Here is a 144,179-nt window from a genome sequence, read left to right on the forward strand (position 1 = left end):
GGGAGAGAGGAGTGCTTATTTGTGGATATTGTGGATGGGATTGTGGAGGAAGCTTTACCTTCTATTCTTGTAGAGGAGCCTCTAGAGGCTTGTCTAGCTCATTTTGGGTTTGATAATTTTGATATTGACAAGTCAGTTGAGGAGGTGAACACTTTACTTAATGCTTCTTCTACCCCGGATTTTCCTCCGTAGAAAGCCCAGTTTGAGTAACTTCCTCCCCTGTCGAGAGAGTCCGCCATACCATCTTTAGTCACACCACCTACACTTGAGTTGAAGCCACTCCCGGTGTGATGACCCCACCACATATAATGATTAGTACTTAATTAATTAAAGAGATTGAATTTTAATTTCTAATTATTCTAATTTAATATGGAATTTACGAAAATTATGGAGATTGATTCATATATGATTCTATTGAAGATTTATTTCAAAATTAGAAATTGAAAGCCTAAATGGCTCAAGATAGTACAAATGGTGAATTGAAATATTTTAATTTCAAGTATCGGACCATATGGGAGTTTAATTCAATATTCGATTCAAATTTATAAAATTGAGATTTGATTAATTGGGTTCGAATTGGAGTTAATTAAGTTATAAGAATTAGAAATTAAGATTATTATGGTATTCATTTGAGGTATTCAATTAAGTATGTAATTTATTGGCGAAGATTTTGGAGTTTAATCTAAAATTGAAGGCCTTAATGATTTAAGAAACCAAAATTGAGGATGGAAAATAAGTTTAATTTAATATTTTGAGCCTTTTGGGAGTTTGATTAAAAATCTGATTTAGAATGATAAATTTAAATATAAGTAATTAAGCTCTAATGAAAGTCAAATTAGACAAATTAAATTATGTGGGACTTGTGATTAGTTATGATTAATTTAGTTATAATCAAGATAAAGTAAAATTAAGGAGTGATTAATTAAGTTAATAGATAATTAGTGATTAATCTAATTCCTACTCAATTAATTAACATTGTTTGTGTATATTAAAGAGGGTTCTAGAAAGTGTGAGAGAAGTGAATGAGTTCAATTATATGTATTAGTGCTTGTGATGGAGCCCATTCATTCATCTGTTGCCTAAGACTCTAGAGATAGAGAGAGAACACACACACACACACAAACAGAGAGCTCAATTCTTTTGTTGAAAAAGAACCCTTGTTGCTGGAAATAATGAAGCAAGCTCAAGTGAAAAACGAAAGGAATAACAGAGGAAGTTGGAGAATGTAAGATATATCAAATGCAGCGAGTAAAAGGATTCAAGCCATACCTTATAAGATGAAATCCAAAACGATGAACCTTGTGGGTAAATCACGTGCTTCTTTAATCACGAACTAAGGACACCCAGCAATGGAGTGATACCATAGTATGAGTATCACCCACTCTAATCATAGTGCAAAGGGTAGATCGTTCTTTGATATGGGAGAGAGTTAGAGAGAGAGAGAGTAAGGGAAAAAATGTTATGGGTAAAAGTCACATAACGTATCTAATATTCTTAGATTCAGATATATATAATCAAATATATAACCATATCAATCTATCTATCCATATCTCCTAAGGTTAGAATAGATGTAGATAGATAGAGGGTTATCCTAACAAATAGGATAATCAGGAAATCAAATTCAAATTAGATGAGTAATTTGAATGGGTTATGGGTCATGCCACATGGGCGCCCAAATTCGAATCCAATACCCGGCCTAATTTCCAACATCTCCCACTCTCACATAAGTTGGCATGACATTGCCACATCTCTATCTCAATCTTCCCAAATATTGAACAATCCCATACTAGCCAATGAACCGTGCGACCGCTGAGAAACACCTACATTTGGGAACTATACACTAGAAACTCAAAATAAGCTAGCACAAAGACATCAATCCAAAAAGAATAGAAATAGTGTCTCATATACCCCAGATCCATCTAATTACACCGATCCAAAAAAAAAAAAAAAAATCTAATCCCTCAAAAGAGCATGTTTAACCCTCTCAATTCTTGCAATATATTCACACTCAATCCGCCTCTCACACAGAGCGCTGTGAGTTACCGGCAGTGAATATACAATAGTGGTTTAATACTGGATGATCTTCCTTTTGCCCTCATGCCATTTAGTTTAGGATTGACCGCTTTCCCAGTGATGTCCCTTAAGGTCGAATCATACATGACTGTAGGCAACATACCAAAGTAGCAGAACATCAACCCCTTACCTTATGACATAGTCAAAAGTCACAAAAGGGTACATAAATGAAAGTCATATAAATAATTAGGGGTGAGCATGGTCCGGATTGGCCTGGATTGAGAGAAAACCAGGACCAATCCGTTATCTACAGTTCCTAAAAAATTAAACGCAATTCAATTCGTTTAAATTATGGAACCAATCTGAACCAATTCATTGAAACACGGATTGGATTGGTTTGGTTTAGGACCACGGATTTAAATAATTAATACATATATACATAAGTCTATTCATTTATCAATTCAAACAATACCCAAGACTGAAATTCAAACAAGATCTTAGTAACGCCCAAGACTGAAATTCAAAGCCAAATTGCAAAACTGAAATGCAAAATTGATTATTGAAATTCATTTATCTTAGTACTTCGAAACTCCTGCTCTCTTAATAGTACGAAAATTCCACAAAATTGATTATAAATTTTAGAATACTATGATTCTTGGAACTCAAAACTCAACACCAAGAACAAGCCCACAAATCCAAATCCTAGAATTAGCTGGAATAAAGAAAATATTTCCAAAACCAAGAACCCAGAAGTGTCGGTTTAGGATTATCAAAACTTAAAACACAACATAAGAATCAAACTACTACATGAATCCAGAGACCTAGCTTGAGCTGAAGTACACATAAAATTGCAAAATTGCCAATAGAACCCTAAACCCAGAAAAAGCAAAAACCCATAAACCAAAAGCAAGAAATCCATGAACAGTTACATCAAGAAAAGAACAGTTTCCAATAAAGCTCTCAACGTTTTCTCAAGAAAAAACACCATTACCACCAAAAACAGAGGAAAGAAGAAAATAGACAGATAAAAATAGAAAACAAAAAAAATAAAAATAAAATCTCTTACTTACATTTACCGAATCCATTGTAGATGACATGAAAGAGAGAGAGGAGTAGCATACCGATGGATGATCTAGGAACAAAGGAACAAAAATAGTGTCACCGCGGGAGAGAGAGAGAGAGGGGGAGAGAGAGAGAGAGAGAAAACGAGAAAGACCTCACCAACAGAGAGAGACGGGCAACACATCGATCTGATCTGAGATGGATGAGAGTGTGAGAGAGAACTCAGTCTAAGATGAGAAAGAGAAGAGAGAGAGACACCATCGACAGAGAGATAGATGAGATGAGAGTGAGAAACAATGAACTGAATGAGGCGTGAATGAGTGAGGCGTGAATTAGGTTACATTTTAGTTTTTATATGAGACAAGAAATTATATTGTATGGGAAGGTATATAGTATAAATATAAATTATTTCTAGATGGTCCGGATCGGTTCCAATCTGGAATCGTGGGGTTCAATCCGGAATCGATCCATGGCCTACGGATTTTGAAATTTCCAATCCGGAATCGAACCACGGATTCAAAAAACCAATCAAAACCTACCGGATTGGACTGGACCGGATCAGATTACGAATTTTATGGATTCCTTGCTTAGCCCTATCAATAATGACACGTATGACTCACACGGTGAGGAAACAGGGATTTATTCTCTCACCTCATTACTCGGTCGCCAAACACATATAGTATAAATACATGTTACGGTGGAGTAACTATTTCAAAAGAGTGACGTCATACTCGGTACACCGTACAAATCTTAGTCTAGTCGCTTTCTAGCGTCTAACCAGAATTATCTATTTGCTCGCCTTCCAGGCGCCAAATGAGATCTCGCATCTGGCTAATCATAATAGGCACAACATGGAAAGTGGGTACTAACATCCATGTTTGGTCCTTAACACAACCTCATCTTGGTTGTAACCAAGGCGACATACATAGTGGATAATTTAAGCCTCTCTTGGCTCCAAATAAAAATGAACCACTAGTCTCATCCTTGCTCGTTCCCAAGCGCCAAGGGTGATTAGGAGTGTGAGTGAGCCAATCTTGCCTGCTGACATCATCATCTGCTAATCATTATGACATAAACCATAATAGTGTCAACATCCCAACATCTCACAACAAATAAGTGATTGATTTAAAAAACACGACCACAGTCTGCGCAGTTCTAGATTCCAAGCATAAGCCTTATCAGCACCTCTTGCAATAAGCATCTACAACGGAATCCTCCATGTGCGCCTCGCATGAAGTGGTTCAAGATCACTACCTCTTGTGCAATTACCTCTCCAAAGATATTTTGGTGACCAATCATTGTTCATTCAAGATGTACCCAATTAGCGCATTGAATCTTACAATGGGCAAATTAATATACTACTAGCAGAGCATTCTATTCACAGTCTAATGAGCAAGGTCAATGTCTAAACTACTCAGTTGACCATTTACTAAAAATAACACTTATCATGCCGAATATGCCCACATAGCGTACTTCAGGCTCCCACAACAAAAAAAAGATCAAGGAATATAGGTCATCTGTTTCTCCAAAAGACAATCCGAGGATTCACTCAACAGCTAAGGCTTTGGCTTTTACTGATAGGTAAGTCAATGGGTTTGCAATTTTGCATCTACAATCATTCTAGGATATTTCTTATGTAAGTCATCAAAGACAAACCGAGAATTCTCCCAAAACAATCCTTAAGGATCGTACATCCGAGCATATAAATTACATCACCCATGTCTATCATATCTAAAACAAAGGACTGCCCATCCTAGGTGGCGACAACCTTATAAATTCCTGGCTTATAATGACTAAGTAAAGAAAAACTTCTTTTGGATCATTGATCATGCCTCAGTGGTCTTCATTGATCATCGTTGGCCTATCATGGCTTGACGAAATCTAAGAGCCACTATTTGGATAACTGTTTTAAGTTGTAAAAGATTTATTAGAACTAGCAACCTTTTTGTGTTCCTAACTTTTCACCATAAAAGCAGAAGGTAAATCCCTACGAATCTACTTATCCAATTCTCCAACGAGAAGTTGGGTCACAATGTCCACAAATCAATGTTCAGAACTTATGTCAATCATAGCCTAAGTGGAAATAACCTCACTCCCCAAGAGGAAGCCTTCTCATGGTTTACACTTTTCTCAATGGTGCGACTTTTCGGTATCTAGCGAGCCTTATGCCTCGACAATGACTATCCAAATTGCACATAACTTTAGACCAGTTTCGCATCATAATGGAAAGTCAACCAAATTATAGAAATGGTTAATCCTCAAAGACTTTGTCTTAAACTGCGCAACATTGATCCACTTTCTAAAAACAAGGGACTAGAGCCTTTGGCATTATCCTAGGCTCTTTATCATCTTGCGGAGCAATCATGAATGTTTCCCTCTCAATCAACCAGTGATGACGTGGAAAAATTTCACAATCGTTACCACGCAACTAAGAATGTAGAGTATTCTTCTCTAATGGATTAATCCATTAGTAGGCACATCGCTCCCACTGTCCCTAGGATATTGGAAATTTCTTTCCATTCTCAACTAGGCTACATAAAGCGCTATGCCTAGAATTCTCTATCTTATAGAGTTCCAAAAATCTATTCACGTCACCTTTACTAAAAAAACTTTATGTGACTTAGTTACACTCCACAAAGCTGCTTACCTATATGCACATGACCCTGAGGGTTTACATGACAGCATACAATAATGTGCCACATGACCCTAAGTGTTTACAAGACAACATACAATAATGCGCCATAGAACCCTAGGTCTTAACTTCACAACTATAGACAACCCATTTTTGACCGACCTTAAGACTCAGACATCATCGATTGAGCGCTCGGTGATGGTACATGTTGTGCTCGTTTCGAGTTTCCAGAGTTTTGGCTGAGAGCCTTACCTCTGGGCCTCTGAACTCTTTGTGCTTTGGCTCGGTTTGTGCACCAAGCCGTGTTTCTCTTCCCTGGAGGGAGGGAGAGGTCTTGTAGACCATCTCTTTGTGGTCGTAGACCACTTTTCGTTGTTGTAGACCAATTTTTCCGTTTGGAGACTAGTTTCCGATTTTCGGAGCCTTCGGCCGCGCGCCTTGTCTCGGGACCGCTTAACGTTCTCCATTTGGCTTGGTTTTTGAACCATGCCTTGTTGCCTCTGCCTAGAGGAACACTGTGATCTGGGAGACCACTTTTGTGGTCGCGTACTACTTTTGATGCCCGTAGGCTAGTTTTCGAGGCTTTCGGCCGTATGCCTTGCTTCCCGATCTCTCGTCTTGCATTCGTTTTGGTTTGCTTTTGGTACAAACCTTGTTTTCCTTTTTTGAAAGGTGGTACAAGGGTGGGAGACCACTTTTTCTCCTTGGAGACCACTTTTCCTTCTGCCAGCCAATTTTCTAGTCGGGCAATTGGTTTTCTTGGTCTTTGGGCCACCTTTTCTGGTCGACCACCATATCACCACCTTGCTTTCAGTGTGTAGACTTCTCCCACCCCTGGCCGACCAGTTGTCCTCTTGGGAGACCACTTGAAGTGGTCGGCCAACCACTTTAAGAAGCTGGGTGACCACTTCAAGTGGTCGGCTGCTTTTTGTCACATTTTTGGAGATATTTTCCTCCAGCTGGCACAGCTGGAGAGCACTAGAGCCATCCTCCATACACGTGTATGGAGGGATTGGTTTGAGCCTTAGCTTCTTGAAGAAGCTTACACTTTTGTTCTCTATAAGAGGGAGGCTCCCCCTCCCTCCTCTAGGTTTAGAAAAATTGCTTGAGAGTTATAGATATAGCTTTGTCTCTATATTGCTCTTCTTCTTTATTTTTGTGCCTTAAAGTGTCATTTTGTCTTACTTTAACACACAAACACACACTCAAACACCATCCTTTTGTTGCTGAGGTGCATAGGAGCTGGTTTTGGTGTCCTTGGGTTGCTTTGAGCTTGAAAAACCTGCTGGAGTTGCAGCCTTGAAGAGGTTCTACAAGGGTGAGTCTTTAACCCTTAAATCCCCCATTTTTGCTTAAGTTTTTAGACCAACTTACATTTTTGCTTAAGCTTGTGTGGGCTTGTTCTTAGCATGTATTTGGGGTTATCTTGCTGTGGCATGCCACTACTTTTGGTTGTTTTGATCACCCCTTGCATGCATAATACACTTGTAGTGTAAATCTTACAAACTAGTCTTGTATGCTTCATGAAGTAGCATGTCATTCTAGCTTGTGTTGAGTCCATTTCAGTAGGTTTTTAGTGTTGTTTTACCATGCCTTAAATCTATTTTGGGTTGGTTTGTTACCCCCTTGCATGCTCCATGTACTTGTAGTACATTTCCATTCACTAGCCTAATGTGTCTCATGCTTTGACATGTCATTCTAGCATGCTTTTGGCTTAGCTCTAAGAAGATTTTGTTCATGTTTTACCATGTTTAAGGTCTAATTTTGGTTGTTTTGGTCATGCATGCCATGCTTTGTATAACTATAATGCATTCTAGCCTGTTAGCTTTGTGTATCAAGTCCACTAGCACGCATTGCTTGACCTATTTGAATGATTTGGCATCATCTATAATGTTATTTCAGTCCACGTAGTGTGACCATACACTTGCATTTGTCACTTATTCAATGCATTGGAGGGTTGGTCCATTATGCCTTAACATGAATCATTGCATATGCTTTCATGCCTAAGCTTGGGAGCTATCATTTCAATGTATTTTTGGGGTTATTATGCAATGACATAACTCCAATTTTTGTTGATTAAGTCATCCCATGCTTGGTCTTAATAGGTGTAGTGTAATCCACTTTATTTGCCTTGTATGCATCATGCCTTATGCCCTCCATGCTAGCTTTTTTTGGCTTCCTTCCATGCATGTTTTAGACTCATTTTGACATGTTCTAGGACGGTTTTGGGTTGCCTTAGCCATATGCTTCATGTTTTGCATAGTTGTAGTACAAGTGCTCTTGCTAGCTTCAAGCTTTGGGCACCATAGCATGCTTCATTTGTGTTGTGTGTATGATTTGGCATCATCTAACATGACATTTCAGAGCATATAGGACTTCCATGCTCCCACATCATTCATGCTTTAAGTGCCTTTGAGGGTTGTGCATTCTTGCCTTACTTATGGCATACCTTATATGCTTGCATGCCTAGGTCTTTGAGCCCTCATCTCAGCATGCTTAGGTCTTTGTTTTGACCTACTTAAGCTCTGTCCATGTTTGGTTCAGGCATTTGTGCCATGAATTTCATGCCCCCTTTGTAGTCCTCTTTGTTAGCTTTAATGCTTAAGGACCCTTGCATGCTTTACTTGTGTTGTTTGAGTGGTTTGGCACCATTTCTCACTTAATTTCAGTGCACTTAGTGTTGTTACACTTCCATGATTTTTAGTCTTTCAGTGCTCTTGAGAGCTGCACCTTAGTGCCTTAATTGGTGAGCCAATTGGTGTGCATGTTCGCATGTGTTTTCAGTGCCTTCATTTTAGCCTTATGGACACTGTTTTGGCATGACTGAGGTCTGTCCATTTTAGTTTAAGTCCATTGAGTATGTAGTATACATGTTGTTCGCATGTTTATTGTTCATTGCGTTGAGTATGCCATCCTACATTGCATTGTGCATGCCATGTGGTTATTTGCATTGTGTATGCCGAGTTGTTTCTTTGCATTGAGTATGCATGTCCCTAACATTGCCATGTTGTCTATCGCATTGTGTATGCCATGTAGTTACATCATGTTTTGCATGCCTTCCATTCCATGTTGTTGCTATGTAGTTGCATTTGCATTTTTGCATGCTTGAGTTGCATTGTGCTTAACATGCCATGTTATGTGTTGCATTGTTGCTTGGATTGGGTATTAATCCGAGCACGAGAAACGAGGGACGTTTCATACTTGAAGTGATGAAACGTGCCTCCATTCTCGATCGCCGACGCTCTTGATCATACATGATAGAGTTTTAGGCTTTATGTGTTTACTTGTGCATTCATTTTATATTGAATTGTGCAATTTGGCTTCTTGACCATCACGCATTGAAATGCACGATTGGTGGTTCGAGGGTCGAGAACCACACTCCCTTGAGTTTATGACATGATAGGGAAGGTTGTTGTGCACACATACCTTGCAAATACATTGCCATGCCCTTTCTTGCTCTCTGTTGCAGCAAACTGGAGAAATGCAGCAACAACTGGTCGGCCAGCCAGAAAAAAGTGGTCGGCAGGTGGTCTCCAATACCCTCCCACAGGTTCCCATGATGGAGTTTCAGCTTTTTGGAGCTTGGTGCAAAGTTCTGAGGATAGTTGCAAACAGAGGCAAATTGGGGCATCGCAACGGATTTCCGAACGAGGCAACCAGGCATGCATGCATCTCTCTCCCTTTGAGACTCCTATTTTACTGCTTTATTTAGCTTCTTTGCTTCGGTAGATTACGCATTCGTTTTGTACTTTAATAGTTAATGCGTTTAGCTATTTCAATTCGTTTTGTAATAATTAGTTAACTAGGACTAGTTAATTAATTTGTTGTGTAATAATTAGTTTAATTAGCTTAGATTAGCTAGTTGTCTTCTTATTCGGTCCCTCCTTTGAGAGGGCGTATTGTTGTAATAAGCGTGCTGTAACCAGTCCGCGGGGGACCTCGCTACAGTTCGGACTCTCGATTTGTGTCACGGTTCTTAATCTGAACCAAAGAGTCCAAATCCGACAAATCGTTTTGAGAAACAGATTTTTTTTAGAAAAGAAGTGCCAAACATGGACTGCTTTGCCAGATGCAGAGTCACCACCTAAATATTTTTTAATGGGAAAATTTAGGAAACCCTGACTCGGTGCCGAAGGCCACATGTCCGTCATCACCGGAGTTGTCTCGGCTCGGGAGCTTGGGTACGATCGGGGAAGGTCAGCTATGAGCACCCCCTTTCGCCTGGTCCGAAGACCGGCCTCTACTAATCGTGATATCTGATTTTGAAAAATTTATGTGTTCTTAAACCAATTATTAGCCTAGAATTACTATGTTATGCGCGCAGCAAACAAGTATAGACTAGATTGCCTAATTTGGAAATAAACATTGCATATCCGTTTGTTTTGAAAACACTTTGGAATTTGCTACTCGCAAGTAGGCTAAAATACGGATTTCAACGAGTTTTTCCAACTCAAACAATCCAACCTTCACCTACAGGCACCCAAACAATTCATCTCACATAAGCATCTAGCCACATGGTATGCATGCTATCATGGCAACATTCGCACGCATGCAATATGCTAAAGCGAAAATACTTACATTGTACTCCGTGCCGAAACAATAAACTAGTTAGCAAACATGCATGTCCTAGCTCATGTTAAATTGCCTAATGCAACACATACAGGATGTAATCGAAGTAGGCTCAGCTAACCTAAGCATGGCATGTGAAATGCGATCAATCGATGCACGTATTCAATTTGGAATTGAAGTACAAATGCAGTTAGCATGATGTACCGAGCCTGATACATGTAGTACAAATGCATGAATGCACGCATGCATAGCATAATGTATGCTAATTTTAAAAGTGCCCTAGTCTACCATCATAAGCGGATAAGTAAAAGGGAAGAAAGAAGTGGGGATTGGAAGACATACACACCACTCACACACACTTATTACAGATTTTCCCTCACTCGGAGGGACCAAATAAATATTACAAATAATTAACTACGCAAGCTAATTAAATATTACAAACCATCTAATTAGCTAAACAAATTAACTAATCTGAGGAAAACAGATAAACCGCCTCGGGAGAAGAACTCGATGCAATGCATGCTCGGTCCTGCTCGAAAGTGCATGGCCATGCATAGTCTGCCTCTGTTTTCCCTGCTCTGCCCCTCTGAAGACTGTCAAAGTCTCAAGGATGCCTCTATGGATAATGGGAATCACCACCGGCTGAGTAGAATGCCTACCGGCAGTGTCATGTGGTCACCGGCACAAAATGAATCCATCGACTGGTTATTCACTACCGGTCGGCAATCTATACTGCCGGTCGGCAAAGAATGCCTACAGAACCTGCAACTCACAGCAGCAGAGGACAGAACTTGCATGGCAATACAATTCAAACAATGTATGCACCAATCATGTCCCCTATCATGTTTGTGACTCAAAAGGGCATGTGTCTCGATTCTCGGACCACCAATCACGCATTTCCATGCATGATGACCCAAGTAATCAAGTGTGCAACTTTCATGTCAAATGAAGTGCAAACCAAACAAACAAACCAAGGCCCAATTCCTATCATCAAGTCAAGGAATAAGGCATGCATGCAAGATGCAATGCAACCTAGGCATGCAAACTAAGGATGCAACATGACATGGCAAGACACTTATGCAAGCATACAAGCAAACATGAGGCAATGCAAAAGGATAAAAAGATGGACTTATACATGATTTAGGCAACTCTAAATAGGCCTAAAACAGTGGCCGAAGTGACCAAAATAAGGGACCAAATACACATACACGCATGCACATATTAAAGGGCCAACACTTAGGCACAAATGAGGCAACTCTCAAGCACACTTGAAAAGGGATATCATGGACAATTAGCATGCAACATAAGCTCTGAAAATCATGCTAAGATGGTGTCAAACCAAGCAAACAAAATAGACCAAGCATGCAATGAATGGCCCAAGTACTTGAAGCAAGTCAAAGGGACTCGAACCATGACTAAGCCAACCAAGCCTCACAAGGCTAAGAGGACTTAAAATAGGTTCAAGACAAACCTTGACCATGCAAAGGGGATTCTTAGATGGCATCTAAGTGGCTCAAATTCAAAGGCATGCACAAATGCCAAAACATGAAGCATGCTACACAAGCTTTCAAAGCGTTAAAGATGCGTCCGAGGCAAACATATAGGCATGCAAATGGGACTGAAATGACATGGTGGATGGTTCCAAATCACCAAATCGATGCAAAAATGTCATGCTATACGTTCACATACTTAAGGCCAACAAGCCGGAATGTAAAGGGGTTATACTAAGCATGCCAAATCCGACCCAAACAACCTAGGACAGACCTTAAACATGGAAAAATATGCACAAAAGCTTCACAAGACTAAGCCTAAAACATGCTTGAACAAAGGCTAACAACCTAAGGCATATTAAGGCAATAACAAGGCATTACATGGTAGGTATGCTAAGCATGCATGGTGTACCAAAACCAACAATAAACAGAGGCATGTTATGATATAATAGGCACAAAAAACAGCCAAGGCATGGTCAACATGAAGCTTAGCTAGATGCTCCCTCAAGAGGCCAAAAATGGTCCATTTCAAGGACAACAAGGAGAGGGGGTGGCCCTCCCCTTTTGGAGACTTCAAGGCACCATCTTCACCACTGAAATCCCTCAAGATTTCAGTGGTGAAGAGGCCCAAACACCAAAGTCTCGAAACTTGCACAAAATAGCACAAAATGGGGGCCTTTCAAGGCCTAAGAGGGGTCAAACAAATCCAAACCACAAAACACTCTTAATAAACAATCAAGAGGGCTAAAAAACAGAACTTTTTTGTATTATACACTAAACACAAAAACAGTTCAAAGATAGGAAAAATAAGATGCAAAAATGGGGTAAAAAGGGGTAAGATTCTTACCCTTGAAGACCTCTTCAACAAAGATGCTCCAACAGCCCTCTTTGGCTTGAATCCAGCACCAAAACACCAAAATCAGCCCCTTAGAACCTCAGGAGCCAAAGGAAGGTGAAACACTAGGTGTTTGTGTGCAATAGTATGAACTAAAACATAATTAAACACACACAAGGGTAAAAAGAGAGAGGTATAGAGATAGAATGTGTATGGATTCTAACCCTAGAACTCAAAACCCTAATATGGCTGTCTAAACTCTCTAAAAAGTCCAACCCTAAACAAAGGAGACAAGGGCTCCTCTTATACAGCTTCTTGTCTTGTAAAGCTTACAAGACAAGCTTCTAAAGAGGGAGATCCCTCCATACACGTGTATGGAGGGGAGCCAAATGCAAGACAGCTGTGACAAAATATCTGCAAAAGCAGATGCACAGTAGTTGGCCGGCCAAAGATGCCATTTTGGCAAAAAAGAGTGCCGATCGGCACTAAATGGTGCCGACCGACAATATACATTGCCGGTGGCAGCAAAAACCAGCCGGTGGCCTCTGGCCATGGCCGGTGGTGTGTGGGGGTGCCTCACAAGGCATTCCCTGCCCTTCCAAGGCAAAATGCAAGTGTTTGGTGCAAAACCAGACACTAAACGGTCGAGTTCGGAGATCCTGAGGCAAGGCGCGTAGCCGAGACCTCTGGGAACTCCAAACGAACACAAACATGGATGATCACCGAGTGTTCGAACGATGACGTCCAAGTCTTGAGGACGGTCAAAAATAGGGTGTCTACAGTTGCCCCTCTTTGACAGAACTCGAAAGTCATAACAATGACGGGAGTGAATGTCAAAGCCCAGAGACGACCCATTTTTGACAAGGCTGAAGACTTAGACAAACATGCAAGACAAACAAGGTATGCGCCTGGAGGCAGGGGAAAAATGCAAGACAATGCACAGAGCCAGACATAACTTATGATCATGTGAAGAAAGCTGTAATGAAGCATACATGCGACAACTTTAAGCTATCATACACCAAACTACACTACAATGCAGAAAGGATGTAAGAGAATTATGCAATTCTCAAAACGTCTCACTCGGAGGATACAATACCTGTGCGGTTCGCCTGGTTGCACCAACCTCAAATGAACCGTACATACAATATCGTGCCTGCAAAGAAAACAAACTTAATAGGTACAATATTGTTAACAACATGCATAGTAGTGTACTCAAAATGCGTGACAGCGCAAAGCAAGTGGGGAGCATAACAATGCTGGGAAAATACAGACATGTAAGTGGAGCATGCGGTCTACGCAGGCAACGAAATTAATCATAAGCATGCGGTCTACGCAGGTAATGAAGTTAACAAATATGCGGTCTACGCAAGTAATGAATTTAACAATTATGCGGTCTACGCAAGCAATACATGCGGTCTACGCAAGTAATGATATTGAACAATTATGTGGTCTACGCAAGCAATACATGCGGTCTACGCAGGTAATGAAATTGAACAAACATGCGGTCTATGCAAGCAATACATGTGGTCTACGCAGGTAATGAATTTGATATGCATACATGCGGCCTACGCAGGTAATACATGCGGTCTATGCAAGCAATACATGCGGTCTACGCAAGTAATGAAATTGAACAATTATGCGGTCTACGCAATCAAAACATGCGGTCTACGCAGGTAATGAAATTGAACAAACATGCGGTCTACGCAAGTAATGAAATTGAACAATTATGCGGTCTACGCAAGCAAAACATGCGGTCTACGCAAGTAATGAAATTGAACAATAATGTGGTCTACGCAAGCAAAACATACGGTCTACGCAAGTAATGAATTAATTACGAACATGCGGTCTACGCAGGCAATGTAATTAACATGCGGTCTACGCGAGTAATGGAATTAATTACGAACATGCGGTCTACGCAGGTAATGTAATTGATTAATTATGCGGTCTACACAAAAGTGGATGCAAAATGTTATGCAATCTATACAAAACAATGTATAAACAATGCAAATGAGGCACGCATGCCAATGAAAATGAAGCACACGTGCTAATGAGAATGAGGCACACGTGCCAATGAGTATGAGGCACACGTGCCAATGCAAATGAGGCACACGTGCCGATGCAAGTGAGGCACACGTGCTCATGCGAATGAGGCACACGTGCCGATGCAAATGGGGCATACGTGCCGATGAAAATGGGGCAGACGTGCCGATGAAAATGGGGCACACGTGCCGATGTAAATGAGGCACGCGTGCCGATGTAAGTGAGGCACACGTGCTGATGCAAATGAGGCACACGTGCCAATGAGAATGAGGCACACGTGCCGATGAAAATGATACCAACGAGACACGCGTGCCTCATAAAATGCAAAATGAAACAAATGAAACACGCATGCCTCAATAAGATGCAAAATGATGCAAGTGTAACACGTATGCCACACGGAATGTAAAATGATGCCAAGTGTGACACGCATGCCACACGGAATGTAAAACGATGCTAAGTGTGACACGCATGCCACACGGAATGCAAAATGATGCCAAGTGTGACACGCATGCCACACGGAATGTAAAATGTAAATGGACTTAAATGCGTAACGACACACGTGTTTCGGAATGCATGACAATGCATGGTAAAGGAATGCACGACAACGCGAACGATGCGTGAGGCGACGTATGCATTGAAATGCATGACAATGCTTGTAATAAAAATGCAATGACAATGCATGAGAGATGTGCATGACAATGCAAGGGGTGCGTGTTACAACGCATGTAGTATGTGCATAACAATGCAACTGTGAGGCGCATGATAGCGCGATATAATGCACTGAAATAATGCGATGAACGCGTGCAACGCACACGGGGTAACTTTTGGATCTTGTAAGAGGCAAAAAGGATACCAAAGGATACAACCTTGCACGAGTTGGAGTGCTACGCACAGAAGACGCGGTCCGAGGTCAAAACGGAGGCCGGTTGAGTATCGGAGGTACACTTTCTTGCACTTTCTTGAGCTATGAAGACCAAAAACTTCTCATATGGCCTAAACAAGGTTGTGGGAACACCACCGGCTGGGAGGGAAGGCCACCGACTGTCCACCAGCTGCATAATAACTCCATCGGCACAATATACTGCCGACCGGCACAAAATATTGCCGACCGGCAAAAAGTTACTGAGTCGGGGCAGATTCGACATTTCACCTCGGGTGTTTTAAAATAGGGTTTCGAACCCTATTTTCTTACTTTTCTTTCCGCCGAAATCTCACACTCTCTCTCTAGAGCATTTTTCTCTCCTCTTTCGCCTGTTTCTTCGCGTTCTACGCCCGTTTCGTCGACGGATTCGCGATTTTCTTCGCGTTTCGGACATTTTCAACTGAACAAAACTTTGTTTCGGTGCCTCGTTTGCCATTCCTGCCTTTTTGGGGTTTGTTCCCCTCGTTTTCCTCTCAATTTCCGTACCATTTTCACATCCCGGCCTTTCCGGCCATTTTCGACCTTCTCGGGAGTTGACTTTTCAGTTGACTTTTTGTATTCTAGCCCGGTTTTCCTTCCTCCGGCTATTTTCTCATCACTCTTGACATGGCGGACGACATTCCACGCGGCGGGACTCCCCCGGATCACGAGATGGATCCCGGGGTCGAGCTCCTACCTTTGAGCGAGCGCCCGTTCGACCCGGCGACCTACCGGCCGGCGATTCATGTTCTGCCCCCCGACGGCCTGCGCCAGTTTCAGAGCTTCGAGAGGCACGTGCCACCCGAGCTATTACTGCGTGAGCCTACCTCCCACCTGTCCTTCGGCGCTTCCGAGGTAACTCTCTTTTCTCTACTTTACTTTCTGCAATGTAGGGCACAAAAACTGTCGTAGCTTGTTTATGCTCTTTAACTGCTTTAGCTCAGATATCCTGTATACTGTAGTTATTCGCAAACATACATGCCACTAATATCTGCTTGAGACTGACACATGCACACACACTGCATTAGCCCTGAATCACCCAAACACACTGTATTTTACTGCATACACACTGGTACCCAGCACTTGTTTGAGTCTGAAAAACTATGCACACATGCTATACTGTATCGAACCACCCGAACATGCTGACGCATCACACGCTGTAGTTTACTGTAAGCACACCGGCACCCGGTATTTGTCAAAATCTGTTAAACTTGCACACATGCTACATCTGTACTGAACCACCCGAACACGTTGACACATCACACGTTGTAGTTCACTGTAAGCACACCGGCACCCGGTATTTGCACAAATCTGTCAAACTTGCACACATGCTATACTGTACTGAACCACCCGAACACGTTGACGCATCACACGTATTTCACTGTAAGCACACCGGCACCCGGTATTTGTTTAAATCTGTCAAACTTACACACATGCTATATCTGTATGCTTCTTAAAACTGCATTTTGAATGTTGTCTTGCAATTGTTATTTTCTGTTTAGAGGAGGATTCCCATGCCATCCGCGGGTATGGGAACACTAGCGCTCGGGAGTGGTACGACGAGCTTCCTGACGCGATCCGTCGCATAGTGGACCGGGCGGGCTTCGGCGCCTTCTGCCGAGGACTCTCCAGGCTTACTACATGCAGACCTCTCCTCGCCGCTCTGGCGGAGAGGTGGTGGGACACCATCGATTCATTTCATTTCTCCACAGCAGGGGACATGACGATGACCCCTTACGATTTCTCGATGCTCACAGGCATCGGGGTAGGGGGTGATCCGATCCCCTTTGATGTTGACATGGATGAGTGGACCGCCGCTCAGGTCCATCTGCTGGGTGAGGCGCCACCTCTCGCTCGTCCAGGCTTTGTCTGGTATTCCTGGTTTGATGTGCAGTTTAGGGTCCAACCCACTCTTGTTGATGCAGCTCCGATGACCCCGGAGGTCGTGGAGAGGTACGCCCGCGGCTTCCTCATGTTCTTATTTGGGACGACCATCTTCGCCGACCGGGCGAACACCGTGCCTCTCTGCCTACTCAGCGCACTGGTGGACGTCAGGGACATCTTGCACTACGACTGGGGTGGCGCCGCTCTGGCCACTCTCTACGGGTACATGAGCTCAGCTTCCCGCGGCAGTGGCCAGTTGCTCGAAGGCTACTGGCGGGCTTGGGAGGTACATTTATTCTCCGCTTTTCATTTCTGCCCTATATTTTCTGTACTCTGTACACTGCACACACTGTAGTCTGCTTTATACTTGCTGTATACTGTACACACGGCACACACATACATTCTGCTTTACACTGACTGTACACTGCTCACACTGTACACTGTACACAATACACTGCACAACACACGGCTCTGCCATTTCTGCTTTATTCTGTATTCTACTTTTATCTGATAAACGCATTGGTATTTATCTTGCAGTTGTGGTTTACGCCTACTTTCCTAGGCTTGCTCCCGTACCAGCGACGGAGACTCCTCTGGTTGTCCTATTTTCGCGTCGCTTTGACGGGAGATGCACCCGGAGGCCGCGAGAGACTTTCAGCTTCTTCCGCCGTTACTTCGACACCATTACCCCTGCCGAGGTATGTTTTACTTGCAGTTCATTTAAGCTTCGCTTTTCCACTGCATATTTCAAAAACAGTAGATAACAAACTGTATGTCACTTTCAGATCACGTGGCAGCCGTGGGCTCCGTTGCCGGCGGCGATGCGGGATCGATTTGCCAGTGCGGAGGAGACCTCGCGTTTCCGGATCTTACTGGAGGGCCCGGTCTGTCGGGCTTGGTACCTGGGTGAGCGTTTCCTACGCCAGACCCTAGGGTTACCAGAGCAGATAGTCCCGGTTTACCGTCCTGCGGACATGAGGGAGACCGAGAGGCTCACCACCGAGCAGATGGCCGATTACACTATCGGCTGGGAGGCGACCCGCTTTAGAGGCATCGGCGACTACCGAGAGTACGTGCAGACGTACCTTATGCGACCTCTGAGCGGCGGCCGTCAAGCGGAGGGAGCCAGGCCCGTGGCGCTAGCGGCTGGGGCAGGAGCGGGAGCTGGAGCAGGGGCTTCGAGGAGGGCCCGAGTCCGCGGCAGGGGCGGAGCCCAGGGAGGACGGGGGACCGGTTGGCCTGCTCTGCCCGATGCATTGACTTTCCGAGGGCAGGGTGGGGTGACCTATCAGATCCCCTTCGTCCCTCCGCCGGCTGATCATGAGTTTGTCGGTGTCCCCGACTTGCCTCCGGTATGTATTACTGCATTTTGTACAGTCATTTCATTTCAGCTTATTTGATATTCCACAGAATATTGATGCATCTGATACTTTTGCAGGCTTCTTCTGAGTATACCCGGCAGTCATTGGAGATGAATGCCTCCATGATGGGGATGCTTTAGCGGACCTTTGATCTCCTGGCCCTCTACAGTATTCCGGTACGTTCTTCTGATCACAGCCCCAAATCACTCACAAGCTGATTCACGTAATCTGATGCACGGCACAACACCTGATACACTGATCTCACAGTATCTGATACACTGCATACACTGCATTCTGCACTGTACTCTACACTGATAAACTGCTCACGGCATTCACACACTGTACTCATACACTGTATTCTGCACTGATAAACTGCTCACGGCATTCTCTCACTGTACTCATATACTGCATTCTGCACTGATAAACTGCTCACGGCATTCTCACACTGTGCTCATACATTGCATTCTGCACTGATAAACTGTTCACAACATACTGATGCATTTGCCTTTTGTGTACTTTTTCAGCCTCCTTTCCAGATTCCTATGGCAGGAGGTGCTCCAGTTGGACCTTCCGTCCCTGCCCGAGGGAGAGATGAGGAGGGCAGAGCATTTCCCCGCACCAAGGCGGGGCGCACTCATATCGGGAGTAGCTCGCGAGCTCCAGTCCCTGATGATGATGATGACGAGGAGTCAGAGGCGGAGGCAGAGGCGGAGGCGGAGGAGACCGGAGGCAGCACTAGCTCGGGCTTTGACGACGATGCTGATGATGCTCCTGGACCTTTGTCCAGGAAGAGGACTAGGATAGACTGATAGCCCCCGGAGTGCCCGTCATGGATACAGATTTTTTGTTATTTTGCTTCTTTCTTGTACTTTTCTCTTTTGTTGGTAGTTAGATGCTTTGTACTGCCGCAGGCAGGTTTTTGTTTCCAAAACTTGTATATTTGAAAAGATGATGAAATGAAACAGGCTTTTTATCTGAAAAAGTGTTTACATCCGTATATCTTTACATTTCAAACTTTGCATCGCATCACACCATATTACACCTCAATGTAAATGAAATTGATTGGTTGTCTGAAAATTGAACACTTGCACTGTAATAATCAGATAACTGAACAGCCAACAGCAAAATAACCCAAGCAACCCACTGCCTGATTCTGGACACACAGCCCTTACTCTACTAGGGATTAATCTGCATACAGCCCGTAACACAGCATTTGGTTCATTTTGCACACGGCAAATCCTGAACAAACAGCCCAATCTGACAAGACGGACTACGGAGGTGAAACCAGCTGGAGTTGAAACACGCTCAAATGCCCCAATTTTTTTGTTCTTTTGCTTCGCACAGATGTAGGGAATGACACAACACTTTGAGCATAAACGATTTTTGAAATTAAATAAGGGTTTTCAACCGGGGTATCGAGCCTACAACTGAACACAGCGGAGATGACTCAAACAAAGAGGTACACGACCTAAACACAACGAGACACGCTCGGAAGAAACCTAAAACAAAGGTTGAAGTAAATAAAACAAGAGACACGACACACAGGCGCGTTAACGACGACGGAGGACCTCAGATCACGAGGAGCCAGTTTCTCCGGGTATTGTTTCCCACCCTTTTCTCATTTGTGATTCTCACATCACTCGGCTCTCAGGCTCGGTTTTTCTCTCAAAACCCTCTGGCTCACTTTTCCTCTCAACTTACACCTCTCTATTCTTTATTCTCTCATTTTTCGTCCCTCCCCGAGGTGATTAATGAATGAATAGGAAGGTGTGGGTTCATGCCCAATGCCGTTAGCTCACAGCTACTTCTTCTGGTGGGTGGACTGCCCTCCTGGCAAGTATGTTGATGACGGGGGAAAGACAGAACACCTGACTCAACTGTGCCCCTAGTTCATCATTTTGACCATTTTTTGTTTTGGTTTTCTACTAAAATAGTTTTGATCAAAATGAGAGTCGGATTAACGTACTTGTTCGATTTTTGATTTGAAAACCATGCAAGTCAGGTTGTGAGCACTGAAAATTTTCCTTTTTGGGTCCAAGAAAATGGTCCAGTTTTGGAAACTGGAATAGTTTTCGAGAAAATAGTCAACCTCAGTAAAAATTTTCAAAAACTATTTTTGCAAACGGCTGATGCTCAACGAGCATGGAACTTACTCTTTGAGATGTACAACCTCGGGTCGGAGGCAATGGAGAATTGCCCCTGGCTTAAAGGGGGTGGATGGCAACGGAAAGTTGCCCCTGGTTTGAATGGCGGCTCACGACGACTCGTGGCAACGGAAAGTTGCCCCTTGTTTGGATGGTGCCGCAGCAGTCCGCAAACAGTCTTCATTGATGCTGGTCGAACTTTCAGACACAGAGATGACGAAGACGGTCATAACAGATATATGAACACAATCACCTTGGAAGGTGTTGGCAACTAGACTTTGGGATGAAATTGAAACCATTGCATGGACTGAGACGCTATGAAAGCGTTGGGGGCTGGACTTCAGGATGAAGTTGCCTACGTATCCCAAACATGGGAATCAAGCCTTACGTAGTTCCGGTTAAGGTACACTCGGGTATTTTAACCTTCACTTTTCAGGCTCTAACTTTTGCCAAGGTGCCCGATGCGGGTTTTCGACCTTGCGAGCTTCTTTTCATTTTCTTTTGTTCATTTCTTTTTCTTTTCTTTTTCGCATTTTTCTTTTCTTTTCTTTTTTTGTATTTTTTGCTTTTTTGTATTTTTCTCTTGCTCTAACTTTTGCTTGGGTCGCCCTTCCGGGTTTTCGACCCAGCGAGCCTCTCAAAGGGTAGAAGTGTAACAAGTCCATGTCAAATGGTTTCTAAAGTTGAAGCCTCTCTATATCTAGGAGAACGGCTATTGCAGTGATTTGTAGGAGAATCCATCATGGCTGCTCCACGAGCTTCTTCTGGTCAAATCTAATCTTTTTGATTCGGCTTTGGTGCCTCTTGTTCGAGGGCTGCTTCAAAACTGGCCACACGGGCCTCCCCCAACAGTTGACCGTTGAATGTTCCGGATAAATTCGAGGTTCAAAATAAACAAGTCGAATCTTGAGGCTGAGAGTGATCCTAGGCTGCACAATCTCAAGAGCGGTTCCACACAGGTCTTCACAGGGCCGTGTAAAACATTTGTTTTTGAAAGTTTTTAAGAAAGCGATGAATCGCTCGTGCCGAAGATAGTGTGGAACCAATCTAGATCAAGCCAGGGTCCTTCCCAGTACTCACGCTGACAAGCATGGTTTCATTCATTAAAAAAAGCATAGCATGCTTCTCTTTCTCTCAAAATGATCAAAGTTTTGCAAAACCAGAAGAATTCCTTCCTCTTCGTTTTTATCGCCGCAGTGTTCAAAAGTTTTTTTTTTGAAAAACTTAGGCTAATACAATGAGCTTGGCACGCAGGAGAGCAGGCGAGATGTACTGTCAGCCCATTCAAATCCTCTGGCACTTATACTGAAAACAAGCACGAAAGTGAGATAGCCACAGCTGTTTCATTCAGATTTGTTGGTATAACTGGCCCCTCGGCAGGAACGGATTAAAAACAAAAACAGGTAATTACAAGACAAAATGGTGTTCGGGACAACAACCCCAGAATCACCTGGTATTCTGTACAAAGGGGACTGACTCGCTACAACAAGACAGACCCTTAGGCAAAAGACTGACTCAAAACAAGGAAACAGACTCAAAACAAAAGACTGACTCTATACCCAAGCCAGGATTTACAAAACTCGGTTTCACCGATGCTCAAAAATGCGTGCCAGACGCTACATCCAAAATATACCGAATGCCGCCCGCAGGTGGTTCATTTTCTGATTACATACTCGCAGTATCTGTGTCCTCAAAATCCAATAACTGGGTGGTAACGGACTTGGCTGAGGTGGGCGGGAGGATAACCTCGTTGTCAATCAAATCTTGCACCTCATGACGGAGGCAGAAACAATTGTCGGTTGCATGGCCTGTCTGCTGGTGGTACATGCAGTACTGAGCAGCATCATGCGTAGCGAGGAGATTCTTCGGGAGAGGACGAGGCTCCAAGGGTTTAAGGTGCCCCTTCTCGGCAAGGATCTGAAGTGCCTTGGACAGAGGCATGTAGAGAGCATGAAAGGTCCTGCGCCCCCGGGGTAGGTACTTTGGAGTCTGAGCGCTCTTACTAGCCGCACAAGCGAAAGGGTCGGCAGGCGCCACCTTAGCTTTCTGATCTTTCCCAGGTGCAGGGGTGGGAATAGGAGGAACTGTTCTGGCATGACGGGGCCCATCCCGATTTTCCGACTGACTTGAACTACCCTCAGGTGGAATGGGGAAAGCATCCTCCATAGTTTTTGCCACAACTGCGGATATCTGTTGCTTGTTCATCCCCCCGTCTTTCAAAGCCTCGACTGCCCACAGCAGTTGTTCGATGGGATCGGTGTCTATCTTTGCTTTGTCTTTTCCTTTGGCCTCAGCCTGATCGAGGGTCTAGGTTGGTGTTGATATGTCATTGCCATAGCTGAAGGCCATCTTCGGTTGGCTAAGTTCGATCACAATTTGCCCCAACAGCGGGGGCTCCTGGGGTACAAAACTCCCGGCATATGGTGCGGCTGGAGGTGAAGCTGACATTCCGTAGGCGAGATTCGCCATAGACCTCTGGAGGTCACCTATCATCCCCATTAGTTCAAAGGTGGTGGGCTCACGAGCCTGATACAACTGGGGGGCCCAGACCGGGTGCGCAACAGGCGACCTGGGTGGATATGGCATATCAATGTTGGTCTCACTTTGCAGAGTGATCCCTTGATCTAATGCGGTCGTCATAACCATGAACACTTCTGAATTCTGCGTCGTCATAAGTCCTGCCTCAGCAAAGGGGGAACATTGGCTATTCTGTACCAATCCTTAGACCCTCTGAACTGAAAGGAAAAACAAACAGCATCTCAGCCCAAACAGATCAAACACGGGCGTAGCCGAATAACTGTACTCCACTACTGATAATTGTTCCCCAGAATCACTGTCCCCAAAACTGAACTGATACCCGCGGATAACTGATTCTCGACAACACTGATACTGGTACCCTCGGGCCCGATATTCAAACTTGCAAACTGATATGTACTTTCCTGTAGAGATACATTCTATAAGCATATAGCAAGTAAAGAGAGCCAAAACACCCCTATGTTGGGGTAGGGTTTCCCTGTCCTATTTTGTCAGGAGCTAGGGTTTCACTATGCACGCAGCAGTTTTCAAACAACCTAATATCGGGTAAGCAGCCTGTCCTATCTTGGAATGGTCACTATGGATCCGAATATGCACTAGGTCGAATGGTCGAAAAGGGTGCCCCGGTAAAAACCGGGGTTTGTGTTCCCATACTGTCAGAGCCCATAACCGTTCAGCCTTATGGTCATGCCTTGACAAGACAAGCCTCCGGCAAACCGTTCAGGAATGGCAGATGGCAAACACTGTGTTCCTAGGCGCACCAATGCACATGCAATGCAAAGAGACACATAAATGGAATCAAAATAGGATATCACGAGTTCGAGTCAAGCTCTCTAAATCCCCAACAGAGTCGCCAGAAACTGTAACCAGTCCACGGGGGACCTCGCTACAGTTCAGACTCTCGATTTGTGTCACGGTTCTTAATCTGAACCAAAGAGTCCAAATCCGGCAAATCGTTTTGAGAAACATATTTTTTTTAGAAAAGAAGTGCCAAACATGGACTGCTTTGCCAGATGCAGAGTCGCCACCTAAATATTTTTTAATGGAAAAATTTAGGAAACCCTGACTCGGTGCCGAAGGCCACATGTCCGTCATCACCGGAGTTGTCTCGGCTCGGGAGCTTGGGTACGATCGGGGAAGGTCAGCTATGAGCACCCCCTTTCACCCGGTCCGAAGACCGGCCCCTACTAATCGTGATATCTGATTTTGAAAACTTTATGTGTTCTTAAACCAATTATTAGCCTAGAATTACTATGTTATGCGCGCAGCAAACAAGTATAGACTAGATTGCCTAATTTGGAAATAAACATTGCATATCCGTTTGTTTTGAAAACACTTTGGAATTTGCTACTCGCAAGTAGGCTAAAATACGGATTTCAACGAGTTTTTCCAACTCAAACAATCCAACCTTCACCCACAAGCACCCAAACAATTCATCTCACATAAGCATCTAGCCACATGGTATGCATGCTATCATGGCAACATTCGCACGCATGCAATATGCTAAAGCGAAAATACTTACATCGTACTCCGTGCCGAAACAATAAACTAGTTAGCAAACATGCATGTCCTAGCTCATGTTAAATTGCCTAATACAACACATACAGGATATAATCGAAGTGGGCTCGGCTAACCTAAGCATGGCATGTGAAATGCGATCAATCGATGTACGTATTCAATTTGGAATTGAAGTACAAATGCAGTTAGCATGATGTACCGAGCCTGATGCATGTAGTACAAATGCATGAATGCACGCATGCATAGCATAATGTATGCTAATTTTAAAAGTGCCCTAGTCTACCATCATAAGCGGATAAGTAAAAGGGAAGAAAGAAGTGGGGATTGGAAGACATACACACCACTCACACACACTTATTACAGATTTTCCCTCACTCGGAGGGACCAAATAAATATTACAAATAATTAACTACGCAAGCTAATTAAATATTACAAACCATCTAATTAGCTAAACAAATTAACTAATCTGAGGAAAACAGATAAACCGCCTTGGGAGAATAACTCGATGCAATGCATGCTTGGTCCTACTCGGAAGTGCGTGGCCATGCATAGTCTGCCTCTGTTTTCCCTGCTCTGCCTCTCTGAAGACTGTCAAAGTCTCAAGGATGCCTCTATGGATACTGGGAATCACCACCGGTTGAGTAGAATGCCTACCGGCAGTGTCATGTGGTCACCGGCACAAAATGAATCCATCGGCTGGTTATTCACTACCGGTCAGCAATCTATATTGCCGGTCGGCAAAGAATGCCTGCAGAACCTGCAACTCACAGCAGCAGAGGACAGAACTTGCATGGCAATACAATTCAAACAATGTATGCACCAATCATGTCCCCTATCATGTTTGTGACTCAAAAAGGCATGTGTCTCGATTCTCGGACCACCAATCACGCATTTCCATGCATGATGGCCCAAGTAATCAAGTGTGCAACTTTCATGTCAAATGAAGTGCAAACCAAACAAACAAACCAAGGCCCAATTCCTATCATCAAGTCAAGGAATAAGGCATGCATGCAAGATGCAATGCAACCTAGGCATGCAAACTAAGGATGCAACATGACATGGCAAGACACTTATGCAAGCATACAAGCAAACATGAGGCAATGCAAATGGATAAAAAGATGGACTTATACATTATTTAGGCAACTCTAAATAGGCCTAAAACAGTGGCCAAAGTGACCAAAATAAGGGACCAAATACACATACACGCATGCACATGTTAAAGGGCCAACACTTAGGCACAAATGAGGCAACTCTCAAGCACACTTGAAAAGGGATATCATGGACAATTAGCATGCAACATAAGCTCTGAAAATCATTCTAAGATGGTGTCAAACCAAGCAAACAAAATAGACCAAGCATGCAATGAATGGCCCAAGTACTTGAAGCAAGTCAAAGGGACTCGAACCATGACTAAGCCAACCAAGCCTCACAAGGCTAAGAGGACTTAAAATAGGTTCAAGACAAACCTTGACCATGCAAAGGGGATTCTTAGATGGCATCTAAGTGGCTCAAATTCAAAGGCATGCACAAATGCCAAAACATGAAGCATGCTACACAAGCTTTCAAAGCGTTAAAGATGCGTCCGAGGCAAACATATAGGCATGCAAATGGGACTGAAATGACATGGTGGATGGTTCCAAATCACCAAATCGATGCAAAAATGTCATGCTATACGTTCACATACTTAAGGCCAACAAGCCGGAATGTAAAGGGGTTATACTAAGCATGCCAAATCCGACCCAAACAACCTAGGACAGACCTTAAACATGGAAAAATATGCACAAAAGCTTCACAAGACTAAGCCTAAAACATGCTTGAACAAAGGCTAACAACCTAAGGCATATTAAGGCAATAACAAGGCATTACATGGTAGGTATTCTAAGCATGCATGGTGTACCAAAACCAACAATAAACAGAGGCATATTATGATATAATAGGCACAAAAAACAGCCAAGGCATGGTCAACATGAAGCTTAGCGAGATGCTCCCTCAAGAGGCCAAAAATGGTCCATTTCAAGGACAACAAGGAGAGGAGGTGGCCCTCCCCTTTTGGAGACTTCAAGGCACCATCTTCACCACTGAAATCCCTCAAGATTTCAGTGGTGAAGAGGCCCAAACACCAAAGTCTTGAAACTTGCACAAAATAGCACAAAATGGGGGCCTTTCAAGGCCTAAGAGGGGTCAAACAAACCCAAACCACAAAACACTCTTAATAAACAATCAAGAGGGCTAAAAAACAGAACGTTTTTGTATTATACACTAAGCACAAAAATAGTTCAAAGATAGGCAAAAATAAGATGCAAAAATGGGGTAAAAAGGGGTAAGATTCTTACCCTTGAAGACCTCTTCAACAAAGATGCTCCAACAGTCCTCTTTGGCTTGAATCCAGCACCAAAACACCAAAATCAGCACCTTAGAACCTCAGGAGCCAAAGGAAGGTGAAACACTAGGTGTTTGTGTGCAATAGTATGAACTAAGACACAATTAAACACACACAAGGGTAAAAAGATAGAGGTATAGAGATAGAATGTGTATGGATTCTAACCCTAGAACTCAAAACCCTAATGTGGCTGTCTAAACTCTCTAAAAAGTCCAACCCTAAACAAGGGAGACAAGGGCTCCTCTTATAGAGCTTCTTGTCTTGTAAAGCTTACAAGACAAGCTTCTAAAGAGGGAGATCCCTCCATACACGTGTATGGAGGGGAGCCAAATGCAAGACAGCTGTGACAAAATATCTGCAAAAGCAGATGCACAGTAGTCGGCCGGCCAAAGATGCCATTTTGGCAAAAAAGAGTGCCGACCGGCACTAAATAGTGCCGACCGTATATTGCCGGTGGCAGCAAAAACCAGCCGGTGGCCTCTAGCCATGGCCGGTGGTGTGTGGGGGTGCCTCACAAGGCATTCCCTGCCCTTCCAAGGCAAAATGCAAGTGTTTGGTGCAAAACCAGACACTAAACGGTCGAGTTCGGAGATCCTGAGGCAAGGCGCGTAGCCGAGACCTCCGGGAACTCCAAACGAAGACAAACATGGATGATCACCAAGTGTTCGAACGGTGACGTCCAAGTCTTGAGGACGGTCAAAAATGGGGTGTCTACACGTTCGTGTGTGTGATGCATGTCTTCCAACCCCATTTCTTTCTCCCTTTTACTTACCCACTTACGGTGGTTAGTGTTAGGGCATATTTTGTTTAGCATACCTTATGCTTGCATGCGTGCATCTATTCATTTGAATTGCATGCACCTGTAACCGCACCTGCGAAGGGGCCCCGCTACGGTTCGGACTCAATTTGTTGTCACGGTTCTTAATCTGAACCAAAGAGTCCAAATCCGGCAAATCGTTTTGAGAAACAGATTTTTGAAAAAGTAGTGCCAAACATGGACTGCTTTGCCAGATACAGAGTCGCCACCTAAATATTTTTTATGGGAAAATTTAGGAAACTCTGACTCGGTGCCGAAGGCCACATGCCCGTCATCACCGGAGTTGTCTCGGCTCGGGAGCTTGGGTATGATCGGGGAAGGTCAGCTATGAGCACCCCCTTTCGCCCGGTCCGAAGACCGGCCTCTACTAACCATGATATCCGATTTTGAAAACTTTATGCGTTCTTATACCAATTGTTAACCTAGAATTACTATGTTATGCGCGCAGCAAACAAGTATAGACTAGATTGCCTAATTTGGAAATAAGCATTGCATATCCGTTTGTTTTGAAAAGCGTTTTGGAATTTGCTACTCGCAAGTAGGCTAAAACACGGATTTCAATGAGTTTTTCCAACTTAAACAATCCAACCTTCACCCACAGGCATTCAAACAGTTTATCATATAAGCATTTAGCCGCATGGCAAGCATACTGTCATGGCAACACTCACACGCATGCGGGATGCTAAAACATAAATACTTACATCATACTCCGTGCCAAAACGGTAAACTAGTTAGCAAACATGCATGTCCTAGTTCATGTTAAGAATGGCTAATGCATCGCATGCAAAAATGCAATCTAGAAAAGCTCGGCTAATCTAAGCATGGCATGTGAAATGCGATCAACTATCACATATTCAATTTGTGAATTGAAGTACAAATGCAGTTAGCGTGATGTACCGAGCCTAATGCATGCAGTACAAATGCATGAATGCACGCATGCATAGCATAAGGTATGCTAAATTAAATGTGCCCTAATCTACCATCAGAAGCAGGTAAATAAAAGGGAAGAAAGACGTGAGGTTGGAAGACATACACACACTCACGCACACTTATTACATAATTGCCCTCACTCGGAGGAACCAAATAAATATTACAGTCCGAAAAATAAGCAAATAAAATTATTACAGAATTTTTTAATTAATTAAAAGAAAGAATGCAAAAGAAAGAAGAGGGTGGCCGCAGCCTCTGCCTCGGGATGCGCGAATGATGCGTGCTCGGAACCCGGCCCGCCTGGAAAACCCGCACCGTACCTCTGCCACCTCTGTTTATACTGCCCTGTCTCTCTGAAAATTTCCAAAACCCTAGGACAGGTTCCTTGCATGCTGCAGGGCACCACCGGCTAGACAGAATTCCCACCGGCAGTCTAGGATTTCCATCGGCTGCCTTTGGATTTATCGGCTGTTCAAAGATTGCCGGTCGGCACTAAAATCTGCCAGTCGGCAGAAGCTTCCTGCAGAAGACAGTTTTGACAGCAACAGAGAGTAGACAGTATACGGCATGGCATTTTCAGGCACATGTGAGCATGGTCATGCTTCCCATCATGCTTTGAACTCAAGGAAGCATGGCCCTCGATCCTCGAGCCATCAATGGTACATGATAGCCCGAGGGATCAAGTTTGCCACTTGATATAAAGATACATGCGACACACAAATACGGGCCAAGGCCTTATCATGACGAAGTCAAAGGCCCCGGTGACCGAGAGTTAAGGCATGTTTCATCACTCATAGTATGAACACCCCTTGACACTCACACTTGGTTTGACACCCCAAACCAAGTAATGCAATGCATGTTATGCAAACATTACTCAAATGCAACATGATGCCAAATATGCAAAATATGGCAAATGTCACACAACTACCATGACAAATATACAAGGCTAAGCATGCAAGGTGCAAATATGATGCAAACATGGACCAATTTGCCATAAAGTTAGCATGGGACAACACATTAATGAACCGATCATACAACAAACATGGAACAATCATGCAATGGTGACTTAAAATGGTAAAGGGACAGGCCCTAATCCCCCTTAAAACAACACCCAAAAGTGCCTAAAAGAATGGGCAAACCCTCATGCCCACATGCAAGCCAATGGTCCTAAAGTTAAGGCACAAAAGGAGGGCTTTCACTCCCACCAACATGACCACTCATGGCAAGATTAAGACAAGTAAAAACAGAATTTTTACAGGCAAAATAGGACTCCAAACCCTCCTAATATGGCAACTAAAGTGGCTCCGAAGGGGTGTATGCACCAAAGCTCATATCTAGGCATAAAAGGGCACACCCCCAAGGCATGAAAGAGATCATACATGCACACATACAAACATGATTCTTGGACTGAAATGTGGTCCTAAATGATGCCAAATCATGAGGATGATCACAACCATGCATGCTAGAGGTCGACATGCTCAAAGCTTACAAGCCAAAACACAAAGGGATAACATCAAACAAGGCAAGCATGACTGAAATGCATAGCCAACAGACCTTAAACATGATAAAATGAAGCCAAGACCTTCATGGAACTAAGCCAACACATGCAAGAATTAAGGCCTAAACACAAGATACAATTCTAGGCCAAATAGAGGATTGTAAAGCAAGTATATTAAGCATGCAAATGAGTACAAATCCGGACAAAAACAGAGATCATATATGACCTAAAACACCCAAAAAACTTCTGAAATGAGGCCAAAAATGATCAAGCATGCATGTTACCCTTTAAGCCAAAATGCAAGGAAATAAGACAATGAAGGGAGAGGGGTGTCCCTCCCCTATGCAAGACTTCAAACCACCTTCCTTACCACTGAAAATCCACTGGTTTTCAGTGGTGAGGAGACCAAAATACTCAAGCAAACAAGGCCTCACAAGGGAAGCACTAGAAGGGCCAAATAAGGCTTAAGAAGGTGAGTTTGCACTCAAATCACAAAACAACCTTAATGAAAGTTCTAAAGCATGAAAATATAAGCCTTTTTTATGTTATGCACAAAAGCTAAATCAGCAAGCAAGATGGGTAAAAGACTATTGCAAGTTTGGGGAAACTAAAGTAAAGTGCTCACCCTTGAAGATCCTTTGAAGAACAAATGGTCCAGCCCTCTTCTTTTGATCAAAACCAGTCTAAAAACTCAAGAATCAACGCCTCCATGTCCTCAATCTCGGAGCTAGGTGTAATAGTGTGCGTATTGGTGCAAAAGTAAGGTAAAATCACACTTTTGGTCCAAGATAACACACACAAAGGGAGAGAGAGAGGGAAATATAGAGATAGGGTGTATCTATAAGTGTAGGCTCTGGTTTTTGCTTCAAAGTCTCTAACCTAGATCAAAGAGGAGAGCCTTCCTCTTATAGGAGTCCCTCTTGCAAAGCTTATTCAACAAGCTTGCTTAGAGGGACATCCCTCCATACACGTGTATGGAGGGAGGCAGAGTTCGTGCCAGCTATCACAGCTGGCACAAAATATCTCCATAAAGTAGATGAACAGTGGTCGGCTGCCCAAAAATGTCATTTTGACAAAATTTAGTGCCGACCGGCAACAAACAGTGCCGACCGGCAATAAAAAGTGCCGATTGCATCAAAAACCAGCCGGTGACCTTTAGCCACTGCCGGTGGTGTGTGGGGATGCCTCACAAGGCATTCCCTGCCCCTCCAAGGCAGGATACAAGTGTTTGGTGCAAAATCAGACACTTAACGGTCGAGTTCGGGGATCCTGAGGCAAGGCGCGTAGCCGAGACCTCCGGGACCTCCAAACGAACACAAACCTGGATGATCACCGAGTGTTCAAACGGTGACGTCCAAGTCTTGAGGACGGTCAAAAATGGGGTGTCTACAGTTGCCCCTCTTTGACAGAACTCGAAAGTCATAACAATGACGGGAGTGAATGTCAAAGCCCAGAGACGACCCATTTTTGACAAGGCCGAAGACTTAGACAAACATGCAAGACAACCAAGGTATGCGCCCGAAGGCAGGGGCAAAATGCAAGATAATGCACGAAGCCGAGCATAACTTATGATCATGCAAAGAAAGCTGTAATGAAGCATACATGCGACAGTTTTAAGCTAGCATACGCCAAACTACACTACAATGCAGAAAGGATGTAAAAGAATTATGCAATCCTCGATACTTCTCACTCGGAGGATACAATACCTGTGCGGCTCGTCTGGTTGCACCAACCTTAAATGAACCGTACATACAATATCGTGCCTGCAAAGAAAACAAACTTAACAGGTACAATATTGTTAATCAACATGCATAGTAGTGTACTCGAAATGCGTGACAGCGCAAAGCAAGTGGGAAGCATAACAATGCTGTGAAAATACAGACATGTAAGTGGAGCATGCGGTCTACGCTAGCAATGAATTGATCATAAACATGCGGTCTACGCAGGTAATGATATTAACAAATATGCGGTCTACGCAATCAAAACATGCGGTCTATGCAAGTAATGATATTAACAAATATGCGGTCTACGCAATCAAAACATGCGGTCTACGCAGGGAATGATATTGAACAATAATGCAGTCTACGCAATCAAAACATGCGGTCTACGCAGGGAATGATATTGAACAATAATGCGGTCTACGCAAGCAATACATGCGGTCTACGCAGGGAATGATATTGAACAATAATGCGGTCTACGCAAGCAATACATGCGGTCTACGCAGGTAATGAAGTTGAACAATCATGCGATCTACGCAATCAAAACATGCGGTCCACGCAGATAATGAAATTAAATAATCATGCGGTCTACGCAAGCAAAACATGCGGTCTACGCAGGTAATGAAATTAGATAATCATGCGGTCTACGCAATCAAAACATGCGGTCTACGCAGGTAATGAAATTAGACAATCATGCGGTCTACGCAATCAAAACATGCGGTCTACGCAGGTAATGAAATTAGATAATCATGCGGTCTACGCAATCAAAACATGCGGTCTACACAGGTAATGAAATTAGATAATCATGCGGTCTACGCAGGTAATGAAATTGAATAATCATGCGGTCTACGCAATCAAAACATGCGGTCTACACAGGTAATGAAATTAAATAATCATGCGGTCTACGCAATCAAAACATGCGGTCTACGCAGGAAATGAAATTAGATAATCATGCGGTCTACGCAATCAAAACATGCAGTCTACGCAGGTAATGAAATTAGATAATCATGCGGTCTACGCAATCAAAACATGCGGTCTACGCAGGTAATGAAATTAGATAATCATGCGATCTACGCAATCAAAACATGCGGTCTACGCAGGTAATGAAATTAGATAATCATGCAGTCTACGCAATCAAAACATGCGGTCTACGCAGGTAATGTAATTAACATGCGGTCTACACAAGTAATGAAATGGATTACAAACATGCGGTCTACGCAGGTAATGTAATTGAGAAGAGTTGAATGTACCCATGCAAGTAAAACATGTTATTCATGATGCTGGAACGTAAAGTGTTGTAACACAGCATAATCGAAACGGTTTTGTGGGATTCACAAGATATGAAAAGGATACGGGACGGGACGTCCTCCGTATGAATCGAGCATCGCCCACAGAAGTTGTGGCCTGAGGTCAACTCGAAGGTTCACGTTTCAAAAGTGTGCGTTCCCGTATTGTGAAGGCGTCAAACCATGTGGTTGACCCGAACAAAGGTGCGGAAGGTGCGTTGACCGCAAAGGGAGTTTCACTAGTATCAATTCCGACACTTTGCTACCCTGCCATTCTATGCTTTACTTTCCTTTTTACTGGTAGTTTAAGCACATTGCACTGCCTCGGGCAGGTTTTATTTTTTTTCTCAAAGTTACACATTTTGCAAAACACGTGATGGGAATGAAACAACCATTTTGTTGAAAAGATGTTGCATTTGTAAACTTTCTGTGCATCGCATCGCAAGGTATCACACCACAATGTGAACGAATTTGAACTTATTTTGAACACTGAAAATTCGCATCGTAATAATCAGGTAGTGAACTGAATTACAACTCGATAAGCAAAACAAAGACACGATATAACCAAACAAGCGTGAGTACAACTCGATAAACAAATCAAGAGCTCAGAGAGGGTGAAATACAACTCGATAAGCAAATGTATAATAATCTGGCAAGCAGACAGGTGTGACCCTGCAAGAATCGATCACCGGGGGAGAAATCGGATTTGGTGGAGTTCCCCATTCCCTAGCATAAACAGCTCAGGGGACCAGGAGGAAGCCCACCGGCCAGGAGTAGAGGCCACCGGCCGAGCGGAATGGCCACCGGCCAAAAGTTTGTTCGGTCGGCAAAATATAATGGTCGGTCGGCAAAGAGTTTGGCCGGCCGGCACTTAATGGGGGGGATCAGCAGAATGTTGACACCTGTCCTCCACTCAACCTTATCTCCTACAAAAGACCCCAGCTTCGTAGCTTTTCTCACTTTCACACTGATTTGCTCCAATGGAAGAGTTTCTTGCTCAAAATCTCACAGCTTGGATTGCTGGCTTGGATGGCTCGGAAAAAGTGAATTTTCGGGGTTTCGGCATAAATGCACTATTCACTCTGGGTCACGCCCCATTGCACCTTCCGTTTCTTCATGCCGCGGCAAGGTTTTGGAATCCGGTGACGCATGTCTTCAGCTTCGCTGGACAAGAGATATGTCCTACCTTCGAGGATTTCCGAGCCTTAATGCAGTTCGAGCGCGACGAGGAGCTCCTGCCCTAACTTAACTTCGGCCATGCCCAATCCTTAGGGCGAATGTGTGGACTCAGCATGCGTGACGCTCGGTCTCTGATTTGTGACGGGATGCTGGATACTCCGAGTTTGATCGATCGGTTTTCTGATGCCGGCGATCGCAACAACCATCACTGGCAAGGCTTCCGGCGACACGCCCTCTATTTGTGCATGCTATCTCACTTTCTATTCGTCTCAGGCTCCGGAGGGTCTAGTGTCCGGCTGACCGAGGTTGCCCAAGGCTTGAAGGAGGGCAAGAGCTGCATTGCCATGACTCTGGCTGAGACGTTGATGGGCTTAGACGCCTTTCATCGTCATGAGACAACCAGATTAGCAGGGAGTCCACTATTACTACAGGTAATGTTTCCCAACCAATCTCACATATATGCATTGCTCACATCACTCGGCCCTCGAGCTCGATCTTTTCTCACGAAACCCTGTTCTTACTTTTCTCTCCTCGTACATCTCTCTATTCTTTATTCTCTCATTTTTTTTTTTATCCCTTCCCAGGCATGGTTAATGGACAAACTGCAGGTTGTGGACTCTTGTCCAGCATATTCAGCTCGCGGCTACTTCTTCCGGCACCGTCTAGTCAATGCCCTGGACGAAGGATGGTGGTTCGCTTGGATGTGCCATTTGTCTGCAGATCGTATTGCTTGGCGATGCCCTTGGCTGAGCCTTTCGGCAATGAGTTACAATATGCCCCGGCAGACTGGGATTCAATTGATTGGTCTTACTCACTGTGTATTCTACTTCCCATTTCGGATTCGACGCCAATTTGGCCATGATCAGACCTGCCCGCCGGAGGGGATAGAGTATCCTGCTGCATTCCCAGCCCGAGGCGCACAGCTTGCTTGGCAGGCCACCGCGTGGAGGATGAGAGAACTCTTGGCCCCCGCTCCTACTTTCAGTTGCAGTTTGTCTGATGAATGCTTGGATTGGCTTAATGAGGAGGCACAGATCGGGCCCACTTTGGCATCAGAGGCTTCGACCAGCTCTGGGAGGGGGCGCAGGAGCACCTGACTTGACTATGCCCCAGATTTATTGCTTTATTAGTACTTTCAAGTTTTCTTTACGAATGTAATAAAAAGAAACTTCGATTGTATGCAAGAGCAGGAGAACTCTGTTTTGAAATCAATGAAATTGAAGGTTGTGGCACTGAAAATTTTCCGATTTGGTCCAAAAAAATGGTCAAAGTTGTAAAAAGATTAATTTGAACAAAGTCAATTTTTATTAAAACTTTTCAAAGACATTTTCAATGTGGATCAGAACTGGATACGCCTGAAATCTGTCACTGAGATGCACAACCCCGGATCCCAGCAACTGGAAAGTTGCCCCTAGTCTGAATAGTACTGCACCGGAGATCATAACCGAACTCTTGAATGCTGAACAAACAAAGATGGCCGAGACGATCAAATGGACAAAGTTGATCAGGGAAAAAAGTTATGGCTGAACTCCGAGATGAAGTTGCCTACATATCCCAAAGATGGGAATCAAGCCTTACGTAGTTTAGACTCAGGTTCACTCGAGTATTTTCACTCTCCTTTTGCGCTCTAACTTTTGCCAAAGCCGCCCTTTGCGGGTTTTCACCCTTGCGAGCTCAGTTTTTATATTTTCTAATTTTTTTTTTGTGCTCTAACTTTTGCCTAAGTCGCCCTTTCGGATTTTCAGCCTAGCGAGCCTCTCAAGGGTAATATTTCTTCAACTTGTCCATGTTGATCGGTTGGGAGAACTCCAGACCATCTAGGTCCATCAGAACCACAGCTCCACCTGACCAGATAGCTTTGATGATGTAGGGACCAATCCAATTGGGTCCGAACTTGCCCCTTGGGTCGTGGATGGGGGCTCGGTTGTCTTTGAGCACTAGATCTCCTTCCTTTAGATTCCGGGACTTAACCTTCTTGTTGAAAGCCCGGGCAACTCTGCGCTGATAACTTTGAACGTGGTACAGTGCTCTCAGTCTTCTCTCATCAAAGAGCATGAGTTCTTCGAACCTGCTCTGCTGCCAATCTGCTTCGGCTATTTGACACTCGGCCAATACTCGTAATGACGGAACCTCAATTTCGATAGGTAGAACAGCCTCCATCCCATAGACTAATGAATACGGAGTCGCCCCGGTAGAAGTTCTAATTGAAGTCCTGTAGTCCCACAGAGCAAATGGTAACTTATCTGGCCAGTCCCGGTAGGTTTCCATCATTTTCCGTAGTATATGCTTGATGTTCTTGTTGGCGGCCTCAACTGCTCCGTTGGTTTGCGGCCGGTATGTGGATGACTTATGAAAAGCCACGTTATATTTCTCCAACAAGTCAATTACTTCCTTCTTAAAGTGGGAACCATTATCCGAAATGATCTTGTTTGGGACCCCATAGCGACAGATGATGTTGTTTCTGATGAACTTTGTGACGTGCGACGCCTTCAACACCGCGTATGATTGGGCCTCGACCCATTTCGTGAAATAATCTATCACTACCAGGATGAACTCATGCCCGTTTGATCCCTTCGGAGTGACAGCCCTGATCACATCAATTCCCCAAACCGAAAATGGCCATGGCGAAGTCATATTATACAGCTTTGACAGCGGGATGTTCATGCGGTTCGCATGGATCTGGCATTTGTGGCATCGCCGAACAAAACCGATACAATCCTCTTCCATTGTAGACCAGTAGTAGCCCTGTCTGAGGACCTTCCTGGCCAACATCACTCCATTCATGTGTGCACCGCACTCTCCTCCATGGATGGCCTCCATCAGGCGCTTTGATTCTTCAGCTTCTACACAGAGCTTGTGCATTCCCAGGTGACCTCTCTTGTACAGCTTACCCCCGCAGATGATGAACTGAACAGCCATTCTTCTGATTGCCCTTTTATCCTTGGCATTTGCCCCTGGTGGATACGCCTCCTTTTCCAAGAAGTTCCAAATGTCGTAATACCAGGGGTTGTCATCCTGAGCCTCATCTATGGCGGAAATTGACTCGTACGCTGGCGCAAACTTCTGGTCAATAATGACTAGACGCATTCGGACTCCGGACGGGATGTCTATCATGGAAGATAGAGTTGCTAGTGAATCTGCGAACCTATTGTTTTCTCGTACTAGGTGGGTGAAATTCAGCTTCTCAAACCGAGGAATTAACAAATCCAAGGTTTGGTGGTAAATTATCATATTTTCCTCTTTGACTTTCCAGTCTCCTTTCGCTTGAGACACAACAAGGTTCGAGTCCCCAATGACGTCCAACCGTCTTGTCCCTAGTTCTAGGGCTGCTTCTAGGCCGGCAATACATGCCTCATATTCTGCTTCATTGTTCGAGACTTTGAATTGGAGCTTGAATGCTAAAGGGATACGGGAATCGTCAGGCGCTATCAGCAACACTCCTATCCCATACCCATATTGGTTCGACGCTCCGTCAAAGTACATCGTCCAAGTTTCATCTTCGATATGCAGAATGGCTTCATCCGGGAACAGGTACTCAACCGCTTCATCCCCTTCAACCGGGTGGTCGGCAAGGAACTCCGCTACTGCTCCTCCTTTTACTGACTTGCGTGTTACATACTTCAAATCAAACTCAGAAAGCAACAGCAGCCAGCGAGCTAGCCTACCCGTAAGTGCCGGTTTCTCGAAAAGATATTTGATGGGATCCAAGCGTGAAACCAACATTACAGAGTGAGCTAATAGGTAGTGCCGCAGCTTCCTGGTAGCCCATACCAAGGCTAAGCAAGCCTTCTCCAGTGGGGTGTAGCGGGTCTCGTAATCCAACATCTTCTTGCTCAAATAGTAGATGGCCCTTTCCACCTTGTCCTCTGACTCTTGTGCGAGCATGCAGCCCATGGTAGTCTCAGTTATTGACAGGTACAATATCAACGGTCTTCCCGGCTCTGGTGGTGACAATACGGGCGGGTTCTGTAAATATTCTTTGATCTGCTCAAAAGCTGCTTGACATCGACCGTCCCATTGTAATTTCTTTCCTTTCTTCAGGAGACCAAACAGTGGTTCACAAGTCAAGGTTAATTTGGAAATAAACCGTCTTATGAATTGCACTTTACCTAGAAAGCCTCGCACCTTCTTTTCAGTCCTTGATGGTGGCATTTCTAAGATGGCCTTGATTTTGCAAGGGTCGACTTCGATGCCCCTTTGTGTAATCAGAAACCCCAGCATTTTCCCCGCTGTAACACCGAATGTACACTTCTGAGGATTTAGCCGCAGCCGAAATTCTCTGGTCCTTTGGAAGAACTTTTGCAAGGCGGTGTAGTGGCCATCTCTTTCTTTGGACTTGACAATCATGTCGTCCACGTACACCTCAACCTCCTTGTGGATCATATCATGCAGTATCGTGGTTGCTGCCCGTTGATATGTGGCTCCAGCATTCTTCAACCCAAACGGCATCACCCTGTAACAGTATGCCCCACGGGGTGGTGAAAGCAGTCTTCTCCCGGTCTTCGGGTGCCATCACTATCTGATTGTAGCCTGAAAAACCATCCATAAACGAAAGCAAAGCATGCCCCGCTGTAAAATCTACCAACTCATCGATATGCGGCAGGGGAAAGTCATCCTTCGGACTAGCTCTATTCAAATCCCTGAAATCCACGCATACCCGGATCTTGCCATCCTTCTTCGGCACTGGAACAATGTTGGCCAACCAAGTCGGGTATTCGGATACCAGCAGGAAGCCTGCATCGATTTGCTTGGTGACCTCTTCTTTGATCTTAATGGCCCAATCAGGACGGATCCTTCTGAGTTTCTGCTTGACAGGTCGGGCCTCGGGATCAAGAGGGATCCGGTGCTGTACAATCTCAGGATCGATTCCAGGCATGTCTTCGTAGGACCACGCGAAAACATCTTTGAAATCTTTTAATAAAGCGACTAAGCGCTCGCGTTCCTCCGAAGACAACGTGGACCCGATCTGGACCAACCGCGGGTCCTTCTCAGTACCAACATTCACAGTAGTGATTTCATCCATTAAGGGTTTAACAAATCTTTCCTGCTCTTGATCAATTAATCGTTGCAAAACCAGAGGAATTTCTTCCTCGTCATTTTCATCAAAATTTTGAAAATCCTGATTTAAGCAATAAATCAAAGGCACAGAAAAATACTCAGAAACAACATCCACATCATTCTCATTAAATACTTCCAAGCCGTCCGATTCTTCTGTTACAACAGACTCAAAAGAGAAAGAAAATGACGACCTAGACAGGACTGTGGCATCCGGGTTATCACCCCCAGGAATACCGGACTCAGACTCAGTTGAGCTGGAACCTGATTCCGACTCACAAGATTCGGTGGAATCAGATTCCGGCTCACTACCTGACCCGGTGCTGCTGGACAAAAATCCTTCTTCATATTGCCAGATGAGAGAAGGTGCGATGGATGCATCCAAAATAGCTGATGGCAGGCCCGCAGCCGCTTCATTCCCAATCATGCATACCGAGGAGTTATCCCCTAAGCACTTCTGTTCGATCGGACGATCTGAAAGTAGACACGCTAGTGCTACTCCCATCTCATTTTCAGCGTCCTCAGACTGCACTTCCTTACTTTGCTTAGCCTCGGCTAATGAGTCTGTCTGCTCTTCGGCGATGTCATTCTCAAGTAGCTGCAGGTCAAAGAAAATCTCAAACCCCGGTACGCGCTTCCCCTCTATGTTCAGCCACGGCTCTGGGAAGCCACAGAATGGAAAGTCCTCCCCCTCCCGGACGAAGCGTCCGTTTAGGGTACCCTGAATGGGCCGGTGCATTAAGTCAAAGGGCTTCCCCATCTGTTTCGCTCTGGCCCTTCCGGCCATCTCTTTTCCTTTCCTTATCCAGTCCTCTTTGGTGGGTAGGTAACCCAATCCAAAGGTATGAGGGTTGTGTGGCACTTCAGCCAATGCTACGACGCCTTTCCGGCCGTTCTTCCCCAATCCCATCCCGGGGATGTGCTAGAGTTTGTTCATGAGATAGACTGCATGGGCACTGACATATACCCCTTCATTAGCTGCCATGATGTCCTGTACGACCCGAGCCTCAGCCAAGGTAAAACCCGATATGAACACATCTTCCATACCGTGCTCGATTTCCAGAACAGACGTAGATACCTCTGGTGGCGGATGAATTGATGAGTTCCCAAAAACAATGGCTACTCCCTTCCCATAGGGGTATTTCACCACTTGATGTAGGGTAAAGGAGACCGCTTTTACCTGATGCAGCCACGGCCGCCCCAAAAGTAGGTTGAACGTTGCAGGAACCTCCAAGACATGGAAATCTATCTCGTGCTGTCCTAGCCCAACCTTTGTTTGAATCTTAACTGTCCCCATTACTTCCCGGCTTGTGTTGTCGTATGCCCGAATCACCTGGGCCGTTGGCACAAAATCTGCGACTTTTAAACCGATCGCGTAGGCCGTCCTTGCCGGGCAGACGTTGATGGCGGACCCTGTGTCGACAAGCACCACGGGTATCCATTTATCTCTGCACTCCACAGAGATGTAGAGTGGCTTGTTATGGTTCGCACCCTCAGGTGGTTGTTCTTTATTGGAAAAAGTCAACATCGGGGCTGCCTCTCCCGAAAAGACTAGGTCTACCAGCTGTTCGGGCGTGGTGTCTATGGAAAGCTTAGCTTTGTCCATGGCTGAAAGGACAGCCTGTCTATGTACTCGAGAAGCCATAAGCAGCCCCCAAATGGAGATGTCTGCTTGTATCTTCTTTAATTGTCTCAATACGGCCTTATCCTCGAGTTGCTTTTCCTTTTGCTTCTCTGCCTCCCTATCCTTTCCAGACGCCTCTGGTTGATCCAGATGTGGAGGCTTGAAATACCGTCCACTCCTGGTCATGTGATCGACCTCGCCGATATACCAGGTATCATCTGGTTGGTTATTCCCCCAATCCTCGTCGGTGTGGGCAAGACACAAATCATCATCCTCCCACCATATTCCATCCGCGGCCGACAGGCACCTGTCTGGCTCTGGCATGACTGTTCCGATATTTGCAGTACCTCCTATTCCTATGCTCGCGGCATTCTCCATTTTTGTACTTGCGACGGTCTCAATCCCCACATGGGCTTTTGCCTTCCTGATTCTCTCAGAATCTTCAAATTTTTCCCGTTCTGACTGTGTCAATGTAGTAGATTGTTCGGTAATCCCTATACTCAAAATGCTCCATTCCCGAGCGAAACTCTCGACACTGGCGCTCCCTGGCGATGTACTCTGTTCTTCGACATTCCCAGCTGTTATTGACATTCCTGCCCCTACCGGGCCTTGTTCTGACTGAAACTCTCCTACCACATCTAGCTGATCGTCCAACCATCCCGTGGCCTCTACCGATTCCTCATAGTCGAACCAGTTGACGGCTGAGTCTTCTAGATCTTGGTTACTGTAAAACTGGAACTTGGCAAGATCCTCTTCCACAGTTGTCAAATCATCCGTTCCCTGTCCTGGACTGTCCCCTTGGATTGCACACAGCTCTCCCTCTGCTGGAAACATCACATCTGGTCTATTCTGGTCCATCAGTGAAATGTAGTCACTCGGACTATAAGCATTCTCCATATCACTCCCAGACGTCGCAGACTCTGGCTCGACAACCCCCTTTTCCTTTGAAGTCTTCTCTCTCCTGCTCTCGATGGTCACCACCACTGGCTCGGGTTGGGTTACGGAGACGTCCATCATGCACAAATCGGTGCAATTAGGAAGGAAAACTTCTGGCTTAGGCAGGTAGGAAGGTGTGATATAGATACTAGGATCGTAGGGCACGACCCCAGTATGGATGAAATTGATTCTTTTGGGTGGTGGAGCTTGGTTATGTGTAGGGAGAGGATTTGTAGTAACATTGGGCTTCTCAGAAGGTAAAATCACTCCGTTATCAATGAGATCTTGAATCTCATGGCGTAATCGAAAGCACAGGTCGGTGTCGTGACCGTGTTGCTGGTGGAACGCACAATACTTGGCCGGATTGTGGGAAGCGGGGAGTCTTTCTGGTAAGGGCTGCGGCTCTAGGGGCTTCAGATGCCCTTTTCTGATCAAAACCCCCAAAGCTTTGGACAGGGGCATATAAAGCGGAGCGAAGGTTCTGGTATTTTTGGGAAGGTATTTGGCTGTTTGTGGGCTGCTTCCGGACGCACCGGAGAATGGTGCGGCTGCCATATTTCTTGGGGAAGGGTTGGTGGTGACCATACTCACTTCGGAGGTTCTGGTAGTCGTAGTGCCACTCGGGCCTGCATTAACGTTACGATTGAAAGTTCTGCGGGGTTGCTCCCGGTCATTATCAATCAATCCTTGCTTTACGGCATCCTCAATTTGCACTCCCATTTCATGTAAATCAGAAAAGGTAGGAAAGGGGAGTACAATCATCTTTTGCATTAACTTCGGCTGAAGATTGCGCACAATCATCCGAATCTGGTCCTTGTCCGTGGGCCTTAAGGTCATCATCGAAGCCTTAGCTCGCCATCTGGCTACGAATTCTGAGAAGCTCTCCTTGGGTTCTTGCCTCGTGGTCTCGAGATCCCGGGTCGTGATCTCGATTTGTGTATTATATGAGTACTGCAGGATGAAGGCCTCAGCCATCTCGTCCCAACTTCTCTTGACGTCATCCTCCAATTTGGCATACCATGTGGCCGCTACACCCGACAGGGTCCGGCCAAATAAAGACAGCTTCTGCAGTCTAGTGAGGCCCATTGGCCTTAGGATGTCTGAAAATAATCTTAGGTGCACCATGGGGTCTCCAGACCCATCAAAACGATCAATTTGTGGCATCTTAAACCGATCTGGCAGCGTCACGGCTGCGTCGGTGTATCCGTCTCCAATGTCTGGAATGGACTTCACACCTTGGGATTTCTGGAACAGCTTTTCAAGCTTGCGCATTTTTAATTCCATGGGGTCCACCTCGGACTCGAAGGGAGAATCCGATTGATTGATAAGAGTGGGTGCTTTGGATAGTTGCGGCGGGATCGGGGGCGGAGCTGGCCCCGTTGGAAGGTCGGTATCCTCTTGGACATTCCTGGTATTCGGTGTTTCTTCGGGTATCAGAACCCTTGGCGGGGGAGGAACTTGTTGCGAAGCAGATGCTCCGTTTTGCTGTTGTAACCTCACGATCAACTCTGCTTGTTCGCTCACAACCGTGGCTTGCTGTTTGGTGAACTCTGCCTGCCTAACAGCATCCTGCTGCATCATTTTCATGCTGTCTTGGAGTTGGCGCACCATCTCCTCTAAGCTAGCCATGCTATTCTGCTCTGGTTGGATTACTGGTATATGTTCTCTTTCTGTAGGTGAAGCAGGACCCTGATCTCTACTGAACTCAGGCGGGGTAGATAAGGCCGTCTAAACTGACTGTTGAACTGATATCCTCTGCCCAGCTGTCCTCCGTCTAGTAACCGGGGGTAGGGAGTGGTACACTGGTTGTCCGTCTACCAGATCCTCAGATCGATGGAGCCGACGACCTCTAATCCAGAGTGCTTGGGGAATATCTGCCGGGTTAGAAGCAATGGTGCTAAACTACCTAGCAAAAAGATAAATAAAGCAGTAAATAAACAAACAATCGGACAGCATAACTACATAAAATAAACACATATAACACGCAGTTGGGCATTCACAATACACAGTTGGTAAGCCGAACACACTGTTCCCCGATACTGGTCACTGTTCCCCAAATTCCTGTTCCCAAAATACTGAATCTGATATCCGCGAATATAACTAATTCTCGAATTCAGATACCCATGCCCTTAGGCCTGATGTCCCAGACTTGCAAACCGGTATGTACATTCCTGTAGAGATATACTCTAAAAGCACATAGCAAGTAAGAAAGAGCCAAAACACCCCTATGTTGGGGTAGGGTTTCCCTGTCCTATTTTGTCAGGAGCTAGGGTTTCACTATGCACGCAGCAGTTTTCAAACAACCTAACATCGGGTAAGCAGCCTGTCCTAACTTGGAATGGTCACTATGGATCCGAATATGTACTAGGTCGATTGGTCAAAAAGGGTGCCCCGGTAAAACCGGGGTTTGTGTTCCCATACTGTCAGAGCCCATAGTCGGTCAGCCTTATGGTCATGCCTTGACAAGACAAGCCTCCGGCAAACCGTTCAGGAATGGCAGATGGCAAACACTGTGTTCCTAGGCGCACCAATGCACATGCAATGCAAAGAAACACATAAGTGTAATCAAAACAGGATATCATGAGTTCGAGTCAAGCTCTCTAAATTCCCCAACGGAGTTGCCAGAAACTGTAACCGCGCTCGCGAAGGGGCCCCGCTACAGTTCGGACTCAATTTGTTGTCACGGTTCTTAATCTGAACCAAAGAGTCCAAATCCGGCAAATCGTTTTGAGAAACAGATTTTTGAAAAAGTAGTGCCAAACAAGGACTGCTTTGCCAGATACAGAGTCGCCACCTAAATATTTTTTATGGGGAAATTTAGGAAACCCTGACTTGGTGCCGAAGGCCACATGCCCGTCATCACCGGAGTTGTCTCGGCTCGGGAGCTTGGGTACGATCGGGGAAGGTCAGCTATGAGCACCCCCTTTCGCTCGGTCCGAAGACCGGCCTCTACTAACCATGATATCCGATTTTGAAAACTTTATGCGTTCTTATACCAATAGTTAACCTAGAATTACTATGTTATGCGCGCAGCAAACAAGTATAGACTAGATTGCCTAATTTGGAAATAAACATTGCATATCCGTTTGTTTTGAAATGCGCTTTGGAATTTGCTACTCGCAAGTAGGCTAAAACACGAATTTCAATGAGTTTTTCCAACTCAAACAATCCAACCTTCACCCACAGGCATTCAAACAGTTTATCATATAAGCATTTAGCCTCATGGCAAGCATATTGTCATGGAAACACTCACACGCATGCGGGATGCTAAAACATAAATACTTACATCGTACTCCGTGCCAAAACAGTAAACTAGTTAACAAACATGCATGTCCTAGTTCATGTTAAGAATGGCTAATGCATCGCATGCAAAAATGCAATCTAGATAGGCTCGGCTAATCTAAGCATGGCATGTGAAATGCGATCAACTATCACATATTCAATTTGTGAATTGAAGTACAAATGCAGTTAGCGTGATGTACCGAGCCTAATGCATGCAGTACAAATGCATGAATGCACGCATGCATAGCATAAGGTATGCTAAATTAAATGTGCCCTAATCTACCATCATAAGCAGGTAAATAAAAGGGAAGAAAGACGTGAGGTTGGAAGACATACACACACTCATGCACACTTATTACATAATTACCCTCACTCGGAGGAACCAAATAAATATTACAGTCCGAATAATAAGCAAATAAAATTATTACAGAATTTTTTAATTAATTAAAAGAAAGAATGCAAAAGAAAGAAGAGGGTGGCTGCAGCCTCTGCCTCGGGATGCGCGAATGATGCGTGCTCGGAACCCGGCCCGCCTGGAAAACCCGCACCGTACCTCTGCCACCTCTGTTTATACTGCCCTGTCTCTCTGAAAATTTCCAAAACCCTAGGACAGGTTCCTTGCATGCTGCAGGGCACCACCGGCTAGACAGAATTCCCACCGGCAGTCTAGGATTTCCATCGGCTGCCTTTGGATTTATCGGTTGTTCAAAGATTGCCGGTCGGCACTAAAATCTGCCGGTCGGCAGAAGCTTCCTGCAGAAGACAGTTTTGACAGCAACAGAGAGTAGACAGTATACGGCATGGCATTTTCAGGCACATGTGAGCATGGTCATGCTTCCCATCATGCTTTGAACTCAAGAAAGCATGGCCCTCGATCCTCGAGCCATCAATGGTACATGATAGCCCGAGGGATCAAGTTTGCCACTTGATATAAAGATACATGCGACACACAAATACGGGCCAAGGCCTTATCATGACGAAGTCAAAGGCCCCGGTGACCGAGAGTTAAGGCATGTTTCATCACTCATAGTATGAACACCCCTTGACACTCACACTTGGTTTGACACCCCAAACCAAGTAATGCAATGCATGTTATGCAAACATTACTCAAATGCAACATGATGCCAAATATGCAAAATATGGCAAATGTCACGCAACTACCATGACAAATATACAAGGCTAAGCATGCAAGGTGCAAATATGATGCAAACATGGACCAATTTGCCATAAAGTTAGCATGGGACAACACATTAATGAACCGATCATACAACAAACATGGAACAATCATGCAATGGTGACTTAAAATGGTAAAGGGACAGGCCCTAATCCCCCTTAAAACAGCACCCAAAAGTGCCTAAAAGAATGGGCAAACCCTCATGCCCACATGCAAGCCAATGGTCCTAAAGTTAAGGCACAAAAGGAGGGCTTTCAGTCCCACCAGCATGACCACTCATGGCAAGATTAAGACAAGTAAAAATAGAATTTTTACAGGCAAAATAGGACTCCAAACCCTCCTAATATGGCAACTAAAGTGGCTCCGAAGGGGTGTATGCACCAAAGCTCATATCTAGGCATAAAAGGGCACACCCCCAAGGCATGAAAGAGATCATACATGCACACATACAAACATGATTCTTGGACTGAAATGTGGTCCTAAATGATGCCAAATCATGAGGATGATCACAACCATGCATGCTAGAGGTCGACATGCTCAAAGCTTACAAGCCAAAACACAAAGGGATAACATCAAACAAGGCAAGCATGACTGAAATGCATAGCCAACAGACCTTAAACATGATAAAATAAAGCCAAGACCTTCATGGAACTAAGCCAACACATGCAAGAATTAAGGCCTAAACACAAGATACAATTCTAGGCCAAATAGAGGATTGTAAAGCAAGTATATTAAGCATGCAAATGAGTACAAATCCGGCCAAAAACAGAGATCATATATGACCTAAAACACCCAAAAAACTTCTGAAATGAGGCCAAAAATGATCAAGCATGCATGTTACCCTTTAAGCCAAAATGCAAGGAAATAAGACAATGAAGGGAGAGGGGTGTCCCTTCCCTATGCAAGACTTCAAACCACCTTCCTTACCACTGAAAATCCACTGGTTTTCAGTGGTGAGGAGACCAAAATACTCAAGCAAACAAGGCCTCACAAGGGAAGCACTAGAAGGGCCAAATATGGCCTAAGAAGGTGAGTTTGCACTCAAATCACAAAACAACCTTAATAAAAGTTCTAAAGCATGAAAATATAAGCCTTTTTTATGTTATGCACAAAAGCTAAATCAGCAAGCAAGATGGGTAAAAGACTATTGCAAGTTTGGGGAAACTAAAGTAAAGTGCTCACCCTTGAAGATCCTTTGAAGAACAAATGGTCCAGCCCTCTTCTTTTGATCAAAACCAGTCTAAAAACTCAAGAATCAACCCCTCCATGTCCTCAATCTCGGAGCTAGGTGTAATAGTGTGTGTATTGGTGCAAAAGTAAGGTAAAATCACATTTTTGGGCCAAGATAACACACACAAAGGGAGAGAGAGAGGGAAATATAGAGATAGGGTGTATCTATAAGTGTAGGCTCTGGTTTTTGCTTCAAAGTCTCTAACCTAGATCAAAGAGGAGAGCCTTCCTCTTATAGGAGTCCCTCTTGCAAAGCTTATTCAACAAGCTTGCTTAGAGGGACATCCCTTCATACACGTGTATGGAGGGAGGCAGAGTTCGTGCCAGCTATCACAGCTGGCACAAAATATCTCCATAAAGTAGATGAACAGTGGTCGGCTGCCCAAAAATGTCATTTTGACAAAATTTAGTGCCGACCGGCAACAAACAGTGCCGATCGGCAATAAAAAGTGCCGATTGCATCAAAAACCAGTCGGTGACCTTTAGCCACTGCCAGTGGTGTGTGGGGATGCCTCACAAGGCATTCCCTGCCCCTCCAAGGCAAGATGCAAGTGTTTGGTGCAAAACCAGACACTTAACGGTCGAGTTCGGGGATCCTGAGGCAAGGCGCGTAGCCGAGACCTCCGGGAACTCCAAACGAACACAAACCTGGATGATCACCGAGTGTTCAAATGGTGACGTCCAAGTCTTGAGGACGGTCAAAAAATGGGGTGTCTACAGCACCAGGCTCGGCGCATCATACTAACTACATTGTATTTCAAATACATTTACTTGAATACGTGTTCAACAGCATGTTATCAAGTTGCATTTCACATGACATCTTAGAATAGCAGAGCCTATTTGAGTTGCATTTTCACATGTGTTGCATTAGTCATCTTAACATGAACTACGATCATGCATGATTTCTAACTAGTTCTTTGTTTTGGCTTGGAGTACACTGTGAGTGTTTACGCTTTAGCATGCTGCGTGTGTGTTAATGTTGCCATGAAAGCATGCTTGCCATGAGGCTATTTGCTTATGTGATTAACTGCCTGAATGCTTGTGGGTGAATGTTGGATTACTTGAATTGGAACAATTCATTGAAATCCATGATTTAGCCTACTTGCGAGTAGCAAACTTCAACCCCATTTTCAAACAAACGAACATGCAATGTTTTGTTCCAACTTTGGCGATCTAGTCTATACTTGTATGCTGTGTGCATCACATAGTAATTCTAGGTTAATAACCGGAATAAGAACACACATGTTTTCAAAAACAAGATATCATGCTTAGTAAAGGCCAATCTTTGATTAGGCGATTGGGGGTGCTCATTGCATGACCTTCCCCTCACGTACCCAAGTTCCCGAGCCGAGGTAACTTTGGTGATGACGGACACGTGGCCTTCAGCACGAGTCAGGGTTTCCTAAATTTTTCCAAAACAAAACATTTGGGTGGCAACTCTGTATCTGGCAAAGCAGTCCATGTTTGACACTTCCTTATAAAAATCAGTTTTCCAAAACAATTTGCCGGATTTGGACTCGTTGGTGATTTATCGGTCTCGTATCGCACATTGTGAGACTAGATTCAGAACCGTGACACGAGTTCAAACTTGCAGTAGCTAGAGAGCAAACGAAATCCGCGCCTTCGCAGCGCGGAGCTTCGAGAGCCCTTGGGCGTGTCTACAACAACCTTATGAGAAGTAAAATAAAGGTAAGCTACTTGATAGTCGTAAATCGCCCACAAATGGCTCTGTGCTAATCCATTACTTAAATGGATTGTAAAATCTGATATGGAGGGCACTTAGTTAAAGATATAGGCAACAAACTAAAGTGCAATTCCCAGTTGGGAAACATTTTGTGCCATCATCCACCTAACATTAACAATACTTAATTCCTTATCTCTACTACACCCTTGTGTTGCTGAGTACTAGGAATAATCAATTTTCTAAGCATCCATTTCTCTTCATAGAGCTTTCTAAAAAATAACTCAAGTAGATACTCGCCACCTTATTCAAAACAAAAAGCACGAAAACTCTTATTTGATTGATCTCGACCTCATATGTGCAATGTCAAAAATTATCTCAAAACTTTTGACTTATGGGAGATCAAATAGTCTTGGCTCAGATGCATATCGTAATCTATAAATGTGTCGAGATTGAGGCTTAGCTATCATATCCTTACACATATCTAGTCACAAATATCATAGTGGACTAAATGAGCCAATACAAATGTGCTTTTGCGACTTTTCTACTTATTTGTGCACAACCATTGCGAGCAACATTACACATTCATATGAGAGCAGGATGTCACAAGCGAGTGGGCCCAAGAGGGCCTACTCAAACCATCCATGTCATCTTCTCATTAATGTGATTAAGTATAATAAGCCACCGGTTCATGACCAATGTCATAAACTAATTCTAATCATCCTAATGTGTGAGTTCTCAAAGACAAGTTTTAAAAGTTTAGGCCCAACTAGGTAATGACTCACGACTAATTCATATTCACTAGATCATAAAAGGATGTCATGGAGATATCAAGTGCGCCTAATTCACAAATTTAACTAGTAAGTGCTTATCCCCTGCACATTCAAGTCAATTTTATTCTCCATACACTTTACTGCATCTAGTTGAAAGATTGCGATACTCCTCTTACCATCTTTGTTTCTTGCTTCATAGTTACTTGTAATTAATTCTACTAACCACAAGAAGGAGAGAATAAGCTATCAATCGATGACAGCTCCTAAAGTAACTTAAGCGCGAGTTAGGCTAAAGAGTCTAATTCAACACATTGCTCTCACAAGCGATGCGTGAAATTCTTAGAGTCATAACAACCTTGTCGGCCTTGACCTTTTCTTTACTATGCTGCAACGTTTGCGCTTAGTGGTAAACGTTATTCAAAAAACATTAGCCTAGCTAATGAATCATACAAAGAAGCACCTCCTCATGTCTCACACTCAAGTGTGGAAACAATAAGTGTCCAGACTTAGACAAGTTGGCAATGTTAATAGACTTTACAGCCACTTGGCGCTAATCTTTTCACTTAGTATTAATAGATTTTGCAGCCACTTGGCGCTAATCTTTTCACTTAGTGTTAATAGACGTTTTTGCTACTAAGCACTAATCTTTTAACTTCCAGTGATACTTTAATGCACACTATTATAGTGCATGAAATTTTGCTCCATCCACTCCTAACAGTTAGATAAAGAGCAAAATACTGCTCATACTAGCTACTCGCCTTACACTTAATGACTAATTCATTTAAGCTCGCATTTCTTGGATGATGTGACTCTTGAATGTTACTTCATCCAATGATGCAACATTATTACAAGTCAAATTACAAAGTCAATCCACGCAGCTCAATAGTCAAGATCATATACAGATCTATTGTGGACTTACTAATTTCACAACTCCAAAACTCACCAATCAAAACTACGTAGCATGCCGCTAACTAGAGCGCACACATTAGTCTTTTTTATTGTGCCAAAACAAGGCAACAAAACCACGGCGACTTTGAGTCATGTTTCCTTACTTTAGCTCAATTAAGGTTTGACCTCAAGTCTTTAAGACTTTTTGCTCATCTAAAGAATAGGATTACATTGTTCACATTTGAACATCTTTACTAATTCTAGGTCAACCAAATTAACTTCCATAAACTAAGTCATTTAGAGAGAAATTTGCATTGGGATTAATTTGATCAGCATAATATAATTTTGCTGCAAAAAATTTAAATTAAATAGTGACAATATTACACAAGTCGCAAGATCGAAAATTCCTATGCTCGTAATCATTCCTTGCGCCACAAGTGACAATTATTCAAAATTTAATTTAATTCAGACGCAAAATATTAGTTTTCGGCAGTAAATCTACAAAGATTACTCTCAACCGAACAACCTCCCACTGACTATGGCATGTCTAAAAGCATGATAACATATTCTAATTCCATATGACAACATCTTAATGTAGATTCACAATCAACTCATTCTATATTACATTTAATAATGGAATTTAAAAATAAAAAAAAATTACTCATGCTATTCTAATCCAAACATATTAGAAACTTTAGGTAAAAATAACAATATGCTGTGTTTAATATTCAGATTATGCCATAACATAAAGTATATCACTTCCGAAATTTTCTGCTATTTTCTGGTATTTTTTGGAATTTTAAATAACTAATAAACACACATAAAATCATAAATAATATTCCAGATCTGGGGAAAATGCAACAACCATACCAGTAAATAGTAAACCATTACAGTGGTCTATACTAAAAGCTTAAGCTCCAGAAACATAATCATGCAACACCAGATGCATTTTAAAGGAGAAATAATGAATTATTATTTCAGGAAAAATATTTTTTATTTTCATAAAATTTTGAAAATTTTACAGAAGATAGAAAATTTAATTATGAATCTAACAGTACCAACCACGCTTAAACTAAAGCTATAATGAATTATTTATGACCATTTAAAGCAATTTTGAATTTTTAAAACAAACAAACAGAGCCTTAAACCCAGTTGCAAAACCAGCCAAGTCAGCGCGAAAAATGGCACAGCTCGGCTCAGCGCTCGGCGCAACGCAGGGCGCGCGCGTGGAAGACGTGGACATCGCGCACGTAGACAGCGCTGCTGACGCGTGGAAGCGCGCCTGGCACGTGACGACGCGTGGCTCGCGCGTGGCAGCACTGACGTCGTCAGATGGCGCGTGCGGCTCTCGCGACGCCTTCTAGGGTGTTTTTTTGTCCGATTTTGGTACTACTAGACTCTATTTTTCAAAATAAAATCAATGGTGGTATCAAAAATGACATTTAACAAACCCAAATAATAGGGTGTATTACACTCTCTCTCAAATGACAGTGGAAGTACAGAAACTCTGCACTTCATCTTCTTCCTTAAGCCAGCAAAAAATACAACACGAACCCAAATTAGGGTTTGCTTTTTCACATCAACCGTGAGTCGAAATCAGGCTCATAATATATCATTTCGAAGGTATCGAAACAACAATTCCAAATATATAATTTACATAACATAAAAACAAAGCATATAAAACCAGCATACAGTCAAAGTTACGAAAAATTAAATATGAATCTCCATTTTTCTCAAAATCCGACCGTTGGATTTTATGAAACTTGGCAGATATATTCTACATGAAATATACTACAACATATGTAAATTTTAAGTTGATCGGAGAAAGTTCAAAAAAATATTAATTTTTCATGCATATATCATGTGTGTATATATATAATTATATACATATTTTAATGCATAAAAAAATAAGCACGAAAATACCCATTTAAAGCTCTGATACCAATGCAAGATATATCAAATGCAGTGAGTAAAAGGATCAAGCCATACCTTATGAGATGAAATCCGAAACGATGAACCTTGTGGGTAAATCACGTGCTTCTTTAATCATGAACTAAGAACACCTAGCAATGGAGTGATACCACAATATGAGTATCACCCACTCTAATCACAGTGCAAAAGCTAGATTGTTCTCTGATATGGGAGAGAGTTAGAGAGAGAGTATGGGAAAAAATGTTATGGGTAAAAACCACATAACATATCTGATATTCTTATCATTCAAATACATATAATCAAATATATAACCATATCAATCTATCTATCCATATCTCCTAAGGATAGGATAGATGTAGAGAGATAGAGGGTTATCCTAACAAATAGGATAATCAGGCAATCAAATTCAAATTACATGGGTAATTTGAATGGGTCATGGGTCATGCCACATGGGCGCCCAAATTCGGATCAAATACTCGACCCAATTTCCAACAGAGAAAGTCAAAAATTGAGAAGGAGACTCAAGAAGTCAACACCATTAGGTAAATATTTATCCTAATTCTTGTAGATAATTTAGTTAAAAGCTAAAATTAAGAAAGTTATGGAATCATTCTCATGAACTTTGTAAGAAATTGGGTTTTGAGTAAAAATTAAGTTAGGTTCGTGGTTGTAGAAATTAATTTGGAAATTAATTATTTTGGGTTTTGATTTTGATTATTAACCCATGCATGTAATGTAATTTAAGAGTTTGACTCAAATTAAACATATTTTGGAACATCTATGATTATGAATTAAATTGCGGTTAAAAATTGAGTTAAGTTTAAGATTAAGGAAATAAGTTTGGCAAGTAGTTCGTTTGAGTTTGATTTTGTCATTCTTCATAAATTTGAAACTCAACCTTACACGCATCATGGAATTTTAAGGTTTTGAGATTTTAATTCATGTTTTATGATTTTGAATTTGGATTTGATATGAGAAAAATTAATAAAAATCTAAATTAGAGAAATTCAAGATTTTAATTATGGTTTGAGCTTGATTATGTAGAATTAGTTGGATTTTGATAAATGTTTCATGCATGCAAATGATTTTCTAAGAAGTTTATAAATTTAATTTCATGTTTAGAAAGAAAATAGAAAGAGCTTGAAGTCAATTTTATGTAATTAAAAAGAAAATAAGGAATTTAAGTTATGTTCAAATTTAAGAAAATTAATTTAGAAAGTAATCACTTTGGGTTTGAATGTAGTTGTCTCAACATGAAATTGAGTTTCAATTGTACATGCATCATGAATTTTTAAGAGTTTTGGAAGATCAATTTATGTTTTAGAATTTGTGGCTTTGAAATTGGGTTTGATATGAAGAAAATGAATTAAATCTAAAATTGGACAAATTAAGAAATAAATTATAATTCGAATTTGATAATCAAGAATTAGTTAGATCTTAATTTGAATTTCATATATGTAGGTATTTTTCTAAGAGCCTTATTGCCTTAATTTCATATTTTGTAAGAAAAAGGAAGAAAATTTTTGAATCATTATATTCATGAAGTTATAGCTTTGATCTTGACAAATTAAGGAGGTTTTTGCATTAAGATTTGGAAATTAAAGAACGAATAGAATTAACCGAACGAACAAGTACCGAATGAACTGAATAGATTTAAGTACCGACTGAATGAATTGAACATGTTTTGAGATATTGTGCTTGAATGTGTTTGTGTAGGTTAGAAGTCACACTGTGATCACATGTTTCAAGGAGCCAATTGTGAGTAACAATGTTGTAAAGTTATGTTGAATTATAATTATTTTCTGAATGATTAACTGTACTGCTTTCTGAAATGATATTGTTTACTGAATGAATGTTTGTCCTATTTTATGAACTGTACTCATGGCATCCATAGCAACCGACTGTTACTGTTACTGTTACTATTACTGTTACTGTTACTGTTACTGTTACAGAGATCTCTATCAGTTCCAACTCTTGGAACTACTGTTTACTGTATTGATGGCCATTAAATGACTGTTCGGTCTTTAAGACCTACTGTACTGTTTTGCTATTGGATATACCACGTATGACTGGTATGATTTTCAAATGACTGATATGTCATGAGAGATACTGATTGAGAAAATTATCTATTGATGAAATTGACTATTTCAATTACTATAAGGACATCATTCATAGCCCCTTTACACAATTGTTATTCACTATGCTCTAGCTCATTATTTTATATTTATATGTAGGTGATCAGGGATAGGAGCGAACTTAGTGGCATCAACCTAAACTCTATTTTGTCAAGCCAACTTTTGTGCATCACTTTGAGGTTCCTACTGAGACAAGCTTCAAGGTTTCATGGGTGGTTTAGAGTTCATCCTTTTGTTTTGAACGTTACTGAGACTAGTTCTGAATGCTTTCATATCTGAAGGGTAGACTGGTTTTGTTAATGGGATTTAATCCCTAACTACATTGTGTTTTTGTACATAAGCTTGATGCTTGGATTGATGTGTATGTACATATATGAAAGTTGTTTTGTTACATTTAAGTCCTCACAGCTCATTGGACGTTATATTTTGTTATTTACAAGTTTCAGCCAGCCCCTATTATTGTATTACTAATAAGCAGGCCTTTGGTAATCTCGGATTACTAGCTGGTCATGACACTAAACCTATAGGGACGGGTTTGGGTTGTGACAGAGTGGTATCAGAGCACGAGTTAATATCTCACACACGCATCCATTGAGTATTAGAATGTCTAGAATGGATTTAAATTTCGTGCATATACTAAGTAAGTAAGAAGTTGTGCATCCATAAATATGTATATATGTTTGTGTAATACGTTTAAGTATTGAAACTAAGAATTAACAGCTATTGTGGACTTCTGATAATTATGAGGAAATTGGAATGTATTGAATCAGTTTAGCAATGAGGCTGAAAGCTAAGAATTACGGTGAAATTTCTATTGTTATAAGGAAATCAGAATATTTGACTCGTACATTGGTGAGTATAAGTATGTTGATTTGTGGGAACATAGTATTATGAAGAATTAGAATATTTAATGAAAGTCATGAAAGCTATATCAATTATATATCAAATTAGACTATGAGAATATTTGGGAAATTGAGGAATTTGATGACCAATGAAATATGTGAAACTATGGTAATTGAGGATAAGAGAGTCATTTGATATGTAAGATAGTATACTTTGGTGGGAACCTATTATGTGGAATGTTAAACCATAGAGTTTCATGCCTTTGTTGAATGACCTTGAAAGTCCGATTGGAATCACGTGTGGCCAGCGTAGCATCGAATTGAAAATTCTTGATAAATTCCATGGGAATGAATAGGTTACCCTACCAGTGTCTTTATATGCCTATATGTGTATGGTTACTCGTATGTGATCTGTGTTTTGTATTATATTCTAAGTCAGTTGATATTAACCCAAGTGTTATCAACCATCATTTTGTGTTTAACCCTTCTCTTCTATCATTAGGAAAAGACGGTGAAAAGTAAACACGAAATGGAAGTTACGACTTTGGCAAAACATTGAACAAAGTAGAAGAAGTACTTGAGGGAGTAATGAAAACTATGCAACAATGCTATGATAAACCGTAAGACCAAAAGAAAAAGTTAAGTGTGAAGTCAAAGAAGGAACAGTAATACAATAATAGGGGCTGGCGGAAGCTTGTGAATAATAAAATATAACTTCCAATGAGCTGTGAGGACTTAACTGTAACAAAACAACTTTCATATATGAACATACACATCAATCCAAGCATCAAGCTTATGTACAAAAACACAACATAATTAGGGATTAAATCTCATTAACAAAACCAGTCTGCCCTTCAGATATGAAAGCATTCAGAACTAGTCTCAGTAACGTTCAAAACAAAAGGGTGAACTCTAAACCACCCATGAAACCTTGAAGCTTGTCTCTGTAGGAACCTCAAAGTGAGGCACATAAGTTGGCTTGACAAAACAGAGTTTAGGTTGATGCCACTAAGTTTGCTCTTGCACTTGATCACCTACATATAAATATAAAATAATGAGCTAGAGCATAGTAAATAACAACTATGTAAAGGGGTTATGAATGATGTCCTTACAGTAATTGAAATAGTCAATTTCATCAGTAAATCGTTTTCTCAATCAGTATCTCTCATAAAATATTAGTCATTTGAAAATCATAGCAGTCATGCGTGATACATCCAATAGCAAAATAGTACAGTAGGTCTTAAAGACCGAACAGTCATTTAATGGCCATCAATACAGTAAATAGTAGTTCCAAGAGTTAGAACTGACAGAGATCTCTGTAATAGTAGCAATAACAGTAACAGTAGCAGTAACAGTAACAGTAACAGTCGGTTGCTATGGATGCCATGAGTACAGTTCATAAAATAGGACAAGCATTCATTCAATAAACAATATCATTTCAGAAAGCAGTACAGTTAATCATTCAGAAAATAATTATAATTCAACATGGCTTTACAACATTGTTACTCATAATTGGCTCCTTGAAACATGTGATCACAGTGTGGCGTCTAACCTACACAAACACATTCAAGCACAATATCTCAAAACATGTTCAATTCATTCAGTCGATTCTTAAACCTGTTCAGTTCATTCGGTACTTGTTCGTTTGGTTATTTCTATTCGTTCTTTAATTTCCAAATCTTAATGCAAAAACCTCCTTAATTTGTAACTTCATGAATATAATGATTCAAAACTTTTTTTCCTTTTTCTTACAAAATATGAAATTAAGGCTATAAGGATCTTAGAAAAATATCTACCTATATGAAATTCAAATTAAGATCAAACTTATTATTGATTGTCAAATTCAAATTATAATTTATTTCTTAATTTGTCAAATTTTAGATTTAATTCATTTTCTTCATATCAAACCCAATTTCAAAGCCACAAATTCGAAAACATAAATTGATCTTCCAAAACTCTTAAAAATTCATGATGCATGTATAATTGAAACTCAATTTCATGTTAAGACAACTAAATTCAAACCCAAAGTGATTACATTCTAAATTAATTTCCATAAATTTGAGCATAGCTCCAATTCCTTATTTTCTTTTTAATTATATAAAATTGACTTCAAGCTCTTTCTATTTTCCTTCAAAACATGAAATTAAATTTATAAACTTCTTAGAAAATCATTTGCATGCATGAAACATTTATCAAACTCCAACCAATTCTACATAATCAAGCTCAAACTATAATTAAAATCTTGAATTGCTCTAATTTAGATTTTTATTAATTTTCGTCATGTCAAATCCAAATTCAAATCATAAAACGTGAATTAAAATCTCAAAACCTTAAAATGCCATGATGCATGTAATGTTGAGTTTCAAATTTATGAAGAATGACAAAATCAAACACAAACTAATTACTTGCCAAACTAATTTCTACAACCATGAACCTAACTTAATTCTTACTAAAAACCCAATTTCTTACCTAATGGTGTTGACTTCTTGAGCCTCCTTCTCAATATTTGACTTTCTCTAACTTCCTCTGTTATTCCTTTAGATTTTCACTTGAGCTTACTTTATTATTTCTAGCAACAAGGGTTCTTTTTCAACAAAAGAATTGAGCTCTCTCTCTCTCGGTTCTCTCTCTCTATCTCTAGAGTCTTATGCAACAAATGAATGAATGGGCTTCAGCACAAGCACTAATACATATAATTGAACTCATTCACTTCTCTCACACTCTCTAGAACCCTCTTTAATATACACAAACAATGTTAATTAATTGAGTAAGAATTAGATTAATCACTAATTATGTATTAACTTAATTAATCACTCCTTAATTTTACTTAATCTTGATCGTAATTAAATTAATCATAACTAATCACAAGTCCCACATAATTTAATTTGTCTAATTTGACTTATATTAAAGCCCAATTAATTATATTAAAATTTATCATTCTAAATCAGATTTTTAATCAAACTCCCAAAATGCTCCAAATCTTAAATTAAACTTATTTCCATCATCAATTTTGGTTTCTTAAATCATTAAGGCCTTCAATTTCAGATTAAACTCCAAAATCTTCGCCAATAAATTACATACTCAATTGAATACCATAATAATCTTAATTTCCAATTCTCATAACTCAAGTAACTCCATTTTGAACCCAATTAATCAAATCTAAATTTTATAAATCTGAATCGAATATTGAATTAAACTCCCATATGGTCCGATACTCGAAATTAAAATAATTCAATTCACCATTTGTACTATCTTGAGCCATTTAGGCTTTCAATTTCTAATTCCAAAATAAATCCTCAATATAATCATATATGAATCAATCTCCATAATTTTCGTAAATCCCATAATAAATTAGATTAATTGGCAATTAAAATTCAATCTCCTTAATTAATTAAGTGCTAATCATTATATGTGGTGGGGTTGTCACAGCCTTCCCTCCTTAGGAAGTTTGGTCCTCCAAACTTAAGATACTTGTATCGAAAATCAGTCATATAACTTGGTCTCTTTTCATTTCCTTTCCTACGTAACTTCCTTTTTCTTTGGATTTTCCTCACAGAAATTGAACTTAGTTCCCAATCGTTTATTGTTAATAACTCAAAATGGTGATTCTTTACTATCTCTATTGTCATCAATCATATTACTCATACACTTTAATTCATTGATCTATAATTCAAATACTCCAACTAGTAGATGATTATCCTAAGGGATGTTCATGATTCTTCATACTTTGAATATAAATCAAAATATTCCGCTATTGATATGTCAGATTCTTCAAATTGAATTTAATAGTCAATGCATTATTAATAACAAATACAAATTCTTAGTCTTTCAAATCTATTAATAATAATAGTTCTGACATTTTCCTACGCAATTCGTAATTCTTTATTTTCCAAAAGAATAGTAATTTAACTTTCATTGACTATGTCAAAGGTTCGTAAGTTATGCATATAATGTAGTATGACCATATAAGTGTAGACGTACCCGAACGTCCCGGGAGGGAAATCTGCCCCCCCCCCCGGTTTTGTTCATATGGGCTCATTACAGTTCGAACTCAAAAGTCACAGTCCTGTATCTATTCTCGTAGAGTGTAATGCAAGACCGATGAATCATCAAAGAGTCCAAATCCGGCAAACTGTTTTTGAAAACAAATTGTTTGAAAGAAGTGCCAAACATGGACTGCTTTGCCAGATACAGAGTCGCCACCTAAATATTTTATTTTTGGGAAAATTTAGGAAACCCTGACTCGTTGCCTAAGGCCACGTGTCCGTCATCACCAAAGTTGCCTCGGCTCGGGAACTTGGGTACGATTGGGGAAGGTCACTTCGTGAGCAGCCCCGCTCACCCGATCAAAGATCGGCCTCTACTAACCATGATATCTAGTTTTGAAAACATTATGTGTTCTTATTCCGATTAATTAGCTAGAATTACTATGTGATGCGCACAGCATACAAGTATAGACTGGATCGCCTGAATTGGAACAAAACATTGCATATCTATTTGTTTGGAAATGTTTGAAGTTTGCTACTCGCAAGTAGGCTAAAATGCGGATTTCAATGAATTATCCCAATCCAAGTAATCCAACCTTCACCCATAGGCATTCAGGCAGTTTATCACATAAGCATATAGCCACATGGTAAGCATGCTATCATGTTAACAATCACACTCATGCGAGATGTTAAAACATAAATACTTACATCGTACTCCGCGCCAAAATAGAGAACTCGTTAGCAATCATGCATGATCCAAGTCCATGTTAAGTGCCTAATGTATCGCATACAAAATGCAATCCGGAATAGGCTCGGCTAATCCTAGGACGGCATGTGAAATGCAACAGATAACACGTATTCAGGTTAGATTTGAAATACTATGCAGTTAGTATGATGCGCCGAGCCCGGTGCATGCAATACAGATGAATGAATGCACGCATACATAGCATAAGGTATGCTAATTGAAATATGCCCTAAATCTAACCATTATAAGCGGTTAAATAAAAAGGAGAAAGAAATGGGGTTGGAAGACATGCGCACACACACCCACACTTATTACAAATTTACCCTCACTCGGAGGGACTGAATAAATAATACAAGCCACCTAATTAACTAGCTAACAAGCTACTTAATTATTACAAAACCAAATGAATAACTAGCTACAACTAATTATTACACAACTTAATTAATTAACAAATTAATTAACTATCAAATGAAAGACAACAAGCAGGTAGGGAAAGCAGTAAACGGTGCTATTCCAGCTCTATTTGAAGAAGGAAGGCATGCATGCTCGCTTCGATTTTTCGCCTCGAAACCCCTTCTGGTTACTCTTTAGAGGCTTTGTTTGCAGGGTGTCTTCCAGCGCTTGTTGCTGGACCTTACCAAAACACTGCAAGGGAAGTCACTAGTGGCCTGCCGGCCATGGAAGGATCACTGCCGGCCAAAGATGGCACACTGCCAGCCATCAATGACAGCCTGCCGGCCGCTGGTGTACTGTGACACCAAACTGCAACGAAGCACAAAATAGAGAAAAGGGAGGGTTTCCCAAGGATATGTACGCACCGTGGCACTCCAAATCACCTCAAAACATCACGGGAGAGGCCCTTGAAGACCCTCTTCGAAACCAGCAATTTTAGGGGGTGGAAGCTTGCTTTCAGACCTCAAGAAGACCTCCCAAGAAGCTTGGTTCAGTGGTGGTGCTGTGTATCTAGGTGTTGTAGTGTAAAAGTGCAAGGAAATCCAATTTCTAAGCACAAAACACACACAATATAGAGAGAAAGGGAATTTTTGCTCTCCAAAACTCAGAACCTCTGGCAAAAAGGGAGCCCTCTTGCTTATATAGAGGAATGTAAAGCCAAAGCTTCTTCAAGAAGCTTTACAAGGGCTTCATCCCTCCATACACGTGTATGGAGGGGAGCAAACAAAAAACCAGCTGGCTCAAAAGATCTAGAGGAAAACCAGCTGAGACAGGGGGGTGCCGGCCATCATTAATGGCCGACAGTGGCTCACTGCTGGCCGGCAGGGCTTCACCAGTGGCCGGCAGGAGCAAAGAAATGACCGGCCGTTCCATGCCATGGCCGGCAGTGCACCAAAAGGGTCACTCTGAAAGGACCTAGCCAAGGTCCAAAAATGGGGCAGAAAGGATACAAGGTCTGAGAAACTCGAACCGGTGACGTTCCGCCGCGACAGTCGAGTACTCGGCGAGCAATCGAACTAGTTGTTGGGTGTACCTGCAAGCACAACCAAGTCCCGAGGACGGTCAAAAATGGGGTGTCTACAGTTGCTCCTCTTTGACAGAACTCGACAGTCACAAAGTGACGGGAGTGAGTGTCAAAACCGAGAGATGACCCATTTTTGACAAGGCCGAAGACTCAGACAATCAATCAATATAGGCATGCAGAGATGCGCCCAGAGGCTGGGGCAAAATGCAAACGGTATGCAAGATGCAAGAGCATGACTTATGATCATGCAAAGAAAGTTGTAACGAAGCATAACAATGCAACAGTTTTACGCAAGTAGAAACCAAGCTACATTACAATGCAGAAAGGATGTAAGAGAATTATTCAATTCTCGTTACATCTCACGTGGAGAACACTAAGAGCGATCGTTGGGGACACCTGAGATCTAAAACAAGATTCCGACGCGTTGCACGCGAAAGGAAAAAGAGTGGCATAAGCATTAGAACATGTTCCAAATGCTCTTAACCAAAGATGGAGAAACATAGGGACGTATCCCGGTGTTCCGGAAAGGTATAAGTATTGGAACGTATTCCAAATACTGTTAACCAAAGAGGGAGAAACGTAGGGACATATCCTAGTGTTTCGGAAAGGTATAAGCGTTGGAACGTATTCCAAATGCTCATAACCAAAGAAGGAGAAACATTGGGACATATCCCGCTATTTCGGATTGAGTGAGAAACATAGGGACATATCCCGGTGTTTCGGAATGGTGTGAGCATTGGAACGTGTTCCAAATACTTTTAACCAAATAAGGAGAAACATTGGGACATATCCCGTTGTTTCGGATTGAGTGAGAGACATAGGGACGTATCCTGGTATTTCGGAATGGTGTGAGCATTGGAACGTATTCCAAACGCTTTTAACCAAATAGGGAGAAACATAGGGACGTATCCCGGTGCTTCGGAAAAGGAGAAACATAGGGACGTATCACGGTGTTTCGGAATGATGTGAGCATTGGAACGTATTCCAAACGCTTTTAACCAAAGAGGGAGAAACATAGGGACGTATCCCGGTGCTTCAAAAAATGAGAAACATAGGGACGTATCCCGGTGTTTCGGAATGGTGGGAGAAACATAGGGACGTATCCTGGTGTTTCGGAAAAGGAGAAATAGAGGGACGTATCTCGGTGTTTCAGAATGGTAGGAGAAACATAGGGACTTATCCCGGTGTTTCGGAAGGAAGGAGAAACATAGGGACGTATCCCGGTGTTTTGCAAGGAAGGGATCGTGCAAAATGATGCAATTAAAAGGGTGCATAACAATGCGAGTGAAACGTGCATAACAATGCAGGTGGAACGATGCATAGCAATGCAAGCGAATCAATGCATGACAATGCAGGAGGAATGGGTGCATAACAATGCAAGCGAAGTGTGCGTGACAACGCAAGTAAAGAGGTGTATGACAATGCAAGTAACGTGCGTGACAGCACAGGTTAAAGAGGTGTGCAAGACAATGCAATATAGGTACACAAGACAGTGCGAGTAGGGCGAATGCATAAAACAGTGCGATGCAATGCACTAACAAGTACAGCTAAGGTGCGCAAGATAGCGCGATGCAATGCACTAACAAGTGCAGGTAAGATGCACAAGAAAGCGCGAACAATACAATGCACTAACAAGTGCAGGTAAGGTGTGCAAGACAGTACGAGTAGGGCGAATGCAAAAAACAGTGCGATGCAGATAAGGTGCGCAAGATAGCACGATACAATGCACTAACGAGTGCAAGTAAGGTACGCAAGATAGCGCGAATGATACAATGCAATGCACAAAATAGTGCGATGCGCAAGAAAACGCGAAAGTAAATTGCACAAAACAGTGCGATACGCTAAACAGCGCGAGTGATTACAAATGCGAAAGTGCACAAGATAGTGTGATGTGCAAAATAGCGCGAACCTGAACCTGTACAAAACAGCGCGATGCGCAAAATAGCGTGAATGATTTGAAATGCACTAAACAGTGCGATACGCTAAACAGCGCGATTGTTTTGAAATGCACTAAACAGTGCGATACGCTAAACGACACGATTCATTTGAAATGCACTAAACAGTGCGATACGCTAAATAGCGCGATTGATTTGAAATGCACTAAACAGTGCGATACGCTAAACAGTGCGATTGTTTTGAAATGCACAAAACAGTGTGATACGCTAAACAGTGCGATACGCTAAACAGCGCGATTGTTTTGAAATGCACAAAACAGTGCGATATGCTAAACAACGCGATTGATTTGAAATGCACTAAACAGTGCGATACGCTAAACAGCGTGATTGTTTTGAAATGCACAAAACAGTGCGATACGCTAAACAGCGCGATTGATTTGAAATGCACAAAACAGTGCGATACGCTAAACAACGCGATTGATTTGAAATGCACTAAACAGTGCGAGTGAGATAAAATGCACAAGAAAGTGCGATAAAATGCATCTTCTATGCAAGTATGGGGGCATTTTCCATGTATGAAACAGGAGCATATTCTATGCAATATTGAAAGTAAGCATATTCTATGTAGGATTGAAAGCAAGCATATTCTATGCATGAATCATAACGATGCGCGACACGCATGCAACAGAAGTATATATGGAAGTTGACATTCTATGCAATAGAGGAGCATCAAATATGTACTCTGGTGCCTCCGATTTACCTCTCGGAGGACTTGGCAACACGCTCAACTCAAAAGGGGACACCCTGTCTATATTGGCGAGAGATAACATCTGCTGCTGCTTTAATTGCCATTCTGACTTGAAGCAGGCTTACACTTGGGGTTGAGATACACTCATACTCTAGAGAAACGACAAGGCCTGAGAAGGTGCACCTGGAATGCAGTCTCAGAATTGTCGAAGTTGAAACATGCTAAGATGCTTCAAATTTTCCCTCTTTTCTTTTGCTTTGCAGTCTGGAACCTATACAGCTTCGGATAGGTCCTGGTTTTACTGTTCCCTCATGACCCGGGTTGAACCCTGTGGCTTTATGAAAGAACAAATTTTGTTTTGCACAAATGTGGAGAATGGCACAGCACTCTGAGCATAAAACAATTTATTTTTTAAATTGAGAAAAAGGGTCTCAACCGGGTATTGAGCCTACAATTGACCATTGTCAAAATGACTCATCAACGGAAAACAAAAAGGTAAACAACCTAAACACATCGAGTCATGTTCGGGACGACTCAAAGCAAGAATCGAGACAAACAAAACAAAAGAGGCGACACACAGACGTGTTACAAAGACGAGAGACCTCTCAGTGCACGAGGAGCCAGTTTCTTCGGGTATTATTCCCCACCCTTTCTTATTTGTGATTCTCACATCACTCGGCCCTCAAGCTCGGTTTTTCTCTCAAAACCTTTTTCCTCACTTTTTCTCTCAGCGCACATCTCTCTATTCTTCAATCTCTCATTTTTTATCCCTCCCATGGATGGTTGATATATGAACAGGAAGTTGGGAGCTATTGCCCCTAGCATGCTGCTAGATTCTCTTCTTTTGTTCACAACAGTGAACTTTCCCACAGAGGAGTTGCGCTATAACTGGGTGTGTAACAAATTTGCAACCAACATCGGTTGACGATGCTCTGCTAGGGAGTTTGGACGTGATCAGATCTATCCAGATGAGGGAGTGGAATATCTTGATCTATTCTAGTTTGTGCTTCGCACTTGATTTGATACCTCGTTGCCCGGAGGATGTGAGAGCTTTCAGCCCTTTGTTGTTAGCTTCTGCTGTGCCCTTTCTGGCGAATACGGTGCCCTTGCTGGCAAGTAGAGTGCCCTTTCTGGCAAGTGCATTGATAAAGGGGAAAAGACAAAAAAACCTGACTCAACTGTGGCCCTAATTCATCATTTTGACCATTTTTTGTTTTGGTTTTCCACTAAAACAATTTTGACCAATATGAGAGTTAAATTAACATGCTTGTTCAACTTTTTGATTTAAAATCATGCAAGTCAGGCTATGAGCACTGAAAATTTTCCTTTTTTTGGTCTAAGAAATGGTCCATTTTTGGAAAAAGTGGAATAATTTTTCGAGAAAATTAGTCAACCTCAGTAAAAATTCTCAAAAACTATTTTTGGAAATGGCCAATGCTCAATGAGCACGGAACCTACCCTTGAGATGCGCAACCTCAGATCAGAAGGAACACTACCCCTTGTCTGAAGGACACTGCATGGCAACAGAAAGTTGCCCCTTGTTTGAATGGCGACTCTTGGCAATGGGAAGTTGCCCCTTGTCTGGATAGCGCCGCAGCATGTTGTAAACAGTCCTAATCAGTGATGATCGCAACCGAACTCTCGGATACAGAGAAGACGAAGATGGTCAAAACCAATATATGGACATAGTCACTTTGAAAGCGTTGGGGGCTGGACTTTAGGATAAAGTTGCCTACGTATCCCAAACATGGGAATCAAGCCTCACGTAGTTCGGGGTTAAGGTACACTTGGGTATTAGCCTCTCATTTTGCGCTCTAACTTTTGCCAAGGTCGCCCTTTCTGGGTTTTCAACCTTGCGAGCTTTGTTCTTTTCTTTTCAATTCTTCTCTTTTTTTTTTGTCTTTTCTTTTTCAAATCTTTTCATCTTTTCTCTTCTCTTTTCTTTTGCATTTTTTCTCTTTTTTTTTTTGTATTTTTCGCTTGGTCTCACTTTTGCCTGGGTCGCCCTTCCGGGTTTTCGGCCCAACGAGCCTCTCAAAGGGTAAAAGTGTAACAAGTCCATGCCAAATGGTTTTAGGGTTTTGAAGCCATCCGTATCCAGGAGAGTGGCCGTTGTTCGCTGATGATGTAGACGTCCATCTGGGGGGTGAATTTGCCCCTAGTGTTGTGGATAGGAACTCGGTTATCCTTCATCGAATATTTTCTTCTTTCCTCCCTTCTGGGATTTGGCATTCTTGCTGATCTTTGTTAACTTGAGAAACATCCCAATTTTGACTCTTCGAGCACATCTGACATTTTTCTACCCCTAGGTCGAGGGCTGCTTTGAATCTGGCCACACAGGCCTCACATTGCGGTTGACCGTTGAACATTCTGAATCCAAGTTCAAGGTTTGAAAGTAAAGGGGTCGAGTCTCGAGGCTGAGAGCGATCCTAAGCTGCATAATCTCAAGAGCGATTCCACCCAGGTCTTCACAGGACTACGCAAAATATTTTTTGAAATCTTTTAAGAAAGCGACCAATCGCTCGCGCGGAAGACAATGTAGAACTAATCTGGATCAAGCCAGGATCCTTCTCAGTACTCACATTAACAAACATGATCTCATTCATTACGGGCTTAGCATGCCTCTCTTTCTCTCAATTGATCAAATTTTTGCAAATCCCGAGAATTCCTTCCTCTTTGTTTTCATCACAATGTTCAAAAAGTTTTGAAAAAAACTTAGGTCAATGCAATGCTTTCAAGGCACAGAAAAACAGGTGAAAAGCATTGTCGTTTCATTCAAACTTCTGGCACAACTAGCGCAAGGCAAAAGCAAACACAAGGGTGTGAAAATCACTGCTGTTTCATTCAGATCTGTTGGCACAACTGGCTCCCCGGCAGAAACAGACTCAAAAGAAAACAAAAGGACAAACACAAAACAAAATAGTGATATCCGAAGTAACACCCCCGGAATCACCCGACTTCTGTACAACAGGACTGACTCGATACAAGAAGACAGACCCTTAATCAAAAAGACTGACTCAAAACAAAGAGACAGACTCAAAACAAAACCACAGAACTGACTCAACACCCAAGTCAGAGGCTACAAAAACCAGCATTCGCAAATGCTCAAAACAGTGCGTGCCACACGCCACATCTGAAATATACTGAGCACCGCCCGCAGGTAGTCCAAGCCCTGATCACATACTCGTGGTATCCTCGAAGTCCAAAAGCTCAGTGGTGACAGACTTTGCTGAGGTAGGTGGGAGGATGACCTCATTGTCGATCAAGTCCTGTACTTCATGGCGAAGACGGAAGCAGTTGTCAGTGGTGTGACCGGTTTGCTGATGGTACGCGTAGTGCTGAGTAGCGTCATGGCCTGCTGGAAGATGACTAGGGAGAGGCCTAGGCTCGAGGGGTTTAAGATGCCCTTTTTCAGCCAGGATTTGAAGTGCCTTAGACAGAGGCATGTAGAGGGCGTGAAAGAGTCTGCGCCCTCGGGATAGATACTTCGAAGTCTGTGGATTCTTGCTAGACGCACTAGCGAAAGGGTCGGCAGGCACTGCCTTGGCTTTCTGATCTCTTCCAGGTGTAGGGTTATGAGTGGGAGAAACTGTTCTGGCATGACGGGGCTTATCCCTGTTTTCCGTCTGGCTTGAACTGCCCTCGGTTGGAGTGGGGAAAGCACCATCTATAGTCTTGGCCACAACTGCGAATACCTGCTGCTTATTCATCTCCCCGGTTTCCAAAGCCTCGACTGCCCACAACAGTTGTTCAATGGGATCGGTGTCTGCCTTCATTTTGTTCTTACCTCTGGCCTCAGCCTGATCAAGGGTTTGGGATGCTGTTGACATGTCATTGCAATAGCTCGGGACAACCTCAAGTTGGCTGAGCTCGATCACAATTCGCCCCAGTAGTAGGGGCTCTTGCTGTACAAAATTTCTGGCACATGATGCAGTTGGTGGCGAAGCTGACATTCCGTAAGCGAGATCCGCCACAGACCTTTGAAGGTCACCAATCATTCCCATTAATTCAAACGTGGTAGGTTCACGGGCCTGAAACAACTGGGGCTCCCAGATCGGGCGCGCAGTAGGCGACCTGGGTGGATGTGGTACATCAACATTGGTCTCGCTTTGCAGGATGATTCCTTGGTCTAATGCGGCTGCCATAACCACGACTTCCTCTGAATTTTGCGTCATCATAGATCCGCTGAACTGAACGGAGGTGGTACAACTGGTGACTGACGGATCAGATACCTGTCTTGCCTCAGCAAGGGGGAACACTAGCTATTCTGAACTAACTCTCTGAACCCCCGCCTCTGAAAGAGAAAACACACAGCATTTCAGCCCAAGCAAAATAGACATAAGCATAGCTGAATCACTGTACTCTACCACTGATCACTATTCTTCAAAGTCGCTGCCCCAAAATTGAATCTGATACCCGCAGATATAACTGATTCCCAGATACTGATAATGGTGCCCTCAGGCCTGGTTCTCAGATTTGCAAACTGATACGTGCATTTCCTGTAGAGGCCAACTCTAAAGCACATAACAGATAAGTGAGAGCCAAAACACCCCTATGTTGGGGTAGTGTTTCCCTGTCCTATTTTATCAGGAGCTAGGGTTTCACTATGCACGCAGCGGTTTCAAACATCCTATATCGGGTAAGCAACCTGTCCTAGTTTGGAATGGTCACCATGGATTTCGATATGCACTAGGTCGAATGGTCAAAAAGGGTGCCCCGATAAAATTGAGGTTTGTGTTCCCGTCGTGGTAGAAACCGTAACCGGTCAGCCTTATGGCACGCTTCTCAAAGCAAGGCTTCGGCAAACCATTCAGGAATAGCATACGGCAAACACGGTGTCCTAGGCGCACCAATGCACATGCAATGTAAAGAAACACATAAGTGTAATCAAAACAAGATATCATGAGTTCAAGTCAAGTTCTCTAACTCCCCAGCAGAGTCGCCAGAAACTGTAGACGTCCTCGAACGTCCCGGGAGGGAAATCCCCCCCCCCCCCCCGTTTTGTCCATATGGGCTCACTACAGTTCGGACTCAAAAGTCATGGTCCTGTATCTAATCTCGCAGAGTGCAATGCAAGACCGATGAATCATCAAAGAGTCCAAATCTGGCAAACTGTTTTTGAAAACAAATTTTTTGAAAGAAGTGCCAAACATGGACTACTTTGCCAGATACAGAGTCGCCACCTAAATATTTTATTTTTGGGAAAATTTAGGAAACCCTAACTCGTTGCCTAAGGTCACGTGTCCGTCATCAGCAAAGTTGCCTCGACTCGGGAACTTGGGTACGATTAGGGAAGGTCACTTCGTGAGCACCCCCGCTCGCCCGATCAAAGATCGGCCTCTACTAACCATGATATCTAGTTTTGAAAACATTATGCGTTCTTATTCCGATTAATTAGCTAGAATTACTATGTGATGCGCACAGCATACAAGTATAGACTGGATCGCCTGAATTGGAACAAAACATTGCATATCTATTTGTTTGGAAATGTTTGAAGTTTGCTACTCGCAAGTAGGCTAAAATGCGGATTTCAATGAATTATCCCAATCCAAGTAATCCAACCTTCACCCATAGGCATTCAGGCAGTTTATCACATAAGCATATAGCCACATGGTAAGCATGCTATCATGTTAACAATCACACTCATGCGAGATGTTAAAACATAAATACTTACATCGTACTCCGCGCCAAAACAGAGAACTCGTTAGCAATCATGCATGATCCAAGTCCATGTTAAGTGCCTAATGTATCGCATACAAAATGCAGTCCGGAATAGGCTCGGCTAATCCTAGGACGGCATGTGAAATGCAACAGATAACACGTATTCAGGTTAGATTTGAAATACTATGCAGTTAGTATGATGCGCCGAGCCCGGTGCATGCAATACAGATGAATGAATGCACGCATACATAGCATAAGGTATGTAATTGAAATATGCCCTAAATCTAACCATTATAAGCGGTTAAATAAAAGGGAGAAAGAAATGGGGTTGGAAGACATGCGCACACACACCCACACTTATTACAAATTTGCCCTCACTCGGAGGGACCGAATAAATAATACAAGCTACCTAATTAACTTGCTAACAAGCTACTTAATTATTACAAAACCAAATGAATAACTAGCTACAACTAATTATTACACAACTTAATGTTCTTCATGTTCTTCCGTCACTGTTTTGACACCATCACCGCAACCGAGGTATGTCAAACATTACAGTTTATTTAAGCTTCACTTTATATCATACTCTCAATAACAGTTGATAACAAACTATGTATTATTTACAGATCACCTGGCAGCCTTGGGCCCCGTTGCCTGACGCAGTTCGGGAATTGTATGCCGGTGCTCGAGAGACTGCCCGATTTAGGGTCTTGCTGGAGGGTCCAGTCTGCCGGGCGTGGTACTTAGGTGAGCGCTTCTTGCGGCAGACCCTTGGCTTACCGGAGCAGGTAGTCCCGAGGCCGCCTCCCACCCATATGAGGCGTACTGAAAGGTATACCTTTGAGGAGATTATGGATTATACGATCGGCTGGAACTCGGAGCGCTTTAGAGACGAGGGCGATTACGCCAGGTTCATTCAGGCTTATCTCATGCGGCCTCTGACCGGTGCTCGTCGAGTCGAGAGGGAGAGGCCTGCGGCACCGACAGGGGTAGGAGCACCGAGGGCAACTCAGGCCCGTGGTAGGAGTGGATCTCGGAGGGGACGGGGTGCTGAGTAGCAAGCACTGCCCAAGACGATCACATGCCGAGGGCAGGGTGGGGAGACTTATCAGATCCCTTTCACTCCTTCTCCTGCTGATTATGAGCTTGTCAGAGTCTATGGCTCGACCCCGGTATGTACTACTAGACTTTGCATTCTACACAGTCATTTCAATTCATTTGATATCCCGCAGAATACTAATGACTTCAACACTTTTGTAGGCTTCCGTCGAGTACACTCGCCAGTCCCTGGAGTTGATAGCCTCAGTAGAAGGGATGCTGCAGCGGTGCATCGATTTGTTGACCATCTACAATATCCTGGTAAGTTCTTTCAACCGTAGTCTCAAACTCTGCCTAATCGGTTTCATACATAATCTGATGCATCACACTATCAACACAGCACTTGATACACAGCACTCACGGCACTGATACACTGTAACTCACATACTGCTCACAGCATTGCTCACAGCATTCATACATTGTACTCATACACTGCATTCTGTACTGCTATACTGCTCACAGCACTCATACACTGTTTTGCGTAACATGACTGATGCATTTTCTATTTGTCCTTTTCAGGCCCCATTCTAGATTCTGGCTACGGGAGGTGCTCCAGCTGGACCATCTGTTCCTGTTCGAGGAGGAGGGGGAACCAGGCGGGGGATGACATTCCATAGCCGGGGCAAACATAGGCATGCTCATGCTGAGAGCAGTTCGCGAGAGCCCTCCCCCAATGATTCTGACGAGAAGGCGGCGTTGTCCTAGGGCGAGGCCAGAGACGGCTCAGACTCTGACTATGGAGATGGTGGTGGTGATCTTGGACACTTGTCCAGGAAGAGGACCCGGGCCGACTCCCACACTTGAGACCATTGATGTTGATCCAGACTTTCTGCTGTTTTTCTTCTCTTTTTTGTTTTGCTTTATTTTTCTTTATACTGGCAGTTTGAGCACATTGTATTGCCTCAGGCAGGTTTTACTTTCTCAAAATTATGTACTTTTTGCAAAAGACATGATGAAATGAAACAGCTATTTTGTTCAAAAAGTGTTACATTTTATGCATTTTATGCATCGCACCGCATCGCATCGCATCGCATCGTATTACATAACAATGTAAATGAAATTTGAACTTTTGTTTGAAAATTAAGCGCTTGCATCGTAATAATCAGGTAGTGAACCGAGTAACGACAAAAACAACTCGATAATCAAAACAAACAACTAAACCAAGTATAAATACCACTCAATAAGCAAAGCAGAGACTTAAAGAATGTAAAATACAACTCGATAAGCAAGAGTACAACAACTCGATAAACAAATTGCAGTAACAGGCGCGACTTCGCAAAATCATCACCGAAAGGCATTGGAAGTGGAACCAGTTACAAGTTCTCAGCATGTTCCATACATAATCAGCTCAGGGAACAAGAAGGAAGGCCATCGGCCAAACGTAAAAGCCACCGGCCACAAGAAGTGGCCATCGGCCAACAGTTTTAGCCGATAGGCCAAACGAGATGGTCGGTCGGCACTATTTTTGGCCGATCGGCCAAAAATGGCAAACACCTCCAGAATGTTGACACCTATCTTCCACTCATCACCTTATCTTCTATAAAAGCCTCAGCTTCGTAGTTTTTCTCATTTCAACACTGATTTGCACCAAATGGAAGAGTTTTTTGCCCAAAACCTCACAACTTGGATTGCCAACTTGGATGGCTCGGAAAGGCTGAACTTCCGGGGTTTCGGCATAAATGCACTATTCACGCTGGGTCGCACCCCGCTGCGTTTTTCGTTCCTCCATCCCGCAGCAAGGTTTTGGAATCTGGTGACACACGTCTTTAGTTTTGGCGGTCAAGAGATGTGTCCCACTTTTGAGGATTTCCAAGCTTTAATGGAATCCGAGCGCGACGAGGAAATCTTGCCTCAGTTTCGGTTCGGCCACGTCCAAGCCTTAGGATGGATGTGCGGCCTTACTGTGCATGACACTCGGTCATTGATTCACAACGGAGAGATGGACATTCCGAGCTTGGTTTGTCGGTTTTCTGATGCTGGTAACCGCGGCGACCATCATTGGCAGGGTTATCGATGACATGTGCTCTACTTATGCATGCTATCTCATTTCTTACTAGCCCCAGGCTTCAGCGGGTTTAGCACTCGTTTGATTGAGGTCCCCGAGGGCTTGAAAGAGGGCAAAAGCTACATCGCCATGACATTGGCCGAGACATTGATGTGCTTAGACGCTTTTCATCGTCGGGAGACGACTAGGTTTGCAGGGAGTCTACTACTATTGCAGGTAATTTTTCCCACCCCATCTCACATATATTGCTCACATCACTCGGCCCTCAAGCTCGGTTTTTCTCTCAAAACCTTTTGCTCACTTTTCTCTCAACTTACATCTCTCTATTCTTTATTCTCTCATTTTTCATCCCTCCCCAGGTGTGGTTGATGGACAAGTTGAGAGTTGTTGACTCGTGTCCGGCATATTCAGCTCGCGGCTATTTCTCCTGACGACGTCTAGTCGATGCTCCGGATGAAGGATGGTGGCACAGCTGGATGTGCAATTTATCCATGGACCACATCGCTTGGCGCTGCCCTTGGCTCAATCTGCTGACAATGAGCTATAGCATGACCCATCAGCCCGGGATCCAATTGATTGGCCTGACACACTGCGTGTTTTACTTTCCGTTCTGGTTCTGCGCCAGTTCGGACATGATCAAACTTTCCCAGAGGAAGGGATTGAGTACCCCGCTACATTTCCGATCCGAGGCACGCAGCTAGCTTGGTATGCCACGGCATGGAGGACTAGAGAGCTTCTGGCCCCCACTCCCACTTTCAGCTGCACCCTCTCTGATGAGTGCATAGATTGGCTCAATGAAGAGGCACAGATCGAGCCCATCTTGGCATCAGAGGCTTCGACTAGCTCTGAGATAGGACGCCGGAACACCTGACTATGCCCCGAATTTATTTGATTTTAATCAGAACTTTCAAGCTTGCTTCTTGAATATAATGAAAAACAACTTCAATTTTGTATTCAAGAGGAGGAGAACTCTGTATTGAAATCAATGTAATTGAAGGTTGTGGGTACTGAAAATTTTTCGTTCGGTCCAAAAATGGTCTAAGTTGTAAAAAGATTAATTTGAACAAAATCAACTTTTATTAAAACTTTTCAAAACCATTTTTGATATGGATCAGAACTGGGCACGCCTGAGATCTGTCACTGAGATGCACAACCCCAGATCCCAGTAACTGGAAAGTTGCCCCTAGTCTGAGTAGCACTGCACCAGAGATTATAACCGAGCTTTTGAATGCTGAATAGAAAAAGATGACCAAGGCGATCACATGGACAGAGTCGATCGGGGAAGTGTTTATGGCTGGACTTCAAAATGAAGTTGCCTACGTATCCCAAAGATGGGAATCAAGCCTTACATAGTTCGGCTCAGGTTCACTCGTGTATTAACCCTCACCTTTTACGCTCTAACTTTTGCCAAGGCCGCCCTTTGCGGGTTTTCAACCTTGGGAGCTCAGTTTTTATCATTTCAAATTTTTTGTGCTCTAACTTTTGCCTAGGTCGCCATTTCGAGTTTTAAGCCTAGCGAGCCACTCAGGAAAAATATTTCTTCAACTTGTCCATGTTGATCGGTTGGGAGAACTCTGTTCCATCTAGGTCCATCAGAATGACAGCTCCACCCGACCAGATAGACTTGATGATGTAAGGACCAGTCCAATTAGGTCTGAACTTGCCCCTAGGGTCGTGGATGAGAGCTCGGTTGTCTTTGAGCACCAAATCTCCTTCCTTCAAATTCCTGGACTTAACTTTCTTGTTGAAAGCCCTGGCAATTCGTCGTTGATAACCCTGAACATGGTACAATGCTTTCAGCCTTCTTTCATTAAAAAGCATGAGTTCTTCGAATCTGCTCTGCTGCCAATCTATCTCAGCTATCTGACATTCAACCAATACCCGCAATGACAGAACCTCAATTTCGATAGGTAGAACGGCCTCCATCCCATAGACCAAGGAATACGGAGTTGCCCTAGTAGAAGTTCGAATTCGAGTCCGATAGCCCCACAGAGCAAACGACAGCTTATCTGGCCAATCCCGGTAGGTTTCCACCATCTTCTGTAAAATACGCTTGATGTTCTTGTTGGCGGCCTCAACTGCTCCATTGGTTTGCGGCCGATATATAGATGACTTATGAAAAGCCACGTTGTATTTCTCCAACAAGTCGATCACTTCCTTTTTGAAGTGGGAACTATTATCTGAAATAATCTCGTTCGGGACCCCCTAGCGATAGATGATGTTGTTCCTGATGAACTTTGCAACATGCGACGCCTTCAACACTGCATAAGATTGCGCCTCAACCCACTTTGTGAAATAGTCTATCGCAACCAGAATAAACTTATGCCCATTAGACCCCTTCGGAGTGACAGCCCCGATCACATCATTTCCCCATATTGAAAATGGCCATGGCGAAGTCATGTTGTACAGCTTCGACGCTGGAATATTCATGCAGTTCACATGGATCTGACATTTGTGGCATCGCCGGACAAAGCCAATACAATCCTCCTCCATGGTGGACCAGTAGTAACCCTGTCTGAGAATTTTCTGGGCTAGCATCACCCCGTTCATGTGCGCTCCACACTCTCCACCATGGATGGCCTCCATCGGGCGCTTCGATTCTCCAGCATCAACACACAACTTATGCATCCCGAGATGACCTCTCTTGTACAGTTTTCCTCCGCAGACGATGAACTGAACATCCATTCTTCTAATTGCCCTTTTGTCCTTGGCATTTGCCGCTGATGGATACGCCTCTTTTTCCAAGAAGTTCTAGACATCGTAATACCATGGGTTCTCATCTTGAACCTCATCTATTGCAGCAATCAGTTCGTAGGCCGGTGCAAATTTCTGTTCGATGATGATCGGACGTATCTGGACTTCAAAAAGGATGTCTATTATGGAAAATAGAGTTGGTAGTGAATCTGCGAACCTGTTGTTCTCAATTAGTAGATGAGCGAAGTTTAGCTTCTCAAACCGAGGAATCAGCAAGTCCAAGGTCTGGTGGTATATTCTCATCTTTTATTCTTTGACTTTCCAATCTCCTTTTGCTTGAGATACAACAAGCTTCGAGTCCCCGATGACATCCAACCGTTTTGCCCCTAGTTCCAGAGCTGCTTCTAGTCCAGCAATACACGCTTCATACTCTACCTTGTTGTTCGAGACTTTGAACCGGAGTTTGAATGCTAGAGGGATACGGGAATTGTCGGGTGCTATTAGTAACACCCCTATCCCATACCCGTATTTGTTTGACACTCTGTCAAAGTACATCGTCCAAAACTCTTCTTCGACATGCAGAATGGCCTTGTCTAGGAACAGATACTCAACTGCTTCATCCTCATCCACTGGGTGATCGGCTAGGAACTCTGCTATTGCTCTCCCTTTTACTGACTTGTGCATTACATACTTCAGATCGAATTCGGAAAACAGAAGCAACCAACGAGCAAGCCTATCCGTAAGTGCCGATTTCTCGAAGAGATATTTGATGGGATCTAATCTTGAAACCAACATTACAAAGTGAGCTAACAGGTAGTGCCGCAGCTTCTTGGTAGCCCATACCATGGCCAGACAAGCCTTCTCCAGCGGGGTGTAGCGGGTCTCGTACTCCAGCATCTTCTTGCTCAGGTAATAGATAGCTCTCTCCACCTTGTCCTCAGACTCCTGTGCAAGCATGCAGCCCATTGTAGTTTCAGTCACTGAAAGGTACAAAATCAACGGTTTCCCCGGCTCAGGCGATGACAACACAGGTGGGTTCTGTAAATAGTGCTTGATCTGTTCAAAAGCAGCTTGGCATTGGCCGTCCCATTAGAATTTCTTTCCTTTCTTCAGGAGGCCAAAGAGTGGTTCACAAGTTTAGGTTAATTTAGAAATAAACCGTCTTATGAATTGCACTTTACCCAGAAAGCCTCGCACCTCCTTTTCAGTCCTTGGTGGTGGCATTTCTAAGATGGCCTTGATTTTGGAAGGGTCGACTTCGATACCTCTCTGTCTAATCAAGAACCCCAACATTTTCCCTGCTGTAACACCAAACGTACATTTCTGAGGATTCAGTCGCAACCGAAATTCTCTAATCTTTTGGAAAAACTTTTACAAGGTGGTGTAGTGGCCCTTTCTTTCTTTGGACTTGACAATCATATCGTCCACGTACACCTCAATCTCATTGTGGATCATGTCGTGCAATATTGTGGTCGCAGCCCGTTGATATGTAGCTTCAGCATTCTTCAGCCCAAACAGTATCACTCTATAATAGTAGGTCCCCCACGGGGTGGTAAAAGCAGTCTTCTCCCGATTTTCGGGTGCCATTACAATCTGGTTATAGCCTGAAAAGCCATCCATAAATGAGAGCAATGCATGCCCCGCTGTGAAGTCCACTAACTCATCAATATGCGACAGAGGAAAGTCCTCCTTCGGGCTGGCTTTGTTCCAATCTCTGAAATCCACACATACCCAGATTCTGCCATCCTTCTTCGGCACTGGAACGATGTTGGCCAACCAAGTTGGGTATTCAGATACCAGTAGGAACCCTGCGTTAATTTGCTTGGTGACCTCTTCTTTGATCTTGATAGCCCAGTCCGGGTGGATCCTTCTAAGCTTCTGTTTAACAGGTCGGGCCTCTGGGTCAAGAGGGATCCGGTGCTGTACAATCTCAGGATCGATCCCAGGCATGTCTTCGTAGGACCACGCGAAAATATCTTTGAAATCTTTTAATAAAGCGACTAAGCGCTCGCGTTCCTCCGAAGACAATGTGGACCCGATCTGGACCAGCCGCGGGTCCTTCTCAGTACCAACATTAATTTGGATGATTTCATCAACCAACGGTTTTACAAACCTCTCCTGCTCCTGATCTAGCAAATGTTTCAAAACCGGAGGAATTTCTTCCTCGTCGTTTTCATCAAAATTTTGAAAGTTTGAATTAATGCAATAAATCAAGGGCACAGAAAAATACTCAAAAGCCACAGCCACTTCATTCTCATTAATCACTTCCAAGTCGCCTGATTCCTCTGTTACAACAGACTCAAAGGAAAAAGAAAAAGACGACCTAGATAGGACTGTGGCATCCAGGTTGTCACCTCCAGGAATACCAGACTCAGACTGAGATGAGCTGGAACCTGATTACGACTCTACAAACTCAGTGCAATCAGATTCTGGCTCATTACCTGACCCGGTGCTGCTCGATAAGAATCCCTCCTCTTATTACCAAACGAGGAAGGGTGCGATGGACGCATCCAAAATGCTTGAAGATAGGCTCGCAGCCGTTTCATTCCCAATCATGGACACTGAAAGGTCATCCCCCAAGCACACATGTACGATCAGAGGATCTGATAGTACACAAGCTAGTGCTACCCCTATTTCAATCTCGGTGCTCTCGGAATCCACTTCCTTACGCGCCTCAATCTCAGCTGATGGGTCTGTCTGCTCCTTGGCGATATCATCCCCAGAAAATTGTAAATCGAAGATCTCAAATCCCGACAGACGTCTTTTCTCGGGATTCAACCATGGCTCTAGGAAGCCACAGAATGGAAAGTCTTCCCCCTCCCGGATGAAGCGTCCGTTCAGGGTACCTTGAATAGGTCGGTGCATCAACTCAAAATGCTTCCCTGCCTGCTTAGCTCTGGCTCTTCCGGCCATTTCTTTGTCTTTCCTCACCCAGTCCTCCTTGGTAGTCAGGTAGCCTAAGCCAAAGGTATGCGGGTTGTGTGGCATTTCGGCCGATATTGCAATGCCTTTCTGACCACTCTTTTCTAATCCCATCCCAAGGATATGCTGGAGCTTGTTCATGAGGTACACTGATTGTGCGCTGACATATAACCCCTCATTAACAACCAAGATATTTTGAACAACCCGGGCCTCGGCTAGGCTAAATTCTAATAGGAACACATCCTCCGCGCCATGCTCGATTTCCAAAACCGGTGTAGACACTTTTGGCGGTGGATGGATTGACGAATTCCCAAAAACAATAGCCACTCCCTTCCCATGGGGGCATTTCAACATCTGATGCAGGCTACAAGAAACCGCCTTTACCTAGTGCAGCCACGGCCGCCCTAAGAGTAGATTAAAGGTCGCGGGAACATCTAAGACATGAAAGTCAATCTCATGATGTCCTGGACCAACCTTGGTCTGAATTTGCACAGTCCCCATCACTTCTCTGCTAGTATTGTCATAAGCCCTTATCACCTGGGCAGTTGGCACAAAGTCCGCGGGCTTCAACCCGATTGCATATGCCGTCCTCGACTGGCACACGTTAATGGCGGATCCCGTGTAGACAAGAACTACCAATACCCACTTGTCTCTACACTCCACAGAGATATAGAGCGGTTTGTTATGGTTTTCACCCTCAGGCGGCAGCTCCTTGTCAGAAAAGGTCAACGTCGGGGAAGCTCCTCCCGAAAAAACCAATCCTACCAGCTGCTCAGGCGTGGTATCTATTGAAAGTTTGGCCTTGTCCATAGCAGAAAAAACAGCTTGTCTATGGACTCATGAAGCCATAAGCAATCCCCAGATGGAGATGTCTGCCTGTATCTTCTTTAGCTGTTTTAGCACAGCCTTCTCTTCGAGCAATTTATCCTTCTACTTGTCTGCCTCCCTGTCCTTTCCGGACGCTTCTGGTTGATCTTAGTGCGGGGGCTTGATATACCGCCCGCTCCTAGTCATGTGATCAACTTCGCCAATGTACTAGGTATCATCCAGCTGGTTACTCCCCCAGACTTCATCTGTGTGGGCAAGACATAGATCATCATCTTCCCACCACATGCCATCGGCAGCCAACATGCACCTGTCCGGCTCCGTTACAACTATTCTTGTGCCCACAACACCTTTCGTTCCTGTGCCCGTAGCACGCTCTGTTCCTGTGCACACAGCAGGTTCTGTCCCCGCAGGGGCCTTTGCTTTCCTGACTCTCTCAGAATCCCCGATCCTTTCCCGCTCAGACTGCTTCAGCTTAGCTTGCTATTCAACATCTCCTATATTCAAATTATCCGGATCCCGAGCTAAATTCTTAACACCGGCGCTCTCCGGCGATGCATCCAGATTCCCGGCCCTTCCGGCCACAGTTGATGTCCCCATTCCTGACGGACCCTGTTCTAGCTGAGGTTGTTCAACAACATCCGGCTGGTTATCAAGCCACCCTGTAGACTCCGTTGCCCCATTCAAATCAAACCAGTTGACTGTCACGTCTCCTAGATCTTGCTCGTTGAAAAACTGAAGGTTAGCAACGTCCTCTTCTAGTTCTGCCAGATCATCCAGCCCCTGATTTGGTCCATCCTCTCGCACTACACAAACCTCTGCCCCCACTGGCAATTCCACATTCGGCCCAGCCTGGCCTACTAACGTAATGTAACCGCTGCGGTTGTATATGAAGCTCGCAGACCCCTCAGGCTCTGTATTATCAATCTCATCTGCCCCCATAGTCGACCCAATTCTATCTTCGATAGTCACCACTACCGTTTCGGGTTGGGTTTGGGAGATGTCCAATATGCACAAGTCAGTGCTGTCAGGAATGAACACCTCCGGCTTGGATAGGTGGGAAGGGGTGATATATATACTAGGGTCGTATGACACAACCCCTATTTGGATCAAATTGATGCGTTTGGGAGGTGGAGCTTGGTTATATGGTGGGAGAGGGTTGGTTGTGACATTCGGTTTCTCCGGAGGCACGATCACCCTATTGTCAACGAGATTCTGAATCTCGCGATGCAATCTATAACACTGGTCGATGTCCTGACCACATTGTTGGTGAAATGCACAGTATTTAGCTGGGTTGTGGGAGGGGGGAAGTTTTTCTGGCAATGGCCGCGACTCTAGGGGCTTCAAGTGCCCTTTCCTGATCAAAACCCCCAGAGCCTTGGTCAAAGGCATGTATAGTGGGGTAAAGGTTCTTTGGCCTTTGGGTGGAAACTTGGTTGTTTGTGAACTACTTCCGGACGCACCGGTGAATGGTGTAGCTGAAAGGGTTCTTGGGGTGGTCGTGGTGGTAACCATACTCACATCTGAAGCCCTGGCAGCTGCAGCATTGCTTGTGCCTACATTCGTACTGCGGTTGAATGCCCTTCTGGGCTGTTCTCTCTCATGATCAATGAGGCCTTGCTTCATAGCGTCCTCGATCTGTACCCCTGTCTCATGTAAATCTGCAAAGGTAGGAAGGGGGAGGACGATCATCTTTTACATGAGCTTGGGCTGGAGGTTGCGCACAACCATCCGTATTTGGTCCTTGTCGACCGGCTTGATGGTCATCATCGAGGCCTTAGCCCTCCAATGGGTCACAAAATCAGAGAAGCTCTTCTTTGGCTCTTGCCTAGTGGTCTCGAGATCACGAGTTGTGACCTCGATCTGTGTATTTTAGGAGTATTGAGCTACAAAGGCCTCAGCTATCTCATCCCAATTCCTCTTAATAGCATCCTCCAGTTTTGCGTACCAAATAGCCGCTACACCCGACAAGGTCCGGCCAAACAAAGAAAGCTTCTGCAATCTGGAGAGGCCCATTGGCCTTGGTATCTCCGAAAACAACCGTAAATGTACCACAGCCCGTCAAAGCGGTCGATATGCGGCATTTTAAACCGATCTGGCAGTGTCACGGCCAAGTCGGTGTATCCGTTCTCAATATCTGGAATGGACTTCATACCTTGAGATTTCTTGAACAGCTTTTCAAGCTTGCTCACTTTCAACGCTGTGGGGTCCACCTCAAACTCAAAGGGAGAATCCGGTAGGTTGGTAGGTGTTTTGGATAGCTGGGGTAGGATTAGGGGCGGAGCCGGCCCTGTCGGAACGTCCGTATCTTCCTGGACATTTGGTGTCTCCCCGGGTATTGGAACTCTTGGTGGGGGAGGAACTTGGTGTGAAGCAAATGCTCCGGTTTGCTGTTGTAACCTGGCGATTAATTCTGCCTGTTGGGCCATGACCTCGGCCTGTTGCTTGGCAAATTCTGCTTGCCGGGCAGCGTCCTGCTGCATAGTTCTCATACTTTCCTGGAGTTGATGCACCATCTCCTCTATGCCTGCCAGATCGCACTGATCTATCTGCACAACCGGTGTATCTGTTCCTACAGTAGAAACTAAGACCTCAGCCTGACTGTCCACTGATGGGGTAGACCACTGATCTGACGACCGCTGTACTGATACACTGCGCCCTTTTGACCTCCGCCTGGTAACCAGGAGTAAAGAAAGGAACACTGCTTGTCCGTCTATCAGATCCCTAGATCGATTAAGTCTACGACCTCTAACCCAGAGTGCTTGGGGGATATCTACCTGGTCGGATGCAATGGTGCTAAACTACCTTGCAAAAAGATAAATAAAGCATAATAAGGAAATAATGAAAAGAAAAATGGACAGCATAACGGCTTAAATTAACACAACACACAGTTTGGTAAACGCAAGCTGAATGAATCGTGCTCAACCACTGATCGCTGTTCCCAAATCACTGCCCCAAATCTAAATCTGATACCCACAGATATAACTGATTCCCAAGTACTGATGCTGATGCCCGCAGGCCTGATACCCAAACTTACAGACTAAAACGTGCATTCCTGTAGAGGCCAACTCTAAAAGCACATAACAAGCAAGTGAGAGCCAAAACACCCCTATGTTGGGGTAGGGTTTCCCTATCCTATTTTGTCAGGAGCTAGGGTTTCACTACGCACACAGCGATTTTCAAACAACCTACAATCGGGTAAGCAACCTGTCCTAGTTTGGAATAGTCATTATGGATTCCAATATGCACTAGGTCGAATGGTCAAAAAGGGTGCCTCGGTAAAAATCGAGGTTTGTGTTCCCGTCGTAGCAGAGCCCGCAACCGGTCAGCCTTATGGCACGCTTCTCGAAGCATGCCTCCGGCAAACCGTTCAGAAATAGCATACGGTAAACACGGCGTCCTAAGCGCACCAATGTAAATGCAATGCAAAGAAACACATAAGCGTAATCAAAGCAAGATATCATGAGTTCGAGTCAAGCTCTCTAAATCCACAGCACAGTCGCCAGAAACTGTAGATGCGCCCCGAGGGCCTTGCTTCTACAGTTCGGACTCATATGTCACGGTTTTGAATCTAATCCCGCAAAGTGCAATGCGAGACCGATATATCACCAAAGAGTCCAAATCCGGCAAATCGTTTTGGAAAATTGATTTTTAAGAAAGAAGTGCCAAACATGGACTGCTTTGCCAGATATGGAGTCGCCACCTAAATATTTTATTTTGGGAGAATTTAGGAAACCCTAACTCGTTGCCTAAGGCCACGTGTCCGTCATTACCAAAGTTGCCTCGACTCGGGAACTTAGGTACGATTGGGGAAGGTCGTCTATGAGCACCCCCGCTCGCCCGATCAAAGATCGGCCACTACTAAACATGATATCCTGGTTTTAAAAACACATGTGTTCTTATTCCGGTTATTAGTCTAGAATTACTATGTGATGCGCACAACACACAAGTATAGACTAGATCACCTAAGTTAGAACAAAACATCTCATGTTTGTTTGAAAATGGTTTGAAGGTGCTACTCGCAAGTAGGCTAAGACGTGGATTTGCCACCCGTAAGTGGGCTTAAGAAAACATGATTTTGCCACAATCAAGTGGGCTTAAAACTCGCATTTCAATGAATTATTCCAATTCAAGCAATCCAACCTTCACCCACAGGAATTCAGGTAATTATATCACATAAGCAAATAGCCTCATGGCAAGCATGCTATCATGGCAACACTTACACTCATACAAGATGCTAAAGCATAAACACTTACCTAGTACTCCGAGCCAAAACAATAGCTAGTTAGAAATCAATGCATGATCCTAGCTATTTTAAGATGGCTAATGCAACACATGCAAAATGCAACTAAAATAGGCTCGGCTATTCTAAGAATGGCATGTGAAACGCGGCAACTCGATACACGTATTCAAGTTGGAATTGAAATGCTATGCGGTTAGTATGATGTACCGAGCCCGGTGCATGCAATACAAATGAATGGGTGCAAACATGCGAGCATAAGGATGCTAATTGAAACATGACCTAAAACTAACCATTGAAAGTAGGCAAGTAAAAGGGAGAAAGACGTGGGGTTGGAAGACATTCACACACGCACGAACACTTATTGCAAAGTTCGCCCTCTCGACGGAGGGTCCGAATGAATAATACAAACTGACTAATTAACTAACTAATTAGCTAATGAATTATTACACAACACTTAACTAATTAAACAGATTAATTAAGCTACTAAAGTGGTAAAGAGGCCTCGGAAAGAGGGACAATTGCATGCATGCTCGGCTCCACTCGAAAATCTATCGCCATGCTCATGCTGCCTCTGTTTACACTGCTCTGCACCTCTGAAAACAGTGCAAGTCTCAAGGATGCTTCTGAATCACCTTCTGGGTGCTATGAGAGGTCGTCAACCAAGTGGAAAGCCCATCGACCAAGGGGAACTGATCATCGACAAATAATGGGCTCTCGGCCATAAATTTGTAGCCAATCGGCATTGAATATGGTCGGCCGGCCATCTCTTCCTGCAGAATGCTATTTTGCTGCAGCAGAGGACAAACAGAGCATGGCAATGCATTTTCAAAGCAATGTGTGCACAACCACCCTTCCTATCATATCACAGACTCAAGGGAGTATGGTTCTAGACCCTCGGGCCATCAATCACACATTTCAACGCATGATGGCCAAAGGAGCCAAGTGTGCAAATGAATATGGAATGAATGCACAAAACACATGAAGGCCTCACAGTCTATCATGTTGGATCAAGGGCGTCGGTGACTAAGGATTGAGGCACGTTTCGTCACTTCAAGTACGAACGTTCCTCGCTCCTTGTGTTTGGTTTGACACCCCAAACCAAACACAATGTAATGCAAGCGAGTATGCCAAATACAATGCAACATGGAAATGTCATGCTATGCAACCTAAGCATGCACAAGGCTAAGGTAACAAGCATGCCAAATGCAATGCAACCTAGTCAAGCGTGTGACAAAATGCAAACTAGCAAGCATGCAAAATGCAACCTAAACGTACAAACATGCAATGTAATAGGTATACGACAACAATACCAATAACAAGGATGTGACAACATGCAATGCGATAAGCATGCAATGACACACAAACCGCATGATCCATGGACTTACATTGAATATGGATAGGCCTCAGCCACACCAAAAATAGTGGCCAAAATGATGAAGTGATAGAATGAGATGCACAATGAGCATGCACATGCAATGGTCCAAGAGTTAAGGCATAAGGTCACAACACCCAAACATGAGCGAGGGTTGACAATCATGGTAGTATGGTGACAGCATAAGCTCTGAAATTATGTTAAGAGTGATGCCAAATCAAACACATAACACAAGCAAGGCATGCTAATGGACTTCAAGTTCAAAGCTAGCCAAGGTACTTGAACCATGGCCATATCAACCAAGTCCCAAAGGACCAGGGTGACCCAAAACAGTTCCAAGGTAGTCCAAAACAAGGCTAGAACATGCATGGGATGAGGCCAAAATATGCTGGAAAGGTGAGCACAAAACAAGATGCATACAAGGCCAAAAGGAGGCAATTGCACTACACCTATTACAACCAAGCATGGCATGACTTAGGCTAATAAAATCAGAGTTATGGCATGTTAAAATGAGCCCAAAAATCCACTTAGATGGCATCCCAAAGGCCTAAGTATGATGGCATGCATAATGACCTATTCTAAGGCATGAAACACAAACTATCCAAAGCATGGAATAGGTGATAAATGCAAGTGTGTGACCATGAAAGATAGACTGAAATCACATTTCACATGATGCCAAATCATGAAAATACTTCAAGTAACACGTGCTAATGAACTCAAGGCACAAAACTTACAAGCTAGAATGAACCAAGGCTATGAAAAACAATGCATGCATGACCAAGACAATACCAAATAGAGTTTAATCATAGTAAAACATGAGGGAAAGCTCCTTGGAGTCGAGCCAAAACATGCAAGAATAGTGGTCCAAACACAAGATGCATGTTATGCAAACATGCAAGATTACTCTACAAGTATGTGAAGCATGGAAGATGCCATCAAACCAACATGGAATAGAGTTAAGGCAAGTCCTAAAAGCCATTAAAAAGTGCTGAAATAGAACCAAGACATGCTAAGTAATCATGCTACTCTTATAAGCCAACAACACAAGCATATGAGACATAAGGAGAGGGGGGTGTCCCCCTCCTATACAAGACTCCAAAACCACTTCGCCACCACTGAAAATCCTCTGGATTCTAGTGGTGGGAAGGTCAAAATAAGATGATCCCAAAGCTCAGAAGTCAAGGAACAAAACAAGGCCACACAAGGCCTAAGACGGGGTAGACAACCCCCAACCAAAAAGTGACCTTAAGCAACCATAACAAGCATACAAAATCAGAACTTTTTGTAGTTTAGAGTCAAGCTTGAAACAATATAGAAGTATGTGTAAAAGCTTAAGCAAGAATGGGGTATCTAAAGTTTAGAATCTCAACTTTGAAGAACAACTTCAAGAACACAAGACCAGCAACTCTCTCAGATCAAAACCAGCTCAAGAACCTTAAAACCAACCTCCTAGTACCTCAGCACACAAGGATAGTGTAACTCTAGGTGTTTGTGTGCAATAGTAAGAACAAAACACACTTTTGAGCTCAAACACACACACAAATCTAGAGAGAAGGAGATATATAGAGAGAGAGATATCTAACTTGTATATCAAATTTCTAGAACCCCTGGAAAGGGAGAGGAGGCTCTCCTTTTATAGAAAATCAATTTTGTAAAACTTCTTGGAGAAGCTAAGCAAGGCTCAAATCCCTCCATACATGTGTATGGAGGGGGCAATTGTGCGTGCTAGCTATGCCAGCTGGCACAAAATATCTTCCAAAAGCAGATGGAAAGGGGTCGGCCAAAAAATATGGCCGATTGACCAACAAAGGTGGCCGACCGACCAAAAATAGTGCCGATCGGCCAACACTCTTGGCCGATGGCAAGAAAAAGGGGCCGATTGGTTGAGAAAATGGCCAACAAGCCACCCTCTTCCCTTAAAAGCAAAAACACAAGTGCTTGGTCCACAACCAAGCACAAAACAGTCAAGTTGAGAGATCTTGAGGCAAGGAGCGTGGCCGAGACCTCCGAGAACTCAAAACAAACACGAGCATAGATGATCATCGAGTGTTCAAACGATGACGTCCAAGTTTTGAGGACAGTCAAAAATGGGGTGTCTACAGGTGTACGTGGACGACATGATTGTCTAGTCCAAAGAAAGAGAGGGCCATTACACCGCCTTACAGAAATTCTTCCAATGGATCAGAGAGTATCGGCTATGGCTGAATCCTCAGAAATGTACATTTAGTGTTACAACAGGAAAAATGCTGGGGTCACACAGAGAGGTATCGAGGTCGATCCTTCCAAAATCAATGCTATCTTAGAAATGCCACCACCGACGACTGAAAATGAGGTGCAAGGCTTTCTAGGCAAAGTGCAATTCATAAGACGGTTTATTGCAAAATTAACCTTAACTTGTGAACCACTGTTTGGTCCCCTGAAGAAAGGAAAGAAGTTCTAATGGGACGACCGATGCCAAGTTGCTTTCGGGCAGATCAAGCAACATTTACAGAACCCACCTGTTTTATCACTGCCTGAGCCGGGGAAACCCTTGATTCTGTACCTATCAGTGACTGAAACGACAATGGGCTGCATGCTTGCACAGGAGTCTGAGGACAAAGTGGAGAAGTTTATCTACTACCTGAGCAAGAAAATGCTGGATTACGAGACACGCTACACTCCGCTGGAGAAGGCTTGTATGGCCCTGGTATGGGCTACCAGGAAGCTGAGGCACTACTTGTTAGCTCACTCTGTAATACTGGTTTCGAGATTAGATCCCATCAAACACCTCTTTGAAAAATCGGCACTTACGGGTAGGCTAGCTCGTTGCTTGCTTCTGCTTTTCGAATTTGATCTGAAATATATGATGCGCAAGTCAGTGTAAGGGAGAGCGGTAGCGGAGTTCCTAGCCGACCACCCAGTTGAAGGGGATGAAGCAGTTGAGTATCTGTTCCCAGACGAGGCCATTCTGCATGTTGAAGAAGAGACTTGGATGATGTACTTTGATGGAGCATCAAACCAATACGGGTATAGGATAGGTGTGTTGCTGATAGCACCCGATAATTCCTGTATACCTCTAGCATTCAAACTCCATTTCAAAGTGTCAAACAATGAGGCAGAATATGAGGCATGTATTTCTAGACTAGAAGCCACCCTGAAACTAGGGGCAAAACGGTTGGATGTCATCGGGGAGTCGAACCTTGTTGTATCTCAAGCTAAAGGAGATTAGAAAGTTAAAGAAGAAAATATGAGAATTTATCACCAGACCTTGGACGTTCTAATTCCTCGGTTTGAGAAATTGAATTTTGCCCATCTGTTAAGAGAGAACAACAGGTTCGCTGATTCATTAAAAACTCTATCTTCTATGATAAACATCCCTTTCGGAGTCCGGATGCGTTCGATCATCATTGAACAGAAATTCGTGTCGGCCTACGAACTGATTGCCGCCATAGATGAGGTACGAGATCAAAACCCCTGGTATTACGACATTTGAAACTTCTTGGAAAAGGAGGCATATCCACCAGGGGAAAATGCCAAAGATAAGAGGGTAATTCGAAGAATGGCTGCTCAGTTCATTGTCTGCGGGGCTAAACTGTACAAGAGGGGTCATCTCGGGATGCGCAAGCTATGCCTTGATGCTGAAGAATCCAAGCGCTTAATAGAGGCCATCTATGGAGGAGAGTGCGGAGCGCACATGAGCGGGGTGATGCTAGCCCGAAAGATCCTTAGGCAGGGTTATTACTGGTCAACCATGGAGGAGGATTGTATTGGCTTTGTCCGGCGATGCCACAAATGTCAGATTTATGCAAACCGCATGAACATTCCGCCGTTGAAGTTGTACAACATGACTTCGCCATGGCCGTTTTCAGTCTGGGAGATTGATGTGATTGGGGTTGTCACTTCGAAGGGGTCTATCGGGCATGAGTACATTCTGGTAGCGATAGACTACTTTACGAAGTGGGTCGAGGCCCAATCCAATGTTGTATTGAAGGCATCGTATGTCGCTAAGTTCATCAGGAACAACATCATCTGTCGCTACGGGGTCCCGAATGAGATTATTTTGGATAATGGTTCCCACTTCAAGAAGGAGGTGATCGACTTGTTGGAGAAGTACAACGTGGCTTTTCATAAGTCATCCACATATCGGCTGCAAACCAACGGAGCAATTGAGGCTGCCAACAAGAACATCAAGCACATTCTGCAGAAGATGGTGGAAACCTACAAGGGCTAGCCAGATAAGCTGCCATTTGCTTTTTGAGGCTACCGGACTTCAATTCAAACTTCTACTGGGCAACTCCGTATTCCTTAGTCTATGGGATGAAGGCTATTCTACCTATCGAAGTTGAGGTTCCGTCATTACGGGTATTGGCTGAGTGTCAGATAGCTGAGGCAGATTGGCAGCAAAGCAGGTTCGAAGAACTCATGCTCTTTGATGAAAGAAGGCTGAAAGCACTGTATCACGTCCAGGGTTATCAACGAAGAATTGCCAGGGCTTTCAACAAGAAGGTTAAGTCCAAGAATTTCAAGGAAGGAGATCTAGTGCTCAAAGACAACCGAGCTCCCATCCACGACCCAAGGGGCAAGTTCAGACCCAATTGGTCTGGTCCCTACATCATCAAGTCTATCTGGTCGGGTGGAGCTGTCGTTCTGATGGATTTAGATGGCCTTGAGTCCTCCCAGCCGATCAACATGGACAAGTTGAAGAAATACTATTCCTGAGTGGCTCGCTAGGTCGAAAACCCGAAAGGGCGACCTAGGCAAAAGTTAGAGCATGAAAAATTTGAAATAATAAAAACTGAGCTCACAAGGTTGAAAACCCAGAAAAGGTAGCCTTGGCAAAGGTTAGAGCGCAAAAAAAGAGTGTTAATACACGAGTGAACCTGAACCGAACTACGTAAGGCTTGATTTCCATCTTCGGGACACGTAGGCAACTTCATTCTGAAATTCAGCCATAAACACTTCCCTGATCAACTTTGTCCATGTGATCATGTTGGTCATCTTTGTCTATTCTGCATTCAAGAGCTCGGTTGTGATCTCCAGTGCAGTGTTATTCAGACTAGGGGCAACTTTCCAGTTGCTGGATCCAGGGTTGTACATCTCAGTGATAGATCTCGGGAGTGTCCAGTTGTGATCCATATTAAAAATGGTTTTGAAAAGTTTTAATAAAAGTTGATTTTGCTCAAATTAATCTTTTTACGACTTAGACCATTTTTGGACCAAACGAAAAATTTTCAGTACCCACAACCTTCAATTACATTGATTTTAGTACAGAGTTCTCCTACTCTTGAATAAAATTGAAGTTGCTTTTTATTACATTCATAAAGAAAACTTGAAAGTACTGATTAAAGCAATAAATTTGGGACATAGTTAGGTGTTCCTACGCCTCCTCCCAGAGCTAGTCGAAGCCTCTGATGCCAAAGTAGGCCCAACTTGCGCCTCTTCATCGAGCCAAGCTACGCACTCATCAAAGAGGGTGTAACTGAAAGTGGGAGCGGGGGCCGGAAGCTCTCTCGTCCTCCATGCTGTGGCAAACCGAGCTAGCTGTGCGCTTCAGACTAGAAATGCGACAGGGTACTCTATCCTCTCTTCTGGGCAAGTCTGATGATGCCCAAATTGGCACCGAATTCGAAATGGGAAGTAAAAGACACAGTGTGTCAGACCAATCAACTAAATCCCGGCTGGCGAGACATGTTGCAGCTCATCGCCGGTAAATTAAGCCAAGGGCAGCGCCAAGCAATGTTGACAACGGATAGACTGCACATCCATTCGCACCACCATCCCTCATCAAGGGCATCGACTAGACGTCGCTGGAAAAAATAGCCGCGAGCTGAATATGCTGGGCATGAGTCCATAACCTTCAACTTATCCATCAACCATATCTGGGGAGGGATGAAAAATGAGAGATTAAAGAATAGAGAGGTGTACGTGGAGAGAAAAGTGAGAAAAGGGTTTTGAGAGAAAAACCGAACCTGAGCGCCGAGTGATGTGAGAAACATATGTGAGATAGGGTGGGAAACATTACCTGCAACAGTAGTGGACTACCCGCGAATCTAGTCGTCTCTCGGCAATGGAAAGCATCCAAACCCATCAGTGTCTTAGCTAGCACCATGGCAATGCAGCTCTTGCCCTCTTTTAAGCCTTGGGCAACCTCAATCAAACGGACGCTAGACCCACCGGAGCCTGGGGCAAGCAAGAAATGGGACAACATGCACAAGCAAAACGCATGTCGTCGAAAACCCTGCCAGTGATGACCGTCGCGGTCACCGGCATCAGAAAACCGATGAATCAAGCTCGGGATGTCCAGTTCTCCATCGCGGATCAAGGACCGAGAGTCACGCAAAGTGAGCCCGCGCATCCGTTCTAAAGCTTGGATGTGGCCGAAGTGGAATTGGGGCAAGATCACTTCATCGCGTTTCTTGTCCGCCAAAGCTTGGAAGTCCTCGAAAGTGGGACACATTTCTTGTCTGCCAAAGCTAAAAACATGAGTTCCAGATTCCAACACCTTACCACGGCATAAAGGAATGGAAAATGCAATGGGGTGCGGCTCAGTGTAAATAGTGCATTTATTTCGAAGCCCTGAAAATTCAGCTTTTCCGAGCCATCCAAGTTAGCAATCCAATTTATGAGATTTTGGACAAGAAATGCCTCCATTTGGTGCAAAAACTAAGTTAGAATGAGGGAACCACGAAGCTGGAACCTTTATGGAGGATAAGGCACTGTTTAGAGGACAAGTGGCAAAAATCTGGAGGTCCTCAGCCTCACTGGTCGGCCGACCACTTTTTCTGGTCGACCAGCCACATTTTCTAGTCTGCAGACCACAAAAGTGGTCGGCAATCTATTTTGGTGGTCGACAGTGAGCAAAAAAGTGATCTGCAGCCACTTCTTCTCTCCAGCAAAGAGTCCCTAGCCTTCCTATGTGCTGAGAATGCTGAAGGTCTGAGTTTATTTCTGCTTCGGATGCGTCCTGTCGCTTTGCTTATCCAATATACATTTGCTTATCGAGTTGTTACTCTTTGATTATTGAGTTGTTGCATTTTGTTTATCGAGTTGTTGTTTTTTTTTCTTATTGAGTTGTTGCAATTCGTTTATCAAATTGTTCTTTAAGTTGTTTTGTTTGTTATGTTGGTTCACTACCTGACTTGGCAATACATGAATGTTCGATTTCCATCAAATCTCATTTTTTGTGTAAAATGATGCGATGCGATGCTTAGAATACAAATGCAACACTTTTTGAACAAAAAGCTGTTTTCATTCCATCATGGTTTCTTTTTACAACAGGGTACAAGTTTTAAGGAAAATAAAACTGCCTAACGTTGTACAATGTGCTACAACTACTAGTAAAAAGAAAAAAAGCAAAAATATCTGGGTCGGTGCTATCAGGCTCAGGATCGAGAGACCCTCTTCACCATCTTCGGCTGAACAGCCTCTGCACCACTGCTGTCGACACCCCCGTCTGAACCAGAGCCGCCATCCTCGAAATCCTCCTCGGCGTCGTCTCCACCCTCAGAACCGAAACCAGTGTCATCACCTCTGCCCGCGGATGTCTCTGACTGAGGATGTGCTGACTCCTCCTCCTCACTAGACTCATCATCACGTCTCGCAGGCGCTCTATGTCTCCCTCGACTGTGTGTCAGAATCCCTCTCCCTGCTACTCGAGAAGGCCCAGCTGACCCGGGTAGTAGAGGTGTGACCTGAAAAGGCAGTTTGAATACATCAGCCAGAGTATGTATATCAAATGCAAGTATGGTGCATAAAGGGAGTGCATGCAAATATAGCATGTGAATGTGATGTGTCGGATGTGATCTACACATGCAGTGAATCAGTGTAGTGAAATGTTCAGCTTTGGTATGTTATCAGAAGTATGATAAATGTAAGGAAACTGAAAAGTATCGGGATGTCGTGGGAGTGCAACATCGTCTCTCTCCTCAAAACCATGAACTCGAGTGAGTCCATCACCTCGAGCAACCCCTCAACATATCCCGTGGAAGGCTGCAGATGCAAATTCAAGTCATCAATGAATGCATGAATGTCTAACTATCTGAATGCAAAGTGAAAGCTGTAATGCATACTGGTGGTGAGTCAGGTGCCCTGACATATCGATGATCTGGCTATGGAGACTCAAGTGGGATCTGATAAGGTGTCCCATACCGCCAGCCTGTTAGCTCGGTCGGAGGATCTGGCCACCCAGCACACTGTCGAGTGGACGGCATCCTCCTAGCCCTACCCCTCGATGTGCTGGCCTTGCTAGTCGAGGGGATGTCTGCAGCTCGGGCGTGGCTCGATGATGGCTTGTCAGCAGCTCTCCTCATGGGGGTACAAACACCTGTCAGTGAGGGCATCAGGTATGTGTGGAGGTATGTCGCGTACTCCCCCTCCTTATGGAAAAGGACTGCGTCGGCACCCAGCATAAGGTCGCTAGCCTCCTGGGGAGATAGACTCTTTGTGGACCGCATGTCCAATGGAGGCGGTGAAGGGATCTCCTAAGCGGGATGGCCCAGTGTCTTGTGCATGAAGCGCTCCCCAAGAAACCAGGCTTTGCCAACTGGTCCCTCAAATAAAATTCGGTACCGGGAGGCGCCCCATGCCCCAACAAACTGGAACCGAGAAAACCCTGACATCGCCACCCAAGGCTGCCAAGTGATCTGCGGATAGCAAGTGCATAAATTGATTAGTTGTCATAAATGTGCAAGATGAACTGAAGCTGAAAGCATGAAGAACTGAGAGTTCTAGATTACCTCGGTCGCCCGTACTGTGTCAAAGTACTGCCTGAGATATGGCAATGTCTCCTTGGGTCTGGGCGGGCATCGACCCTCAAATCTGTGGGAGTATGGCACCTTGAGTGGTGCCTTAACCTCCGGATCAAGATCGAGAATCGGTAAATATGCACATATCCACAGTTATGAAAGGCAAGGCAGTGGCAATCAGAATACAGAATGTACAAAAAATACAGAGTGCAGAATGTAATGTGTGCAATGCGCGGAGTGTGCAGTGTACAGGTAATGAAAAGCAGAAATGAAGTCAAGAGGGCAGAATGTACCTCCCAGATTCTCCAATAGCCTCCTACTATGTTCCCGCGCCCGCGGGAGGTGGCACTCATATAGCAGTAAAGGGTAGCAAGGCTAGCACCACCCCAATAAAAGTGTCAAACCTGTGATAGGTCTTCTAGAGCACTCAGAAGATATAGCCCAACTGTGTTCCCCCTATCAGAGAACAATGTGGACCCGAGAAGGAACATCAGGAATCCCTGAGCGTACGGCTCTGTGGCCTCGACAGTCTCGGGCACAATCCATCTGTACTGCTCTATGAACCAGGTGTATCTGACCATGTATGATGATCGGTAGATCGGAGGATGAGCTCCGAGTAGATAAGCCCAAGCTGCCTCCCACTTGCCCATATCGAAGTCATATGGGATCGGCCGACCTCCCACGTCGAGGCCTGTCAGCATGGCAAAGTCGTATGGGGTCATCGTCATATCCCCAGTGGCAGAAAAAGGAAAGAAGTTGGTGGTATCCCACCACCTCTCTACCAATGCGCCTAGGAGGGTCCTACTCGCTGCAAGACGCTATAACCCCATGCAAAATGGGCCGAACCCTGCCTCGTCCACAATTTGTCGGACACTGTCTGGGAGCTCCGTGTACCACTCCCTCGTTATGATTGACCCGTATCCCCGGGTAAAACGGGAAGTTACCTGTGTTCAGAATGAGCAGAATGCTATGTGTGAGCTAGTTTTCATAGACTACTTTTCCCTCTTGTAGGCTAGTTTCTGATTTCCGGAACCTTCGGCCGAGCGCCTTGTCTCGGGACCTCTTAACTTCATCTTCTTGGCTTGATTTTTGGACCATGCCTTGTTTTCTTTGCTTAGAAGGAAACAGAGGTCTGTAGACTAGTTTCTCTCCCCGTAGACCACTTTTCTTCCCTACCAGCCAGTTTTCTGGTCGGCCAGCTAGGGTGGGTGGTCTATAGACCACCTAAAGTGGTCAGCAGCCATGCCACCACCTTCCTCTCTTTGTGCAGAACACCTTTCCCCCCTTGCCGACCAATTTTTGTCCTACAGACCACTTTTTGTGGTCGGTTGACTAGGGCAAGTGGTCGGTCGACCACTTCAACTGGTCGGCACCTTTTCTGTATTTTCTGCAGATATTTTCCATGCCAGCTGTGCCAGCTGTTGGGCACAGGAAGCATCCTCCATACACGTGTATAAAGGGATTGCACCAAGCTTCTAGCTTCTTTAACAAGCTTGAAGCTTGGAATTCTATAAAATGGAGCCTCCTCCCTCTTGTCTCAGGTTCAGAAATTTGCATAAAGCTATACATATATCTCTATCTCTATATTGCTCCCTCTCTCTCCATATTTGTCTTGTTTTGTGCCTAAAAGTGAGATTTCTTCACACTTTTGCACACAAACACCAAGTGAAACACCTTCACTCTTGGGCTGAGATTCTTGGAGGTTTGTTTGAATCTAAAAGTCTTGGTTTATGCCTCAGAAGTTATAAACCAAGATTTCAAGGGTGAGTCTCTAGCCTCTATAAAGCTTTGTTTTGATTAAGCCTTTGGCCCTATTTGCATGATGTTTTTGGCTTAACTTTCAACTGTAAAAAGCTTCATTTTCAAGTGCTTAAAGTGTTTGTTTGAAGCCTCTTTGGTGTTGGGGTTGTTCTACCACCTTTTATGCCGTATTTGGCTTTGTTTTGTGCCATCTTTTTAGGCCCTTGAGATCATCTTCTCTTGGCCTTTTAACCACTGAATTCCAGAGGAATTTCAGTGGTGGAAAGTGTGTTTTGAGGCCCCAAATAGGAGGGGGTCATTCCCTCTCCTTGTGTCTTGGTTGCTTGTGTTGATGGCCTCATGTTTGAGCATGTTTGTCTAGCATGTGTTGGCTTGTTCTTAGCTTATTTTTGGCCTTATTTCAGCATGACATAACATTGTTTTGGCTTGGTTTGATCACCTCATGCATGTTTTTTTTACACTTGTAGAGTAATCTTGCCATTTAGCCTTTATTGCTCAATGCTTTGATCCATCATGCTAACCTATTTTGGTTCTATCTGAGCATATTTTTGGTGTTGTTTTTCCATGATATAGCTCTGTCTAGGGTTGGTTTGATTGCCTCTTGCATGCTTCATACCGTTGTAGTGCAATCCTCCCTATAGCCTTAACATGCATCATGCTTTGGACCATCATTCTAGCATGTTTTTGGCTCCACTCCAGCAAGCTTTTACTCATGTTTTGCCATGCTTGAGCTCTTTTTTAAGTTATTTTGGTCATGCATGCCTTGCTTTGTATAGCCATAGTGCAATCTTGCTCACTAGCTTTGAGTTTCCAAGTCACTAGCATGCATTGCTTGGGCTATTTCCATGATTTAGCATCATTTGATATGTGATTTTAGAGCATGTTTCACTGTCATACCCTCACATCTTTCACTCTTTCAATCCTTTTGGAAGGTTGTGCTTTTTGCCTTAAATATGAGCCAATATGCATGCCATCTTGTCTAAGCTTTTGGGCTATCATCTCAAGGTGTTTTTGGTCTTATTTTGCTATAATACAACTCTATTTTTAGCTGGTTTGGCCACTTGTGGTTTGCATCTTGTACTTGTAGGGCAAATCTCACTTACTAGCCTTGCATGCTTGTTGTTTTAGCTCATTATCCTAGCATTTGTTGGCTCTAATACAACATGTTTTTGGTCATGATTTGACATGCTCTAGGACTATTTTGGGTTGTCTTAGCCATATGGTTCATGTATTGCATAGCTGTAGTGCAATGGGCTTGACTAGCCTTGTGTTTTGATGCCTCTAGCATGCTTTGTTTGAGATGTTTGCTTGCCATGACATCATTTAACATGTTATTTTAGAGCATATAGCATTTCCATATTCTCACTTCTTTCACTCTTTGAGTGCTTCTAAGAGTTGTGCCTTTGTGCCTCGTTCATGGGCCAATGTGTATGCATGCATGCCTAGGCTTTTGAGCTCCCATCTCAGCATGTTTTGGCCTTTGTTTTGACCTAATTGAGCTTTGTCCATGGTTGGTTCAATCATTCATGCCATGTATTGCATGCCTCTTGTGTGGTCCCCTTTAGTAGCCTTGTGCCTTAGGCCTTCTAACATGCTATGCTTGTGTTGTTTAGATGATTTGGCATCATTTCATACATGATTTTAGTGCATATAGTGTATCTACACTCTCACATTTGCCACTTCTTAATCATGTTTGAGAGTTGGGCTCTTATGCTTAGTTGATGAGCCAATGCATGAGCATGCATTACCTTGCCTTTCATGCCTTTATTTCAGAGCATTTTGGTCATTATCTTGGCATGCATGAGGTCTATTTGGGGCTGGTTTAGTCCATTGTGCATTGCATTGCGTAGCCCTTGTGTTGTATCGTTCACTAGCTTTCATGCTTAAGGACTCTAACTTGACATGTTTATGTTATTTGCATGTTGTTTGGAATGTTGTTACGTTGCATTGTGTTTGTATTGAATGTTAATCCAAACACGAGAAACGAGAGACGTTTCATACTTGAAGTGGTGAAGCGTGCCTCATTGCTCGATCACCGACCCTCTTGATCAAGCATGATAGAGGTTAAGGCCCTTATGTGTTATTTGTGCATTCATTGACATTGAATTGTGCAAACTTGGCTTCCCGGCCATTGTACATTGCGATGCATGGTTGGTGGCCCAAGAGTCGAAAACCGCATTCCTATGAGCTTGAGAAATGATAGGGAGGGTGATTGTGCACACATACCTTGCAAATACACTGTTGTGCCCCTTCTTGTTCTCTGTTACAGCAAACTAGAGCTTGGCAGAATTTTCTGGTCGGCAGACCAGTAAAAGTAGCTGGCCGACCACTTTTTCTGGTCTGCAGCAAACTGAAGTGGTCTACAGGTGGTCTACAGAACCATTTTCTGGTCGGCAATGCACCAGAGGGTTCCTATGTTGGAGTAGAAGCTATCTGGAGGTTTATACAGTGTTCTGAGATCAAATGCAAACAGAGGCAATTTGGGCCATAGTAATGGATTTCCAAACGAGGCGACCGAGCATGCATGCACTTCTCGCCCTAAGGCTCCTTTTAACTGCTTTGCTTAGCTAATTAACTATTTGGTTCTGTACTTAAGTAGTTAATGTACTTAGCTATTCATTTGTGTTTGTAATTAGTTAACTTGTTAGTTAATTAGCTTCGTTTTGTAATAATTAGTTTAATTAGCTAGTTAGCTTATTATTCGGACCCTCCGTCGAGAGGGAAAATTTTGTAATAAGGGTGCGTGTGTGTGTGAATGTCTTCCAACCCCACGTCTTTATCCCTTTTATTTACCAGCTTTTGATGGTTAGTTTTAGGGCATGTTTCAATTAGCATACTTATGTTTGCTTGCGTGCATCATTCATTTGTCTTGCATGCACCGGGCTCGGTGCATCGTACAAACTGTATTGTATTTCAATACCAATTTGAATACATGTTATCTAGTTCCATTCACATGACATCTTAGAATAGCCGAGCCTATCTTAGTTTCATTTTGCATGTGTTGCATTAGGCATTCTTAACATAGCTAGGATCATGCATTGATTTCTAACATAGCTTTTGTTTTGGCTCGGAGTACTAGGTAAGCTTTTACGCTTTAGCATCCTTGCATGTGTGTAAGTGACTGCAATGATACCATGCTTTCCATGAGGCTAACGGCTTAAGTGTTTAACTACATGAATGCCTCTGGATGAAGGCTTCATTGCTTGAATTGGAACAATTCATCAAAATGTGACTTTTAAGATCACTTGAAGTGGCAAATCATCATGTTTTCTTAAGCCCACTTGAGGGTGGCAAATCCGTGTCTTAGCCTACTTGCGAGATGTTTTGTTCCAAATTGAGTGACTTAGTCTACACTTGTATGCTATGTGCATCACATAGTAATTCTAGATCAATAACCAGAATAAAAACAAATGTGTTTATAAAACAACATATCATGTTAGTAGAGGCCGATCTTTGATCGGGCGAGCGGGGGTTTTCATTTCATGACCTTCCCCCTTCGTACCCAAGTTCCCTAGCCGAGGCAACTTTGGTGATGACGGACACGTGGCCTTAAGCACGAGTCAGGTTTTCCTAAATTTCCCAAAACAAAATATTTAGGTGGCGACTCTGAAATCTGGCAAAGCAGTCCATGTTTGGCACTTCTTCATTAAAATCAATTTTTCAAAATGATTTGCCAGATTTGGACTCTTCGGTGATTTATCACTCTTACATTGCATTTTGTGAGATTAGATTCAGAACCGTGACAGGAGTCCGAACTATAGTAGCGAGAACCACAATTCGAGCCCTTACACGCGGAGCGGAGTTCGGGGCGGTCTACACGAGCTCCCATTCATCACCCTAGGGGCAAGTTCAGACCCAATTGGACTGGCCCTTACATCATCAAGACTATCTAGTCGGGTGGAGCTGTTATTCTCATAGACCTGGATGGCCTGGAATTTTCTCAACCGATCAACATGGACAAGTTAAAGACATACTATCCCTAAGAGGCTCGCTAGGCCGAAAATCCGGAAGGGCGACTTAGGCAAAAGTTAGAGCATCAAAAATTAGAAATAAAGAAAAACTAACCCACAAGGTTGAAAGCCCTAAAGGGCATCCTTGGCAAAAGTTAGAGCGCAAAATGAGAGAGTAAATACTCGAGTGAACCCGAACCGAACTACGTAAGGCCTGATTCCCATCTTTGGATTACATAGACAACTTTATCCTGAAGTTCAGCCATAATCACCTCCAACTCAATTGTCCTGTCCATGTGTCTGATCAGATCATATTTGTCTATCTTTTACCTGAGGAGTTTGGTTATGATCTTCATTCTGAGAGAAGAGTTGAGTACAATGCTGAGCTGTGGTGTTCAATCAAGGGGTAATTTGTGATCTTTTGGTTTGGGGTTGTACATCTCGAGGATTGATTCTGTGCATGTCAAGTGGTGATCCTTTTCGAAAATGGTTTTGGAAAGTTTTGATAAAAGTTGATTTTGTTCAAATTTTACCTTTTACAACTTAGACCATTTTTTGACCAAAAAGAAAATTTTCAGTGCTCATAACTTTAATTTCATTGATTTCAACATAAAAGTTCTCCAACTCTCTGATACAAATCAAAGTTGCTTTTATTACACCATAAAACTTGAAAAGAAAGGTCAAAGCAATAAACTAGGAGCATAGATGAGTCTGGTGCTCCTGCGTCCCCTGCTCGTGCTTGTGGAAGCTTCTAAAGCCAAAGTTGGCCCCATTTGTGCCTCATCTTCAAGCCAAGCCAGGCATTCGCCAAAAAGAGCGTAACTAAAACTAAGGGTAAGGGCCAAAAGTTCTCTCGTCCTCCAAGCAGTGGGGTACCCAGCCAAGTGTGAACCGCCAATGGGAAACGAAACCGGGTACTCTACCCCTTCCTCTGGGCGAATCTGATCATTCCCAAACTGACGCCTGAACTGGAGCTGGAAATAGAATACACAATGTGTAAAGCCGATCAACTAAATACCCGGCTACCAAGTCATGCTGTAGCTCATCTCGGTCAGGTTAAGCCAGGGGCAATGCCAAGCTATGTCAGCAGCAGACCTATTACACAGCCAGTGACACCACCATCCCTCATTCGGGAAATCCATTAGTCGGTAACAGAAGAAATAGCCTCGAGCTGAGTATTCAGAGCAAGTGTCCACTACCTTCAGGTTATCCATAAGCCACACCTGGGAAGGGATGAAAGAAAAGAGAGATTAAAGAATAGAGAGATATATGTTGAGAGAAAAGTGAGAAAAGGGTTTTGAGAGAAAAACAGAGCATGAGTGTCAAGCAATATAAGAAACATGCATAAGAAAGGGAGGGGAAACAATACCTGAAGAAGTATTGGACTTCCCGCGAATATGGTAGTCTCTCGCCGATGAAAGGCGTCTAAGCCCATCAAAGTCTCAGCCAGCACCAAACCAATGTAGCTTTTGCCTTCTTTAAACCTTGGGCCACTTCGACCAATCGAATGCTCGACCTGCCAAAACTAGGGGCAAGAAGGACATGAGCCAGCATACACAAGCAGAGGGCATGCGGCCGAAAACCTCACTAGAGAAGGTTCGCTCTATCACCGACGTCGGAAAAGCGATGAATCAGGCTGGGAATATCCAGCTCTCCATTGTGAACAAAAGAGCCCACACATCCATCCCAAAGTGTGGATATGGCCAAAACGGGGCTGAGGTATGATTTCCTCATTACGCCGGGATTCCATTAGTGCCTGAAATTCGTCGATTGTCGGGCATATCCCTTGTCCCTCAAAGCTAAAGACGTGTGTAATCGGGTCCCAGCATCTAGCCGCGGCATGAAGGAACGGAAAATAAAGTTGAGTTCGGCTCAATGAAAAAAGTGCATTTATGTCAAAGCCCCATAAATTCACCTTTTTTGAGCCGTCTAAAGTTGCAATCCAGTCTGAGCTTTTCGGCAAAAAATGGTTCTATTTAGGAAGAAATTGCTGTTGAAATGAAGTTCTGGAGAAGAATTCACGAAGTTCAACCTTTTTGTAGGAGATAAGGCAATGAGTGGAAACCAGCTGTCAACAATCTGGAGGTTCTCCACACTGATAGCCGGCAGGCTACTGCCAGCCACCTCTTGTGGTCGGCATGTGGCCGGCAAGTTCCTTCTCTGGCCGGCAGTCTTCTTTTAAGCTCTGTTGTCTACCTTTGTGTTGAACAATGCTGAAAGCATGCGTTTTGTTCTGTTCTTTGTGAGTTTTGAAGGTCTTGTTTTGAGTCTTTTGGTTTTAGCAAGCTTGTTGAGTTGTATTTGAGTCGTTTTTTTTATTTATCGAGTTGTTATTATTTTGTTTATCGAGTTGTATTTTGGTTATTGGTCGGTTCATTACCCGATTAAGAACGTTGTTTCAATCAAGCGTGCTCTTGGTCATTCCAAGTCCATGTCCATTTCATGCAAATATGGTGCTCATGATGCAAAAATAACAACACTTTTCATAAAATAAAATAAAAAACTGCGAGGTTTTATTCCGATCATGGTTTTTTTTTTACAAAAGAGGAGTATAAGTTTTGAAGCAAATAAAACCTATATGAAGTTATACATCTGCTAATGCTACCAAACAAAAAGAAACTAAGCGGAAAAAAAAAAAATCAAATCAAAAAATCAGCCCCAGTCGCCTCAGGCCCAAGAGACCCTCTTTCTCCTCTTCCTCGGAGGGGAAGACACTGGGACACTATCTCCATCAGCGCCACTATCTGAATCAGTCTCTGAGCTAGAACTGGAGCCGTCATCAACTCCGCTCTCTGTTCTTGAACCCTCCTTGGCATCGCCGCTGCTCTCAGAACCCGAGCCAGCATCATCATCATCTTCACTCTCGGACGACTCAGAATGCTGACTCGCTACCTCCTCAGAGTCGCTCGTCTCAACATCATTGTTGCATAAGATGGGCTCAGGAGGACTGCTCTGACCTCGAGTACCACTACCTCTATCTCCCCTCCCTATTGCTGGAGGAGGTACTGTTGGCGCCGATGCTGTTGCCGCTGCCGGAGCCATCGGTATGTGTGGGATCTAGAAGGACAATTGTCAAAGTATCAGTTACAGTGTTTATTAGATGAATGAGTATATATAGAAATTAGTACAGTATGAATACGGTGTATGAGTATAGTGTGAGAATGTGGTGTATAAATGCAGTGTATCAGATGTAGTGTATCAAAGTAGTTTGGAACAGACTACAGTTGAAATGCCAGTGTATCAGTGGAAATTTGATAACATGAAGGGCAAACTGAAGAAATCACTGGGATGCTATGGAGGCTGAGCAGCGTCTCCCTCCTTTGTACCATGCCCATCAAGGAGGCTATCAGCTCGAGAGGCTCCATGTGTACTCTATGGGTGCCGGCAAATGCTTTTGAATGATCAATCTCCGCAATAAACAAATCTGAGATAAAATGTGGGGTGCAAATCGTAAAATGTGGTCCATAACTTGGTCGGGCCTCGAACCCCGACAAGCTCATGCCCACTAGGGATGGCAATTTGAAACCAACCCGATGGGGATCCCCTACCCCAACCCCGATTTGAGCAGTTTTTCTCCAAAAAATGCCCCTGACGGGGAGAAGACGGTATTTGAAAATTAATCCCCAATCTGTTTTAGTGCGGGACGGTGATCAGTGTTCAAGCCCCGGCCCGGCCCCAACCCCATTCCCAAATTTCCCCGAAGTAAAATTACTGCTATGCCCCTTATATATATATATATATATACAATAAACCAAACCCTACCTCACACACAATACAAACTGTGGTCTCTCATCTCTCTCTTCCTTCCTCGTCGTCCTCTACTCCTCCCCTCTCTCCTCACCCATCTCCGATTCCCACTATCGTCGATCGAAGCACCACCCCTCTCTCTCTCTCTCTCTCTCTCTCTCTCTCTTGTTCTTCTTCCTTTACCCCAGATTTAAGCAGCAATAAAACAGATTTGCTACTGCCGCGATGATTGCACCACCGTCATCTTCCGGTCTAGCATTGGTGTTTGTTTTCGATCTCATCTCTGAACTCTTAGCCATGGTTTCTTCGTGGGTGGCGAAAAAGGCTTCTCAAGCCGCAACTGTTGCTCGACTCACCTCTCCAATGTAATATATATACATATATATATACACACTGGTTGTTGTTGATGTTGATGTTGAGGATGATTATTGATGAAACATATTTTTTATTGTTGAAACATAATTTTTTTTTGTTCTGGTTTTAAATTTTCTACAGATCTCTGATGATGATGATGAGAAATACTAAAAACAGATTCAATTTTCTACAGATCTAGTAGTTGTTGTTGTTGATGTTGATGATGAGATGAAATTGATTTTTTTTTTTTTTTGGCCGGGGAATTTGCGAGGTCGGGGAAACCCGATCCTTGTTAGGGGGCGGGGGCGGGGACAGGGATGGTGATAGGGTCCCTGTCGGTGCCGGGGCCGGGGACGGTGAGATTTTCACTATCGGGGATCTGGGACAGGAGTGTGATCCCCTGTCCCACCCCTCCCCATTGCCATTCCTATGCCCAGCCGCTGCAGGCTCAATCAAGACCTGGTAAGCATCCTCAATATGCTGCCAGCATGTCAGCACGGTGGGAAACTCTGGGCAACCGGTCCTCTGCCTCACCCAAGAAGCCCCTCTAGCACGAGCCCTGGTCGCCCTGGTCACTCTAGGCGCCTCTCTCACAATAGGAGCCTTCGCTCCCTCACCTCCATGAACGTTTGTCAAATGTGGCATGAGGTGTGTCTGAATGAAGGTCATATAGTCTCCCCCTGCCTTGAAGTAATCAACATCCAAGCCCACCATAAACTGAGTAACCTCATTAATGGATAGGTTGTCTACTAATCTCATGGACTCTGGCAGTGCCATCAGAACAATCGAGTCTGGCAAGCCCACAGTCTGACTGAAGAACCGCTCGCTCAGAAACCAGGCCCGGCAGACTGGGCCCTCAAGTAGAATACGGAAACAAGAAGTGGCCCAGGCCCTAACGTACTGGTCTCGAATCCCAGCCTGCATCATGGCCCATGGCTGCCACATAATCTGCAAATTGAGGTTGTACAGATTGTTAGTTGCTATCAGTTGCTAAAGTGTGAATCAAAACAATTGTAAAGCAAAATGACTGTGTTTCGGGTTACCTCATGAGCAGCCACAGTGTTGAAATACTGGCGAAAGAATGTGAAGGTCTCATGGGTTCTACGCTAGTGTCGGCCATCATACCTCCATGAGTAAGGAACTGCCGGTGGGAGCTCCTTTACGGGCTCTAGGGCCAAAGCTAGAAAATACGCGTAAACCCACAGCTACAAGGAAAATACAGTGATATGTGATCAACAATGTATGAACAGATGTAGAAAGTGCAAGGCAGAAAGCACAAAGCGTGAACAGATGTAGAAATTGCAAAGCAAAAAGCACGGGTGTTGAAAATGCAAAACAAAAAATTCAAAGCAGAAAATGTAAAGTGCAGAGAGGGAACTAAGATGCATACCTCCCAGGCTCGCCAGTAGCCTCCGATCAAGTCTCCCCTCAGACGGGAGGTAGAGCTCATGTAACCATACAGGGTAGAGAGGCCAGCTCTGCCCCAATCATAGAAGGGCACTCGAGGAAGGGTTACTAGAGCACTCAGCAGATACAAGCTTACGGTGTTCCATATGTTTGAAAACAAGGTGATACTAAAGACAAACATCAGAAAGCCTCTAGCGTACTACTCCATCTCCTTTACTGTCTCGGGCTCACTTCCTCTGAACTGCTCGGCGAACCAAGTATATTTGACCATGCCTACTCGGTTCAAGGGTAAGTACACTCCTAGCAGCTCAACCCAAGTCGCCTTCCACTCTCCCATGTCGGAATCGAAACGGATCGGATCGCCCCCTACTCCTAAGCCCGTGATCATGGTGAAGTTCTAGGGAGTCATCATCATCTCCCCAGTAGTGGAGAAGTGGAAGAAGTTGGTGGTGTCCCACCATCTCTCCACAAGTGCTCCTAGAAGTGGACGGCTAACAATGACCCGCATTAGGGCAGAGCAAAATAAGCCAAAGCCAATCTCGTCTACAATGTCACGAACCCCCGCAGGGAGCTCGTCGTACTAATCTCGTGCGGTCATGGCTCCATACCCTTGGAAGGCATGAGACTCGCCCTGTGGCAAAGAATAAGTATAATTAGACGAAAAGCAATGATGAAAGTACAGTCAAATAAAATACAGTGCAAGAAATGCAAGTAAAGATAGGTAAGAATGCATGAAAACAAAGCTCATACCTCAACGACGATGGCTAAAGGTGAAAAGCCGGTTCCCTCAGCAAGAGGTCCTCCAACATGCCGCGAGCAAAGTCGGTAAAGTGTCTAATGCCACCGGCTGGCAAGATATGTGTCCGGGGATGGTACCTCTCCAGATCAAATGGCCGTACCCTCACTGGAAATGGCTCTGGCTCAAGCTCAAGCTCGAAATCTGCCTCGAGGTCAGCCTCAATACCTCTAGCCACCTTGGCAATAATCGACTCAACCGCCTCGGGAATAGGTGGAAATATGGGGAGGGAAAGCTCTGGAAGATCCCCATCATATGATGGATCATCTACCATCTGGAAAATGGGTGAAAAGTAAGTGAAAAAGGAAGAAAAATGGAGAAAAGAGGGTAAACTTGGAAAAAAGTCAGCCCTAGGAGAGAGAAAATGGAAGAAAAAGTAAAAGCCGGGAAAAGTGCACCAAACTCGAGAGAAACTCGAGGGGAACAAGCCTAGAAGGGTGAAAATGAGGGAAAAAACGTCGAATTCAAATTCCAATCGGTTCAAAGTGAAGAGGATCGAGAGGGTTTAGCAAATAAAGTTTGCATGGGGCGTTGGAAAATGCATAGAAAGCGCAAATCTAGAGAGAAAGAGCACCTGCAGAGAGAATGAGAGCAATTTTGGACATGTGGGTGTGAGGAAATGAGCCCTAGTGGCTTGTACTTAAAGACCCGTGCGTGAAAAGACAATTTTGCCCCGAATTGTCATCAATGGCCGGCATATGGCCAACAAGGCACACTGGCGGTCGACAAGGCCTTTCCATGGCCGGCAGGTGGCTGGCAGCCCCCCTTGTGTTCGGCCAGTGTCCGGTGGCCTCCCTCTGAGTCTTGATGCTGTTTCGTGTCCTTGTTTCCCAAGAAGTGCAAAGAAGGTTCACTGTTGAGTTCAGATTGTCTCCACGGAAACTCAAAACTGTGTTTTCGGTGCACGATGTTCATCACTTGTCAACATGAATGAGGTGTATCCTTTTTTAAACCTATTGCAATCCTTCTGAGAGGAAATCAGGGGAGCGGAGGGGCATCGATTATTGTTTCGATTTAAGCTTTTGTTCTTTTCTGTTGCATGGAATGTGCATCATATATTGCATACGTGTCTCGCATCGTTTAACTCTTGCATAGAATGTGGTTTAGAATCATGCATGGAACATGCTCTCAATCATGCATAGAACATGCTATCGATCATGCATAGAACATGCTTTAGTATCTTGCATAGAACATGCCTGCAATTAACTTCATATCTCGATTGTTTATCTTGCATAGAACATGCATTGTCACTGTATCGCACATATTCACTTTGTACGGACAAACAATATTGCATGTACGGTTCATTCGGAGGAGTTCCAGATGAAGTCATTTGTATCTCGGTAGGAACCCACTTTGTGCATCTATATCACACGCCCACTTTGTGCATCTATCGCACTCATTCACTTTGTGCACATATCGTACTCATTCACTTTCTGCATCTATGGCACTTGTTCACTTTGTGCATCTATCGCACTCATTCACTTTGTGCATCTATCACACACGTTCACTTTGTGCATCTATCGCACACCCCTCTGTTGTTTTTTTATCTCAAGACGTGTGAAACACGACCCCGTGCAATTTTATTTCTTAGGCCGTGTAAAGCGCGGCCCTGGGCGAGTTTCATCTTGGGACGTGTGAAACACGACCCTGAGCAGTTTTTGTTTCTCAGGACGCCTAAAGCGCGGCCCTGGGCAGGTTTCATCTTGGGACGTGTGAAACATAACCCCGAGCGGTTTTTATTTCTCAAGAAGCGTGAAGCGCGGCCCTAGGCAGGTTTTATCTCGGGACGCGTGAAACACAATCCCGAGAGGTTTTTGTTTCTCAAGAAGTGTGAAACGTAGCCCAGGGCGGGTTTCATCTTGGGACATGTGAAACACGACCCCGAGCAGTTTTTGTTTCTCAGGACGCATGAAGCGCGGCCCTGGGCAAGTTTTATCTTGGGACTTTTGAAACACAACCCCGAGCGATTTTTGTTTCTCAGGATGCGTGGAACGCTGCCCTGGGCGGGTTTCATCTCAGAATGTGTGAAACACGACCCCATGCAGTTTTTATTTCTCAGAACGAGTGAAACGCGGCCCTGGAAAGGTTTCATCTCAGGACGTGTGAAACACGATCCCGAGCAGTTTTTGTTTCTCAAGACGCATGAAATGCGACCCTGGACAGGTTTCATCTCGGGACGTGTAAAACACAACCCCAAGTGATTTTTGTTTCTCAGGACACATGAAGCGCGGCCCTGGATGGGTTTTATCTCGGGCCGCGTGAAACGCGAGCACGAACAGTTTCTTGTATCTCGGGACACATGAGATGTGAGTCCGAGTGGTTTTTCTTGTTTCTCGAGACGTATGAAACGTGAGCCCGAGCGATTTTTCTTGTTTCTCAAGTTGCGTTTTACGTGATCCCGAGCAGTTTTTGTTTCTCGATTTCTCAGGATGCGTGAAACGCAACCTTGAGCATTGTTTTGTTTCCTCGTCTTGTGTTTTGGCGTGGTTAGCATGTGTTTTTGATCTTTTTGGTTTTAGCTTGAAGTTGCTCATTCATATGTTGCATTTGTTATTGCTTATTGCATCATCTTACATGATCATAAGTTTTCAAAATAGCTGGCTTCGTGTAGCGTGTGAGTCCATCTTTCAAAGTTGCATCGTGCATATCATTTGCATTTTGCCCCTGAACTATGCTGGTTTGATTCCTTACAAAGGGATACGTAGGCAGCCTGCGGATGCAACAATTTATTTTTGTCTTGATTGTTTGTCCAGTCTTACGGCCTTGTCAAAACGGGTCGTCTTCGAGCTTTGACATTCACTCACGTCATTTCATGACTCCGAGTTCTATCAAAGAGGGGCAACTGTAGACATCCCATTTTTTACGGCCAACACGACTTGGATGCCATCATATGCACACCCGATGATGAGTCTGTTTGCTCGCCAAGTGCTTGAAGTCCTCAGCGGAATGCCATAGCTTTCAGCCTTTCAAACCCTATACCTCATTCTTGGACCAACCCTTGGTTTTCAAGCCTGCAGCCTCTGGTGGCTTTCCGGCCCCCTCTTTGGGTTGCCGGCCACCACTTCTTGGTTGCCGGCCACTGATGTGGCTTGCCAGCTACCAGTGATGGACGGCCAGCCACCAGTGTGTTTTGCAGATATTTTATGCCAGCTATGCCAACTATTTGCACAGATGCATGCATTTATCCCCGCGTGTAGGAATGGATCTCCTTGAGGGAATTTCATGTTTTCTATATATAGGAGGCCCTTCTCTCATGTTTTAGTGTTAGAAAATTTTGAGATCAAAAATTTTCCCCTATCTCTCTCTCTTTCTCTCTCTCTCTCTCTCTCTCTCTCTCTCTCTAGCAAATCTCTACATTTTAGCCTCCAAATCCTTAACCTTTGCCTATACACCCTTAACCAAATCTTCTGATCTTTGAGCTGAGATATTCTTGAGCTTAGTTTGAGCTTTTGAGGTGTTATTTGCTTGGTTTTTTTTGCTTGAATTGTTTCTTCTCTTCAAGAGGTATAAGGCTATACCTATTTGCTTGCTTCCTCTACTATTTTTCTTACTATTTTTCTATTGTTTTAGGTTATCAAAACTCTTTGTTTTTTGGGCTAAAGCTTAGGTTTAAGGCCAATAAAGGTTAAGGGGTTGATAGCCCTTCTTTACACCTTGTTTTGGAGGCCTTTGCCCTTGTATTTCCCAATTTGTTGTCAACTTTTTTTGAGCTTTTAAACACTGATTTTCCGAGCTTTTTCAATGGCTAAAATCATGTTTTGAAGTCCAAAATTGGAGGGGTTAGCCTCCCCTCTTTGTGTCTTGCTTACTAGCCTAGTTTGTGCCATGTTTTAGCATATTAATGTAGACTTTTAGCTCAATTATAGCATGTTTTAGGGCTGTATTAGACCTGTTTTAGGACAGTTTTGAGCTGTTGGTTACATATGAGATTTGTTTTGCATGCTTGTAGTGTAATAGTCCTCATGAGATTGGTGTTCTAGGCTTTAGACACCGTCTCCTTTGAGTTGATAGCATTTATTTATGCTTTTCTCACTCATTTTCAGCACTAATAATCTCTGCAACCTCCCTCCTTTCTTGGTTTTTTGTTTTGCTTTGAAAGTGGTTCAAACTACTTGTTTGTTTAAATCATGAGATTGACATGTCATGCTTAATGGTTTAATCCCTTTGGGGTTTATTACCAACGGTATGATGTCTCTTTCATGCCTAAAACAACAATTGATTTGAGCTTTCTTTCCATTTAGAGGACTTAAACTTGCCATTGGACTTGGAATTAAAAGTGTGCAAGATAATAATTGGTTGTGTTCAATCAGATGTTAATTGAACACATGGAAGCTTGAACCATTTCATACTCATTAGTGATGAAATGATTCAAGACTCCAAGGTCACCACTTCCATCGATCACCCATGATAGAGAGGTGGTCTTTAGAGTCTCTTTTTGTTGCATTCATTGGAAATGCACATTTTGATTGCAATGAAATTGCTTGAGTTGGTGGTTTGTGGCTTAAAATCAGCACTCCTTGGATTTATTCATGAAAATGAGAGGTAATTTGTGCAGACAAACCCTTGAAAATACCCTGTATAAGCTCTGTTTGTCCTCTGTTGCAGCAAGATGAATGTGCAACAGTGGTTGGTAGGCCACTTTTCATGGCCAAATGGTCGGCCGACCATCACTGGTGGCCGGCAACCTTCAACATTGGCCGGCAGGCCACTAAAGCAAAATTGAGCATTGTGTTGGTAAGTTGGAGCAGAGTTGTTCTGGAAGTGGGCAACAGTATTGGTGTTCAACTCTACAAACAGAGGCATTCAGAAGCAAAACGGTGGTCTTTTCAGGTGAAAACCAAGCATGGGCATGCCCATCCCTCGTTTCCCGAGACGGAGTAGTTAGCTTAATATTTAAATTGTTTAGCTTACTTACTTGTTTTAATTGCACTTGTTTTGTAATTATTTAATTAGTTAACATAGTTAACTAGTTGTAGTGTTGTAATAATTAATTAACTAGAATAGTTAGATAATTCATTTGTTGTAATAATTAGTTAAGTAGTTTAGCTAGTTTATTCATTTTTGTTTTGTAATAATTAGATTTAGCTTTAATTAGTTAGCTAATTAGCTAGTTTATTCATTCGGACCCTCCTATATAAGGACATAATGATGTAATAATGTGTATGTCTTCCAACCCCGCGTCTTTCTCCCTTTTATTTACTAGCTTACGATGGTTAGTTTAGGGACATCATGTTTTGTTTAGCATACTTCATATTTGCATCCAGTTGTATTGCATGCACCGAGGCTCAGTTCATCATTCCAACTACATTGTTAGTTTAAAATACCTCTTTGAATACGTGCTTAGAACGCATGTTATCAAATTGATTCATATGCCATGTTAAGTAGCCGAGCCTAATAAATTGCATATCTCATGTGTTGCATTAGTCATATTGCATAGTTAGGATCATGCATTTTTCCTAACTCTTTTGTTTATTTTGGCTTGGAGTACTAGGTAAACCTTTACTCGCTTTAGCATACCGCATGAGTGTGATTGATGCCATGTCTAGCATGCTTGCCATGAGACTAAATGCTTAAATGCTATAGCTGCTTGAATGCTTGTGGATGAAGGCTAGTTGCTTGAATTGGAATAATTTAAGCCATGTTCATATGCGATCACTTTTTCAAGTGGTTCATATTTCGAAACAATTTTGTAAAAAAACTTGAATCGAAATGTTCCAATTCTTGCAAAGTTAGTCTATACTTGTGTGTGTGCGCATCACATAGTAATGCTAGCCTAATAAATCGGAACAAGAGCATATAATGTAAATAAGATTCATATCATGATTAGTAGAGGCCAATCTTCGATCAAGCGAGTGGGGGTGCTCAAATGCATTCATGACATTTCCCTCTCGTACCTAAGTTCCCGAGCCGAGACAATCTTAGTGACGACGGACACGTGGCCTTTGGCACGAGTCATCGGTTTCCTAAATTTTTCCAAAATAAAAAATATTTAGGTGGCAACTCTGTATCTGGCAAAACAGTCCAATTTTGGCATTTTTGATTCAAAATCGATTTTTCAAAAGATTTGTCGGGTTTGGACTCTTTGGTGTTTATCAATTTCAAAGTACACTTGTGAGATTAGATTAAGAACCATAGGAGTCTGGTACTGTAGGCCTTATTTCGCCTTCAAAAAGGGGGCGCAAAAAAGTCGAGCTACAGCAGCCCCCAACTCACCCAATGAATGCCTCGCCCTATCAGGTTTCCCCTCCACCAAAATTTGCTAATGTATGAATTTAGCTTATCACCAAATTTCTTGGGGAAAGCAAAACAAGCCATCGCATAAGATGGAATTGCTTGGACAACAACTTTAATTAAAACTTCCCTCCCAGCATGAGACAACAATTTCAATTTCTAGCCTTGTAATTTTGCCAAAAGTTTCTCAATGACGAAATCATAAGCCTTCGCCTTTGACCTCCCCCAGAACGATAGAAGTCCTAGATATTTCTCATAAGCCAGTGATAAGCTTAGGCTGGAGAGCCTGCAGATACCACTTGTTATATTCGGCAAAGCATTAGGTGAAAATTGCACACGAGATTTGTCAAAATTAATAACTTGACCTAACGCTTCACAATACACTCGCAACACATCCAGAATATTTTTGCACTCTTCAACATTGGCTCTGAGGAATAAAAGCACATCGTCCGCAAATAGCAGATGAGAAAGTGTGACGCCCCAAAAGTCGAGAACATCAGATAACATATTAACCATTAAATACGGGGTTTATCTAAGGATATAAGAGTAGGAAATGTCACTAATGAGTCATTTGGATAATAACCAAGCAAGATCCCAGGAAGGTTAGAGGAGTCAAAATAGCTTCCCTTCAAAGTCCAATCACCTTAGATAGCAAAGTTACCTTTTTGACAGATCTTGACAAGGTATTAGCACAAGGCCTACATGAGTTGACGGGATATAAGGATAGGTTACAAATGTTATATATATACAAATTACAAAATCATGTCTTAAATACAACATGGGATCTATCACTTACAATCTCAAACACGTTTACAAACTAGTTTCTAATCCTCCTAGGGTAGCCGTACATCCTCAAATGCTTCAACTTTGCCTTCGACCGATCTAATAGTCTTCAATACCTGGCATGAAACGCCATGACCTTTGAATGCCCAGTAAACGCATACACACCCCGTCCTTTTTTCCCAATCCAATACACCATCACATTTATAGCAAGTAAGTAGTGAAGCATGATATTCAAGTCAATAATAGCAACTTCAATAATAGAGGCAAGGAACATGTCATTCAAATAGTTAACAAAGGTTATAATGTTAGTGGTTAGTATTTTCGAAATCCCCCAAAGAGATTTCATCTTCCCAACCACAAGAATTGGACACCGGACTATTCGAAACTCCCCTTTTTGCTGCTTTGTTGCCAAACTAACCTCGGATGCCTACCAACGGTTATATACCGCGTAGCGCCAACCGCAGGGCCTCAAAAGGAACAGCAAAAAGAAAAAAAATTTATCTCCTGAATCCAACCTTATCCTTTCAAAAAAGTTTTATCCTCCTGAATGTTTCATCCGGACCCAACCTTATCTCACCCATCAAACCATCACAAAGAGTTCGAATACGTCCGTTCTATTCCAGGGTTTACGCGGCAACCGCTTGCGCAAGACTTAACCTCCAATTAGGGAGCACGTCCCATCAATCCATACATAACACATTATCATCTCTTCATTATTCAAGTGATTGAAAACCCAATGCTATCCCAATTAAGTTTTCCGTTTGGATCAATGTTTTAAGTCAAGTTGGAACAAACTCAACAAGATAGTAATATCCACATAAGTATGAGCATCATTAAAATGAAGAAGATAAGAACATAACCATAACACATGAAATACCACACCAAGACATGATCATAAACTAATAAGCATATTCATGAACACAAGAGCATAAAACGCCCATGCAAAACTAAATTTCCAGGTTCAGCAGCATTTAAAGATTAAAATCAAAAGAGCTATTTCAAATTTTTCTCGAACTCGGCCTTCCAATTGTTCGTAGAGAATTTAATTTAGTTTTCAGAACATGTTTCGAAAATGGAATAGATTTTCTAGATTTCTAGTTATTTAATAAACACTCCAGCGCTGTCCAGATTCATCAACTGTTACGAAAATCAAATTTTCATTCAAACCGCTCACTTTTTTTCAATGAAACAAATTTTACTTGGAAGATAACCCTTTAAGGAAGATTTTGACATAAAACTGAAGTTCAGAAGATTTTTCTACATTTTCCTAGAATTTTCAAAAGTTGGAAGTAAAATAGATTTTTCTAGCACAGTTCTTGAAAATAGAAATTTGGTGAGAAAAGAAGTCAACTAGGGGAAAATTTCCACATATCTTGTGATGAAAACTTTCTAAAAACTATGTATTAAACTCAGAAATTTAAGGTGAAGGTGTGCCTTTGGAAATTTTGAGAGTTTGATATGGAAAAAGGTAGTCTTATATCGATTAAGAGAAATATAAGGGTAGAATCAAGGCTCAACTTCTTTCATTTTTAACACAAGAATACCATTAGAACACATCCAAAAATACCATTTTAAACTTCTAATAACATGTATTTGAAAAAGGAAAATGAAAGAGAGAGTTGTGTTGTGACTTACTTGATTGCCTGGTGAAATGTTTGCACAATTTCTTGTCTTTTCCTCTCATCTACTACCAAAGTTCGCTCTCTTCCTCTTCTTTCTTTCTCTCAACTGAATGCGCAGGCGTGTGAGTGTATGAGATGTGTAACATGTGGAGGGTGGTGGTGTTTTTATAATAAAATTGGTGTAAAAGGTCCAAAATGCCCATTGGTTGGAATGGAATGGAATTGAGATGTATTTAGTTAGAATGTAATGGAATGAAGGATCATTAGGGAGCCTAATCATGTATTAAGGCATGATCTAGTTAGGGTTAGGCTTAAGTAGAACCAAGATAGTTACAAGCACAAGACAACTTTCCTTGATTTGGGGGTACAAATGATACTTTTTCCATGATTTAAGGGATTTGTCTCTGTAGACGCGCTCCCGGGAACTCTCCGATATCCGCGCTTCTCGCGAAGGCGCGAATCTCGTTTTGCTCTGAGCTACTACAGTTCAGACTCAATGTCATGGTTCTAAATCTAGTCTCGCAAAGTGCAATGCAAGACCGATAAATCACCAAAAAGTCCAAATCCGGCAAATCATTTTGGAAAACTGATTTTTGTAAAGAAGTGCCAAACATGGACTGCTTTGCCAGATACAGAGTCACCACCTAAATATTTTATTTTTTTAGGAAATTTAGAAAACCCTGACTCGTTGCCTAAGGCCACGTGTCCGTCATCACCAAAGTTGCCTCGGCTCTAGAACTTGGGTACGATTGGGGAAGGTCATCTATGAGCACCCCCGCTCGCCCGATCAGAGATCGGCCACTACTAAACATGATATCTAGTTTTTGAAAACACATGTGTTCTTATTCCAGTTAATTAACTAATCTTACTATGTGATGCGCACAGCAAACAAGTATAGGCTAGATCGCCTAATTTGGAACAAAGCATCGCATATCCGTTTGTTGGGAAAATGGTTTGAAGTTTGCTACTCATAAGTAGGCTAAAATGCGGATTTGATGAATTGTTCCAATTCAAGTAATCCAACCTTCACCCACAGGCATTCAGGCAATTAATCAACTAAGCAATTAGCCTCATGGCAAGCATGCTTTCATGGGAATCAATAACACACATCCAGTATGCTAAAGCGTAAACACTCACAATGTACTCCGAGCCAAAACAGAAAACTAGTTAGAAATCAATGTATGATCCTAGTTCATGTTAAGATGGCTAATGCAACACATGCAAAATGTAACTAGATAGGCTCGGCTAATCTAAGATGTCATATGAGATGCAGCAATTGATAATCATGTATTCAACTTGGAATTGAAATATGATGCAGTTAGCATGATGCGCCGAGCCCGGTGCATGCAATATAGATGAATGGATGCACGCATGCAAAGCATAAGGATGCTACTTGAAAATATGCCCTAGAACTAACCATTGAAAAGCAAGTAAGTAAAAGTGAGAAAGACGTGGGGTTGGAAGACATTCACACACACACGCACACTTATTACAAAATTTGCCCTCTCGACGGAGGGTCCGAATAAACAATACATGCCAACTAATTAACTAACTAACTAACAAGCTAATTAATTATTACATAACTGAATTGAATAACTAGCTACAACTAATTATTACAAAACTTAATTAATTAACAAATTAACTAATTAAATTACAAAACCAAAATGCTAACTAACAAGTAAGCAATTAAACAATACTTCCTCGGCAAGTTGAAGAATGTGAACATGCATGCTCAGTTCCTGTCCCGGTAAGCTCTTTAGTTGCTCTTTAGAGGCTCTGTCTACAGGGTGTCCTCAAGGAATTCCTGCTGAACCTTACCAAAACCAGTTTGGGGAATGCATCAGTGGCCTGCCGGCCATGGGGAGATGCTGCCGACCACCTGCCGGCCAAAGATGGTCTACTGCAGGCCAAGGATGAGGAGGTGCCAAAGATCCAACTTGTGCAAATCAATGAGAAATGAATGCACAAATAAACACACAAATGCCTAGAACTCTATCATGGATAATCAAGTGCGTCGGCGACCGAGAATTGAGACATGTCTCATCACTTGAAGTATGAAACGTCCCTCGTTTCTCGTGTTCGGATTAACACTCAATCCAAACAACAATGCCATGCAAGGATGGCATACACAATGCGATGCATGCAAACATGTAATTCAATATGAACAACCTAACAAGGCTAATGGTACGCACAATACTAATACATGCAACAACTAAGCATACACAATGCAAAACAACCTAGACATGCAACAACATACAAGGTGACAAGCATGCTATGACATGCAAAGATGGGCTAAAACCAAGATGGGCAGGCCTCAGCTATGCCCAAATCGGTGGCCATAATGCTAAGATGAAGGCACCGAAAACACATACAAGCATGCATGCCAATTGGCTCACCAATTGAGGCATAAAGGTGCAACTCTCAAGAACACCTAAAAAGTAAAAAACATGGAAGTGTAACAACACTAAGTGCACTAAAACGAGATGATAAACGATGCAAAATCATTTAAACAACACAAGTAAAGCATGTGAAGGTCCTTAAAGCATGGAGCTATCAAAGAGGACTATAAAGAAGGCATGCAATACATGGCATAAGTGCATGAACTAAGCATGGACAGAGCTTAATTAGGTCTAAACAAAGACTTAAACATGCTGAGATGAAGGCTCAAAGACATAGGCATGCAAGCATACAAGCTAAGCCATAAGTAAGTCAACAAATGCTCAACCCTCAAAGGCATTCAAGGCATTATTGAAATGGGAACATGACAATGCTATAGGCTCTGAAATGAAGTATTAAGTGATGCCAAATCATTTAAATAGCTCAAAGATAGCATGCATGAGTCAACAAAACACAAAGCCAGCAAGGCCAATTGCACTGCAGCTATACAAAGCATGAAGGATATGGGAAAGGCAACCCAAAACGGTCCTAGAACATGTCAAAATGATACTAAAACATGCATGGAGGAAAGCTAAAACAAGCTAGCATGAAGGGCATAAGGCATGATGCATACAAGGCTAATAGGGTGGATTACACTACACCTATTAACGCCAAGCATGGGATGACTCAACCAACGAAAATCAGAGTTATATCATGGCATAATAATCCCAAAAACCCACTGAGATGGCATCCCAAAGACCTAAGCATAGATGCATGCACAGTGATCGATTCATGAGGCACAAAACACAAACTCTCCAAGGCATTGATAACATGTCAAATACAAGTGTGTGACCACATTACATGGATTGAAATAATATTTTAAGTGATGCCAAAGCATTGAAATAGGCCAAGTAACACATGCTAGTGGACTTGATACATAAAGCTAACAAGATAGAATGTACTATAGCTATACAAAGCAACTCATGCATGACTAAAACGACCAAAATTAGACTTTAAACATGGTAAAACATGAAAAACGTTTTCCTAAAGTTAAGCCAAAAGCATGCTAGAATGATATGTTAAAGTACGAGACATACTAGGCTAATTCATGAAAATGCTCTACAAGTGCATGGAGCATGCAAGGACTAACCAAACCAAACCAAAAAAGAGGTATGACATGGAAAACATCACCAAAAACCTACTGAAATGGAAACAAAACAAGCTAAAATGACATGTCAAAGCAAAAAGCATATAAAGCTAGTTTAAGTGATTTACACTACAAGTGCATTAGGCATGCATGGAGTGACAAAACCAACCAAAACAGATCTAAGTCATGGTAAAACATCACCAGAAACCTACTTAAATGGAGCCAACACATGAAAGAAAGACATGCTACTTTGATGAGCCGCAAATGGGATTACACTGCACATACATGAAGCATGCAAGGAGTGACCAAACCAGCCATGGAAAGACTTAAGGAAGGTCCTAAAAGTCACAAAAAAGTACTTGAACCAAGCCTTGAAAGTAAAGAGATACACGCTCCTTTAATAGGCCAATAATACAAGCAAACAAAAACAAGAAGAGAGGGGGGTCACCCCCTCTGATTTGAGGCCTCAAAACCACATTCTTAGCACTGAAAATCTACTAGATTTCAATGGCTAGAAGGCCAAACAAAGATTAGCTCAAAAGCCTTAAAGCATGGTACAAAATAAGGCCAAACAAGGCATACAAGAGGGTTGTACACCCCTAACACCAAAAATACCTCAAACAATCATCAAAAGAACTTAAAACCAAGACTTTTTTCATTTGAAATAAAGGCCTAAAACAATATGCAAGGATGGCCAAAATGAGGTACAAATAAATGCTAAAAAGGGAAATATACTCACCCTTGAAGATCACCTTCGAAACCAGCAACTTCAGAGGCTAGAAACCAAGTTTCAGAGCTCAAGTAACACCCCCAAGAACCTCAACCCAAAGATGGTGGTGTATCTCTATGTGTTGTAGTGCAAAAGTGCAAGAAAAATGGACTTTAGAGCATAAACAAACACAATACAGAGAGAGAGAGAATGAGAAATATAGAGAGATAGAGAGAGATACAACTCCTTCAAAACTTTCTTCAACCTCTGATATAGAGGAAGGCCTCCTCCTTATATAGAAGAATGCAAGAATAAGCTTGTTAAACAAGCTTGGCAAGAGCTTCATCGCTCCATACACGTGTATGGAGGGGAAAGCAGTAAAAACCAGCTGGCGCAAAAAATCTGGCGTGAAACCTGGTGAGACAAGGGGTCTACCGGCCATCAGTGGTGGCCGGCAGTGGCTCATTGATGGCCGGCTGGGCAAAGTTGATGGCCGGTAAGGCCAAAAGGTGGTCGGCAGTGCTTCCAAAAAAGCATACAGAAAGGGCCAACACATGGTCCAAAAATGGGGCAAGAAGGATACATGTTTGGAAAGCTCAAACCTGTGACGTTCTACCGCGGCAGTCGAGTACTCGGTGAGCAATCGAACTAGTTGTTGGGTGTACCTACAAGCACAACCAAGTCTTGAGGACGGTCAAAAATGGGGTCTTTACAGTCTCTAAAGTACCTATGATTGTAGCCTAGAGAGGGTGATGGCTGGCCATGTGCTAGATTTGGGGAGATTTTTGTTGATTTTATATATAGATATGAAGATATTTGTGTATAAAATTATTTATTTAAGAAAGGTACAAGTATATATATGTATATATGTGTGTAATGGTAGTAGTTTGGGGTCAAAATGTGATTTAAGAAAAATATGAGGGCAAGACAATGCAATCCTGAGGGCGCAAGACAACGCGGGTGGAACATGCGTAACAGCGCAAAGAAGATATGCGTAACAGCGCAAGATAGAGACATGGCGCGTAACAGCGCAAATAAGACATGCGTAACAGCACACGTAAAAGAAATAAAACACGCGTAACAGCGCAAGTAAGACATGCGTAACAGTGCAGGTTAAAACATGCGTAACAGCGCAAGTAAAACATATAAGACATGCATAACAGTGCAAGTAAAAGAAATAAAACATGCGTAACAGCTCAAGTGAGACATAAAACATGCGTAACAGCGCAAGTAAAACATATAAGACATGCGTAACAGCGCAAGTAAAAGAAATAAAACATGCGTAACAGCGCAAGTAAAACAGGCGTAACAGCGCAAGTAAAACATGCGTAACAGCGCAAGTGAGACATGTGCGAAACAACGCAGGATAAAGATATGCAAAACAATGCGAGTAACAAGCGTAACAGCGCAAGTTAGAGAGGGGGGTGCGAAACAACGCAAATAACAAGCGTAACAGCGCAAGTTAAAGAGGGGTGCGAAACAACGCAAATAACAAGCGTAACAGTGCAAGTGAAAGAAGGGTAACAATGCGAGTATAAGTGAGATACAAAACAATGCAAGCATAAATGAGATGTAAAACAATGCAAGTATAAATGAGATGCAAAATAATGTAAATATAAATGAAGTGCAAAACAATGCAAGTATGAATGAAGTGCAAAACAACACAAGTATAAATGAGATGCAAAACAATGCAAATATAAATGAATTGTAAAACAATTCAAGTATAAATGAAATGCAAAACAATGCAAGTATAAATGAAGTGCAAAACAATGCAAGAATAAATAAAATGCAAAACAACGCAAGTATAAATGAATACATAATACAACAAGTAAATACTAGGTGACAACAAAAGCATGCTTAACAAAGACATCTTGAAGGCAACTTCTGGTTTACCTCTCGGAAGATTGTGATGTGTCAAAAGGATACATCTTGTGCACGTCGATGGGCGATGACCACCGTACATTGAGGACATGATTTTCGGGTTTCCACAGAGACGTTTCAAATCAAATTTTGAACACTCCTCGGAATTGTTGACATCCAAGGACACATACCAAGACAAAATAGGTAGAGGAAGCTGGTGGAGGCCTGTCAGCCATCAAGGAAAACTGTCGGCCCCCTGCCGGCCATTAGAGGCCACCGCCAGCCATCAATAAAGAGATGCCGGCCACCGACGTGCCCCTGCCGGCCATCGGTGGCAGATTCGGGCAAAATGGTCTTTTCGGCAATGGGTCTTTAAATAGACCCAAAACTAACCCATTTCCTCACAAACCCTTGCATAGAAAACATTTCTCTTCCCCTTAAGGCATGCCTTCTCTCTAGATTCACGCATTCTACGCGTTTCCCAACACCCTAAACAACCTTGAATCGTTAAAATTCCTTTGCTCTCTTCGATTTGAACCGATCAAAAATTGAATCTGAGGCCTCTTTCATCATTTCCCGCATTCAAGGATCATTTCCCCCAAACTTCTCTCGAGGTTAGTTCACTTTCCCCGGGTTTTCAACTTTACTTGAATTTTCTCTCCCCTAGGGTTTGATTTGTTCAAAATTTCACCATTTCGCTCATTTTGGCTCATTTTTGCACCTATCTCAGATGGCTGACGATATCCCGTATGATGAGGGCTTGCCCGCACTCCCTCCAGTAGAGTTGACGGCAGACTTTGCGGCTGAGCCAGAGGTCGAGCCTCAGCCTTTACCATTGAGCACACATCCCTTCGACCCCGCGAGGTATCACCCGGAGACTCACATCATTCCGGTGGCGGGAGGCATCCATACTTTTACCGATTTTGATGAGGGCGCACCAGACAACCTCTTACTGAGAGAGTCGATGTCTCATTTCTCGGCCATTGCTGTGGAGGTACCCACTCTACTTTTCTGCAGTATTACTTCCAACTATTTGCATTTCTTGCACTGCTTCGATTTGAGCGCATCACATGCTTTGATCTGACTGTATTTCATATATTATTGCTCTGCATTTAACTGTACGTCGCGCATCACTACCCTGTATGTACTGTATACGAGCGCACCTCAGGCGTCACTATTTTGAATTCAACTGTATCTTCAATTAATCACTGCTCTGGATGCAATTGTATTTTCAATACATCACTGACCTGATCTGAATTGTATTTTCAATACATCGCTGATCTGTCTTGAACTGTATTTTCAATACATCGCTGATCTATCTTGAACTGTATTTTCAATACATTGCTGATCCATCTGAACTGTATTTTCAATACACCTCTGATTTGTCTTGAACTGTATTTTCAATACACTGCTGATCCGTCTAAACTGTATTTTCATACACCTATGATCTGTCTTGAACTGTATTTTCAAGACACTGCTGATCCGTCTGAACTGTATTTTCAATACACCTCTAATCTGTCTTGAACTGTATTTTCCACAAGATGGATCCCGCTCTTTCCGAGGTTGTGGTGCTACGACTGCTCGGGATTGGTATGATGTACTTCCCGCGAGGGTCCGCCGGATCATCGACAGGACTGGCTTTGGTTTATTTTGCTGCAACCTGACGCGGGTCATAGCGAGTCGCCCTCTTCTAGGGGCTATTGTGGAGAGGTGGTGGGACACCACCAACTCTTTCCATTTCTCCATAGCGGGAGAGATGACGATGACTCCTCTCGAATTCGCCATGATCATCGGCCTGGGCGTAGGAGGTGATCCGATTTCCCTTGATCCGGACATGGGAGAGTCGGTGGCCATATGGAATGCGTTACTTGGAGCACGTCCACCCATTCTTCGAGCAGGTATGGTTAGATACACTTGGTTTGAGGAGCAGTACAGAGGGTAGGATCCCGATACTGATGAGGAGGCAGAGCAGTACGCCAGGGGCTTCCTCCTGTTCCTTTTCAGTACCACCTTGTTTTCGAACAGGTGGAATACCGTAGGTTTATACTTCCTGGGCGCTTTGGTGGTGCTCCAGCGAGTCCGTTTCTACGACTGGGGCGCGGCCGGCCTTTCCACCCTCTACGGATATATGAGCTCGACCTCTCAGATGTGTGGGAGGTTGATCGGCGGCTATTGGCGAGCTTGGGAGGTACACAACCTAGTTTCCCCTTTTCATTGCTTTGCTCAGCGTTCCCTGCTTTTGCTTTGTCCAACACTTGTACTTTATGTATTTTTTGTATCTGCTCTTCCACTGTATGCTTTTTGCTTTGCATTTTCTGTGCATCATACATGCTACACACTACATACCATACACTGCACATACAAAATCTAATATCTGCTTTAGACCTGCACTCCTTATGCACTATACTGTATTCTACTTTCTGCATGCTCTATACGTTCATACGTTGTACTGATCACATCTTTCTAACAGCTGTGGGTATACGCATACTTCCTGACACTTGCTCCAGAGCCTGTGGAGGAGACCCCAACGACAGTTCCATTTTCTTATGTATACGACGGCCAGCTCCGCCATAGGACCCGAGAGTGCTTCATGTTCTTCTGGCAGTATTTTGACACGGTCACGGCCCGCGAGGTAAGTCTACAATAAGATTATTTCAATTAACTCGATGCGCCCACCTTAGTTATTTGACAACTAATCATCTTGTTTACTCTTTTTTCTCAGATCCCGTGGCAGCCATGGGATGCGATCCCGTCAAGATTACGAGATCAGTACCACACTGCCCGGACTATGTCTCAATTTCACATTCTCTTCGAGGGCCCGATCTATCGTGCTAGGTTTTTGAGTGAGCGCTTCATACGTCAGACCTTGAGATTGCCTACTCCATTTGTACCGATGGCACCTCCACCATCGATGAGGGAGACACACAGATTGTCTGCCGACCAGGTGATTCAGTTCATGGTAGGGCTGGAGACAAATTTCTTCCGCGCCGAGGGTGACTACGCGACCTTTATTCAGACGCATCTGATGCCACCTTAGACTGGTGTCCGAGGAGGAGAGGGAGCGAGGGCTCCAGCTGCGAGAGGGAGAGGCGGAGCGACTAGGTCTCGTAGGAGGAGAGGTCCTGAGGGGAGACAGGGGACTGGCCCGTGCTGCCTGCTACTATGACATGCCGAGGGCGGGCTAGAGAGACTTATCAGATTCCCTTCGCTCCTCCTCCAGCTGGTCATGAGCTTGTCAGAGTTTACGGCTCAACCCCGGTATGCGCTATGCTTTTTTTCTGTACAGTCATTTGATTTCATTGGATATCCCGCAGAATACTAATGACTTCGACATTTTTGCAGGCTCCCATTGAGTACACTCATCAGTCTCTAGAGATGACAGCTTCGGTGATGGGGATGGTGTAGACGAGCATGGACTTGCTCAGTATTTACAGTATTCTTGTGAGTTCTTTCAAACTACACTTCATGCCACACAGTCTTTTCTTGACACGCCAGCATTTGCGCAATTGCACACTACACTGATCTGATACATTGCTCCCATACACAGCTCACGATACACATTCACTGCAAATCATTCACTGCTCACAGCACATTATTCTTTACATCTGATACATCTTGATTACTAATGCATTTTAGTGGATTGCCCTTTTTTAGATTCCTTTCTTGACGCCCGGCCCATCCTGTGCCTCAGCAGGAGCAGGGCCGGGTCCTTCAGTACCTCCCCGAGCAGCAGAGGGAGTGGGACGAGGGACTAGTTCACGGGGGCCTGCCCCAAATGATGGTGAGTCTGACGAGGAGGCAGTGAGTCCGCGGTCAAAGTCGTTTCAGGATGGAGATGGAGCTGGGGATGGTTTAAGTTCAGAGTCAGGTGCTGCCGATAACGATGTTCCAAAGTCCTCGCGGTCGAGGAAGAGGACAAGGAGGACCCCTCAGTCTTGAGGCGATTGGCGCCGATCCAAACATTTTGCTGATTCAGACGCTGCTCTTCTTTCTGCTCTATTTTTCTTTTTACTAGTAGTTTTGCACATTGTACTGCGTCAGGCAGATTTACTTTTTAAAACTATGCTCTTTTGTAAAAAGAATCTATGATGGAATGAAAGTAGTCTTTTTGTTGAAAAAGTGTTACATTTGTACGTTCTATGCATCGCGTCGCATCGCATCACTTTACACAACAATGTAAATAAGATTGAATTTTGTTTTGAAAACCAAACACTCGAATCACATTAATCAGATAGTAGACCAACTAACAAAATAACTCGATAAGCAAACAAAACCTTAACTAGTTTACAACTCGATAAACAAGTTACAACAACTCGATAAATGAGAGGAAGATGATTACAACTCAATACAAAATCAAATACTAATACATCTTAAACGAGACATAACAAGGTCCAACAGGACAAAAACAAGACCTTAAAAGAGACGAGTAACAGGACTCCGCTGCAGCAAATAACTGGGTCTTCACCAAGAAGGTCAGTGGGCAAGAGGGAGAGGCTGCCGGCCGTCAGTGTGCCACTGCCGGCCACTGATGAGCCACTGCCGGCCATCGATGGCAGACTCTCTGAAACGTCGACATCTATCCTCCACTCACTGCCTTATCTTCTATATGAGTTCCAGCTTCGGGATTTTCTTCATTTCAGCTCAGTTTTGCCTTAAATGGAAGCAATTCTTGTCCAAAATCTCACAAACTAGATTGCTAACTTGGATGCCTCGGAAAAGCTGAATTTCCGGGGCTTCGGCATAAATGCACTATTCATGTTGAGTCGCACCTCACACGTTTTCCATTCCTTCATGCCGCGGCAAGGTTTTGGAATCCGGTGACACACGTCTTTGGCTTTGGTGGACAAGAGATGTGTCCTCCTTTCGAAGACTTCCAAGCTCTAATGGAATCCGAGTACGACAAAGAAATCTTGCCACAATTCCGCTTTGGCCACGCCCAAGCCTAAGGATGGATGTGCGGCCTTACTTTGCATGACGCTCGGCCATTAATTCACAGCAAAGAGCTGGACATTCCAAGCTTGATTTGTCGGTTTTCTGATGCTGGTGAGCGCGATGACCATCATTGGCAGGGTTATCGGCGGCATGCGCTTTGCTTGTGTATGCTGTCTCATTTCTTGCTTGCCCCAGGCTCTGGTGGGTTTAGCACTCGTTTGATCGAGGTCGGCGAGGGCTTGAGGGAGGGTAAGAGCTGTATCGCTATGACACTAGCTGAAACATTGATGGGTTTGGACGCTTTTCATCACCGGGAGATGGCTAGATTGGCGGGGAGCCCGCTATTATTGCAGGTAATGTTTCCCACCCCATCTTGCGTATGTTTCTCACATCACTCGGCCCTCAAACTCGATTTTTCTCTCAAAACTCTTTTTTTACTTTTCTCTCAACGTACACCTCTCTATTCTTTAATCTCCCATTTTTCTTCCCTCTCCAGGTGTGGTTGATGGATAAATTAAGAGTGGTGGACTCATGTCCGGTGTATTCAGCTCGTAGCTATTTCTTCCAACAGCGTCTAGTTGATGTCCCGGATGAAGGATGGTGGTATAATTGGATGTGCAATTTGATCACGGACCACATTACTTGGCGCTGCCCTTGGCTTAATATGCCGACGATGAGCTACAGCATGACTCACCAGCCCGGGATTCAGTTGATTGGCTTGACACACTGTGTCTTTTACTTTTCGTTCCGGATCCAATGCCAGTTCGGTCATGATCAGACTTGTCCGGAGGAGGGGATAGAGTACCCTACCACATTTCCGATCCGAGGCGCACAGCTAGCCTGATATGCCACAGCATGGAGGACGAGAGAGCTTCTGGCCCCTGCTCCGGCTTTCAGCTGCACCCTCTCTGATGAGTGCATAGATTGGCTCAATGAAGAGGCACAGGTAAGGCCCACTTTGGCATCAGAGGCTTCGACCAGCTCTGGGAGGGGATGGAAGAACATCTAACTATGCCCCGGATTTATTTGCTTTTAATCAGAACTTTCAAGTTTTCTTTATGAATATAATGAAAAGCAACTTCAATTTTGTATTCAAGAGTAGGAGAACTCTGTATTGAAATTAATGAAATTGAAGGTTGTAGGTACTGAAAGTTTTTTGTTTGGTCCAAAAATGGTCTAAGTTGTAAAAAGATTAATTTGAACAAAATCAACTTTTATTAAAACTTTTCAAAATCATTTTCAATATGGATCAGAACTGGACATGCCTGAGATCTATCACGGAGATGTACAATCCCGGATCCTAGCAACTGGAAAGTTGCTCCTAGTTTGAATAGCACTACACCGGAGATCACAACCAAGCTCTTGAATGCTGAATAGACAAAGATGACCAAACATGATCACATGGACAAAGTTGATCAGGGAAGTGTTTATAGCTGGACTTCAGGATGAAGTTGCCTACATATCCCAAAGATGGGAATCAAGCCTTACGTAGTTCGGCTTGGGTTCACTCGAGTATTAACTCTCTCCTTTTGTGCTCTAACTTTTGCCAAGGCCGCCCTTTGTGGGTTTTCAACCTTGCGAGCTCATTTTTTGTAATTTCAAAAAAAAAATTCATGCTCTAACTTTTGCCTAGGTCGTCCTTTCGGGTTTTTGACCCAGCGAGCCGCTCGGGGATAATATTTCTTCAACTTGTCCATGTGTATCGGTTAGGAAAACTCTAGGCCATCTAGGTCCATCAGAACGACAGCTCCACCTGACCAAATAGACTTGATGATGTAAGGGCCAGTCCAATTGGGTCTGAACTTGCCCCTAAGGTCGTGAATGGGAGCTCGGTTGTCTTCGAGCGCTAAATCCCCTTCTTTCAAATTCCTGGACTTAACCTTCTTGTTGAAAGCCCTGGAGATTCTTCGTTGATAACCCTGAACATGGTATAATGCTTTCAGCCTTCTCTTATCAAACAGCATGAGTTCTTTGAACGTGCTTTGCTGCCAATCTACCTCAGCTACCTGACACTCTGCCAATACTCGCAATGATGGAACCTCAACTTTGATAGGCAAAATAGCCTCCATCCCGTAGACTAAGGAATACAGAGTTGCTCCAGTAGAAGTAAGAATTGAAGTCCGGTAGCCCCACAGAGCAAATGGCAACTTATCTGGCCAGTCCCGGTAGGTCTCCACCATCTTCTGCAAAATGTGTTTAATGTTCTTGTTAGCAGCCTCAACTGCTCCGTTGGTCTGTGGCCAGTATGTAGATGACTTGTGAAAAGCCACATTGTACTTGTCCAACAAGTCAATCACTTCCTTTTTGAAGTGGAAACCATTATCTGAAATGATCTCGTTCGGGACCCTGTAGCGACAGATGAAGTTGTTTCTGATGAACTTCGCGACATGTGAAGCCTTCAATACCGCATAAGATTGGGCCTCAACCCACTTTGTAAAATAGTCTATCGCTACCAGAATGAACTCATGCCCATTGGACCCTTTTAGAGTGACACTCCGATCACATCAATCTCCCAAACTGAAAACGGCCATGGTGAAGCCATGTTGTATAGCTTAGACAGCGAAATTTTCATGCGATTTGCATGGATTTGACATTTGTAGCATCACCGAACAAAGCCAATACAATCCTCCTCCATGGTGGACCAGTAATAACCATGTCTAAGGATTTTCTGGGCTAGCATCACCCCGTTCATGTGTGCTCCGCACTCTCCTCCATGGATGGCCTCCATCAGGGAGCAACCATTCTTCTAATTGTCCTTTTATCTTTGGCATTTGCCCCTGGTGGATACGCCTCCTTTTCCAAGAAGTTCCAGATATCGTAATACCAGGGATTCTCATCTCGTACCTCATCTATGGCAGCAAGCAGCTCGTAGGCCGGCACAAATTTTTGTTCAATGATGATCGGACGCATCCGAACTCCAAAAGGGATGTCTATCATGGAAGATAGAGTTGCTAGTGAATCTGTGAACCTGTTGTTCTCCCTTAACAGATGAGCGAAGTTCAGCTTCTCAAACCGAGGAATTAACAAGTCCAAGGTCTGGTGGTAGATCCTCATCCTTTCTTCTTTGACTTTCCAACCTCCCTTAGCTTGGGATACAATAAGGTATGAGTCGTCGATGACGTCCAACCGTTTTGCCCGTAGTTCTAGGACAGCTTCTAAACCAGCAATGCATGCCTCATATTCTGCTTCGTTGTTCGAGACTTTGAACCGGAGTTTAAATGCTAGAGGGATACGAGAATTGTCGGGTGCTATCAACAACACTCCTATCCCATACCCGTATTGGTTTGATGCTCCGTCACAGTACATCGTCCAAAACTCTTCTTCGACATACAGAATGGCCTCGCCTGGGAATAGGTACTCAACTGCTTCATCCCTTTCCATAGGGTGATCGGCTAGGAACTCCGCTACCGCTCTCCCCTTTGCTGACTTACGTGTCACGTACTTCAGATCAAATTCGGACAGCAAAAGCAACCAACGAGCTAGTCTACCCGTAAGTGTCGATTTTTCAAAGAGATATTTGATGGGATCTAATCTCAAAACCAACATTACAGAGTGAGCTAACAGGTAATGCCGCAGCTTCCTGGTAGCCCATACCAAGGCCAAACAAGCCTTCTCCAGCGGAGTGTAGCAGGCCTCGTAACCCAGCATCTTCTTGCTCAGGTAGTAGACAGCTTTCTCCACTTTGTCCTCAGACTCTTGTGCAAGCATGCAGCTCATTGTAGTTTAAGTTATTGAAAGGTACAAAATCAACGGTTTCCCCAGCTCAGGCGGTGACAACACAGGTGGGTTCTGTAAATATTGCTTGATTTGCTCAAAAGCAGCTTGGCATCAGCCATCCCATTGGAACTTCGTTCCTTTCTTCAAGAGACCAAAGAGTGGTTCACAAGTCAAGGTTAATTTAGAAATAAACCGTCTTATGAATTGCACTTTACCCAAAAAGCCCTGCACCTCCTTTTCAGTCCTTGGTGGTGGAATTTCTAAGATGGCCTTGATTTTGGAAGGGTCGACTTCGATGCCCCTTTGTGTGATCAAGAACCCCAGCATTTTTCCTGCTATAATACCAAACATACACTTCTGGGGATTCAACCGCAGCCTATACTCTCTGATCCGTTGAAAGAACTTTTGCAAGGCAGTGTAGTGGCCCTCTCTTTCCTTGGACTTGACAATCAGGTCGTCCACGTACACCTCAACTTCTTTGTGGATCATGTCATGCAATATCGTGGCCGCAGCCCGTTGATATGTAGCTCCAGCATTCTTCAGCCCAAATGGTATTACCCTATAACAATAGGTCCCCCACGGGGTGGTAAATGCAGTCTTCTCCCTATCTTCGGGTGCCATTACAATCTGGTTGTAGCCTAAAAAGCCATCCATAAATGAGAGCAATGCATGCCCCACAGTAAAATCCACTAACTCATCGATATACGGCAGAGGGAAGTCGTCCTTCGGATTGGCTTTGTTCAGATCCCTGAAATTCACACATACCCAAATTCTACCATCCTTCTTCGGCACTGGAACTATGCTGGCCAACCAAGTTGGGTATTCGGATACCAGTGGGAACCCTGCGTCAATTTGCTTGATGACCTCTTCTTTGATCTTGATAGCCCAGTCCGGGCAGATCCTTCTGAGTTTCTATTTAACAGGTCGAGCCTCTGGGTCAAAAGGGATCCGGTGCTGTACAATCTCAGGATCGATTCCAGGCATGTCTTCGTAGGACCACGCGAAAACGTCTTTGAAATCTTTTAATAAAGCGACTAGGCGCTCGCGCTCCTCCGAAGACAACGTGGACACGATCTGGACCAGCTGCGGGTCCTTCTTAGTACCAACGTTAATTTGGGTGATCTCATCAACCAACGGTTTTACAAACCTCTCCTGCTCCTGATCTAGCAAATATTTTAAAACTGGAGGAATTTCTTCCTCGTCGTTTTCATCGAAATTTTGAAAGTCCTGATTAATACAATAAATCAAAGGCACAGAAAAGTATTCGAAGGCCACAACCGCATAATTCTCATTAATTACTTCATTAAGTCCATTTGATTCTTCTGTTACAACAGACTCAAAAGAGAAAGAAAAAGTCGACCTGGACAGGACTGTGGCATTCGAGTTGTCATTCCCAAGAATACCGGACTCAGACACAGACGAGCTGGAACCTGATTCCGACTCTACGGAATCAGTGGAATCAGATTCCGGCTCACTACCTGACCCGGTGCTGCTCGATAAGAATCCCTCATTGTACTGCCAGACGAAGGAGGGTGTGACAGATACATCCAAAATGTTAGAAGGTGGGCTCGCTGCTGTTTCGTTCCCAATCATAAACACTGAGAGATCATCCCCCAAGCACTCATGTACGATCGGAGGATCTGATAGTAGACAGGCCAGTGCTACCCCCATTTCAAACTCGGTGTTCTCAGAATCCACTTCCTTACACTGCTCAACCTCAGCTAATGGACCAGTCTGCTCCTCGGCGACATCATCCTCGGATAACTGCAAGTTAAAGAAGATTTCAAATCCCGCCATGCGCCTCTTTTCTGCATTCAACCATGGCTCTGGGAAGCCGCAGAATGGAAAGTCTTCCCCCTTCCGGACAAAGCGTCCGTTCAAGGTACCCTGGATGGGTCGGTGCATCAACTCAAAATGTTTCCCGGTCTACTTGGCTCTGGCTCTTCCAGCCATCTCTTTGCCTTTCCTTACCCAATCCTCTTTGGTGGGCACATAACCCAAACCAAAGGTATGCGGATTGTGCGGCATATCGACCGATGCAGTAATGCCCTTCCGGCCACTTTTTCCTAATCCCATCCCAGGGATATACTAGAGTTTGTTCATAAAGTACACGGACTGTGCGCTTACATACAACCCCTCATCAATAGCTAAGATGTTCTGAACAACCCGGGCCTCGGCTAGGGTGAATCCTGATAAGAAGGCATCCTCCGTGCCATGCTCGATTTTCAAAACTGGTGTAGACACCTCTGGCGGTGGATGAATTGATGAATTCCCGAAAACTATAGCTACCCCCTTCCCGTGAGGGTATTTTAACATCTGGTGCAGAGTGAAAGAAACCGCCATCACCTGGTGCAACCATAGCCGCCCTAGGAGTAGATTAAAGGTTGCGGGAACGTCCAAGACATGAAAATCAACATCGTGTTATCCTGGACCAACCTTGGTCTGAATCTACACAGTTCCCTTCACCTCTCTACTTGTATTGTCGTAGGCCCTTATCACTTAGGTAGTTGGCATGAAGTCCGCGGGCTTCAACCCGATTGCATATGCTGTCTTTGACGACACACGTTAATGGCGGATCCCGTGTCGACAAGAACCACCGGTATCCACTTGTCTCTACACTCCACAGAGATGTAAAGTGGTTTGTTGTGATCCGAGCCCTCAGGCGGCAGTTCCTTGTCAAAAAAGGTCAACGTCAGGGAAGCTCCTCCCGGAAAGACCAGCCCTACCAGTTGTTCAGGTGTAGTGTTTATTGAGAGTTTGGCCTTGTCTATCACCGAAAGGACAGCCTGTCTATGTACTCTTGAAGCCATCAGCAATCCCCAGATGGAGATGCCTACTTGTATCCTCTTTAGCTGTTTCAGCACAGTCTCTTCTTCGAGTAACTTTTCTTTTTATTTCTCCACCTCCTTGTCCTTCCCGGACACTTCTGGTTGATCTAAGTGCGGGGACTTAAAATACCGCCCGCTCCTAGTTATGTGGTCTACTTCACCCACATACCAGGTATCATCTGGCTGGCTTTGTCTCCAGTCATCATCTGTGTGGGCAAGACATAGGTCATCATCTTCCCATCACATGCCATCGGCAACCGACAAACACCTGTCCGGCTCCATTACAACTATTCCTGTACCCACAGTACCTTCCGTTCCTGTGCTCACAACACGTTCTGTCCCCTTAGGGGCTTTGGCTTTCCTGACTCTTTCAGAATCCTCGATCCTTTCCTGCTCGAACTGTTTCAGTGCGGCTTGCTGGTCAATGTCCTCTATACTCGCAATGCTCTGGTCCCGAGCAAAATTCTTATCACCGGTGCTCTCCGACGATGCATTCTGATTCTTGGCCCTTTCGGCCATTATTGATGTCTCCGTCCCTGGCGAACCCTGCTCTAACTGAGGTTGTTCCACAACATCTGGTTGGTCGTCAAGCCATCCAGTAGTTTATGCTGACCCATCAAACCAATTGACTGCCATGTCCCCTGAATCCTGCTCTTCAAAGAACTGCAGATTTACAAGGTCTTCTTCCAGATCCGCTAGATCATCTAGCCCTTGATCAGGTCCATACTCTCGTACTACACAAATCTCTGCCCCTACTGGTAATTCCACTTCCGGCCTAGCTTGGTCTACTGATGTAATATAATCGCTCGGGTTGTATCTGAAACTGGTAGACCCCTCAGGTTCCATATAATCATTCTGATCGACCCATACAGTTGACCAAATTCTATCTCTGGTAGTCACTGCCACCATCTCAAGTTGGGTTCGGGAGATGTCCAACATGCACAAGTCAGTGCTGTCAGGAATGAACACCTCTAGCTTGGGTAGGTGAGAAGAGGTGATATATATGCTAGGGTCATATGACACAACCCTAGTTTGGATTAGATTAATGCGTTTGGGAGGTGGAGCTTGGTTGTGTGGTGGGAGAGGGTTAATTGTGACATTTGGTTTTTCCAGAGGCACGATTACCCTGTTATCAATGAGATCCTGAATCTCATGATGCAATCGAAAGCACTGGTCGGTGTCATGACCATGCTGTTGGTGAAAGGCGCAGTACTTGGCTGGGTTATAGGAAGCAGGTAGTCTGTCTGGTAGTGGCCATGGCTCTAGGGGCTTTAAGTGCCCTTTCTTGATCAAAACCCCCAGAGCTTTGGACGGGGGCATGTATAGTGGGGTTAAGGTTCTTTGGTTTCGGGGTGGATATATGGTTGTTTGTGAGCTCTAGCAACTGTAGCACTTCTTGGGGTACCTCCAAGGGTTCTTGGGGTATTCGTGGTGGTAACCACACTCACATCTGAAGCTCTGGCAACTGTAGCACTTCTTGTGCCTACATTCGAACTGCGGTTGAATGCCCGCTTGGGCTGCTCTTTCTCATTGTCAATGAGGCCTTGTTTCATAGCCTCCTCGATTTGCACCCCAATCTCGTGGAGGTCTACAAAGGTAGGTAGGGGGAGGACAATCATCTTCTGCATGAGCTTGGGTTGGAGGTTGCGCACAACCATTCGTATTTGGTCCTTGTCAACAGGCCTGACGGTCATCATCGAGGCCTTGGCCCTCCACCGGATCACAAAATCAGAGAAACTCTCCTTCGGCTCTTTGCCTTGTTGTCTCAAGATCACATGTTGTGACCTCAATCTGTGTATTATAGGAGTATTGAGCTATGAAGGCCTCCGCCTTCTCCTCCCAACTCCTCTTAACAGAATCTTCCAACTTCACGTACCAAATAGCCGCTACACCCGACAGGGTCCGGCCAAACAGAGAAAGCTTCTGTAATCTGGAGAGGCCCATCGGCCTCAGTATGTCCGAAAACAGCCGTAAATGCACCATAGGATCTCCAGACCCATCGAAACGATCTATGTGTGGCATTTTAAACCGGTCCAGCAGAGTCACGGCCGAGTCGGTATACCCATCCTCAATATCCGGAATGGATTTCACACCTTGGGACTTTTTAAACAACTTTTCAAGCTTGCTCACGTTTAACGCTGCGGGGTCCACCTCGAACTCAAAGGGTGAATCCGGCTGGTTGGTGGGTATAGGTGCCTTGGATAGCTGGGGTAGGATCGGGTGCGGAGCCAGCTCGATTGGAATGTCCGTATCATTCTGGACATTAACTGTCTCCCCGAGTATGGGAACTCTTGATCGGGGAGGGACCTGGTGTGAGGCAGATGCTCCAGTTTGCTGCTGTAACCTAGTGATTAACTCTGCCTGTTGGGCCATGACCTCGGCCTATTGTTTGGCAAATTCTATTTGACGGACAGCGTTCTGCTGCATAGTTTTCATACTTTCCTGGAGTTGACGCATCATTTCCACCATACTTGCCATATTGTGTTGTTCTAGCTGAATACCAATACCCGGTATATCTGTCCCTACAATAGAAATTGAGACCTCAGCCTGATTGTTCACTAATGGGGTAGACCACTGATCTGGCGACCGTTGTACTGATACACTGTGCCTGGCTGACCTCCGCCTGGTAACCAGGGGTAAAGAAAGAAACACTGCTTGTCCGTCTATCAGATCCCTGGATCGATTAAGTCTACGACCTCTAACCCAGAGTGCTCAGGGAATATCTACCTGGTCGGATGCAATTGTGCTAAACTACCTTGCAAAAAGATAAATAAAGCATAATAAGGAAACAATAAGCAGAAAAACGGACAGCATAACAGCTTAAATAAATACGACACACAGTTGGCACACACAAGCTAAAACAACTGTCCTCAACCACTGATCACTGTTCCCAAATCACTGCCCCAAAACTGAATCTAATACCCACAAGTAACACTGATCCCCAAAATACTGATACTGACGTCTGCAGGCTTAATACCCAGACTTGCAAACTTGATATGCGCGTTCCTATAAAGGCCAACTCTAAAAGCATATAACAAATAAGTGAGAACGCAGCGGTAGGGTTTCCCTATCCTATTTTGTCAGGAGCTAGGGTTTCACTACGCACGCAGCGGTTTCAAACAACCTATAATCGGGTAAGCAACCTGTCCTAGTTTGGAATGGTCACTATGGATTCCGAATATGCACTAGGTCGAATGGTCAAAAAGGGTGCCCCCGTAAAACCGGGGTTTGTGTTCCCGTCGTGGTAGAGCCCGCAACCGGTCAACCTTATGGAACGCTTTTCAAAGCAAGCCTCCGGCAAACCATTCAGGAATAGCATACGGAAAACACGGTGTCCTAAGCGCACCAATGTACATGCAATGCAAAGAGACACATAAGTGTAATCAAAACAAGATATCATGAGTTCGAGTCAAGTTCTCAAATTCCCCAGCGGAGTCGCCAGAAACTGTAGACGCGCTCCCGGGAACTCTCTAATATCCACGCTTCTTGCGAAGGCGCGAATCTCATTTTGTTCTGAGCTACTACAGTTCAGACTCAATGTCACGGTTCTGAATCTAGTCTCGCAAAGTGCAATGCAAGACTGATAAATCACCAAGGAGCCCAAATTCGACAAATCGTTTTGGAAAACTGATTTTTGTAAAGAAGTGCCAAACATGGATTGCTTTGCCAGATACAGAGTCGTCACCTAAATATTTTATTTTTTGGAGAAATTTAGGAAACCCTGACTCGTTGCCTAAGGTCACGTGTCCATTATCACCAAAGTTGCCTCGGCTCGGGAACTTGGGTACGATTGGGGAAGGTCATCTATGAGCACCCCCGCTCGCCCGATCAGACATCGGCCACTACTAAACATGATATCTTGTTTTTGAAAACACATGTGTTCTTATTCTGGTTAATTAGCTAATCTTACTATGTGATGCGCACAGCAAACAAGTATAGACTAGATCGCTTAATTTGGAACAAAGCATCGCATATCCGTTTGTTTGAAAAATAGTTTGAAGTTTGTTACTCATAAGTAGGCTAAAATGCGGATTTAATGAATTGTTCCAATTCAAGTAATCCAACCTTCACCCACAGGCATTCAGGCAGTTAATCAACTAAGCAATTACCCTCATGGCAAGCATGCTTTCATGGCAATCAATAACACACATACAGTATACTAAAGCGTAAACACTCACAGTGTACTCCGAGCCAAAACAGAAAACTAGTTAGAAATCAATGCATGATCCTAGTTCATGTTAAGATGGCTAATGCAACACATGCAAAATGCAACTAGATAGGCTCGGCTATTCTAAGATGTCATATGAGATGCAGCAATTGATAATCATGTATTCAACTTAGAATTGAAATATGATGCAGTTAGTATGATACGCCGAGCCCGGTGCATGCAATATAGATGAATGGAGGCACGTATGCAAAGCATAAGGATGCTAATTGAAAATATGCCCTAGAACTAACCATTGAAAAGCAAGTAAGTAAAAGGAAGAAAGGCGTGCGGTTGGAAGACATTCACACACACACGCACACTTATTACAAAATTCGTCCTCTCGACGGAGGGTCCACATAAATAATACATGCCAACTAATTAACTAACTAACAAGCTAATTAATTATTACGTAACTGAATTGAATAACTGGCTACAACTAATTATTACAAAACTTAATTAATTAACAAATTAAATTACAAAACCAAAATGCAAACTAACAAGCAATTAAACAATGCTGCCTCGGCAAGTTGAAGAAGGTGAACATGCATGCTCGGTTTCTGTCCTGGTAAGCTCTCCGGTTACTCTTTAGAGGCTCTGTCTACAGGGTGTCCTCAAGGAATTCCTGCTAAACCTTACCAAAACCAATCTGGGGAATGCATCAGTGGCCTGCCAGCCATGGGGAGATGCCGCCGACAACCTGCCGACCAAAGATGGTATACTGCCGGCCAAGGATGAGGAGGTGCCGGCCATCTGTAGGACACTGCCGGCCACTGATGTGCTGTGACACCCAGCTGCAGCAGAGCACAAAATAGAGAAAATAGAGGGTCTCCCAAGGGTATGTATGCACTATGCCACTCCATATCACCTCAAAACATCAAGGGAGAGGCATAGTTGGATCCAAGACCATCAATCACGCATCCCGATGCATGTTAGCCAAAGATCCAACTTGTGCAAATCAATGAGAAATAAATGCAGAAATAAACACATAAATGCCTAGAACTCTATCATGGATAACCAAGAGTGTAGCGACCGAGAATTGAGACACGTCTCATCACTTGAAGTATGAAACGTCCCTCGTTTCTCGTGTTCGGATTAACACTCAATCTAAACAACAATGCCATGCAAGGGTGGCATACACAATGCGATGCATGCAAACATGTAATGCAATATGAACAACCTAACAAGGCTAATGGTACGCACAATACTAATACATGCAACAACTAAGCATATACAATGCAAAGTAACCTAGACATGCAAACATGCGATAAACCAAGCATGCAACAACGTACAAGGTGACAAGCATGCTATGACATGCAAAGATGGGCTTAAACCAAGATGGGCAGACCTCAGCTATGCCCAAATCAGTGGCCATAATGCTAAGATGAAGGCATCGAAAACACATACAAGCGTGCATGCCAATTGGCTCACCAATTGAGGCATGAAGGTGCAACTCTCAAGAACACCTAAAGAGTGAAAAGCATGGAAGTGTAACAACACTAAGTGCACTGAAATGAGATGATAAACGATGCCAAATCATTTAAACAACACAAGTAAAGCATGCGAAGGTCCTTAAAGCATGGAGCTATCAAAGAGGACTACAAAGAAGGCATGCAATACATGGCACAAGTGCATGGACAGAGCTTGATTAGGTCTAAACGAAGACTTAAACATGCTAAGATGAAGGCTCAAAGGCCTACGCATGCAAACATACAAGTAAAGCTATAAGTAAGTCAACAAATGCTCAACCCTCAAAGGCATTCAAGGCATGATTGAAGTGGGAACATGACAATGCTATATGCTCTGAAATGAAGTATTAAGTGATGCCAAATCATTTAAATAGCTCAAAGATAGCATGCATGAGTCAACAAAATACAAAGCTAGCAAGGCCAATTGCACTACAGCTATACAAAGCATGAAGGATATGGCAAAGGCAACCCAAAATAGTCCTAGAACATGTCAAAACGATACTAAAACATTCATGGGGGAGAGCTAAAACAAGCTAGCATGAAGGGCATAAGGCATGATGCATACAAGGCAAATAGGGTGGATTACACTACACCTATTAAGGCCAAGCATGGGATGACTCAACCAACGAAAATTAGAGTTATATCATGGCATAATAACCCCAAAAATCCACTGAGATGGCATCCCAAAGACCTAAGCATAGATGCATGCACAGTGATCCATTTACGAGGCACAAAACACAAACTCTCCAAGGCATTGATAACATGTCAAATGCAAGTGTGTGACCACATTACATGGACTAAAATAACATTTCAAGTGATGCCAAAGCATTGAAATAGGTCAAGTAACACATGCTAGTAGACTTGATACATGAAGCTAACAAGCTAGAATGTACTATAGCTATACAAAGCAAGTCATGCATGACAAAAACGACCAAAATCAGGTTTTAAACATGGTAAAACATGAACAAAGTCTTCCTAAAGTTAAGCCAAAAGCATGCTAGGATGACATGTTAAAGCATGAGACATACTAGGCTAATTCATGAAAATGCTCTACAAGTGCATGGAGCATGCAAAAACTAACCAAACCAAACCAAAAAATAGGTATGACATGGCAAAACATCACCAAAAACCTACTGAAATGGAAACAAAACAAGCTAAAATGACATGTCAAAGCATGAAGCATATAAAGCTAGTTTAAGTGATTTACACTACAAGTGTATTAGGCATGCATGGAGTGACAAAACCAACCCAAAAAAGATCTAAGTTATGGTAAAACATCACCAAAAACCTACTTAAATGGAGCCAACACATGCAAGAAAGACATGCTACTTTGATGAGCCGCAAATGGGATTACACTACACATACATGAAGCATGCAAGGAGTGACCAAACCAGCTATGGAAAGACTTAAGGCCGGTCCTAAAAGTCACAAAAAAGTTCCTGAACAAGGCCTTGAAAGTAAAGAGATACATGCTCCTTTAATAGACCAATAATACAAGCAAACAAAAACAAGAAGAGGGGGGGTCACCCCCTCTGATTTGAGGCCTCAAAACCACATTCTTACCACAGAAAATCCACTAGATTTTAGTGGCTAGAAGGCCAAACAAAGACTAGCTCAAAAGCCTTAAAGCATGGTACAAAACAAGGCCAAACAAGGCATACAAGAGGGTTGTACACCCCTAACACCAAAAAGACCTCAAACAATCATCAAAAGAACTTAAAAACAAGACTTTTTTCATTTGAAAGAAAGGCCTAAAACAATATGCAAGGATGGCCAAAATGAGGTACAAATAAATGCTAAAAAGGGGAATATACTCACCCTTGAAGATTACCTTCGAAACCAGCAACTTCAGAGGCTAGAAACCAAGTTTCAAAGCTCAAGTAACACCCCCAAGGACCTCAGCCCAAAGATGGTGGTGTATCTCTATGTGTTGTAGTGCAAAAGTGCAAGAAAAATGGACTTTAGAGCATAAACAAACACAATACAAAGAGAGAGAGAGAGAGAGAGAATGAGAAATATAGAGAGAGAGTGAGATACAACTCCTTCAAAACTTTCTTCAACCTCTGATATAGAGGAAGGCCTCCTCCTTATATAGAAGAATGCAAGAATAAGCTTGTTAAACAAGCTTGGCAAGAGCTTCTTTCCTCCATACACGTGTATGGAGGGGAAAGCAGTGAAAACCAGCTGGCTCAAAAGATCTGGCGTGAAACCTGGTGAGACAAGGGGTCTGCCGGCCATCAGTGGTGGCCGGCAGTGGCTCATTGATGGCCGGCAAGCTCTATCAATGGCCGGCAGGGCAAAGTTGATGGTCGGCAGGGCCAAAAGGTGGTCTGTAGTGCTTCCAAAAAAGCATGCAGAAAGGGCCAACACATGGTCCAAGAATGGGGCAGGAAGGATATAGGGTTTGGAAAGCTCAAACCTGTGACGTTCCGCCGCGACAGTCGAGTTCTCGGTGAGCAATCGAACTAGTTGTTGGGTGTATCTGCAAGCACAACCAAGTCTTGAGGACGGTCAAAAATGGAGTGTCTACAGTCTCTAAAGTACCTATGATTGTAGCCTAGAGAGGGTGATGGCTGGCCATGTGCTAGATTTGGGGAGATTTTTATTGATTTTATATATAGATATGAAGATATTTGTGTATAAAATTATTTATTTAAGAAATGTACAAGTATATATATGTATATATGTGTGTAATGGTACTAGTTTGGGGTCAAAATGTGATTTAAAAAAAATATGAGGGCATTGGGTTTAATTTATGAATTGAAACATTTATTTTAGTGTAGACTTAAATTAAATTGGGGTTAGAGAGTCTAATTCGGTTTGGATTTCTTATTTCAAACAAAAACGCGATCAACCGACGACTGTGATAAAGGCCGAAAAAGCCTAGGGTTTCCAAGTGGTAATTTCATATTTAGGGGGTCAATTAGAGTATTAGAAATTATTTCTAATTTTTCGAAATCGATTAGGTTTTGCGGTTTTTTGTTGGCGCATGTATTTTGATCCTAGGATTGCAATTAATTAAGTAACTGACGGACTTCAAGTAGATAATTTGAAAGTAAGGGACTTTTAAGAAATTAAAATTTTCAGGGCCTCACAGAAAGGGTAAGACAATGTGGCATTATCTTTAATCCAGAGATCTTGTTATCATAGAGGCTTTTTGTTAACAATTTGGAGAGGATGTCAGCTACCAAAATAAAAAAATAAGGAGAAAGAGAGTCGCATTGCCTTAACCCCCTAGTCGGAATAAAACATGCCTTCTTCTCCCCATTTACGACCATAGAGAAACTAACTGTTGAGACACACTACATAACCCACTGAATCCACTTCAGATGAAAGCCCATCCTCCGCAACGTTGCCTATAGAAAGTCCCACTCAATCCGGTCATATGCTTTATTAAAGTCCAACTTAATTGCTATATACCCATCTGCCCCATTTTTCTTTAATTTCAAAAAATGAAAGGTTTCATGGGCCACCAAAATATTGTCTTGTATCATCCTTCCTAGCACAATGGCCGACTGGTTTGGAGTAATCAAACTCCGCAGAATTTTCTTCAAACGGTTTGCCAAAATCTTAGTAATAATCTTGAGGATAAAATTTCACAGGCTTATGGGGCGAAATTGAGATAATTTCACTGGATTACTGACCTTCAGAATTAAAACCAGATTAGTTTGATTGATCTCTTTAAGGAGAAAACCAATTTGGAAAAAACTCTAGACCGCTTTACACACTTGTACACCAACTTCAGCCCAATACTGTTGATAAAAAAACCCCGAGAATCCATCGGGGCCAGGAGATTTAGTAGGTCCCAATTGAAATACAGCAGTGAGAATTTCAGCCTCACCAACTGGAAGAATCAAAAGTCTGTTCATGTCATCCGTAATTGAGGGTTCAATAACCGAAAGGGCTTCCGCAAAATCTCTCTCACCAACACTTGTAAATAACTCCGAGAAGAACCCATACATATGATGATTTATATCCTACTCCGAATTTAGCCACATCTCGTCCTCAGATTGTAATCGCAAAATCTGGTTTCATTGTTGCCGTTGAATCATAGAAGCATGAAAAAACGCTGAATTTTTATCCCCATAATCGAGCCACCGAATTTGCGACCGTTGGTGGAGGTACATTTCTTCTCTTGCTAAACACTCTCCAACTCAATCTTAAGCTGTCCCTATAGTCGTAAATTTTCATTAGTTGGGCTTTGGGCTTGGAGTTTGGACAACTCAGATTTCAGCTAGGCAATACAGACTTTATTATTTTCGAAGGTCAATTTACTCCAATCTTTAAGTCCGAACTTACACTCCTTGAGCTTGTGCACTAGTTGAAACATGTTGGAACCATTCACATCGAATCCCTACTTAGAGCGGATAATTTCCACACAATCTGAACTAGTAGACCACATAGTCTCAAACTTAAACAGTCTAGGAATTTTCTTGAGGCACACAGCAGTTAAGAATTATAGGACAATGGTCAGAACCAACTTGAACTTCATGAAAAACTTAGGCGCAAGAGTAGAGAGCTCTCCAATCGACTGTAGCCACCGCTCTATCTAGTCTCTCGCGAATATTATCCTCACCCAATTGATTATTAGACCACGTATACAAGGCGCCATTAAATTCCAAATCCATGAGAGCACAGTCCGATAATAACTTTACAAAAAACTGAAGTTGACTCATGCAATATTCCACTCCTCCTTGCTTTTCCCCACTGGCCCTTATCTTGTTAAAATCTCCAATACATAAAAGAGGGTATTTAATCCCTGAAACCATCCTCTTAAATTGGCCCCAAAATCCCCTGTGATTTCCTCTTTGAGGAGGAGCATATACCAAAGCAACAGCCCAACTGCACACTCTGTCAGGGGGAGACACCACTCCTCTAATAAGATTTTTAGATTGAAATCTTAAGTCAATAATCATTTCATCAGTCTACCATAATGCTAAACCACCCGATAAACCCTCAGGTTCCACATAACATTTATGGGAGAAATGCAAGCTCATTCTAACCCATTCTAACCTTGCAGCTTTATTTTTAGTTTCCATGAGAAAAACCACTGTGGGGCAATGAGTTGAGATCAACCCTTTGAGGATCTGGACTGTTAGGGGTCGCTCCATCCCCTGACAATTCAACTAAGAATCAACATGGCTCGTGTGGCTGCTTCAGGCCAGCCAGTAGAGCCCATTTCTTAGTAACTAGAGAGTCCTCTGAAGGGAAAGTGCTAGGCACTTAGGAACAACACTCATCAACCAAAGAAGAGGAACAAACCAAAAGGGATTAAGCTTCCTTTGCATCAGTGGATTCAACTAAAGCCACCTCCATAGGGAAGAGCCCTTTATCTCCAGATCTTCGTCTTTTTCCTACTATCTTTCTAACATTTTCCCTTGTGCCAGAACTGGGTACCACCGAAGGTATCTGAGTGAAGGTAGAAGGGAATTCAATAGTTTTGATAGGGGTAGTAGTTAATCCATCACGTTTAAAGAGTTTGGGTTGACTGCCATCATGAATATTACTTTCCTGGGCTTTCCTTTTTTCAGTGAAAGAAAATTAAAGA

At 43.4% G+C, this 144,179-nt stretch overlaps 1 protein-coding gene across 1 annotated transcript; it reads right to left on the reverse strand.

Moving 5' to 3' along the window:
• Positions 1-143,130: 143,130 nt before the first annotated feature.
• LOC114300341 (uncharacterized) lies at positions 143,131-143,742 on the reverse strand. Its single transcript, XM_028245229.2, has 2 exons — positions 143,645-143,742; positions 143,131-143,506 (listed from the first exon to the last, which is right to left on the reverse strand). The coding sequence occupies exons 1-2, from the start codon at positions 143,740-143,742 to the stop codon at positions 143,131-143,133; spliced, it is 474 nt and encodes a 157-aa protein (XP_028101030.2).
• Between the last annotated feature and the right edge of the window lie 437 nt (positions 143,743-144,179).

Source organism: Camellia sinensis, chromosome 7 (genome assembly GCF_055761805.1).
Source record: "Camellia sinensis isolate YWXY chromosome 7, ASM5576180v1, whole genome shotgun sequence".
Lineage (NCBI taxonomy): Eukaryota > Viridiplantae > Streptophyta > Magnoliopsida > Ericales > Theaceae > Camellia > Camellia sinensis.

Coding starts and splice junctions, on each gene's coding strand:
- LOC114300341 (XM_028245229.2), bottom strand. CDS start 143,742: ATGGAGCGACCCCTAACAGTCCAGATCCTCAAAGGGTTGATCTCAACT. Junction 143,507..143,644: donor ACTAAAAATAAAGCTGCAAG/GTTAGAATGGGT, acceptor AAATCTTATTAG/AGGAGTGGTGTCTCCCCCTG.